At 41.0% G+C, this 144179-nt stretch overlaps 1 protein-coding gene across 1 annotated transcript; it reads right to left on the bottom strand.

Moving 5' to 3' along the window:
- Positions 1-42763: 42763 nt before the first annotated feature.
- LOC126457019 (uncharacterized) lies at positions 42764-118875 on the bottom strand. Its single transcript, XM_050092994.1, has 5 exons — positions 118764-118875; positions 91602-91766; positions 69785-69964; positions 44463-44618; positions 42764-43052 (listed from the first exon to the last, which is right to left on the bottom strand). Exons 1-5 carry the CDS (start codon positions 118801-118803, stop codon positions 42937-42939), a joined length of 657 nt encoding a protein of 218 aa, XP_049948951.1. The 5' UTR covers positions 118804-118875; the 3' UTR covers positions 42764-42936.
- Between the last annotated feature and the right edge of the window lie 25304 nt (positions 118876-144179).

Here is a 144179-nt window from a genome sequence, read left to right as displayed (position 1 = left end):
GTGGGACGAGCTGGCCGTCCCCGACAAACCCCCATCCAGAACCCCACAGTGATGCCCATTGGCAACAGCCTCAAGCTGTGTGACCGAAGCCAACACTGCCTGAAGCTGGGAGCGAAGGGATGCCAACTCAGCCTGCATCCGAACACAGCAGTTGCAGTCCCTATCCATGCTAAAAACTGTTGTGCAAAGAACGTCTGAACTAATCTACAGAGAGCGCAAACAAATCGACACATAATTTAAACGGTTATTAAAATACAAGATTGCCTAGTAAATGCAGTAATGCTGCTACTTGCGCACTGCTGACACACTGCTCGGCGGCGGAAGGAGACTACGCGATTTTACACTATTCAGGTACTAAAACGCGATGCTAAAACTCTCAAATACTATAATACGCCCGAAATTTATGAATTAAACAATGCAAGTACCAAAAACACGCAAAGAAATTAAGAATTAAACTATGTAACATATGAGTGAGCTAGGAGTATACGACTTGCTGCAGCAGCTGCTTATCCAACGACGGCAGGGAGCTTAGTACCCTCTTTCTACAACACAAATGCACATATGTATTAATACGGTTCATTATTTACAGGAACTCGATCAGTTTCTTAACTTTAGTAGAGTCCATGGGTTGTGGTACAAACTCATGAGTAATATTTTTATATTAAAAATGAAGAAATTTCCTCCAGCTTTATTTAAGGTGTCGATTTTATTTTGGCAACTAGTTTCAACGTTGTAACAACGTCATCTTCAGGCCCATAAACTTGTATACGTCAACTGAGAGCGGCTCATACTGACCTCTAATACACTCTCATTTAATAAGGGTGAGGGCTCCCTTGCCTGAGGCACCATGGTCCTTTTCAGATGTCTCTGTGCAGCCTATAAGCCATGTGAAGTCTTCTGACAAACTATCACTTATACATAGAACATGACGAGACGAGACGGGACCTGCAGAGGAAGGTTATGAAGCTGCCTCATCTTGTCTACCCTCCCTCGGTGCCACATTGTCCAGGTTGTGGCAGTGATGAAAGAATAAACTGAGACTGTACTGTGCCTGTGCCATTGCGACACCATCTCATCTTATTATTTCTCTGCCACACATGGAACCTCAAATCTAAGTCATTCTACGCTGACGCAATGGTACAAATAGGTGACCATGAAGAAGGTACACTTCTCAGGTGTACGTACATCAATTCATACGTTAAATAACTGACCATTTAGTGGGCACAGAGAGAGCCATTTTGGCCACGGGACGCAGGCTCCAAGGCACAGGCGATGCTTCCTAAAATGCAAGTTTCTGAAGCTGTAACTCCACTCCTTGAGCAATAGCACAGGTAACGTATTACGAATACGTACCTGAACCCTGTAAGAGGTGAGTAAATGGAAAAAACACAGTTTTTAAAAACGACAATATTATTTATCAATAATCCCGCTTCAAAGCAATTGTGCATTATCTGAAGCACATATATAATCATTTATATGTCCAAAAAACTTTTTCCTGAATCTTTGAATTGTTGGGCGTTTGTATTCCTCAAAATTCCTTACTGATGCGTTTTTGAAAATGTCATGAAGACACAACGCTTCTCATATCCTTTTACATCAACGATGCTATCTGTATGATCAAAGTTTTGTAGCGAAGTCATCATATCATCATACAGCATTCCAACACCGTCCCTCTGTTTCCTATGGTGGAAGCGTGTCAACCAAACCTCTGTCAACTGAGCACTATGAATTAAATGGTTCGGATGAAGCCACGAGAGTGGAGAACGCCGTCAATATTCGTCCATTGTTGTTGAATGCAACACCTGAAATGTCTTTAGACACAAATTGTCTAAAGTCGTGATAGAATCCCTGAATATGTACGTCAATATTTGTAATTTCTTCCCTTCTATGTGAAACAGCACTATATTAATCACTGTATCACTCCTGTGAGAGATTAGTAATTAATAATATAGTCATGCAACAAAAATACCTACGCTGTGTTGTGATGGAGGAAATTGCATGATGATTAAAATTCGATATGGATGCTTGCGGGGACTGATACGATACTCTCGTTTTGAACTGAGTAATCGATCACAACAACTGGCATTAAATTATAAAACTGATGATCATCTATCGTAATTCATTGCCCTCATAGTATGAAGAGCGGAACCTAATGTGCATACTCTACAGTAGACTGATACTGGCATGTCTCTGTCAGATTGTAGATTTTCATATGGGTAATATAAAGAACCCAGGAAATCCTATCATTGGTTAGTTTGCAGTTGTTATTTATATAAGAATTCTTCTTCACATTTTCAGCACCAGAATAGTGAATGAAGGCATTTATAGTTGAACTCATGTCCCACTCACTCAACTTTGCCGCTACTAGAAACGGATACTCATTAAGTTCCCATGAATGGAAACTTAACGGCACTCGAACGCTTTCTTTCACTATACGCCAAAGTTTGACATGCTCCTCATCTGATATAAATGAAAGAGGCACTTTTCATACCAATGCATCTAACACAACTTTATTATCCCCCCCCCCCCCTGTTGAATAAATGTATTATTACCTATAGTACTTCAAAAGAAAATCAGTCCTGTTTACCGTTTATAGTGATACGTTTATTACCTTCAAAGAATCTCAAAAACGTTTTGAACAGAATACACATGCTAAAGTGACCATTTAACGATCCATCAATGAACCATCCAGCATTTTGTAGATGATTCATACGTAAAGTTGAGGCAAAATCGTATATATTGATAATCTATGTGATTCCAACATTTCTTGTGCGATCAGTCGTGGTGCCATTAACTTCGTATCTCATTTCGTGAAACAAGTCTGCAAATGCATTATGTCTAAGTCGCAATATTGTGACTGTAAAGGTTCCATTCTTCTTTATAAATTTTCCTTCCAGGTATAAGAAACTGTTACTTTATCTTGGTGTTGAATCAGAATTTGCATCTAACCATAATTATTAATCCTCTCTGAAGTAAAAAGTTTGTGGGATAAGAAAAAATTCCTGGCAAGTGAACCGTGGCTGTTATATCGAGTGACATCATTGCGTAGTTTCAATCTTACCGATTTAAGAAACGAGTAATTCTCACATGTTATCACGTCCGTCCACTGTGAAGTGGTTTACTGATGGCCATGCGCACTGCTTTTAAATTTGACAGCCATTCGCTTGAAATTAAGATGTACTGTAACCTCCTCTCCTCAAAAATCACCTAGATTCCCGTTATGGTTCATAATGTTCAACTCGAGATTGTCTAATGTCTGAACATTCATTCGGAGGTGTATCTCAACGAGCTTAAATCCTGGTCCCACTGCAAGGAAAAACCTGTAGATTCTGTGAATTAAGTGACCGTTCAGAACTGAATTCGTTGCAATATTGCACTCACCACAGATTGTGTTGGGAGTATATCCACAGCTTAACCCGATATGTAAATTTTCTCTGTGTCGCTCTCAAAAACTTGGATCCTGGAGGATCCCAGTGGTGCTCCAATTGAACCTGCCTCGCTTAAGTGCATTGTGTACTTAGGCGTTTTCATTTCTGATTTAAATGTTAGTACATTTGTACATAATTTGTACATAAACATTACGTTTGTACATAATTGGAACACTTTTGTAGACCGTTTAATAACTGTACTTAGATCGTCAGTATTGTATGAGCCAGGGGACATTTCCACAGTTTTAATGCCCCTAAGATGTAGTTTATTTTTCACCTCATTAATATATATGATAAATTTAATCCAGCATCCAGTTTAAGTTTTGTGCACATTGCTTTATCAACTGGAAATGCCACAATATTTTGTCTCATGGCTTTGTCACTAGTTCCATGTATTTTCTTGGCTTTCTTTGCTAAAATTTGTCCCATGGCGTGCCATTCGGCCAGACTTTTATTTGCGGCATACGCTATGTCATGTTCCTTGCTGGCATCATGTAGCAGACCAATCTCCTTTTCACGATGAACTAGTCATATTTTCTGCTTCGTTTCAGTCCCACAGAAATTACTGACTCTAGGAACACGAAGAGCAAGATCGAGAACACCACTACCATCTCTGCCGACGAGCATACAATCACTAAAGGTAAGCTACTGCACTGTCCAACGTTTGCGCTCCCTGTTATACATCAAATCATGAGCATTCACTCAACTGTTCTGTGATAATGGAATGCTGACCCATTTCACTAAAGCCTGGTACCCTCGACATCTTATGACATGCACTTCAACAAACTTGGCTGGATCAGAGAATTTCTGTAATTCATCTGTGTAAAAATGCCCTGCAACTTTTTCACATTCGCTCTCCTTTAAGATGTAAGCTCTTGGGTTCTTTCATTACACTTTGGATAGTGTAAATATCAGTGATGGTCAGTGCAGCTAGTAAGATTTCTCAAATGCTGGTCTATATTTTGAAATATGCGCCAAATCAGCTACACTGAATTTCTGCTTGTAGGGATCCACCATTTTAAAGTAAATGAATACTGTATCTAGAAGCGCACATACATTAATAGGCGTCACGTAAATCAAATGATGTCTGCTTCAGTTATACAACGCAATTATTTGTGGGAGAATTTGCATGAACCATGAAGATTACATCCCATCCAAATGTGGTTTTTATTGTTCTGTTCGAACACTGCGCAATACTTACTTCCAAGTGGGAGAAAATTGAATAGTTATTCATCCCATACTGCTCCATTACTGCTTTGAAATACCTGTTGTAAAATTCGTCCCCACAGTAGTTTTCAAGGTTTTCAAGGCACTGATTTGTCCATGTCTGCAGCAATTGTTCAAACATATGTGCAGCTTGCTTTTCCGACTTTTCCTTTACAGGTAGTGCCCAAACAAATTTGGAATACACTACTATAACCAATAGAAAACATTTGATACCTTTATCTACCCATGAATATTATCTCATATCTGTGAGATCAGCCAGCTATAAATCATCCATATTATATGTTATGACACGTTTACAAGGAAATATTTTGGAGTTACCTTACCACCTTCTCCCTAAACATTACTCGATAATGCATCTTTATCAAAACTCTGAAATGACTGATATTATTTCAATACTGTCAGTAGTATTTCCTGCAGCAGTTCATCCTGTGAGCAGTTGAAGGCACTGCACCATTTAGTTAGGGTCGTCATTGTAAATGTACTTCGGAGGTAGATTACTCAGCATTTTATGCTGAAAGTCAGAGTCTTCACCTGCACTCAGTATAACAGTAAAGGCAGGTCTAATGTTATTACTGCATTTCCTACTGTTTGTGCATTTCGTTTGTCCATTTGGGATGTTGTTTCACCTGTGTAGATTATTTATGTGTAGTATTTTGGTTTACACTTCTACCTCTATTGGGAAGTACTTGCAAGTGTTTGATGTTCCTAAGAATATTAGGTCCACTAAACCAGATGTTCACTCATATTTCCTATCCCAAACGTGTATTTCATGCTTGCTTAAGCATATAGGGAGCTTTCCGAATATATATCGCCGATCCTGTGTCACCCGTACGTTGCCTCTATTTCACTAATACTGTGATGACTAATGTAGTTGGTAGTAGTACATCCTTCTTCTTCCTCTTTTTTTTCTTGTTATTTTCCTCTTCTACTTGCATCTCTTGTACGTGTGAGTTATTTGATAGTTTCTCTCACTGGTTGAGTCTTTTCAGGGAGTGAATGATCTTGCCCCAACCGTTATAATTTTAGCAGTCGTAATTTCCAGCGAACAGCCTTCTGCAACTCGGTGAGTTTGTGTTTTGTCATCATACTGCTGCGTACTAAACAGGTTCTGAGATAGTGTACAACTTATGTTGTCTGGGACTAGATGTGGTGATGGGTTGTTCTTATCTTAAATTCTTCTATCTCAGATCCATGTTGATGGTCTCCTTTATTCAAGTCCCTCATCAGGGATTTGTACAAGTAGACTTTCATTACTATTCCCTTGATAAACCTGTCCAGTTCCATTAACTGTGCATTGTGGCTTCTGTCTTTCCTCCTGCACAAGGCTGAATTTTGTCAGTCAACTGTTCCACTTTGGGTTCGTACATTTCGCCTTTCATAGCTGGTGCCTCAGTAATGCTGTTCCATTCCATTAGTCTTGTGTAGATTGCTTCAATTTATCTATCACATAAACATATATGTTATGCCTGTGCACCATCCCCTCGGAATGAGTGCATTGCACCCTTGCTGATTTGTCCATAGTCTACAGTATAGTGACATAGCACCTACCTTCTAAGCAGAATCTCCTTAAAGTTTCATCTGTATTGGTTGTCACTCAATTGTCTCATTTAGTCAATGACCACAGAACCATACTGCATGGTATCAATCCTTGCACATGGCAATAAATTCATTGAATGTCATGTTGGATCGATGTGTCCTTGGTAAATGTGCTTTAAATTCACATTGTCCTGTATGATGGCTATAATAAGCTACACATTAACCCTTACCAATTGCTTCACAATCATGAAATATGTATTGCTCAAGAAGAAGATACTGACTTTCATTTGGTGACCAAAACGAAATTACTTCCGTCTCTGATCCTGGTTTTCTACTGCAATGTTATCATATATGAAAACACTGTTGGGCTTTACATTCTTAGCAAGTGCAATATCACCGTTTTAATTGAATGTCTGGTAGGTTACTCCAACGATTTCACGGAAAATCTCCTGCAATAGCTGGCGTTCGTGCTGAAAGTATGTTTGAGAATATATGAACATGCTCAAAGTCCCCCTCCCTTCACCCCTCCCCCCTCCACCCAAGGATGTAATAACAATATTATAAAGACCTTGCTTGAGCTTCCCATAGTTCGATGGCTCAATAATTATAGCATGTATATCACTGAGAAGTAGAAATCCATTTTTCTTCCTCTTGTTTTCAGTATCATTGCAGCACCAGTCAGTTACTATAACACTCTCGTGGTGAGGTTGTTTTGTCCATTTGACCATGGCCATTACTGCGCTTTTACATTAGCATACAGGGAAATTCGTTTTTTTTATTTATAAACAGTTCAGTATACAGAGTACATGAACACGCTTAAACATTAGCGTAGCTCTGTGCCTAAGTCTTGTGTGGTCATTTCGAACATAGTAACCTGTATTGACACACAATATAGTTAATAAAGCTCAGCATTAGTTTCTACGAGTGGGTGAGGAGTTTTTACAGATTGCTCCATATTCTCTCTTAGAATCGATGTACAGATGGTTGCCAACTTAGTCGACATTCTGGAGCGTGCTGGATCATGTAATTGGTGCACATTATGTTTTTAAATGTATCCTCTTGTAGGTGGCCATATTTTGTCTGGTTATACAACTTAGTTGTTTGTGGACGTCCCCTGCAGAAATTGTATGAGCACCAAGTTTCACTGATGGAGAGCGTACATTTCAGTGGAACAGTTGGTAACTTGCAGTGATGTCTTGCTTACATGAATCCACTCATCCATGGATAACACAACATTGGTATCACTATATCAGAGATTTCCAAAAACCACCACTAGATAGAACTCAAAACCTAACATCATTCCTACACTGATGCATTACCGCCACTGATGTTGAGCTTTTAACTCACGTTAAATAACATTAATTTTATGTCAGAAAACAACTCCTCATGTGAGGGCTGCCGTGCTATGGGTTTCAACATGCTTACCTTCCGACAGTTCTGTATATTCATCGCAGAATAGGATTATCTTTCTGTCTATGAGTGAAGCATGTCATCCACATGGCTACAGTGAGCATGAGTACTGTATTATTTCTTAACTGGCTCTGAGCACTATGCGATTTAGCTTCTGAGATCATCAGTCGCCTAGAACTTAGAAATAATTAAAACTAACTAACATAAGGACATCACACACATCCATGCCCGAGGCAGGATTCGAACCTGCGACCATAGCGGTCACTCGGTTCCAGACTGTAGCGCCTAGAACCGCACGGCCACTCCGGCCGGCTTTCTTAACTCTCATTTAAATACTGACAGCTATGGCAGTGAAGGCATGCTGCAGGCTGCGGCAGCGCCAGCAGAGGCCAGGTGGTGCAAGAGAGTGTCGACCATCACTACACAAAGCTCCATGAGTGGGACAGAGAGCTATCAAGCTGTAGAGCAGTGGGACTAACAGCCAGCAGGCAGGAGGGATGGGACTGTCGTGGTATCCTATTCTGCACACTGCAGGTGCTCACAGTTGTAGCAGTAGGGGAGCCAGTCATACAACTGCTTGGCATATGTGTAACCATTGCTTAATGTGGTCCAGCAGAGGTGGTGATAATAACACGTGTTATGTAGCAATATTTTGTGTGGTAAGTTTTTTAATTTTCTTTGCCTTTGAATATACTTGACTAAAGACATGTTCTAGAATGACTGTGGAAGTAAAATCACTTTTTTCCTTTAAATTTCTTTTTACATCTGTATATACATTCCGTTCATTCCATTATGCAATATTTTGCAAATAATTGGTTCAGTCTCAATCGCATTTAAACCTGTAGGAGCGATGACACACATGGGTAATCTGTATATGCCGCTTATACAGATTTTCTGCTTATTGGGTCAGTTGGTCAACTGTTGTAGACTTAGGCACTGGAGGAATCAGGCATCTATATGTAGCTGTAATTGCATCATCTTTACACTGTGGTTGTGCAGAAAGTCCACGAAGTCATACACTACTGGCCATTAAAATTACTGCACCAGATGATAAACGGGTATTCATTGGACAAATATATTATACCACAACTGACATGTGATTACATTTTCACGCAATTTGGGTTGATATATCCTGAGGAATCAGTACCCAGAACAACCACCTCTGGCCGTAATAACGGCCTTGATACGCTATGGCATTGAGTCAAGCAGAGCTTGGATGGCGTGTACAGGTACAGCTGCCCATGCAGCTTCAACACGATACCACAGTTGATGAACTGGCATATTGTGACGAGCCAGTTGCTCGGACACCATTGGCCAGACGTTTTCAATTGGTGAGAGATCTGGAGAATGTGCTGGTCAGGGCAGCAGTCGAACATTTTCTGTATCCAGAAAGGCCCGTACAGTACCTGCAACATGTGATCGTGCGTTATCCCGCTGAAATGTAGGGTTTCGCAGAGATTGAATGAAGGGTAGAGCCACGGATCGTAACACGTCTGAAATGTAACGTCCACTGTTCAAAGTGCCGTCAATGCGAACAAGAGGTGACCGAGACGTGTAACCAATGGCACCCCATACCATCACGCCGGGTGATGACGAATACACGCTTCCAATGTGCGCTAACCGTTATGTTGCCAAACACGGATGCGACCATAATGATGCTGTAAACAGAACCTGGATTCATTCGAAAAAATGTCTTTTTGCCATTCGTGAACCCAGGTTCGTCGTTGAGTACACCATCGCAGGCGCTCCTGTCTGTGATGCAGCGTCAAGGGTAACCGCAGCCATGGTCTCCGAGCAGATCGCGCATGTCGGCCATGCTGCTGCAAACGTCGTCGAACTGTTCGTGCAGATGGTTGTTGTCTTGCAAACGTTCCCATCTGTTGACTCAGGGATCGAGACGTGGCTGCACGATCCGTTACAGCCACGCGGATAAGATGCCTGTCATCTCGACTGCTAGTGATACGAAGCCGTTGGGATCCAGCACGGCGTTCCGTATTACCCCCCTGAACCCACCGATTCAATATTCTGCTAACAGTCAATGGATCTCGACCAACGCGACAGCAATGTCGCAATTGGATAAACCGCAATCGCTATAGGCTACAATCCGACCTTTATCAAAGTCGGAAACGTGATGATACGCATTTCTCCTCCTTACACAGGGCATCACAGCAACGTTTCACCAGGCAACGCCAGTCAACTGCGTGCATGAGAAATCGGCTGGAGACTTTCCTCATGTCAGCACGTTGTAGGTGTCGCCACCGGCGCCAGCCTTGTGTGAATGCTCGGAAAAGCTAATTATTTGCATATCACAGAATCATCTTCGGCTGCTAGTAGAGTAGTTGTGCAGAATTAACTGTCATTATAGGTCCCTAATTTACATCTCGCTGTTGGAAACGGTCGTTACACCACGTTTTAGACACAAATTAGAATAAAGGTAACAGCGAAAAATAAAATAAAGCCCATGTGACAGGCAAAGTTTCAACATGGCTCAGCCGCCTGGCAGTCCAACACCGTAAGCACTTAACTACGAAGCCATCTGTCTTCTCTGCTGCTCTGTGTTGGACGTCTTGTTCTTGGACCGTTCAATGTTTCTATTTTGCTTTTTTTTCACAGTCCAGTACAACTTCTACTATTTTCTTGCTTGATCTGTGTTCAGTTTTAGACGAGCTATGCACTGGACTCTCTTACTACTAAATCTGAGCGGGGTGCGATGGGGAGCTTCCCTCGTGTGTACGATTCATCACCATTCCCTTATTAACTTCCATATGTTTGGAAGTAAAATGTATATAGTCGATATGTATGGACAAGTAGTGATGGAAATAACTTCAAAAGACACACACATTTACATCAAACACACATGTGTCGTTAATTTTCATGAACTATACTGTGTGTAAGCAATCAGGACTGTCAAATGATGTCGCTGGTGCCCATACAGCAGACCTGCACACTACACTACTGGCCATGGGAACCGTAAACGTTTGATGAGAAGGCGACAAGTCAACCGAATCGTCCACCGGAAAACACGTCAGGTTTGTCATACACGGCATTAGTGACAGAACGTGTGTCATATCATAGGAATCTCTGACGGACGCACTTAATTAGAAGGACTGGTATTCGTATGAATGAGAATGTGATCACTCCCTAGGAAATAATAGTTTGTCACAAACGCTGCAACAAATGAACGCAACTGTCACAATCACAGAGTTTCACTGTGTTCTGCCAAACGTATGTTGTTTAACGTTTTTGAAGTTATATTTCGTATTGGAAGTTTCACTCTTGAATTCCTTTACTGTAACATTGTTCACATCCGTTTAGTTATTGTTTTCATTTCTGTGAGACGTCTCTGTGGTATCTCGACTGCTCTCACTGTTCATGATATTTACTCGTGACGGTAACGTATTCTTACCACATCACAAATGTTCCATAAGCAATGTTTATTATGACAACTGCCTAGACTGCAAAAAGAGAAAAGGTATTTCAATGATCGGACAGACATTTCATAATGTTGTCAAAAAACCACATACAGGGCACGAGGGAGTTTTAAACACGACACGCCCCCTTGGCAGTCCCACACTATAACGCCTTTCCTGTTGCAGCTTGCTTTCTATTGCACTTCTTGTTCTTAGGCCGTCCCCTGTTTCTACTTGGCTTTTTTTCATAGTTCAGCACATCTTCTCCCGGTTTTCATGCTTGATCAGTGTTCAGTTTTTGATGAGCTATCCAATGGGCCATCTTACCACCAAATCTGGGGGTTGTGGAGTGGGGAGTTTCTCTTGTCAGTTCTCACCTTTCTCTCGATGTATTCCATCATACTTCACAGGCAGTTTCGTTTGTACCGCGTATACTGTACTCTAGTGCTAAACCACTGCACGTTCTTCACTTCAATTAATTCGTGAAAGTCCCTATTAGGAGGCAGACATATGATCACACATTTACATTTAGTAGCAGTCCAGATGTAGTTATTTGCGAATTGCAATATTCTAGAACTATTTAACAAAGCTTGTTCCAATGGTTGCTGCTGCTGTGGCTGTGATGTCACACGATAGTCTGACAAACCTGGAAGACCGCCTGTGCGTCGAGGTGGGGTGGCGCAGATAGTGGTATGTCAAACAGCTTCGTAACCTGGTCCAGTATTCCTGGTAGCGCTGCTTGAGCAAGGAAAAAAAGAAAAAGTTAAAATGTAAGAAATTAATAATAATAATTTTTCATAATACTAATAAGGGATGCACAATTACTTACTGTTTTTCTTATTGATAGATCTTTGGCGGCGTTTCATGGTGATCCTTTTGCTACAGTGAACTTACTCTCAATGTCAATCCTCGTACAAATGAATTTATATCAGGATGAAGAAGGGGGAGGTGGAACTCGATTACTATTGGCCCAGTGATGACTTATCTCATGGGTAACATTGTTATAAGAGACTAATGGGCCCATTTGCTCCCATACTGGTACTGATACACTATTTAAATGTTGTATTTAAAGCAATCGTGCAATGGCTCTTTTGAATTACGTCACCAGATGTTCACATTGTTTTATAGTATTTATATGTTCAATTGTTTGTGTTTCTGCTCTGGATGGACCCAGTTCCCTTGTTCTGGGGGCAAATACCAGCCGAAAACCTATAATTTGCATTCGTTATACGATTTTAATGTGTATCTTGTGTATGTTGTAGAGTTTGAGCTCTACCAATCACGCACTCAGCCTAATGACGCCTATTGATGAACTACCTGTTTGAGAGATAGCGCTCAATTTCCCTGTAGGTGGACAGAGTAACTTTAGATTCCACGTAGTAAAATTAGTAAGAACAATGAAATAACAGGTAAAACTCCGTAATATGCATCACAAGAGATCGTGTGAAGGTTACAGAGAAGAACGAGACACAACAGGATACCTTATCTGCTTGGGGTATGTTTAATGTAAAAGTGTATGGTCTAGATTTCACCGTGTAGCCAAGTACTGAAGCGACAGAAGACAATACTTCTTCTATAAACGAATTCGAGGAATGCATTTCAGAGTTGGAGCTGTTATATGCTACAGTGATGAGAATTCGATCAAAACCAGTGTCCACTTTCCATGCATGCTCATCAGACCGCGCGAAACTTTTCGCAAAATTGTCACGTTTTCCTCATAGACAGGAATGGCTCCGCATTCTGTTTTACTTTCTGCGGATCTGATACACACGTCACACAAGTTACGGAAAATTCAGAGCTATTTCTGAAACCAAACATATCGGCAACAACGAATCTTGTTCTATAAACTTGTCAAAGGCATTAAGCAGAATCTGTTTCTCGCTATTTTTAACGGGTTCCCACTGCTATGTTTCTGTACGGTACACGAACCAACGTAGCACATTTTCACAACACTTACGACCGACAATACCACACGAGCTCGATTGGAATAGCAAAGAAGTCAAATTCCTGATGAGATTTGAAGCAAGAACTAGGTGAGCCAAACACGTAATACACTATCAGCTACAAACAGAGAAAATAATACCTAAATAGTTAAAATATGACAATGCACAGAACAAAGTGACACGATTTGCAAACAGATGGCCCGCACGACTTCTCTCCCGTTGGTTATCTTCACGATTGTGGCGCCAGGAAATAAATCTGGCTACACAGTAAAATAACAAAATGAAAACTTGCCAATTCCTGAAAAAGCGGACTCTATACTCGTTTTGTCAAACACTAGCGAAAAGTTGAAGATTAACTAAAACACTGACGTTTTCTGGTTCCTTAATGCGCGGATTTGCGTCATTCACTCTGAAATAACAACGAAATAACTGCCACATGAATAAAGTCTGTCTCTAGTGGAGTCACAACATCTGGTGTCGGTGAACCGCCCAACACCATCTCCTGGGTGCGCATTTGTTTGCATTGGGGTGCAACTTAAGACCAGAGAGGTACAGCAACAGTAGCAGAAACGTTTCAAACAGCACGTGGAGCTCATCCGTCCAAGTGGTCACAGCGAGCGAGTGCTTCACCTAGGAGGCAGCTTCACCAAGCTACAGAAAGGCGGTCGCTACATGGAACTGTTGAGCTACGGCAGTGATAGATACAGTATTTGAAGCTTCACTAGTGAAGTAACCAAGGCTGGACGTCAAGTGGTTTGGGAATTGCAGATACACAAAAACTGGCCATTCAGTTTTACCCAAACATTTTTCACAACTATAGCAATCCGGACCGGCTATTTGTAAAGGCAATTTTGGTAACTAAATATTATGTACGTGATCAGCTTTAATATTCAAAAGAAAATTTCCGGTGAAGAGAGAATATACAAATCGATCGACACGATTCTAACATTGAAGAACCTGTAAACTTCTCTACAGAATTTCTAAGCTCTTTGCAAGTAGCAGGGATGTAATTACACTGCCTTCACTTAATGTTGGATCTCCGACCATACTACTCAGAAGTCACAGTTCATCAAAACTATGTTATAGAACAAGGTTGATCGTCAAACAGCTGATGAATAACATCATGGAAGCCGAACTTATGACTGGGAAGTACGAAGGACACAAACTATTTATCCCAAGACTACCACTGATCTCCAGTGAAATGACGTTCCAATTTTAAAGTCTAATGCTTACAATCAAATTAACCTACAGTTTTACAATTAACGAATCTCAAAGACAACTTTAAAATATTTCGGCATCAACCGCAAAGACTCCTGATTCTCTCACGCTCAACTATACTAGCTTGCTCTCGAGTACGAAATTCGAAAAATTTGTACAGAGATATACCCTGGATGACAAAATGAAAAACGTTCTACAATCACATCTACATCCACACTCCGCAAGCCACCTGACGGTGTGTGGCGGAGGGTACCTTGAGTACCTCTATCGGTTCTCCCTTCTATTCCAGTCTCGTATTGTTCGTGGAAAGAAGGATTGTCGGTATGCCTCTGTGTGGGCTCTAATCTCTCTGATTTTATCCTAATGGCCTCTTCGCGAGATATAAGTAGCAGGGAGCAATATACTGCTTGACTTCTCGGTGAAGGTATGTTCTCGAAACTTCAACAAAAGCCCGTACCGAGCTACTGAGCGTCTCTCCTGTAGAGTCTTCCACTGGAGTTTATCTATCATCTCCGTAACGCTTTCGCGATTACTAAATGATCATGTAACGAAGCGCGCTGCTCTCCGTTGGATCTTCTCTATCTCTTCTATCAACCCTATCTGGTACGGATCCCACACTGCTGAGCAGTATTCAAGCAGTGGACGAACAAGCGTACTGTAACCTACTTCCTTTGTTTTCGGATTGCATGTCCTTAGGATTCTTCCAATGAATCTCAGTCTGGTATCTGCTTTACCGACGATCAACTTTATATGATCATTCCATTTTAAATCAATCCTAATGCGTACTCCCAGATAATTTATGGAATTAACTGCTTCCAGTTGCTGACTTGCTATATTGTAGCTAAATGATAAGGGATATTTCTTTCTATGTATTCGCAGCACATTACACTTGTCTACATTGAGATTCAATTGCCATTCTGCCATTACCTACACCATGCGTCAAATCGCTGCAGATCCTCCTCCATTTCAGTACAATTTTCCATTGTTACAACCTCTCGATATACCACAGCATCATCCGCAAAAAGCCTCAGTGAACTTCTGATGTCATCCACATGGTCATTTATGTATATTGTGAATAGCAACGGTCCTACGACACTCCCCTGCGGCACACCTGAAATCACTCTTACTTCGGAAGACTTCTCTCCATTGAGAATGACATGCTGTGTTTTGTTATCTAGGAACTCTTCAATCTAATCACACAATTGGTTCTGATAGTCCATGTGCTCTTACTTTGTTCATTAAACGACTGTGGGGAACTGTATTGAACACCTTGCGGAACTCAAGAAACACGGCATCTACCTGGGAACCCGTGTCTATGGCCCTCTGAGTCTCGTGGACGAATAGGGCGAGTTGGGTTTCACACGATCGTCTTTTTCGAAACCCATGCTGATTCCTACAGAGTAGATTTCTAGTCTCCAGAAAAGTCATTATACTCGAACATAATACGTGTTCCAAAATTCTACAACTGATCGACGTTGGAGATATAGGTGTATAGTTCTGCAGATCTGTTCGACGCCCCTTCTTGAAAACGGGGATGACCTGTGCCCTTTTCCAATCCTTTGGAACGCTAAGCTCTTCTAGAGACCTACGGTACACCGCTGCAAGAAGGGGGGCAAGTTCCTTCGCGTACTCTGCGTAAAATCGAACTGGTATCCCATCAGGTCCAGCGGCCGTTCCTCTTTTGAGTGATTTTAATTGTTTCTCTATCCCTCTGTCGTCTATTTCGATATCTAGCATTTTGTAATCTCTGCGACAATCTAGAGAAGGAACTACAGTGCAGTCTTCCTCTGTGAAACAGCTTTGGAAAAAGACATTTAATATTTCGGCCTTTAATCTGACATCCTCTGTTTCAGTACCATTTTGGTCACAGAGTGTCTGGACATGTTGTTTTGATCCACTTAACGCTTTGACATAAGACCAAAATTTCTTAGGATTTTCTGCCAAGTCAGTACATAGAACTTTACTTTCGAATTCATTGAACGCCTCTTGCATAGCCCTCCTCACACTACATGTCGCTCCGCGTAATTTTTGTTTGTCTGCAAGGCTTTGGCTATGTTTATGTTTGCTGTGAAGTTCCCTTTGCTTCCGCAGTAGTTTTTTAACTCGGTTGTTGTAGCACGGTGGCTCTTTTTCATCTCTTACGATCTTGCTTGGCACATACTCATCTAACGCAAATTGTACGATGGTTTTGAACTTTGTCCACTGATACTCAACACTATCTGTACTTGAGACAAAACTTTTGTGTTGAGCCGTCAGGTACTCTGAAATCTGCTTTTTGTCACTTTTGCTAGACAGAAAAATCTTCCTACATTTTTAATATTTATATTTACGGCTGAAATCATCGATGCAGTAACCGCTTTATGATCGCTGATTCCCTGTTCTGCGTTAACTGTTTTATATAGTTCGGGTCTGTTTGTCACCAGAAGGTCTAATATGTTATCACCACGAGTCGGTTCTCTGTTTAACTGCTCAAGGTAGTTTTCAGACAAAGCACTTAAAAAAAATTTCATTGGATTTTTTGTCCCTGCCACCCGTTATTAACGTTTGAGTCTCCCAATCTACATCCGGCAAATTAAAATCTCCACCTAGAACTATAACGTGGTGGGGAAATCTACTCGAAATATTTTCCAAATTATCCTTCAGGTGCTCAGCCACAACAGCTGCTGAGCCAGGGGGCCTATAGAGACATCCAATTAGCATGTCTGAGCCTGCTTTAACCGTGACCTTCACCCAAATTATTTCACATTTCGGATATCCGTCAATTTCGATCGATTGTATTACACTTCTTATCGCTATAAACACGCCTCCCCCTTCACTGTCCAGCCTGTCTCTGCGGTATACATTCCAACCTGAGTTTAGAATTTCATTACTGTTTACATCTGGTTTCAGCCAACTTTCTGTCCCTAGTACTATGTGGGCATTGTGACCGTTTATTAATGAGAGCAGTTCTGGGACCTTTCTATAGACGATCCTGCAGTTTACTATTAGCACATTAATATTGTTATTCCCTGTTGCATTTTGCCTGCTCCTACCTTGCCGCGTCTCAGGAGGCATCTCGTCGGGCCTAGGTAGGGAATTCTCTAACCTAAAAAATCCACATGTGCACTCCACACGTACTCTGCTACCCTTGTAGCCGCTTCCTGCGTGTAGTGCACGCCTGACCTATTCAGGGGGACCCTACATTTCTCCACCCGATAGCGGAGGCCGAGAAATTTGCACCCCAGATCTCTGCAGAATCGTCTGAGCCTCTCGTTTAAGCCTTCCTCTCGGCTCCAAACCAGAGGACGGCGATCGGTTCTGGAAACGATACTACAAATAGTTAGTTCAGATTCCACCCCGCGAGCGAGGCTTTGTGCCTTCACCAACTCCACCAACCGCCTGTATGAACTGAGGATGACCTCTGAACCCAGACGGCAGGAGTCATTGGTGCAGACATGAGCAACAATTTGCAGTCGGGTGCACCCAGTGCTCTGTATCGCCGCCGGCAGGGCCTCCTCCACATCTCGGATGAGACCCCCCGGCAAGCAGACAAAGTGAACACTGGCCTTCTTCCCCGACCTTTGCGCTATTCCCCTAAGGGACCCCATCACCCGCCTAACGTTGGAGCTCCCAATCACTAATAAGCCCCTCCCCCAGTGTGCCTGCTCGTACCTTGCTGAAGGAGCGGCCACATGTCCACTCACTGGCAGAGCGGGTGATGCCACACGGCCAGCCTCCATATTGACCCTCCGCCTCGTGCACTGCGAACGCCGCTGAACCCGCCACTCCCCCTGGGGAGAGGGTGGCCCAACCGCGCCCGGTACCCGCCAAGATGTCTCGACAGCAAGGACAGTGGGTGAAGCATGTAACACCTGGGGTGTACCATGCGACGCACCAGACTCCCCACTGCCGCTACACTCCGAGGCAGCAGTCTGAAGACGGCTGACCGCGGCCATCAACACGTTCAGCTGTTCGCGAACAGTGTCCACCTCCTCCTGCGTCAGTACACAGCATTCACACATCCTACCCATCCTAAGAAATCAGTTTATTGTAGAGAGTTAATCAACTTTTAACTAGACTGCTAATTCACTAAAGGCGGCTGATAGTTGACTAAACTGTGGTTACTAGACACTTCTTGTAGAAAATAATGAAAATAGCACTACCTGTCTCTGGACTATATTCAAAACAAAAACTAGCACTACTGGCACTATGTCTGACTAAAGGGACTCTCTCTGACTGTATTCAAAACAAACACGAAATCTATGGAACACTATTACTAGCACTCGACAATTAAAGCTTCCTAAAAGCAAAAACACACGGAAGAAGAAGTGACAAGCAAGAAAAATACAGTTAATACTTAAATTAACGTAGCTCGCTGCACAGCAGACGTGACGCAGACGGCAGTTACGACGACACGACACGTTGTTACAAACAAGCATTGAAAATAATTAGAATATGTTTTCAATAACTTTTTTACCTTTTGTACTTTAAAGTTAATGCTTTTACTCCAACTAACACACAATCTCATATCAATTTCCTGTACGAAGCTGCGTACTCCAGCTACCGTACCAATAATAAGAACAATAACGTCTTGATAGAATATATGCACGCACATGTGTGTGTGTGTGGATGGGTGGGTGGGTGTACAGTGGTGTGAAAAATCTACTTGATGGTGGCAGCACTAAGCTGGGCCTATGTATTCTGTGCAGTTAGCTGAAACTGATATGTACAATGAATAAGAAACAGAAGTAGCTGTGCAGTTGAAAATGGGCAATGTGGGCACCAACATGTATATGATTAATGAAAGTGGAATTCGCATTCTCGATGAATAAGTAATATTTAATTTTGGCCATACTCAAAATGTTTGCACCAGCATTGTTGATTGTCATAAAGCGTTCCAACAAACACCTGCACAGGTGAGTATCCATTCTGACAGTCATGTTCTTAATGATGAGCTTGTGGATCCAGAGTAAGCTGATGTTTTGTGGGCTAATTTAGCTCCTGTTACCAATGAATGCTGGAAAGATGAAAAAGCGAAATCTCATCTTTTACTGAAAAGGAAACAAGGGAGATTAGACTTCAATGTTCTGTCGACGGCGTCATTAGAGATGAAGTGCAAACTCACATTCGAGAACGATGGGAAAGGATATCAGCTACGACATTTCAAAGGAACCATTATGACATTTGTCTTGAGGGATATAGTGAATCATGGGAAACCTAAATGTGGATAGCTGGACCATGACTCTAACTGCCATATTCAGAATGTGAATCCAGTATCTCTCCACTGCACCACCTGGTTCGGTGTTTTCGTGGAAGACGGTGTCATAAGGTTCTGGGAAACGACGTATGCATGTATGTAAAAGGATGAGGAAGATTTCGAAGTTGGTGTTTGGGATTATCACTCTAAGACAGATAAGTTGTTTTTGCTCAAGGTGTGAGACAATCAGAATTGGTTAAAAAGTTGAACTTTGCATGAGCATAATGTTAGAAATGCTGATGTTGTTAAAATATTTTTACAGGAGGTAAAGCTGTAGATACATTCAACAATGTGCAGATAATGAGACTGGTGAATGGGCAAAGTAGACTGCGAGTCTGAGAAGCTGTGCGATCTGCATAACAGGCATGTCTTTAGAAAGCCAGTTAGGTTACATAAAACCAGAGAACTATATTTCTACATTCAGAAATAACATCATGAATGTGATTTAAAATATGTAGTGAGATGGTAAAGACTCCCCCATATTATGTGTCTTCCTTGCAATACAGAGCTATAGCTGTACTTGATTTTCGGTATTATTATGACTGCATTTCAGCCCAAGGCGAAATGTTGATTAGAGTACTGACATTTATGTTATGTGGAGGAGTTTTATTTTAGTTTTGTCAAATGTGGTGTTATTACACATATTTTCTATGTGTATTTTTCAATAGTAGTTTATATGTGTATTTTCTGTTATTGCCAGTGTATAGTAAAAAGGTACTCACAAATGAGATGCGGGTAAAAGCACGTGTGTCTGGGTTTGAATGAATGCTGTTGATAGTTTTCTGTTATTTTGTGGACTGAGATTTATTTACTGTCGTTCTTTTAGGTATGGGATTCGATTAATTTTGTACTTGATTTATGGCTACTTTTGGTTTATTTGGGATATCTACGCCCAAGTGGTTTTGTTATTAATGGACATAAGATGGGTTATTGGCCTGAATTTTAAGACAGTGAGAAGAATTTATCTCTTTGCTGCGTACGTATTTGAGACATCTGTCTCTGGATGGATCATTGTATCAGTTGCATTTATTCGTTGATTCTTGCTTGTACCATATCAGAGTGATGGAATGTTCTTCTCAAATCCTTGACTTTTTATATGTTTTGATTACTTTTCCAGAGAGGTCTGAGATGTAAAAACTGCAGACCTTCAGCCACCAGCGAGCACTGTTCCAGACGTCCACGCTTCTCTTCTTGTGGAATGGGTTCGACAGTTAATATAGCTCCTGAGCCGTCTAATGAAGATCACGTAACGTCACTACCAAGCATGTTGACGGCTAGGAGTAGTAGAGTTTGTTGAGGGTTGGCCTGTTGTTGACTAGATAATCCCGACTTGTAATGTTATTTTTCATGAGTATCATTAGATTCAAAACTGTTTCCTTAAAGTACTTTCCGGATTTCTTAATTACGCTACTTTTTCACGTATTGTGGCTGTGATTGCAATCAGAGAAAGAGAGCAAGTTAGGACTATGCAGGGCGGGGGCATTGTTCTTTATTTAGAACCGTATGAATGTGGAACGTATTAACTCCACAGATATTATCCGGAGAGAGTGTCGCATGAAAATTCGAAGAAGAATGAGAGGCAATATGACACAGAAAGTGTTAACTCTTACTGTAGAGAGAACAGCCAGATGAACGATTCTTTCTTCGAATCTCTTTCTCTCTATTTTTTCTCCTGGGAGGTAGTCTGCAGAAGCTCTACAACGTCCCTTGTGGCTATATTATTGGAAATAAACATATTCAACCAAATTTACGAGAATATATGGTGAATGTTTTAAAATTGAAGGGCAACATTTCCCGGGGTCTTCGCAAATTGATCAAAGCAGAACTGAAGAGAAGGATATTTCGATGTTCCCAGAACCAAGCCAACGGCCTTGACGCTGTCGAACTAGGCTAGAATTTGGATGGTTCACTGTCTGAGTCTGCCGAGCACTGTTGGTAAGCGGGTTGCACTCGGCCCTTGTGAGGTCAGTTGAGGAGCTACTTGACTGAGAAGTAGCGACTCCGGTCACGAAGACTGACAACGGCCGAGAGGGCGGTGTGCTGACCACGGGATCCTCCATATCGACGTCCAGTGGCGTCTGTGGACTGAGCACGTCACGCCGATTGCTCGATATCTTTGGGCTGCACAAGACGCGTTCGGACAGAGTGAGAGTGAGAGAAAGAATCCTCGAAGATTATCAATTTAACCTGGCCACTCACAGAACACGAGTCAGCACTTTATTGTTGCAACTGTTTCCCATGTATGGAAAATCAAAAAGTTAAGTTATTAATTCTAAGACTATTTCCAGTGAATAGAAGAGTATTTTAAAATAATAAAATTTGTACCGAAATGCAAATTTTAGGATATCACCAAGAAAACGTGCTCAAGATTGCGGTACAACAAAGGTGGAATTTTTTCTTCGAATGGTTGATTAGCAGTATCAACTCAGAGAGGCATTTGAACTGTTTATTGCTGTGTAGTTATAGTTTATACTTCTACTACTGTCCTTAACGGCTTCTCTTGGATAGGATTAACTTTGTACATCACAATATAACCAACTGTTCTCTCAATGGATGCTTGTATTCCCTACTTCGAAAACTCAGTTCAGTTTTACCACTCGCTTCTGCTCTCTCTCTGAGGATGTTCTAGCTGATGGTGTGTATCTGCTTGGTCTCCTCATTGAATACAGCACTGAGATGTCATTATCAAGTCACTGAATTTCTTCTCCATTAGAAGATTCTGACCAGAAAAGCGTGTGAGACAACTATTTCCTTGCTTCTGACGACCAATTGTGATTTTACAGAGTGTTTCGAGGCCTTTGCACCTAACGTCTAGGGGTGATATATCATGTCGTGGGGGGCAACTTTTATTAGAGACAAAAGATTTGGTGACGCTTCCCGTCGACGCTAGGCCACTTTTATTATACGAGGGTTATTTGGGAAATAAGGTAAACTCGGTCGTGAAATGGCAACCGGAGCGATAATGAAAAATGTTTCATTTGCAACAGTGTACTTCACCTTCCAGCTACTTTTCTACACAGTCGCCGCTCAGACATAGACATCTGAGGCAGCACTGTACCAACTTTCCAATACCCGCGTCATGGAAGGCGGCCTCCTGTGCTTTCCGCCACTTCTATACGACGCTCTGCAGTTCGCTTTACTATAATGTTGTCTTCGTAGCCAGCTCTTCATGTGAGCAGCGAGCCAAGTCGGGGCTGTATGGTGCGTGATTAAACACTTCCCATGGAGAAGGCTGTAGAGGCGTCCTCATTGTGCCTGCTGAGTGTGACAGAGAACTGTCGTGAAGAAAATACATAATGGCTACCCTACTCGCACATGCGGTAGCGTGAAATCAGGGGAAACATGTCAGCGTCAGTGGTCAACCCTAGTTGGCGGAAGCCGCTGATGTTCTAGGTATCTTTAAGTGCTCACTGTGTGTTGAGGGTTGAAAAGAACGACGTGACGGTATCTATGGGTATTCTATAGATACTACCCAACACATCTGTGCTAAGTTTCATTGGATTTTCACTATTGTTTCCGTTCGTGTTCTATGGGACAGCCGGCCGGAGTGGCCGATCGATTCTAGGCGCTTCAGTCTGGAACCGCGCGACCGCTACGGTCGCAGGTGCGAATCCTGCCTCGGGAATGGATGTGTGTGATGTCCTTAGGTTAGTTCGGTTTAAGTAGTTCTAAGTTCTAGGGGACTGATGACCTCAGAAGTTAAGTCCCATAGTGCTCAGAGCCATTCTATGGGACCACATTTTCCGAACAGACGGCAGGGCATAGGCATTCTGCCCCATAGCTATATAGTCCACATGAAATGATAACTTTCGACGAAGAAACAAATTGTGGTATCTCAATCTACTATGTTCAAAGAATTTCACCCAACCAATTATTATACTCTATAATGCTGGTGAAGAAACAATGCGCCATCAACTCAGAGGTGGGTAATTACCGGTGAGGTGAGGCAATATGACTGGAACCTTACAACTGGCGACTATGTCGGACGAAGACTTCATCGTAGCCTTTGGAGATGGGGAATGAAACAAATCGATGGTAAATGGTGAGTGCACAGCATCCCATCACAGCAGCGCCTCGCTTTGCTAGAAACAACTGCGGAAAGGACTGATAATTTCTGTACTATAAGCTTTGAACGGGAGTGACTTTCAGAAACAACAGGCCACGTGCTACCTTTAATTAGCAATGCTAACAGTGAAGCTGCCATCATGAGTGTAAATCAATACGGAGGTCAGCTCAACCGAAAATATTGATTCTGAAATCCACTCGGGATTAAAAAAAAAAAAGCCGTAGCTTAAAGTGTGAGAGTAACGAACGTGATGATCCGGTAGTCAGCTCAACAATAAAACCCACCACAACAGCGGTCAGCCATGAACCAGAAACTGGTCGATCAAGTCAGTTATTTGAGTACATAAAGCAATGAATACTGACGTTAGAAAGCAAAACGCATTAAGCAGCGAAATGATGATCTTAGACAGCAAAATAATTATCTGGGGTGTACTGATGATCTTCAACATAAATTAAATTTCGAGAAGCATTAGAAAAGTCCCGAAGAAAACTCGCAATACGTTCGAGGAAAAAAAGGATGATCTACGCAAAGAAATAGTGACGGAACAATCCAAGCACAAATCAGTATATGAAAGATTGGAACCTTTGCAATACGAAGATCATGTCCACGATGGATTCGCAATCGATCAGTTGGAAGATAAATCATTGCGGAGATCAACGTAGAAAAGAGTGATCGTTTATAGTATGACAGTCAATCATTAAAATTGTAGTTGACGTTCATGAACAGTAGCTCTACCATGCCACTAAATCTGAACACATGCATGAAACTGCTGTGTGCTAGAACGAAAAATCAATAATACAATACAAGAAAAATATCGTGGTATGCTGAGTACAACGCCATACACGATTGTTGGCATCAGAATTGGTTCACGGAAGTTTTGCGAGTCCAACACAAGGGGTGTCTACCTTATTTCCATGTGCCAATTGAAACATGCTTTCTCAACATTCCATTCTGAGAAAGAAAAAGCATACAACTACGTGAACAGTTTGAAAGAAGTGTACGTACTTGGAGTATGAGAGCAGCTGACAGTCACAGTAATTTCAGTGAAATTCCGGCTGCCATTCTGAATAATTTTTGAGTCTGACAAATAATTGAGGCCAGACAAGAAAAAATTTTGACTCCGTCATGTTACTTCCTCATTTCTGGTACCATAAGTTAAATTTTTGAGATATACTGGCACCGGAACGTATATCTGAATTAGCCTGTCAAAAACAAAGACCTGAAACACACCGAACGAGGTGGCGCTGTGGTTAGCTCACCGGACCCACCTCCGAGAGGATGATGGCTCCAATCTAAGTCTTACCATCCTCATACAGTTCTGTGATTTTCCTAAATTCATACAGGCAAGTGCTAGGAAGCTTTCTTTCAGAGCGCGCGCTGATTTCCTTCTCCATCCTTGAAACAATATCAGCTTATGTCCTGACCTTAATGAAAGACACTGACGAGGCATATTTCTGTGCGGAGTTGATTTTGATACCATACTGAATTTTGACTCGGAGGCAGGTGCATTAACAGAAAAATCATTTCAAGAGCTTAACTATGGCGTAGAAATGCCTGTTTTTACTGTAAATGGACTACGAATTGTGGCCGCAGTTGGAAATCGAAGTTAGACAGTCCGAGAACAAGTTGGTTGAAATACTCAATTTTAGAAGATGATCTGAATCACTCGCTTTTGTTATTCTGTTTTTGAGCGTTGGAATCATATTTGATACCGGTTACACGACAGAAAGATGTTGCCGATTAGAAGGTTTAATTACGAAAAGAATCAGGGAGGAGGGATGAAAATTTGATTTAAAGAAATTGTAGATGTGAATTGTGAGGTCGCTGGCTTAAAACTTCTTTTTATTTTCACGAAAAAAGAAACGGGAGTTGCGACTCCATAATTTCGAGGGAAAGGTAACGACATGGAGACGCGTAATAACGTTGGAATCGCGTTGGAGTCATATTTGATACCGGTTACACGACAGAAAGATGTTGCCGATTAGAAGGTTTAATTACGAGAAGAATCAGGGAGGAGGGATGAAAATTTGATTTAAAGAAATTGTAGATGTGAATTGTGAGGTCGCGGGCTTAAAACTTCTTTTTATTTTCACGAAAAAAGAAACGGGAGTTGCGACTCCATAATTTCGAGGGAAAGGTAACGACATGGAGACGCGTAATAACGTGAATGACGCAGCTGCAGCTACTCGATTGAAACTAAATACGTTAACGGAACTTGACGAGAATCAAAGGAAAGAGTTGAAAACATATTGCGGTACCACCAAGATATATTTTTATCCTACCCCTGATTAATTAAATTAGTTAAAAGCTCATGAAGCATATTGACCAAGAAATGCAGAGAACGCAACATATGGCAAATCATTATGCTATCAGAGAGTGCCCATAACAGTCCCATCCTTGCAGTAATGAAGCAAATATGAAGAGTAAGGATTGTATTGGGTGCCACAGCAGTCAGCATGATCATTTCTTCCCAAAAGGGATCAACCTGAGAGCTTGGGGAAGTTATTACAACTGTATAATGGCGTCAATTGTTTGAGCTGTTTAAATGTCACTAGTAATTACTGGCATCTTTTATTGTACCCAGAAAACCGAAAATACGTTGTATTTCGACACATCAGTAGAGCCACCAATTTAAGAGAACCTCATTTGATTTCAGTGTGTATAGTGTGTCACCTTTATGAGAGCGCTTGACTAGGTGTTAGGGCCAGAACTTCTTAAGCCTTCGCAGCGTACGTTTATTATATCTGAATTGGTACAATATCTTGGGAGGAACACCTCGACGTCTTACATTGTGTCTACAGTGCATTTACGAGAGTTGGCTTTACCATAAAATCCGCGAAGGCGGTGTTTGTAAAGAAGAATATGTGATTTCTCGGGCACGTAATTACGTAAAAGAGCATGGAACCCTAGCCAGAGAAGATAAGACAATTGAGAAGTTCTCTGTATCGACGCGTCGAAAAGAATTGAAAGTATATTTAGGATTCGCTAGGTTTTCCCGTTGCTTCTTTGCTCAACGTAGTCTTCCATCGCATCACCCATTGAAATTACTAAAGAAAGATGCAGAATGGGCCTGGGGAGAGGAGCAGCAGAATGCTTTGGAAGAAATTCTTTCGGACTTGTTATCAGCATCAATTCTAAACCTTTTTTATGTAACACAACAATTTCACATAGGACCAGTTGTCAATGAGTTTTAGATCAATTATCTTCTCTTTCAAGTGTACGAGGTCGACCGTCGAAGTGATCAGCGCACGATTAATTGCCTGGGAAAGAAAATACCCCGTTACTGAGAGATAAATGTCGGCCATCGCTTGCAGCTTTAGTAAATTTAAAGTCTATCTGGTTTCAAAACACGCCACGGTGCTCACAGACTACAAAGCATTACCATTTTTAGTGAAATGTAATGTGACGCACGACTGCCTGACAATATGAGCATTCGCACTTCAATAAGACTATTTAAACTGCATGAATATCAAGGAGAAGTAATATTATTCTACTGTGCTGTCACGATGATCAGAACCCCCAAAGAAATAAATACAGTGTATCAATGGTCAAAGAAATTTGTATGAAATACATTGTGGCAGGTGGGAAAATCGTTAAGAAGTTACTGAGGAATAACAAGGTCGAACATGATGGAGCTGAGTTCTTGAAGATGACCAGGGTAGGTGTGACGATCTTTTAGAAACGAAGGAAGAGTCACACGTATTACTGTAAGCAACAGGGTGTACATCGCCTGACAAAAAGGTGAAGAAACTGACAGACATGATCGGATGTCAGTGAAACGTCATGCACATATGCGTCAGGTACGTAAATGATTAGAGTTAAAACTCTATTTGGCAGGTGGAACTGCCACCATACTGCATTAGAGTTTTTCGTGCTGTTACCAGACCGAGCAGGGTGTATACAAGGGACGTGAACGGTGTCTGATTTTGAGTGATCACTGTGAAGGAAACGGAGATACTGTGTACTTGTATGAGACAGTCTCATCAGCACCTGAAAAGGACCTCTTTGTGGTCACCATTTGGCTCGCTGGTCGTATCATGAAATATCCACGTTTGAAGGGGTATTCGGGTGTGACGGTGGGCTGGTGATAGTCTGTAGGATAACATGAGGGTAGGCATACTCGCCGTGAGTGTTCAGATCAATCACGTCTGACTAGCACAAGGAAGGACTGACGTATTATTCATCAAGGACATCATGACTCCTTCAAAGCTCACGTGAAATTTATAATTCTCCCATAGAATTAAATGTTGTAACCGGTCGTCGTGAACTTCACTCCACGATATTTTGATTGGACATCTGCCAGCCATCTGCAGGTGAACCGTCGAAGACTGACAAGAACGTTCTCCGCTCCGGCGTATATAGTACACTGAGAGTATTGCCGCGCATGCCTCAGATTCACGGTCACAGATGGATCACACTGTCTGCCGGCAGCGCCCTCGCTGGTAGAACTACGAAGATCAGCTCTCTTCGGCGTTGCCGCTCGCCGCAGCCATCGGAGTGTTCTGACACCTTCGTCCGGAGCAAATCTCAGACATGACGGCATTTCACGCATTATGCAGTCACCGTTCATTAAACTTTACACGATGCGTATTTCAACGAATTCTTTTATAATAGAGTCCCATAAATACGTCGCTGTGACCAAAATAATGTTTGACTTTTCTCCATTGAATGTGCGTTGGAGATACAATGTTCTGAAGTTGCAGACTTGCTGGGTTGTAAAAGGCGAGTGCAACGTTTCTGTTCTGCGCGGTGTTCATCCACTGTGTGTCCCATATGGGCCATACTACAATTACAAGTTATTTTGTAAATTCCCGCCTTCCGCAATAACAAATTATTTTTCACTGATCCCAGCAGGTCAGAAATGTCAGATGGTGGGCGGAAAATCACTTTCACCTGTAAATTACTAAGGACTCTTGCTATTTTGAAGCAAATATTTGCTTTTGTGACAGATAGTTTGTTATTCCGGAAGGCAACGTCGAAGACAGCTGATCTTCGCAATTCTGCCAGCGAGGGCACTGCAAGCCGGCAGTGTGATCCATCTGTCACCGTGAATCTGAGGCATGCGCGGCAATACGCTGGATCGGAGAACATCTTAGTCAGTCTTCGATAGGCCACCTGAAGACGACTGGCAGGTGTCCAGTCGAAATATCGTTGAGTGAAGTTTACGACGACAGGCCGCAATTCCGAAATCTCTTCGAATCCTGCAGATCTACATCTGCTATCCGAGGACGAGTAATATTTTCCCTGGAATATTGTGCGCCACCCAGAATCATTGATCAGAGATTACAGCAGCTGGATTAGGGAATTATCATCCCATGCTTAGGCCGCCTTTAACATCACAACACAAACAACGTGATTTGTAGTGGTGGTGTGACCAGGATGCACGGACTATTGATGAATGATGGATGCCACACTGCGCTCAGCGATGAATCACGGTTCTGCACTATCCCAGATGACCATCTGGGAGACCTGAGGAAAGATTCCTATCTTCCTACGTTTTCGGGATCGGCAGCGATGTAACTCTTGGTGACATGGTGTTGGGGACCACCGGGAATAACTTGAGGTCATGGCTGATAGTGATTGTGCAATTACCGAGCGTGGTGGCGCAGTGGTAGCACACTGGACTTGCATTCGGGAGGACGACGCTTCAATCCCGCGTCCGGCCATCCTGATTAAGGTTTTCCGTGATTTCCCTAAATCGCTCCAGGCAAATGCTGGGATGGTTCCTTTCAAATAGCACGGCCGACTTCCTTCCCCATCCTTCCCTAATCCGATGAGACTGATGACTTCGCTGTTCGGTCTCTTCCCCCAAAACAACCCAACCCTGATGGTGCAATTCAAATAGCATGATGATACATCACGGACATTTTGCGTTCTCCTGTGTCACCTCTCATATGACAGTATTGTGTGCCATTTTTAAACTCTTACAGACTTTTCTGTGTCTTTACGAACTGTCTGTGTGATGCTGAGGTATTCCTGCGGCCAGCAACATTCTTCGATTAGTCCGCGATAGAACACATGTGGTACCAGCTTGGACATCACCTACACCCATTGTAAATATCGTGGATCTCAAAGACCATTCACAACACTTGTGGGACAGCTTGTCTCAGGACAGTATACAGCGGCTTAATGACATCCTCCCCAACGGAATCAGTCAGTGTATCCAGGCCAATGTCATACTGACAAGAGGGCTCAAATTGCCAAGTTTGACTTGATTTTGTAATCACTGAAATAACATCATATACACTGCCAACCAGTGAAGTTTCGTTTCCTCCTATCCCTTTGGGTGCTCAGTGCAATGTGTTGTAGTAGAGGACACGTGTGAATAGCGATCACTGGAGATTGTGAATACCCACCAGTGCAGTGGATGGTTTGATTAAACAACAGCTGTGATCATTCCAGAGAAAGAAGTGTTCAAGAAAACTACAAGAATATCTGTGCGTTTAAGGTAACTGCAGTGCTAAAAATATTCACTCTCTGTGAGAAAACAGAACGTCCGACTACATAACATAGACGTGAAATGTCAACACGCCCGGGTTCCCGGGTTCGATTCCCGGCGGGGTCAGGGATTTTCTCTGCCTCGTGATGGCTGGGTGTTGTGTGATGTCCTTAGGTTAGTTAGGTTTAAGTAGTTCTACGTTCTAGGGGACTGATGATCATCGATGTTAAGTCCCATAGTGCTCAGAGCCATTTGAACCATTTTTTTGAAATGTCAATAGCATTGGATATTCTAGATCCACTACCAGACACTGAAGGTAGCATTCTGCGGGTACACGTACTCTTGGAGATTGTCTCATATACAAATCTACCTGTTGCAGAAAGCTTAAAATAGGATAATCATCAACAAGTTAATGGAGGATTATTTCATGCATACTATTAAGAAAAGATTTCTTCCATAGCAGAATGGTTAGCGCGGCTGTTCTTGGTGCGAATGATGTGTACCCGATCGCATGTTCCTCCTCAGAATTTTTCATAGGTACCGTACAAAATTCCAGAAAATGTTCCACATTGTGGAATATACCATAAAACTTAGGCTGAAAATTACCTGATTTCGAAAATTTAATTAATAGCCCTGTACTGTGTTGTTGGGTCCACTCAGACTTTTGAGCTATTTGAGCTATTTGCATATAGTCGCAAGGAAATCGTCAGGATTCATCCATTGGCAGTAATGGTTGGAGAATTGGTGGACACATGCCCCATGATCATTTACCGCTCTTTGTAGTGCCTGGTAGGAAGCAGTTGTCCAGTCAGAACAGGATGTGAATTAATCCGTGAGTGATCTATATGTTTGCTGTTAAGCCAAACAGTATTTCGACAGGAAACAACTCACTGCTGATATCTCATGAATGGAAAAAGGGTTTAGAAGAAATTCTTATCTCAGCTCATCATTCTAGATAAATTCTGAAAATTATCTGATTTCTAAAATGTAATTAATATCCCTGCACTGTGTTCTTTGGAAGAAAACCAAGAAGGATTTTTACATATAATGAAGCAACTCAACGTAGACAAGTCCACGACAAATTATTGTGGTCTGTTACAAATGCAGTCGGTGATTTGATCCAGATTGTCACGTACCAAGTCGCGTTACGGAAATGAGGAAACCTGATAAGTTCATCTTTATTATATTGGTCCTTTTTGCATTAGAGAAAAAGTGCACCTGAAATGTGAGAACTGAGTAAATTCAAACTGACAAAGAACAATGTGTTAACCGAATGGAGAACAATAATCCCTATTATCATCACAAAGTGCAAAGAAAAAAATATATTGCATAAGTTCAAGAACATGAGTTTGGCCTGTTTTATGTCAACTTCCATATTCGTAAACTGGTTCTATTAGTTAACAGTGAGTTTAAATTCAAGAAGTTGTTCTGACGTGTGAAACATGTACTGAGTGTTATGGCTAGTAACCGCCTTGCAGTGAGCATTCAGTAATATCTGGCTAGGTGTGGAATATGAGCGTTCTGCTTATGTGTTTCTAAAAACGTCAAAACATGTGTGTTTGAGTTGCTACACTGGCGTGCAGTGGTGTTGGCTCATCGCTGCCTTGAGCAGTTAACTCGACACAACGGTCTCTCGCTGCTGACAGTGTGTCGGGGCTGCTATGTCAGTACCATATCGAGGGAGCTCAACCTCGCTGCTTGCCCTGCAAGAGTATACCTGCCTCGTCTCAAGTGGTTTTCACCCATTACATCACGATATTGTCGAACTGCTGTTCAACGACGCTGCCCCGCATCTTTACTTGAACCATGGACACGTTTTTGACACTACCGTGTCGCCCTTTAACTTCGACTCCTTTATCCTCAGGCCTCCACGAGTTTCGTTAGTGATATGTATGTGACACCTGAGTGCAAAACATCGAAAATAATTGTGGTTCACTAAAAGAGAGCTCAGAGTGATTAGTGCATTCACACTGATTCGAGTGATGCTCCTTTCAAGAAGTAATCTGCAAAACTTTTTGTGTGATTTTTTTTTACCTTTTTACTTTTCTTTATTTATTCCGCGTGGACATGTTCTTCGAATATGTGATAAATGTATGATGTAGATACTGATATTGTTCAAATGATACATTATATTAACAGTTTCAAGGGTTGGGTTGGGTTGTTTTGGGGAAGGAGACCAGACAGCGAGGTCATCGGTCTCATCAGATTAGGGAAGGACGGGGAAGGAAGTCTGCCGTGCCTTTTGAGTGGAACCATCCCGGCATTTGCCTGAAGCGATTTAGGGAAATCACGGAAAACCTAAATCAGGATGGCCGGACGCGGGATTGAACCGTCGTCCTTCCGAATGTGAGAACAGTTTCAAGGAAAGTATCGAAATATTACATGATTATTTTTCAGTTTTGATACATTTCGTCTGATAAGCAAACTTCACGTAGTTTATATAATTATTGTTATTTACATTACACCTATGATTAGGTTTTATAACGGACCATTGGAAAATTTTTACTCCCTTTCGTGTGAATATGATTATGGTATGTCTATTTCAGACAGCACCCGACTGCTTCTTTTTCGTAGGATGTAGTCAAGTACACAGTAAAATTTTCTTCATCATTCATAAAAAGTATGATGCCACTGGCGGGGGTCACTTTTGCAAACTCACAACAAAAGCGGCCCAGGACGAGGAGAGAGGTAGGCCCCATGTGGCGAGCGCTCGAGGCTTGGATACTGGAGCCATTCTGAAACCACAAACACGGTAGGTGGACAGATGCACTCGCTTCGTTTATGAATGGATACCTTGCGAAGAACCCGGCGGCATAATGAGAAGCGTGCCAAAAACTGATGGACGCTTGCAGTCACTTGGACGGAGCGTCAAAAATTCACACGCGTATGAATTATTCTCGCTGACTGCAGCCACTTTTAATTGCTTTAGAGAGAAAGGACGTCTCGACAGTTAGATCACCTCATAGTCTGTGGGAAGAACCGTACACGAAAGCCGAGAGGTCTAATGCACGGCTTTCTGGAGCGGGAAGGAGCGCCTGGTCCCCGGCACGAATCCGCCCGGCGGACTTGTGTCGAGGTCCGGTGAGCCGGCCAGTCTGTGGATGGTTTTTAGGCGGTTTTCCATGTGCCTCGGTGAATGTGGGCTGGTTCCTCTTATTCCGCCTCAGCTACACTGTGTCCGCGATTGCTGCGGAAACAAGTTCTCCACGTACGCGTACGCCACCATTACTCTACCACGCAAACATAGGGGTTGATTGGCGACTCCATGGAGCTATTGTGAACGCTTCTCAGTTTTGGTTATTGATAACTTGACACCAGTGTCTGAAATTAATTTGTACAGCACTGAAGATGATCACTATGTGATCGAAAATCGATTCTGCTATCAATAAAACATCAATATTACAGCCAACGCTGTCCTGACTTTTAATTAAAGATAGGGGTTACACTCGTCTGGTGTGAGACGTTCCCTGGGTGGGGGGGTCCACCGGGGGCCGAAGCACACAATAACCCTGGGTTCGGTGTGGGGCGGCAGAGGGGTGAAGTGGACTGCCGTAGTCGTCGTGGGGTTGTGGACCACTGCAGCTGCGGCGGGGATGGAGCCTCTACGTCGTATCTAGGTCCCCGGGTAACATACAACATACAACAGCGTACAAGAATTGGTACAGGATGACGTATGAAACTAAAGAACTGTGGAAGAAATCAGCTTGCATAAAAAAAGATACTTTCTGGACAGTAAGGACGTTCCTTATAATTAGAATCACATTCTGAGACGAAGCACAAACATGAAATTAACAAGGCCTCACGCAGAGATAACCGTGACAAAGAAGTGTTGTGTGCCTGTTGTCACAACAACTTAGGACGGTAGAAAAACATCTAGACATTGTGCGAGCAACACTGGGAACAACCTTGACATTGAAATCGTGAGAAAGACGCGAATTCCTGAGTCACACACCAGCCCACGCAAGACAGAGAATTTTCAACCTCCACTGGGAGGCGTGGTCATGAGACGGTGATCATACATTGGTCGGCACTGCAAATCTAGTCCGCCAATGACAATGTCGAGGGGAGAAAATTTCAATGAGTCGTTGAGCTTAGAGATAAATAAGGAGTGAAGAGAGGAGTCGGTTAGAGAGCGCGGTGGTAAGAAACGTGGGGGGGGGGGGGGGGGGGGCTCTTCCATCCAGCGTCAACATCCGCCTTCCGACGCCTCGATAACGGTGCTCAACCTACGGCGTCACACGGCGACGTGTCAGCTGGAAGCTGTCGACTAGAGCCGCACAGCCTCGAGGCGACACGCCGTCTTGACACATTGCCTGCCGCCGTCACCACTAACAACAAACGTATGTGAAGAATGATTAGATGATTAATTTCCCCATCCTCCCCCTTAATAACTGGGTCGTGTCCATGCCCCGTCCAATCGGCCCTGTGATTGGTATTTTTCATGTGAAAGGTACTGATGTAAATTTAGTCATTTCATGTTTTATTCATCTAAACAATCAATTCATTTGTTTATCAATCTCTTAATCTCACAACATTTTGATTTTTAATTTCACTTGGTCATTGATGTCGCTTAATTAATGGCTCCCAACATGGGGCCATCTCATTATTCGTTTTCACGTCATTTCATGTCAGTGAAGAGAATTTCTCGATTCAAATTGCCCCATGTGGGGCAATACATTTAATAATCTTCATATTAGTTTATGCAAGAGATTAAAGAATTCTCAATTTACAACTAAAGCTCATAATTTTCTGTGGATTGCTAACAAATCTTATATACATTTTGGAGTGCTTTTAATCAACATTTTGCATTGGTAGATCTATTACTCAGTTAACATTGTGAATGAACTAAATATTAATGTTTATTTATCAGTTGTTACACAAGATTTGATAATGAGTACTGCTTAGCTGACATTCTGTGTTGCATCACTGCTAATCGTGCACACATTCATCCTTACACAATGCTAAGTTATGCTTAGGGAGATGATGAACAGTCTGTGGTGCATGCTGCTAATACTAGACACATTCACCCACACACTACAACTGACTGTTACTGATGAAAAGGACTGATGCAGATGGTGAGGATTTCTCCATAGTCAACCCCCCCCCCCCCCCAAAAAAAAGTTTACATTCTGCAAGTTCTACAGATAATATTATCACTTGCGTCCTTATACTGTTTGGACTTAAGTTAGTTGCAAAACACATTGGTTATAGACTTGCTGCATTGTTAACGTTAACTGAGCCTTATTACAATTTTTTGTCTCTCCTGGACAATCTGGATGTTGTTAAACACGGCTTTGTGTTGGCTTTCTTGACAAGGATTTCATTCGCGTGAGGAATCTAACGTCAAACAAGTAAGCGTTCCAGGGATATCATTCACCGCTTCTGCATCTCGTTAAATATGAAAAGAAGTACAAGCTCTGTGGATTTAAGACATTGTGCAGCGAAGTATCTTTAGGCTCAACAGTGAATTTTATGGTTGCTTGCTTCGGAGCACACGCCATTGCAATTGTCGTTAGTGTGGAGACAGCAGATGTGGTTGGTTGCACACTCCCAGTCGTAGAAAAACAAGAAGTCTACTCAATTTTACGGTTACTTGTCTGAAGAATATTGAAACAAGGTCGTCTATATACGGCGGCTAAGGCTAAGGGGAGGGGGGGGGGCAGAAGCATCAATGATTTCACCAATACATAACTACGAAGACGGAGGATTCCTGTGGGAACATGGTTTCAACAGAATGGAGCCACAGTACACATTGTAATGCAATTGACCTAATCTGCTTACAATTAAAAAAATTACAATTTGCTAGATATGTGGCTGACTGTGGACTATTTGTCTGTATAGCTGAGCACATGCTTTGAGTTCATAGCCTCGGTTAAGGAAGCTTCAAAACCAGTGTTATATTTATTGCATTTGTATGCATCATTCTGTATATAACATTGCTTAATTCAGTAGAAATTACTTATCATTTATGTCTTAAAGAAAATTTTGATCGACGTTATTTAAATGCTATAGAAAAACTCATACATTTGCAAAATATTAAAAGACTTTCCGGGGTTAACTTGTTTTTCGAATTAATTTGTGAATTAGTATTGCAGGACCAGACAGTATGCCATAATAGAAGTTTTATTGGATTATGTAAATGACGGTTTTTGTCAAGAATGTAATTTATTTATGTATTCCCGAAAAAATTTTAATTTTTCAATAACACATAATTTGTGTTTTATGTACTTTATTAACATTGCACAAAATTTTCTTCTGATGATGGCAGTCATAATCAAAATATGTTTTACAAAGTTTCATGTTGTGTTAAATCCCTAACTTTTCAACCCTGTTATTAAACTCCATGCAAATATTACACTATCTGTTGTCTTTATGCATCATACTGTGTAATCTTCACATGTCAGAAAGAAAATGTCTGTCATAGAATATGTTAATGGATCGCATTATACCAGTAGTCTAAATGAAAACACTGTTCAAAGTAATCCAGTGAGGAGTAGTATTCACCAGCAGTGACTGAGCTGCAGTTCACACTAGTTATGATGTGCACTGAATGATTTGTTTTGATGAAATTAGTGGTAATAACGGTACCAGCTGCGGCAAACTGTGAAGCACTTTGAAGTCAATAAAAACAGTTTATTATTCAGTATAATGTGTATTTCACTAAAGCCAATTTTTAAGTACTAGCCTTATGATAGGCAATACGAATTTTTACAGCTGTTAAATTATCCATTTTCCAGTACGAAGCAATACCTAACAAAGGAATGCCGAAATATACAACAGTCATTAACTACGAGGGCTATCCACAAAGTACATTACGTTTTGGAATTAAAAATAAATAAAGTATTGGAAATTTTTTTTATTATATACAAATGAAAGCCACACTTAAATACTACTTTTCTACATAGTTGCCATTTAAATTAAGGCACTTATCGTAGCAATGGACGAGATTGGAAATTCCTTCGTCGTAAAATTCGGCCGCCTGCGCCTTCAACCACGTGGTTACCTCTTCTCGAAGCTGTGCGTCGTCATCAAAACGCTGCATAGCCAACCACTTCTTCATTGCTGGGAATAAGTGGAAGTCGCTCGGTGCCAGGTCGGGACTGTACGGCGGATGAGGAAACAACTCCCACTTAAAAGATTCGAGAACTTCACGAGTGGCATTTGCCGTGTGGGCCCGGGCGTTGTCGTGAATCAGCAAGATCTTTGAGCCCAACTTCCCCCTGCGCTTGTTTTGTATTGCTCTTCTGAGGTTGTGCAGAGTTTGGCAATACCTTTAAGAGTTTATTGTAGTGCCTCTTTCCAGGAAATCCACAAAAATCACACCTTTTCTGCCCCAAAAGAGGTAACCACGTGGCTGATGGCGCAGGCGGCCGAATTTTACGACGAAGGAATTTCCAAGCTCGTCCATCGCTACGATAAGTGCCTTAATTTAAATGGCAACTACGTAGAAAAGTAGTATTTAAGTGTGGCTTTCATCTGCATATAATAATTTTTTCCAATACTTAATTTATTTTTAATTCCAAAACGTAATGTACTTTGTGGATAGCCCTCGTAAAAAATAAGAGCTTCTGCTTTGGATAATTCACCGATATATGATATACTTTTTTATATCATGTCAAAGTAACGCCGGATTTCCTGAAGGATGCATTAAGTGGAATCAAGTCATATTAAGAATGATCGAATTCACTCAAGTACCAACTAATATAGAACAATCTTATGTCCTTCTTTTGAGCGAATCAGCCAATATTGATGATTGTGGCGACTATTCCATTCTACATTGGATGACCTTGAGTGCCTTGCGTGAAGCCCCATTCGTCTTTCTGAGATTTCTTCTTAAGCAGGTTTTAGCAAGTGATTTATATGCAGTAGTATGTATACACAGTATAGGAAACCGCGGCTGCGTCGACCCTTATGTCAGGCTGGGCTGCATTTACAGTGAAGGAGCATTGATTGAACAGTAGGTGTGGCGATCAGAACAGTGCAGTGCATGGGTAACTTCCATTGCTAGCGCATGTGCATGGTGGTAGTTGTGCGGGTAGCAAAGCTGTGTAGGACAAAGCAGACCAGAGCAGTGCTGAAAGAACGCAAGTGCTTTCCTCACATGCCAGCGATCAGAGTATTCGGGCTGCTTGGCAGCATTTAGGTATAGTCAAGTTAAGGATGGGAACGTCAGCACCATCTCTCAACACACCAGATCACTGTGCAGAGGGGCTAGTAATACATGTCGACCAGTCTCGGTGGACTTCTGGTACACATTTCATTCAGTGTTGCGAAACTCCTCTCTGTCATTTTACTTACAGATGGATGACCCTGAGGTGGCTGCCTTGTGCTATACACAATGCTTTGTGACTTCATGATTCAGACTGCATGTGGAGAATGACAGACGACATCTCTTAGAAATTATGTTCTGTAAATAAGTGTTGATGTTTAGCGTTTTTGTGTTTAACTACTTACATATACAGGATAATCCTATTAATTGAACAGAGATTGCAGGAGCTGATAGAGGAATCGAAGTACAACAACTTTGTAAAAAGAACTAATGGCCCAGTAAGTAATCTTGAGCCAGTGAAACTTTCGTAATGTCAGGAACAATAAAGACGATGTATTCACACGCTTGTTAAGCTCAGTGAAGATAGTGTACTGTTTACTTAACAGTTAGAGAAGATGTTCAAAATGGCTACGACAACATTAAATACAAGCAAACGTCTTCGTAAAATATGCTGATCGATTCAAATTCAAACGGCTCTGAGCACTATGGGACTTAACATCTGAGGTCATCAGTCGCCTAGAATTTAGAACTGCTTAAACCTAACTAATCTACGGACGTCACACACATCCATGCCCGAGGCAGGATTCGAACCTGCGACCGTAGAGGTCGCGCGGTTCCAGACTGAAGCGCCTAGAACTGCTGGGCCACACTGGGAGGCCTGACCGATTCCACCAATTACATCAGTCATTCCCCAGACCTCATCAGATGCAGCAGTTGTTCTTGCAAGATGTGTGTTCCTTCGTCAAGAACTGGTTTCACGTTCACGAGGCTTATAATATGCCCTAACAAAAATATAAAGATGCTTCCGATGAGGAGAAGAAAATTCCTATGGAACTGGACCTCCCTTCCGTTCTATCTCCTGTGCTACTTGTCCCTGAGTACGTCATGTATCCGTACTTGTACAGAAAAAGTTTTCAGTTACAATGTCTTGTTGCATCCACATCTGCTGACGCATGTTAAATGGTACATCCTCGCTAACACTTGCTCATCTTATGGCTCGTAAGCGTCTGTTTTTCTTGTTGTTCCTGATATTCCAAAACATTCAATGTCTCAGGATTACCTCCAAGACCAACAGTTCCTAATCCAAAGTTATATTTAGACTCCATTATCAGTTACTTCAATTTGTTCGCAACGTTTTGAATCACCCTGTAAATCAATTTACACTTACGCATATCTAGGGTGTCCCTCATAAGGGTCGTCAGGCGTTTATTCGTTCGTGTTTTGGCAGATTTTTCCAATTTCGGTCTTTGCAAAATGTAGTTGGGATCATCCGAAAAAACACTGCACATCGTATCTTTCCTGTGACGACCAGCATTGACGGATAGGATCGATTTTGTTTATCGTTGTATACAAAATCATTTTTAAAGTGGAATTTTAAGTTATCATTTGATAGAACGGTACCAAATTAGTCGTTTGCTATATTCGTTTTATCGGCATGTCTTAACAGGGAGAGTCAAACACGAAGTATAACCAATAATCCAGCAACGACACGATCACCCTTTCCCACACTGACTGCTCAGTCGCTGCTGGAGTTCTGGATATTCTTCGTGTTTTACAGTCCTTGTTATCATATGCCGATAAAAGACGTGGTGAGCAGTCACGGTTTGTGATGACCCCAGCCACACATTGTGAAAGCGCAACTGATAATACCTACCGAAACACTAGAGAAAATGTATTTGGCGACTCTCAGGAGAGACACGTTGTATGTCTCATTTCGATAATAAATAAAAATATGTATATTTCCTTTTTTTGGCGCATTGTGTACATTTACATACAAATCTTATCATGTAAGAATGATCATACAAAGATGGGCGCGGGTTACGATGTATGCCTTGCCTCTTCTATGAGCAAATTTGCGGACTCTCTGATAGGTGTACATGGATGGTATATGTTGTGGATCTCCACGAAATTGGCGTGTGAGGGGCCGTAAAGGTACGCCGTCAGTCCATTGTTTGTGTAGAAGATATAAAACAGTCCTTGCATTAGAAAAAATAGACAATTTTTAAATTCACCGCAGTATTTTTGATTAGAGAAGGTGATAAACTGCTGAATATGAAGTTTTTATTTCTGATATTCTTCACCCGTAATTGACTCAGAAAAATTGAAACGTTAGCTTCGGTGTTTTTGGTTTCTATATCAATATTTAACGCACGTAAATATTTCAAATATCGCAGATTACAATTATATGAAGTGCTTATAAAAATTATTGTTAACGTTCTAGCCTGGTAACAATTTGGGTTTTCTATAATTCATGTTTTTAAATTTTCGAGAATAAGTAAGCTCGTTAACAAAAACCGTTTTTATTTGGTTATGTGAAAATCTCGACATTCATGTAGTGAGGCAAAATACATTGAATCTCATGACCCTCCATTCTGTAATGGAGTTGTTTAAATATGTTGTTAAACAAAGAAATAAAATAATCTGGTGGAATATTACCGAATATTCGGTTTTTAAAAATCACATTTAGTGTTATTTTTTTATTCTATTTCTCAGAAAGTCATCCAGTGTATTTTTAATGCTACAGTTAAAGTCTCTGGCGAGCAACATACAATTTGTGGGTAAATGCATTAATATTCTAAAACTACAACTATACTTAATATAGATTTTGTACTGTGTAGTGTGTAGAAACTAGCTGAAAGTGTAGTTTGATTTGCAGTCTGAACATTTTAAGAGTGTTGTACAACCCAAAGAATCGGCAGTGATAATGGAAATACCCAATTCGTGCCCCTTAAGAAATTGATGTGTTTTTAATTTTCCATTTGATATTCTGAATGCGCAGATTTCCAGCCAACTTTCAGTGTAGGAAATAAAATGGCAAGTACACCACTAAGCACAGGCGATGTAGTGGCAGTGTATCTCTAGGTACAGATAGAAAATGGATCAGAATAATCTACGTCATATAACTAGAGACAGTAAGGTATTATGTATTGTTAAAATTTTATATATTCTTTATAAAAAAATTGTATTCTTAATAAAATTTTTATGTATTGTTAAAATTTTCAGCTTCTCATATCATCGTAGTTTCTGCTTTAGTTTCTGTCATCTTCTTTCTTCAAATACTGACCACGTGTTAAAGGACATAGTTAAACAATACTTTATTGCTAATTTTATTTCGTTATCTTATCAGTATTTAAGTCTGTACACAGTGTTAATACCTTTATTCGACACGGATATGAACGGGGGGTTACATATATGACGAAGTCTCTAATGCATAAAGAATATCTGCTGTTTTCTGCGCTGAGTATGAAGCAGTTAAGTCTGTATATAACTCTACCTGGAATGATTGAGACACACACAAAGCATTATGATAGCAGAATAGAATGTGCAATTTCTTCTCTCGCCTATGATAAATAGTGGGTGATTCACAGAACGCTCTCTTAAACTGGAAAAATCGTATTATAACAACACTCCTTAATGTTTTCTCATAGAAGAACCAGTGTAATCATAAAATTGTCGATGTGTCTGTCAGTAATTACGTACAAAACACTGCAGCCGTCAGATTCATGCTGTATCTGAATATATTTGTGACAGATATGAAGAGTTGCTAAAAAAATAAAGAATATTCAGCGTTGTATCTTCATATTCTCACATATATAGTGATTTTCTATAAGTTTCCTTTTTACATTGTCCAATCCTTGTGTGAATCTGTAATTATTTTACGTATTGCTCTGTCCAGCGCCAAAGGAACTGCTCCTGGGTGGCCGAGAAGTTCTTCCACTAACGTGTCCCTTTCTCTGAAGGACAGAAGTGCTTGAAAATAAATGTCATCTTTTCTAATACCCTTCCATTAATTGTTCTTACTGTTCGTTTAATTTTAACATTCAGATTCTAAAATGGTCATAGGCTCTAATTTAGGAACTACTGCTCTATCAGTACAGTTATTGCTTTACCTTATGAGAGATTTGTTCATTTTATAAAATAATTCAGCGACAGCTTCATTTGTTTTATGTGAGTAAAGTTCAAATGTTATGTCTTTCCTGATATTTAACCTTGTTCAATGTGCTAAATTTTTATTGGTGTGTAAATATTTAATTTTTTGGGTGAAAATTTTTAGTTCATTACATTACAAGAGATTTGAAATGCGAGCAACATATTACAAATCAAAATCTTAAAGGTAATAATAATATAATAGTACAGCAAACTATTAATGTGGATTTTATCACTTTTTTGTGATTTTCATTACAATGAGTGGTTCAAGAGACCATCTCAAACATTTCAGCACATACGAAGGTTTTACCCATTCTGTGTGCACTTTGGTATTGACAGACAAAAATTTATTTTACCGAAATTTTTTGTTTTAACTGTCTTTGATGAAATGTAACACGTTTCATCAACAGGTTTTTTGATGTAATGAAAGTTTTATTTCAGTATCGAAATATTTATAAAATTACAATAAGCATTAAATATTTATAGTCAATAATCCACAAAACTGAGAGTGTTAGCAAACAGCAACTTGTCCCCTTCGATTTTAGTATAAATGCAGTTTATTTCTAATATTGATTAAAACTGTATGACTCGTTGGATGACAACGCATTTGAGAAAATGGTTTTTATCTCCTTTTGCCTGTAGATATCGACCACACTCAGCGATGGTAATTCACAGTTTTGGCTGATGTGTTATATCATCACACATCTGTAGCAATATGCAAGATTATTTTTCACAACAAATCCGATTATTTTGCTTCGTACAGGTTAACTCTATTAACATGTCCTGCTCAACAAAACCTCATGCTGTTCATCAGCCTGAGACAGGATCTAACCCTTCAACACAACCTCAAGGCACATCACACCAGCACCGTGATAACACATCCGGTTACCTTTCTTGACTTTGGACCATCTGCAGACACACTGTGAGCTGGAGCAGCTGCAACCTGGAACACGCACAGCAAGCATACGTTAACTGCCAGTCTGGGAGGCGTTTAGTATTTCTGCAGTAATTTTTTCTCTCATCAAAAGTCTACAAACTTTCCAATCCCTCCTTTCTATTTAGGAAACTTTAGCAGTAAGCTGATGTTTTTTTCTTTATAACCGAGTAGTCAAATAAAAATTACCGGGGATGTAGGTTTTTGAAAATGCTATATTAAGACTTTAATAACGATTACCCAAAAAAAGATTTCTCCAACTATTTCACCCCCTTAGGGGTTAAATTTTCAAAAATGGAAAGCAAGTATTTTTTTATTGCTGACATAGAAACAAATATTAAGTTTCATAGTTCTAGCTGCGAAATTGCATTCCGTACTCTCAAAAAAAACCTTTTCCTATTGCACTGTCTTAGAGGTGGGATTTCGAAAAATCATTCTTAAACGATACCTTCAGTACAACATCAACACTCTCTCCAAATTTCGAGTGTATACCATTATCGGTTTATCTGGGTAATGATGCGTCTGTGAGGACATTACGTTTTATATAAAAAGGTAGTACTATGATTTTAAATTGTCTTTTAACACCATAATTGTTTTTTAAAAACATTCATGCATTAATACTTAAGCCGAGTCTCTCAGACTCATTTCACATTTCTTTAATTTTTGCCTCATTTATACTTCATTGTTGACTTTGCAGTTCTACCATGTAATGCACCGTTGTTGAATGATTGCTACAAAACATATTAGCAGCCGCGCGGGATTAGCCGAGCGGTCTCAGGCGCTGCAGTCATGGACTGTGCGGCTGGCCCCGGCGGAGGTTCGAGTCCTCCCTCGGGCATGGGTGTGTGTGTTTGTCCTTAGGATAATTTAGGTTAAGTAGTGTGTAAGCTTTGGAACTGATGACCTTAGCAGTTAAGTCCCATAAGATTTCACACACATTTGAACATATTAGCTTTGTGTCTTATTACATGTCTAAGACAAAAGCGATGGATGAAGAGATTCTAATTAGTTATTTTGTCATAAGCTACTTTTTCGTATTGCCTTTCTGAAAATATTTTGCGTAGATTGCAGGGTAACATAACTCTGGCTCTTCATTGGTGTGTCAGTTACAATGTGTAGGTTACAACTGAGTGAGAACAATCCATTCATAACAAAAATCCTAGGGATCGTTAAAAAATTTCGTTATCAAAATAACGTACTTCATGGTGTTCGCCACGGCTAATTTTTCCTCAATATGTCTTATATTAGCAAAGGAGCTTAACTTAATACAATGAACCAGAAAACAGGCGACATTTTAGATTGATGTTTATTAGTAAATTATTTGGGCAACATGTCTTTGGTATATTCCATCACTTGTGTGTATTTCTTCAGGTATGATAATCATGGTTATATGGCAGATATACACACAAAATCACTTACTGTTAGGAGCCAACTGCTGGGACGGCTGTTTATCAATGGTATCGACCCTGTCGCATTCACCTTCAGGTGTCAAGCAGATGTAAAAGGGGGTCTTGATTGCAAAGCCCCATTCGCAGGTGCAGATCTCGTTGGTACAGTAACAGCCCCTTTTCGGCACTGTAGCGACAGAGTAACGACAGTCTAAGAAATTATCAAAATTCTAGGGCATTTAAGAAACCACTGAATAGAAATGAGATAAGCAAAAAGCACATTTGTTTCCTAGTATCATGCTAAAGTATGATTACAGTCAACACACTAGGGAGATAGGCACTGGGTCTACATCTCATACTGAAGATTCTCTGCTCTTCAAAAGATAAACTGCAAACACTGTTGCAATAATTACCAAACCTTCGTTAATGTAACAATTACAGTAGCCAATAGTGAACTATGTTCATACGCTGATAACGAAAGTGACACAGAAAATTTAGCTCTCGTTTCCAAGTTAAAGGGGGTACATTTAATTATAATTACAATACATTAGCATTCATTGTCAATTCCTTCGCATACAGACTTCAAAACCCCGCAGACGGTAGACAAGTGATGTAGTCTGAGGCAACAATAAGTGTGTGTATTTTGCCGCTATCTTTAGCCCGGGCTCATAGGTAGAAGAGGATTGGGAAGAGGAAAGGCGGAGCGGATCATATTTCATTTACGCGTAGTTTCAATCTGTTGCAGGATGTGTTCTGTTCATGTGATGGAAGAAAGTGTTACTGAGGTGTTGGTAGTGCGTGTGGTCACTGTAATTCCTGCGATTCAATATGCCTCGCAAATGCGTCAATAGTGCTGTCAATTTTTGATACAGATGCGCAGAGGCTACACTGAAACCACAAAGGAGTCCAATGACACCATACATTAGGAAGGGGTACAGACTGTACTTTGGCTGTGTAATCAGTGATCAGGACAAGCCACGGGTTCCTCATGTATGTTGCATATGTTATGTTTCGATACTTCATTGCCGGCCGGGGTCGCCGAGCGGTTCTAGGCGCTGCAGTCTGGAACCGCGCGACCGCTACGGTAGTAGGTTCGAATCTTGCCTCGGGCATGGATGTGTGTGATGTCCTTAGGTTAGTTAGGTTCAAGTAGTTCTATGTTCTAGGGGACTGATGACCTCAGATGTTAAGTCCCATAGTGCTCAGAGCCATTTTTTGATACTTCATTCGTGGCTGAATCGCTAAAGATCTACGATCTTTGCTATACCCATGATACGGCGAGAACCATTCTAACTTTCGTTATACAACTCCATTGACACATGTTATTTCCAAGAATAAAATGTCGTCCTTGACATATCCTAACGTACTGTCGGCCATGTGAGCAGTTTCTCACGGAGAAGGACTGACTGTTTCTGTTCCACCTGATTGTGATAGGGATGAGGACAGTAGTGAAATTTGTGATGTATCATCACCTACAGAACTCAGTTCATCAAAATATTCTGATTTTGTGTGTAACGTTTATTGTACAGGGATTCACAAAATACCACAATGTGAAATTACTAACCTATTGAGAGATATGGAAATGACGAAAGATAAAGCTAAATTGCTGCCGTTAGGACTACTTCACTGGAATTGTCGTGATAAGATGGTAAATGGTACTGCGTTCCGTAACCTCCATAGGCCGTTCCTTCCACTTTTCGAAAGTGAAAAGAACTTGGTATTTTGTACTGATGAACAGGGGCTAATGGTAACCCAGGCATTGACTATAAAAGTGAGCAGTGGGTGTTGTTCATCGACTCCTCCAAAGTAAGTCTCACGTGTGTGTTACTGCTTAATGTTAAGGTGTTACTATCGATTCCGATTGGGTATGCACCTTACATGAAGGAAACATATGATAACATGAAATAATTGTTATTACGATTGAGGTATGGCATGTTTAAATGGCAGATTTCCGGGGATCTGGATGTCATAAGTGCCTTACTTGGGCTACAACACGGCTACACCAGATTCTGTTGCTTCCTTTGCTTCTCGGATAGCCACGCCAAAGCTCTTCATTACATAAGGAAGGAGTGGCGTAAGCTTCAGTCATTTGAATCATTATCTCACAATGCATTTGTCTAATGCAAGAACATAATTCTCCCTGCTCTTCATATAAAATTGGACCTAATGAAAAACTTCGTTGAGGCCATGGGGATGCACGTCTTTATTTGAGCGAGAAATTTCCATGTCTGACAGAGGCGGAAATAAAAGAGAGGATTTTCATTTGTCCTCAGATACTCAAACTGTACAAACATGAGAATTTCAACACCATACTTACAAGTGAGGGAAGGGTAGTTTAGGACGCATTTGTTCAAGTGTCAAACAACATTCTAGAAAATAAGACGACAGAAAACCTTATGGATCTTGTGACAAATCTTCTGCACTGCTCCAGCAGGTTGGCGTTCAACATGTCCTTAAAGTTACATTTCATAAATTTCCACTTGGTCTTCTTTCCTGACAACTGTGATGCTGTAACCGATGAGGACGGAGAACGCTTCCACTAGAAGTTTTTGGACACGGAAATGAGAAAACAGCGAAAGGGAGCGATACAGAAAAAGAACACTGAACAGCAGTTAAGGTCTAACCCGAGCCAAAGGCTGAGCGGTTTCGTGCGCTATCATCTATGCTACAACAACGACCCTATCTGATGAGCCGCTTGCATTTGTGCGCACAGAAGCCTGCCTGACTAACTTCAATGGTAATTAAATCGAAAATAGTACAACGTATCGAGTTTTCTTCTTAACAAGTATTTCTGAGAACAACCTATCCTCCGACACCCCTACAAGCCTTTTAGACGGTTTCTGACCAGCCTGTATAATTGCAACAACAACAAAAACCACCATATCAAACGAATACTCAAATTATCTCCCTCTTCACTGTCTGTCTCATAGCTCCAGGAACACCACAGAATAGCAAAATAAATAGATCATTTTAAAAAGAACAGAAAATGTGAAATTTCGTTATCAGCTTCAAGACTAATGTCCTAAGCAAATCCACTTCGTCACGAAGTTCGTCGACAACAAACAACCCAGTGAAGTACATAAATATTTCAACTGATCTCAGCATATCAGCTACAATATAACTACAACAGATTAGCGTAAATCAAAATCCAATTAATATAATGCAAGAAACACTTGAGCTCACAGATGAAATTTCTTTTTTAAGGACTGTTTTACATATCTCTGCAATGTGTGCAGTCTTATCTCAGTCACATATCTGAGTCCTATCTCCGCATTTATTCACTTCCTATATTTTCTAACGGTCTTCTCATTTACATCAGTATGAGGAAACAATGATCATAACTTTGCACATTTCAAATGTTCAAATATTCATGAAACAATCACACAGATTATCATGTACTATTCACTGAGGGCTCTGTATGTCTCAGTCTTCCACTTAATAAGTCATAATTTTCATCATCAAGATATTACATGTTCTAACTGTAAACAATAAAACGCAAACTTTTATCACTATCAGCTAATTCGAACTGGAACTACTTTACATGTCTGCTGGAAAGACCCTGACTCCTCATACACTTTAGAACACGATAAACACATATGCTCTCAAATGTGTTTAAATATAAGAGATTTCAAATGCAAATACAAAATAAAACCTAATTTAATATTTTCAGGTGAATGTCATGCTGTAATGTTTGATCTGTATCTCCTTTTACTTCCACTGTAGTCTGCAATGTCACTGCATCCATTTTCTTCAGTTCTGAAACAGGTAGAAAATCCTATTCCGCTACGCAGAGGGTTTTATATGGTTTTCTGTCGCTATCCTCATAAACCCTACATGAGCAGCTTCTCATAAGTAAGGATGTCCCATACTTACTACTGCAAGCCCCCCTTCCCCCCCCCCCCCACACGCAAAAGTTTCCTTGCTAAAGAAAACTTCTCTGTTTCCTAGCTATCAATAACTAACAGCTGCTACGATTTAGTATGAGCCACTCAAGAAGTAGCCTCATAATAACTGTTATCTCTCCCATTCAGATAGTCATCAAGTCATTACCCACAATCCTAAGTTCTTCATTACCAAGAAATTATCTACATATAATTCAGCAAGACTACTTTTAGTACCATTAATATGATTATTAGACTCTATTGAGACACTTGCTGTATCCACATCATCTACTGCATCTTCATTATCCTTGACATAAACATAATTGACACATACTCTCTTCTATGTATGAATATTTACCAAATTTTATGTTATATGTTTCTCTGCCTGAACACAGCCAACCCTTCATTACTGGAGAATGCACTTCATTGTACATCTGCATCAACAAAAACCTCTGACAGATGCTTTAGCACCTGCACATAACTTGCATTACTTGTATGATTTCAAGATCAGTGCCCAAACACAAAATTTCTAGGCAGTAGGATGCAATTTTCAAAAAATAAAAATTAAAAAATGAAAATAATAATCACCTTTTCAAATTACAAATGCTGTTAACTACAAAATTATTAGAAGTCATTAACTCATATGTTTAGCATATTTACCCAGAAATTGTAAAGTCTCTGGTTTTCAATTTTTAATGATAAACATTATCAGTTTGTATTTGATATTTGTTTATGAATGTGAATATTTACAATAATTTAAAATCTGACGAAGAATCCAGACACTAAAAAGAAAATAAGATATTTTTCCCTTTCTACCGACTTAATAGTATTTTAATTGAACAATAAGCATTTTGGATGTGTGTATCGAATTTTCATTTATTTTCATGTGAGTAGTAAATGGAGGTGGAGCGGTATTACCTTTATTAAAAGCTAATGCATCAATCTTTGTAGCAAAAATTTTTAATTATTAACAAACATACAATTTAAATAAAAATAAGGTAGTTAATGATATTCAAAAACAAGACTATACAATTACCACACTATTACTGCAAATTCATATTTTCTCAGGCCTCCGCCAACCCCTATAATCAGCTGCTGGCGAATATGTCACTGAGCTCTAATACACGTTTAGGGAACAGTTTGAACTCAAAGAAGGTGTTGTGCGATATAAATGAAAGTTGGTGGGCTTTTTTCTCCATCCGAAAGATGACGTCTGTTCAAGTTTCGCACCAGTCACATAAGAGTGGCGCTAGAAGCGCTAGAAGCGCCACTATGAGGATGCAAACCAGGTTTGATTTAAATAACTTAATGGTCGTGAGCTTAGTTACCGTTGAGATAAGACATGGTGAGTTGATGTTAGTCAAGAATGTCTTTAAGGGGACAAAGGCATCATTGTCAACACCTTACCGAGTGTGAAGGGGGTCGCATAATAGGGCTATGAGAAGCTGAATTTTCCATCTCTGATACCGTGGAAAGACTTGGCAGGAAGATAGCCACTGTACATGAATTCTGGCAACGGTGGTCACGAGGATGTACAGTTGCATGAAGACTGGGCTCCAGACGACCACGTGGGAGTACCGAGAAGGACGACCATCGTGTTCAGAGCATGGTTCTGACGCTTGGTAAAACATCTGCAGCAGCAGACTCAGCAGCAATTGGCAGCAAAGTGACACAAGGAGCTGTTACATATCAGTTACATCAAGAATAGCTCCGAGCCGGATGCCCTGTAGCATGCATTCCACAACCCCAAGCAACAGGCAATTACGAAATGGTTCAAATGGCTCTGAGCACTATGGGAATTAACATCTGAGGTCATCAGTCCCCTAGAACTTAGAACTACTTAAACCTAGCTAACCTAAGGACATCACACACATACATGCCAGAGGCAGGATTCGAACCTGCGACCGTAGCGGTCGTGCGGTTGCACCCTGTAGCACCTAGAACCGCTCGGCCACTCCGGCCGGCTGGCAATTACGACTTCAGTGGTGTCAAGCTTCCTGTTGGAGGGCAGAATGGAGGTCTGTTGTGTTTTCTGATGAAATCTGGTTCTGCCTGTACGTCAGTCGTTTATTTGCTACGACGCCAGCTGAGGGCCTGAAACCAACGTGTCTGCATGCTGGACATACTGGACCTACACCTGGAGGTACGATTTCATGTGTGATTTTGTATGACAGCAAGAGCACCCCGTGGTTATACCATGCATCATGAATGCAAATTTTTACATCAATCTGTTGATTCGACCTCTTGTGCTGCCATTCATGAACTGTATTCCAAGGGATGTTTTCCAACAGGATAATGCTCACTCACATACCGCTGTTGTAACCCAATATGCTCTACAGAGTGTTGATATGTTGCCTTGGTCTGCTCGGTCTCCAGATATGTCTCCAATGGAGCACATATGGGACATCATCGGAACAAAACTGCAGCGTTAACGTCAAACGACCGTCCTTGTACAGATCAACCAAGGGGCTCATACATGGAAATCCATCACAAAAACTGACATTCTGTACAGCACAATGCATGCACGTTGGCAGGTTTGCGTTCAATATTCTAGCGGTTGTACCGATTGTAATAGTACCAGCACTTCACATTTGTTACGGCTTATCTCGTATTTACATGAACCTGTGATCTTGCAATGTTAATCACTTAAGCATGGTACCTAGACAAATGTATTCCCGAAAAGTTATTACTCTCCATTAATTATTGTTTTGCGCAGCGATTTTTTTCCGTCGGTATAGTTAGTCACGTTAGCTGCACTCAGAAGGGTTTTAACCTTCAAAGGCGATTTTCGATTTTTTCGAGTCGTTTTTTGAGAATTGTGTTGCACTGCATAAGCATCATTGCATGCCAGGACGCTGGCACTATTTCAGTTGGCATCTTTGTACCCTCAAGTTCTTATTCCAGCACACACAGTGGACTTTTAACGTTACAGCCACGTTAATATTTACGATGTAGTCATTGCTGTCAGCATTACTGTCTGAAAATTGCAAACCCTAAAACGCAGTCGTTATGTACGCGAAAAATCATGCCTGATATTGGGTGAATGAAGATACTAATTTAACGTCAATGCACTTGCACTGCCAAGGTCAGCGTTCGCTTCTTCTTTCGTAGCACTGCACTGCAAGAAAGCTGAATTGTTTGCTAGGTAATCAGTGTACTGTGGAGCGTATTGGTGGATGATAAACTATTAAATATGTAGCACTAATCTGATAGAACTTCAGTATATTAAAATCAATCCACCACACATAACTGCACTGTACTTCATTGTAGATCATTCCAATCCACGAAACTTCCGTTCATGGGCAGAATTAACCCAGTAGTTCCATTCACAGGCTGTGCGAAATATTTTTCGAGATTCGTCTTAGGGTTATGAATTCATCGAAACACCGTAACAATCACGGGAAGTGTCTATATGAACGCACGACAATAAACACTTTTTCAAGTAGCTTTTAACACCTTTTGACACAGGGCCAATCTGAGAACATCTTTCAACGCAAGTGACATTTGGTGTGGCTCCTGTCCTCCCACTCACCCCCCCCCCCCCCACTCACCCTCCCCCTCCCTCGTAATCCACCCCAAATTCCTAGTCATCTTACATTTACACCCTTGTCAGTTTTCGCTACTAATTCTGATACAAACTGTATACAAATTTTGTACCTCCATCTTGTCGTCTCAAGCGCTGGTTACATTCTGTACAGAAATCTTAAATTTGTGGTACCACCGGCGCCCCACTTGGACTAACGCCGAATGCAGAGCCATGTGACGCTTAGACTTTAAATCTGCCCTGTTTTAACGATAAGATTTGCTCCATCGCTCCGACTAGTGAGCTAACCGTGACTCACTCTCCACAATAGTTTTCTTTGGTGCCAACAATGACGGTTTATGGTCCAAATACAAGCGTCACTGATGGCGCAGCTGTAACTGCTTGCTGCCTAGAACATATTCTCCATAACCCTTCCTTCTATCCATCCCCGACAATCGCGTATTGTTCCCCCCATGAGTATTACATTTTCATCTGGTTTCATGTGGTTTCGTCCGAAGCGCGAGATGCCAAAGTAAGGCTGGTAGCACGCAACGCAAGCACGAGAAAATATATTCGTTGCAAGTCGCATCGACGAGTGAGTGACACTGGCCCAGAAACGTTCCGTTACGCCACTGCAACCGCTCTGCTACTTACGGCCGAACGCAGTGCCACTCAGCATATTCCGCTGTCATCAACTAAGACGACAGCATCGTCTTCTGATAGGCCCGCTGTGTGACAAATGTATTAGGTAGAGCTCCATGTGAAAGTTATTGTTAAATGTACTCTGGGTGAGAGATTCGTAATTTGTCCATATCAAGTGATACGTTAATGTTCAGAGATATACCTGTGGAAATCAACTGAACAAAATTAAGGAGCCCATCTTACTGTGTCTTGTCATAAAGTGCATTAATATTTTATGTGGCACAGTGTCCTCTCGGTCTCCTTCTGGAGAAAACCATAGAACACACCGTTGTACCATCGACTTCATTTTCGTCCGGTACAACAATTTTCATAATGAATTATCCGTTCAGTACCTTCTTATACTTTCTCTTTTCATCTGCTGCTTGCGATGTTAGCTTGTACACCTGAACCACCGTTGTTGGCGTTGGTTTGTGTCGGTTCTGTTTAGAACAAGGAAAATGGTTCAAATGGCTCTAAGCACTATGGAACTTAACATCTGACGGCATCAGTCCCCTAGACTTAGAACTACTTATGCCTAACTAACCTAAAGGCATCACACACATCCATGGCCGAGGCAGGATTCGAACCTGCGACCGCAGCAGCAGCACGGTTCCGGACTGAAGCGCCTAGAACCGCTCGGCCACGGCGACCGTCTGAGAACAACCCTCATACTGAGCTGTTCGTAGCAGCCCACGCTCTACCCTACTATCCCGTTCGTAGCGAATCCTCAATACTATTTTTCGCTGCTGTTGATATTAACCTATGTTCGTCTTACAAGATATTTTCTTCTTTCCATTTAGATTCGCTGAACCCCATTATATTTAGATCTAGCCTTTGTCCTTTTCTTTTCAGGTTTTCTAGCTTTCCTAAGGCATCCAAACTTCTGACATTCCAAGTTCTGTCTCTTATAATGTTATCCGTTCATCGGTTATTCAATATTTATCTCACGGTCACCTTCCTCTTCGAAATCCCCTCAAGGAGATCCATTAGAAAGATCATCCCGACACTTTTCCAGTTACAGGTTAATTTGTCCTGTAAATACACATTATGTGTCTTTGATTCAGTGATTTTCATTACCTCCTGCATCCTCATGCCTTTGATCCGAGTCTTCCTCTTTTTTTGGGCAGTTTCCCACCTAAGGACAAGGGGGAACCCTGACTCCGATCATTTGACCAATGTCGTACAGATTACTAGTCAAAGATGCTAACCAAAGATCGATGATTCATATGAAGGAGTTACAACACTATTAAATATTGTGGTCTTGGAATCATTTTCTTTTGCACTTTAAGGAGTAGGAATATATAGTGACGAATACTAAAGTAGTGTGAATGGGTGGAGACCGACAGATATACCAGAGACAATCACTGTGGTCTTTTTTCTCAGTGTTCTCTGTGGAAGAAAGTAACTTCTCTTTCCTTGTTACAGTGAAACATGAATTCATTGGTAATCCTCGTGGCCCTATTACCCTTTATCCTCTTTGCTACAGTGATGTAATAATTTTCTGGTTGGACTTTGGGTCAGATATGAGATCCACCAGAAATAGTAATGCTGATACTGGCAATTTTGAATAAGGGTAATTTCCTGTGGGGGGTCTACTCCTATGAAAGAGCTGCTGTAATTTAATGGATGTTAAATCCTCTGATAGGTGTGTAGAGTAAGGCTTCTCCTGTAAATTAATGCCTGTGTATAACTTTATTCACCTATTGTAATGAGGCTCTGTAAGTTAGATTTATTCTGTTGTGATAACTGGTATGGGTTCCTATTGTTTCGTACAGTGTGGTAACATTAAAATGATGTATCATTTGTATGAATTTTCTGAATGGCAGTATAGCAGGGTCTGTATAATTTTCTGAAAGTGGTAAACTTATCTCTAGACAGTTAGTCAAACTTAGCCTTGTTTGTCTTATTAATGAATTGAAGGATGAGCTACATGTGTAGCTTATTTAATTTATGGTCGAGATAATTTTATGGTTTTACTCCGAAAAGAACTTAAGATAATTCTAGATACTAAATATGAATTAAACATTTAATGTAATAAAGGAAATGAAATGTATTACTGGAGTACGCTATGGTATTGTAATTGAAAGGTCATTAGAACACTTTGTTGTTGAAAGTGGAGAAATGTGGTCTGTTAATTGTAAGATTCAAAGAATCTTTTATTGTAATAAGTAGAAAACTGTAGCAAGTCAGATTAACAGGTTAATTGACATGTTTTAAATTTAAGGTGCATAGACAAGGTAATGACAAATGATTACACAGAAACATTAACAGAAGTGATCTCATTAATAATCAATCTGATTCTTTGGCTTTGAGAGGAAATAACAGACAATGTTAATGAATGAAAGTGATATAAATATTTGTATACTTTCCTGATATAATTCATAAAATAGTAACTTTCAAAAGAAAGTTAGGAATGATATTAACGTTTTGAGTAGATTAATGAGTAATGAATGATGAGGAAGAACAAATACCATATGTTTAATGTTCAGGTGATTCTTTTGTAAGTTACTTGGAAAATAGAAGCACACTTACTAATGGGGGTGCATGTGTGAGCATACTGAACTTGGCTGTATTAAATTCAGGAATTTTCTGTGCCCTCATAATCGTATCTGAATGAGCAAATGTGTCTATAAATAATTTTATTGTTACTTCTACAATATTTAACTTCTACAGAAGGACATCATTTTTATTTATATAGGTCTTTTATTATTTCAGATACTTGTTTTTTATGTCATTACTTATCTGGGGTACCGTTTAGGCAATAACTGGCAAGCGGAGAGCGTCAGCATATATCTCTACTTTATAACATTTTCTCCAGAAAGCGACGAACACCGTACAGAATGCCAAAGAGGACCTCAGAGTATCACAATACTGGTGTCATTAAAAAGGCGATATGCAATGCTGTCAATAAAAAATAAATTCAGGATCTTTGTAGTGTATTTAATTTCCATCTTAATAAGGAAGATAATAAGACATAGGCTTACACTCCCATTTCTGGGAAGAGACCAGCTATATTTGACCACTGAAGTAATAATTATCATTCTTCTTTATCAATATTTGTCATCAATCGTATGTATGCAAGTGTTTTAGCTAATTTTCTGTGCATTCCTTGATAAAAGCTTTTGTTTATATTCACATTAGAGCAAAGTTTGATAATTTCCTTTAACATGCAAGAGGAACTGCGAAATAGAAAAATTTTCATTTTTTAAAAAAAAGTATATCTGCAACAGTGAATTTCATTGACTCGTGTCATCAAAAGCAACAGAAATCCGTTCTTGCTTTTCTTATATATTTTTCTAAACTTATTCTACTTGGGAAGAAGGAATTGACAGAAAATGTACCATTTATCTGAAGCATCTGATGGAACTCACATACTTCAGATAGCAAAAACTGGATACATGTGTGATGAAAGTATCTGGAATCCTTAATCCCATCACGATTGGCTATTGTGCCAGTGCACAATTGACTTTTAAAAGCAGAATCCGAGTAACTTTATCCATGAGCATCATCAATTATTTTAAACCACCCATTATCTATAATTAAATAATATTACATAAACTACTGGTCTATCTATAGCAGCTCCTCCTCTTCATCAACAGCTTAAAAATGGAGATGTTACTATAGCAGAATTCTGTGGCAATATTTTGTAGCTGCAAGGAGATGAAGGTTCTCTTGAGCTACATGAATACTCTGGAAAAGAACATTTAAGAACTAAGACTACGTTTTGTGCATTATTAGGGAATTTCCTCTTATATTGATACTATACTCAAATACTTTCTAATCCTTTTTGATTCTTAGAATAGTTACTATACCTTTTTCAATACTTCTCGTTCTTTTTCGAAACTTCTCATATAATTTTCAATATCACCTACATTTTTCGATGTTTCTGAACCTTTTAGATAATCTTCTGTATTCTTTTGCAGTTTTCGATACTTTTCAAAATGGTCCATAGGAAATGCAAGTGGTCTTGTTAGAAACATTAGTTGTCTTTACAGGAATATACTCCAGTTTTATAGAAATTCTCAAGCAATGTCGGACGGATTTCGTGGTATGTCATACGAAAATGTGGAAGTTTTCTGTTAGTTTTCCATAGCAAAATTAACAGCAGCATTGTTGTCTTAGGACTATCTATGCTGGAGCACAATCCAATGCTGACCCAGTATGGCCTTGACGTATGTGGGTACCATCTAATACTAAGTGAGCATGGTATTAACATTTGTACATCAGTGCAGCTGTCTTGTAACACCAATAAATGGTATTCAATCAGTAATACAGACTGACATAAAAAACTGGGATATTTTTCAAGTTTCTCATTCCATTTAGGCGATAAATGGAATTATGATATTTGCCATTAATGTAGATATAAATAAGGGCTTTTACACATGAAAACATAGAAATCGATCAAGAGTGACTGAAAAGAAACAAGCAGTTCTAAATGTTGTTTCAAAGAACGATAGTTATTGTTTTAAATGGTCAATTATAGCCGGTTTGAATCCAGAAAATGACAATATTAGCCATATGACTTATTATCTTTCTTATTCACATGAATAAGGCTTTGCAAACAGTTCATTTCCTAGCAGTATGGAGCATGTGGAAATATATGAGAGAAACAACTGAAAGAATCTGTTTACGCTTTGAGCACAAGTGTACAGTTTTGGCAGGAAAAGAAAGAATATGAAGGTAAAGCAATTAAACTGATGCCATTGTATGTCTCAGAACATTATAAATGAGAGGAACATGTGAACCAGTTAATGCTGCTGGTGAAAGAGACAGAAATTATCAATGCTGATACATAAAAATGCTTTTGAGGTCAGCATGTAGTAACATTACTACTTACAATCATTAATTGAAGTATTGAGCACTGTTTATGCTATTTTGGTTCTGCATAGAAGTTACGTGCACACTTAGTTGATTGTTCATAATTCAAGCCAGTCAGGAGTTTCATACCTAATGCAGGAAAACTCTACATAAAATTAGGCAACTGTAACACGCAATTAAAGCCAATTTTTGTCATCTATGTAGATATCAACTGCTTACTACGACCATGTGTTTATGACTCAAAACATATAATACTGATTTCTACTTGTAGTGAGGAATGTTCAGAGATTTACTTGTATCAAGATGCTAACCGTATGAAATTTTTTGACAGAAAGCTGTATCTGTTCGCCAAGTGCATAAAAAATTACTTGTTACGTAAAAAACAAATGAATATCAGCCTCAAAGGGAAGTGTTTCGAGAAGCAAATTTTTCCACTTATGCAAGGAATGCTGGTAGATAAAAGGACCTGCTTATGCTAACTTTAATTTAAATTATAGACCTAATTTTACATTTCCAGTAGCATTTATAATCTGATGAGTTATGAAGCTTATTTTATAATTATGAATTGATGTGTACTATTAGAAGAAACTGAGCATAATAAAACTGTGAAAATAAATTCTGGTCATGGATCTGTGATGGTTGCGAACCTGGAAAAGGATAAAACGTTTATTAAATCTGTCACAGTGGAATATTTCGGTAGTAGATTCCTTTACTTTTCTGGTATGCTCTCTAGAAAATCGTGAATCATATTTAATACCTGATGAAGTGAAAATAGCAAGATATGATCTTCCAAACAATGGGCAGTTTAATATGATTAATGGGACTGGCGTCTCCCCATGTACGTTTGTAGTCAAGGAATCCATTTCATTGTATGAACAGTTGCTATCAATTGAAGCCCTCAGAAGCTTGCTGACCAATGAAACAATTATGAAGGAATATAAATATCGAAGAGTGTGAATGTAATGGTATTATCTGAATTCAATACATTAGGAGATTACCTCGACTCACATGCAATGAAAACCGGTGTCTTGTTATTGGCTCATGACTTTCAGAATTTCTCCACGTTCTGTCTCAAAAATTATGAACCGAATCCAAGCCATTAGGCGACTTCACGTGATTTAGCGTAACTCTTTGCTAAAAACTACAAATGTAAATCTGCAATGTATTACAGACATAGAACAATGACAGTTGTTAAGCTTAGTGCCAGAGTTGGTAGTTTACTGTTCAGACAGACATGCTATTGGGGACAGTAATTTTGTGGCTGATTATAACGAAAGTAACGTCAGTTTCATATTATATAATTCACTATTGCTATTCTTTACCGGTGGCCAATGATATAACACCTACCAGTTTCTAATTCTACACGACTGATGTAATGAGCATACCAGATGATACAGATGTAGGTTACATTTTAGAAGGAAATGTGAATATCCAGAATATATTCGTGGACTACACACTGCTCTACTAATATGGCTAGGGAAAATGGTCCCATTTCCCATTGTTAAAAAGCCACGATCTCCAAGAAATCTCATTTTCATATTTACAATAAACATTTATGTGCTCCACTACAGAAATTGAAAGCAGTCTTTGAAAAATAATCTTATTCTACGCAAAACTCATTGGGCACTATCATTATGTAAAGAAAACTGAATGAAACCGCATATCGATATTAATGCTGAGAAGTTTATGAGGGCAGAAAACAAATTCTAAGAGAATATTTTCAGGTTTATAAAAACGCATTGGAAGGTAGAAGAGAGCTGTTGCTATAACTGCAACACAGAATATCAAGCGCAGTGGCCCATTTCTGAAAAATTTATTTGCTTTTGTAACATCGTTTTTGACATACCTTAAGCTGTAGGAATTACATATTCCTTGTTGATTTGAATTTTGGGGTATATAGTTGAGAAATTTGGAAAGTGTTAAAATGTATCCGAGTAACACAGACAGCCTAATATGAGTATATCACGTAACTACCTCAAATATAATTGGAAGGAAAATCAGCATTGGCCGTATTTTGTTGTTTTATTGTCAGCAAAATCGATTTTAGGTCACTTAGTGACCATCCACAGTGCTAGAAGTTAAAAATTTTCACATAACGATCAGAGAGTATAAAACCGAAAATCACAACTATACCTGTGTATGAACGTAACAGTTGGTAGGAACATACCTGTAATATACAATTAAAATTAGTAGGCACTGGTATCAAGCTATAACCACAAGCTTAGAGCGAATATAAACTGAGGCCGCTGTTTACATGCACCTGTGCAGCAGACTTCGATGTGACAGGGCTTGGAACGCCCTCTATGTGACATATGTCACGTGAAGACTTAAAATTACTGGTTTTGCTAGATATTAACCCAAAATATCTCTTGTACATTTATGACTCATGAAGTAATTCAAATTTAAAATGTACGTAAAAAACAAAGCAGACAAAGGGGGAAGGAAACATCTAAAATACACTGGCGTATTGTTTTTTTAAAAACCAACTTACAAGACATAAGACAGATGATATAAGTTGTCAGAGTGGAGGACAAGTAAAAGAGAAAAAGAAGAGGAAAAAGAATAATATATGAATAACATGAAATGAGGTATAACCCAGTTTTTTTGAAAAACATAGTACCCACCATCTGGAGTGGGAAGTTAGAAGTACAACATTCGTGATTTACGTAAACTGTTACGTTAAGACTACTGAGTCAAATATTTAAAAATAGTAATAGTACGAAAATGCCATTACATAATAATTAAAATGCCGTGAAACACAATATTCATTATAAAAAAGTTTTGAAGGTGTAGACAAACAATTTTGTTATCATATTTAACCGACATGTTGATGTACATCTCGTTTCTCCCTTCGGACAAGCTAACATTATTATAACAATGGTTATACACTTCTGCATAAGTACTGTGTATAACCATTGTCGAATTTGTCCTAAGCCTTCCATTGGCTTCTGATGGCATATTGTAGCCCCCAGGAGGAAAATGCTTTCATAATTCGGCCGCTTCAATTATTCTCATTTTTATTAAGGTTTGAAGCTCCTGTGAGGTTCAGTCTGACACAAACACAATTTATTTATTTCTTATTTTTATTTTTACTCAGACATGTTTCGACACTTGTATATTATCTTCAGCGGATCCAATTTTTATTTCTGAAAAAAGGACAATTTCAAATTTATAATAATTTATGTATTGTAGGCTTACAGATTACAGTATATGCATTTTGCTTTGTTTTGTTTAGATATTCACCTTATAATTAAATTGCTGAATGAACTTTATTATTATATGTCGGTTTTTGTGCCCTTTTTCGTCTTTATTTTTTTTTTTTTTTTTTTTTTTTTTTTTTTTTTTTACAGCATGTAATCTGCAAACTAGCCATGAAGAAAATTACTGTGTGTTTGTGGAGAACTGTTTTGTGGGTAGAGGATATGTGCGTTTCTCTACTTACGTTCTTCGTCCTGTTGCGTTTATCTGCTTGATATCTCGATCAACTGCTACTCAGTGCACTGTTCCCACACAGTTTTTCATAAAATTTACGCTCACTAGTTCACCTCGCATGTACTTTCACAAAATGTGGTGAAACGTGATCTGACCAGCCAGTTCTTACTCCATGCTCAGTGAGAAGTGTTATATTATTGTCACTGCTCACTTGTTCATCGTTGGTCTTGTGTTTGTTGTGGCGCTGACTTTGAATGTTTTGTCAGAACTAGTGTGGTGTGGGTGCTGGGAGAGGACTCAATGTATGGAATATGTACATGTGTGTGCATGTGTGGCTGCTTGGAGAGGACAGAACGTATGTAATGTGTATATGTGTGCACGCATGTGTGTGACGTGTGTGTGAGCAGAATGACAGAGAGAGAGAGAGAGAGAGAGAGAGAGCTGGTGAGAGGAGTGGGAATGGAACCGAGAAAACAGAAGATTTTTTCTTTTTCGATTTCTGGAACTGTTAATTGTTATGTTTTGTGTGCAGAGGTGCCTTTCTATAGTTCACTGAGTGTTGCAAACAGTGTTTTATTGCACAGTGCTGTATTTTCATTCATGACTCTTTTTCCTTGTATTATTGCTTCTGTTTATTGTGGTAGTTCTGTTTATTGTGAGTTTTTGATAGAGATTGTTGCTTTCTCTGAGGTTCTTAAGATCAGTATCAATGTTTTTTGGATAATGATTGTCTTGTATTAGATGATCCCTGCCAAAGTAGAGTGTGTACTACAACTTCTTAGGGCTCTGAAGTGTTCAGAGTACCTCGTTTTGAAATTTCTGCATGTTTAGCCTATGTAGACCAACTGGCATGAACTACAGGTTAACTGATATATTCCAGCTTTGGAGAATTTGTCGTTGTTGTGGTCATGAACAGGGGCACAGTTCTTATTTTATTATTATTATTTGTCTGTTTTACATTTATTTTCTTGACATATTTGTATCCCCTCCCATCTCTTGTGAAACTTGAGTTTTGTGCTTTATTATTTTTTCCCAAAAGTTTTATTCTTGTTTGTTTACTCATTTTTTCTTTGTATTATATGCAAGCTTTGTTAAACTAAATTTTCTTTCTGCAGTAATTTGATTTAATTGTTAAATGATCTCGGACTTAGCAACTGATTTAGTACTGGTATAATTCATGCCAGCAGCTGCAGTTATACAATTTAAGCAAATGAATATTATTTGTTAAACAGTTATTTATTTTATTTAGGTTAAAATATAAATCTATAAGGCGAAATGTTAAAATTTATTTATAGCCCTTTTTATGAATCTGTGAAATTTAAATCATGAACTATGATTAGATACCCTGTGTTTGAGAATACATGATTTAATCAACTTAATTTACTTGTTTGCATATCTCCATTACCATAGAATCTCTTTAGAGCTATAATTCTCAGGATTTATAAGTATAAAATATTTTTGTTTATGATGGATTTGATGGTGAAATACTGTTAATGAAGATCGATTTGATAGTAACTTGATTTATTTAATTTAACTGCTATTGGCTCTGAGGTGTGTACACATTGGCCAACACTCTCGTTATTGATTATTCTATTGATATTATTTTAAGGTAGGTTCATTTTAGATAAGTCATGACACATTACATGTACCGGAAAAGTGTATCTAGGAATAGGTTCAGGATACAACTTATTAGTAAAGTATTTCTATTACACTGACAATTTTTTATGCAAATCAGGATGGCTTGACTATTAAATACATTATATTGGTTTTTTGTTTATTTAATTCTTTAATATAAAAATTTTGTTGTTTTGTTGCCTTAGTACATTTTATAGAATTGATTTTTTAAATGATAGTAATTTGGTAATGTAAGTGTTTTATGAAATATTATTTTAAATTTTTTAAAGTTGGTTTTATTTAATGTACCTTTTCTATCAGTGTTTGTCAAAATTTTAGTATTTATTTTACTTGTCTCGATTTGGGTTGATTTATAAATAATTTATAATAATGTGTCATAATTATTGTTAAATGTTAATCGTTTCTTAGAATACTGGTATCTAATTTCTTAAGAAAGAGTTTAATTTTTGTAAGTTGATTGTTTCTACTTAATTTTTGAAATATAAAATTAACTTATTTATTCTTTAAGGGATAAGCTTAAAAGGTATTAACTGATAATTTGATTGGTTTGAAATATAATAGTAAGCTTTAAACCAGCTATCCTTAAGATTATGTTTTAGTTCATTATTTTATATTTTGATTTTATAATTATTTTAGTTTTTGTATTAAGATTCTTGATTTAATTTGATATTCTTTGTAATAATGATAGAATTAGTGTATTTATTTGCATAAAAATTTTACCTTTGTTAACTTATTACAAGAAACTAGGGAAAACTGATTTCGACATGTTTATCAAAAACACGTCCTGTTGAAAGTATTTTGAGGTCTCACCTGCTCACTGAGTGAATTTTTAAGGAGCTGGAGTATTTTGACTGTGCAAAGGTAGCATAATCATTAGCTTCTTAATTGGTGGCAGGAATGAATGGCTTTATGAGAAAGCAACTGCCTCTTAGTAAATTTTTGAATTTAACTTTTAAGTCAAATGTTACGACAGGAAGACCCTATAGAGCTTAACATTTTACTTTTATTTAGAATTTTGTTACTCCTTCTAAATTTAATTATAATGTTTTGTTGGGATCACATGAAGAATAAATAAACTTTTCGTTATTATATCATTGATTTATGTTTGCTGTTTTGATCCATAATTTATGATCATAAAATTAACTTACCTTAAGGATAACAGCGTAATTGCTTTCAAGAGCTCGTATTAACAAAGCAGATTGCGACCTCGATTATGGTTTAAGAGAAATTTATGGCCCAGGAGCTGAATAATTAGGTCTGTTTGACCTTTAAATTCTTACATGACCCGAGTTCTGATTGGTGACAGCCAGGTCAGTTTCTTGTTAGTGCTTAGATTCTTCTGTACTGTTTCATTTTTGCGGAATGATATTTGTAGCCTTTATGTCTTCAGTATGTTTCTCACCCTGTGGAGAGTTGTGTTACTGTATGTTGGTATGTGCCATAATGTATTCTTTGTAGGGTGTTCCCAGTTCCCTGTATTTATCTGCAGTTTGCATTCTTGATTCGCTTCCGTGGCTGGTGTATTGTTCATAGTTTGTTCTTTTTTGATTGGTTTTTTAATTTTGTTGTTCAGTCTTTTACCATTCGTATGTTGTACCCAGTCTCCCTGGCTATCTGGTCTATCGTGTTTAGTTCCTGTGTGTGGTTGAGTATGTCCAGTGGAGTTCCGTTGAGCCTGTGTAGCATGTGTTTGAAACTTGAGAGACTGCATACTTTGCGGTGGTTGGAGTTGATGTGAATGGTTGTGCTTTGGAGTTGATGTGAATGGTTGTGCTTGTGACTGTAGGTTTCCTGAAAAATCCAAAAATTTGTTTGTTGTTCATTCTGTGTATGGTGATGTCTATGAAATTAAGTTTCATTTCCTCTTCAGTCTCAATGTTGAATTTTATTGTTGGGGGAGCTGTATTTATTTCATTGTGTAATTATTTTATTCGTGTGTCTAGTTCATCAATCAAGCAAATTATGTTATCCACATATCAGTACCAGTATGTAATCCTGTCCTATTTGGATGTATGATTTCATTGAATATTTTATTTTCAGTGACTTTTGAAAATATGTTTGTAAGTAGACCGCTGATGTGTGAGCCCTTTGGTACACCATCCTTTTGTAGATAGAACTATTCCTTGAAAGTGAAGTAATTCTGTTCTGTTATAATATTTAGGGTGGCTTCTATTTCATGTATGTATATTCTTGTTATGTCCCCTTAATACTGCAGCTGTTTTTTTAACAATGCTGATTGTTTCTTCTATTGGCAAATTTGTGTACATGGATGTAATGTCAAAAATATAACAGTATTAACAGGTTATAGCCTGCCTGGACGCATTTGCGTAGTCACATTAAAGCAGCTCAACCTGTCGCAACTGAGTCAAAGGAGTACATATACACTGAAACACAGTTGTGAAATCAGGCCAACTTAGTTTTCCACAAGTCCAGTAAGCTTCACAGGACCCTTTACACCTACTGCACCTGACAACAGTCTAATGTGACTAGCCACGTAGCTATTTGTTTAAATATTTTCACTGCAGTACATTCATCACAATGGTGGGATCAGCAAAATGACCAAACGAAACTTAAAGGAGACTGAGAACAAATTAAGAATTGGGGAATATCTACCAGTCTCGAAACAGAGCCCAAGTCAAGCAGGGCCAAAGTTTACGTGTGTTTATGAAACAGCTGCAGAGAAATTGGTAGGCGTCTCGTAATGCAAATTGTGTAAAAAGTTACTAAACATATTCATTCACAAACCTCGAGTATGTTACGACATGTTTTTAAATCTGACCAGCAGTTTCCTTACCCCATAAATATTGTGAAAGAGGAGAAACACTTAGTGGCTGATAAGTGTGCAAAAATATGTGGTAAGATCTTCGGCCATTTATTTTACCGAGCAATGTGGTGCAGTGGTTAGCACACTGGACTCACATTCGGGAGGATGTCAGTTCAAACCCGCATCTGGCCATCAAGATGTAGGTTTCCCATTTCCCTAAATCATTCCAGGCAAATACCAGGATGTTTGGTTTGTGTGTGTGTGTGTGAATCCCTAAGGGACCAAACTACTGAGATCATCAGTAGCTAGACTTACACTACTTAAACTAACTGATACTACCTTATGCTAAGAACACCACACACACCCCTGTCTGAGGGAGGACTCGACCACCTGGCGGGAGGGGCAGCACAATCCGTGACATGGCGCCTCAAACCCAGCGGCCACTCCGCGCAGCTGATGATTGCTTTCTAACAGCACAGCCGATTTCCTCCCCCATCCTTCAAGAAATCCAAGTTTGTGCTCCGTCTCTAATGACCTCAATGTAGATGGGACGTTAAACTAAATCTTCCTTGTTGAGGTCATTAGTAGTATACAGATGTTCTAAATTTAGGACCATTGTTGATTGAAATAGGAAACCAATATGGCTCAGTGGACATTAAAACCCGCTTTCTGGCGCTATGCAACGTTGTGTGAAAAAAGCTTAGTAGGAAAAAAAGCTTCTTCTTTCAGACATGTACTTCTCAAATTAACATAAGACGATAGATGAACTTCATATGTGCTGAAATGCATTCGGGGAATGTTGAATGAATTATTCTGCCTCCTTAGAATGAATTCAGCGAACTCGCAATACACGTACTGGATAAAGAAATTAAAATTGATTTAGCTGAAGTCATGTCAGGCTGAATCACACTGAAGTTACAGATACTAGACTTCGAAAATTTTACTTTAGTTGGCGTTGCAATGTAATTGAAATCTTTAACTTATTAGATGCAAAGGCTCTCGACTTTCAGAGATGGTTCTGCTTACTGCAGGAAACATGTATCAGAGGTGATCTGATGATGGCTGATGTCTAAATACCAGAGATGTCAATAGGGCATCCAAAGGCAACCTACAATAGCAGGCAAAACAGGACAAACATGCAGAGTAAACGTTGAGAGAGGACAAGTTACTGCCTCACCTAGTTTTCGCACTTGGAATATTATTAAAGATTTTGTTACAGGCTGATGCACCTTGAGCAAGACTCTAGAAAGTTAACGGTCTGAGCAGACGTTGAAATGGAATGTTGGGAGTGGAAAGCAATAGGCAGCGACCACATACCTTAGTAAATCTTGTCAGACAGGTCCACAGCCATACAGGGCAGGCAGGGCAGCCCCTTGCCAAGATAGGTCTCCAGCAGAACAATGACACACTACCTGCCGTGGCACCAGCAGAAGCTTCGGCTGGGGCGACGGTGTGAAGGAATACATCTACGCAGTGGAGTCATATGTCTGGCATTTTGTGCAGAGCCATGCTTAATAAAAATTCACCTGTTTACATGTTCGCCGATAGTGCAAATAGGTCAGTGAACCACTTCCCCTAGCCGCTTCCATTGTATAAGAAAAATTTGGCGTGTGAGAAGCGTTTGGAGATAGAATCTTAATTACACCTTGTAGCTATGACTAACAAGTTCCAAGGCACAGACGATCAGATAAAGATCTTTGAGACTGTATCTGTTCACTTACTGCTGCAGGAAGAGGCACGACTTTGGAAAAAAAAACATCTTCCCCCTCTGCAAAAACTTAAAAACAGCCAGTAATTGGCAGTTTCGTTTTTTCCACAGATGCAGGAGTCTATAATCTTGCCCTGGCTGGACATGAGTCTGTGCTGTCGTGTGGGAGGGGAGATTTAGCGTCTCTAGAGCCCTGTGATTGGCTCAAGGTGGTGTGAAGGAGCTTTCGTTTATGCAATTCGTGGGAAAACGAAATTTATTTCTAGAGAGGTGTGAAGCACTTGGGTGCGGACTTTGGCCTGGTAAGGACTTATGGTCGAAATTCTAGCATGCGTTGTTGGTAACTGGGACCTATCCTGAGACTGACTTCACTTGCGAGCAGTTTAGACTGGGGAGCCTGTGGTGAATTTCTTACTGTATCGACATTGTGACTTCACACATGTCGGACTACCCGTTTGCTGAGGGTACACTTATTCGTTTTTGGTTTACCAGTCTTGACGTTTGGTATCCTTGTGATATAAGTGAGCCAAAATGGTCCTTGGTACGACCAGCGAACTGGTGTGTCACACACTGAAACCTACCATAATTTCAGGGCTCTGGTAGAGAGTAAATTGCGATCCGTCTGACTGAGGGCTAGACCATGAGATTTTTGGATTTCTTTCGGGGCCGCGATCGATTCACAGGTGCCAACACCGCGTCTCACCTCTGTCCCACACATCTCTCCAGCTGCAAGTCACGTCGCCGCACGGAGCAAACAGGATAACGTACTGCCGCTCCTGCATTGTCAGGTCGTACAGATCTCAATTACCACTTGCTCTCAACTGCACCTATGTAGACAAACTTCTGTAGATTTGATAAATCAAACTTCAGTAGATCTGATCAATAACAGTCTGTTCAGTGTCAGATCAATTCAGATTACGTTATCCACACTTTTAGGGCCATATTACTTGACTCACTCTGCCACCCAGGATCCTTGTCCAGTGTACTCTCAAATCACCTGTTAGTTGTTTACAGTATTCAATCAATAACTTGTTTAGCACAATTTATGTCTGTTTGGGAAAAATAAATGTTGTTACACTAGCTTTTGCCGACATTCTCAATCATTTATATAGTCCCACTAGACTTACCATTCAACGCTCATATCCAAAAAATAAAAAGGCGTAAAATGCGCCGAAGAGGAAGAAAAGAAGAAATGAAACACACAATTTTCTCGCACAAAATGAATATATATTTGATTGAGCCTCGTGTTGTGGTATTTGGGTAAAATTCATTTAGCCCTCTTGGCTTTGGCATAGTCTGGCTTTTATTGGGGGTAAGCAGCCTGCCCGTTCTGCTAATCACATGTGGCAGCTTACACGGCTACAAACCGAGCATGTGAAGGTTCAAAGAGGAATGCGTATGCCTCTGGGCTATACCCATCGTTGCTGCCAGAAGTACCAGGCCTGATGCTGACGTAGATTTCTCACCCTAAGTATTACCAATCCATTTACAAATTGGATAATATATTCTCCCTACTTAATATATACGAGCAGTAAGTAGAATTTCGGTACTTCCTGGCGTTGCAGTTTTACTAGCTGGTACTGTATGTCATTACCTATATCATCGTACTGGGACAGCTCTTCGAAAATTCGAGCTGCGTTTTTGAGCCATAAGGAGCAGTTAAGAGGAATTACACTAAATGATCAAAAGTTTACGGACACCCCCATATTATGCGCATTGTGCTGCCACCTAGTGCCATGTCTTCCATATCAGCGACCTCAGTAATCATTAGACATCGTGAAAGAGCAGAATGGGGCACTCCGCAGAACTCAAGGACTTCGAACGTGGTCAGGGGACTGAGTGAACTTGTGTCATACGTCTGTACGCGAGATTTCCACACTCCTAAACGTCCCTAGGTCCACTGCTTCCAATGTGTTAGTGAAGTGGATACGTGAAGGGACACATACAGCACAAAAGCGTACAGGCTGACCTCGTCTGTGGGCTGACAGAGACCGCCGGCACTTGAAGAGGGTAGTAATGTGTAATAGCCAGACATCTATCCAGACCATCAAGCAGGAATTCCAAACTGCATCAGGATCCACTGCAAGTACTATGACAATTAGGCAGGAGGTGAGAAAACTTACGTTTCATGGTCGAGCAGCTGCTCATAAGCCACACATCATGACAGTAAATGCCAAACGACGCCTCGCTTCGTGTAAGAAGTGTAAACATTGGACGACTTAACAGTGGGAAAATGTTATGTGGAATAACGAATCACGGTACACATATGGCGATCCGATGGCAGGATGTCGTTATGGGGAATGCCCGGTGAATATCATCTGCCAGCGTGTGTAGTGCCAACAGTAAAATTCGGAGGGGGTGGTGTTACGGTGTGGTCGTGGTTTTCATGGAGGGCTTGCACGCTTTGTTGTTTTGCGTGGCACTATCACGGCACAGGCCTACACTGATGTTTTAAGCACTTTCTTGCCTTCCACTGTTGAAGAGCAATTCGGGGAAGGTCATTGCATCTTTCAACACGATCGAGCACCTGTTCATAATACACAGCCTGTGGTGGAATGGTTACACGACAATAACATCCCTGCTATGGACTGGCCACCACAGATTCCTGACCTGAATCCTACAGAACACCTTTGGGATGTTTTGGAACGCCGACTTCGTGCCAGGCATCACCGATCGACATCGAAACCTCTCCTCAGCGCACCACTCTGTGAAGAATGGGCTGCCATTCCCCCATAAACGTTCCAGCACATGATTGCGAAAGTGGAAGCTGTCATCAAGGCTAAGGGTGGGCCAACACCATATTGAATTCCAGCATTACCGATGGAGGGCGCCACTAACTTGTAAGTAATTTTCAGCCAGGTGTCACATAGTGTACCTGCAGACAGAGGACCACGTGCTGGGCTGTACTGACCGGTGTTTCTGAGGATCCGATGCAGCGGCTGCATGTCAGCGGGCGGCGGCGCTCCGTCGCGCGTGGGGCGGGTGTGGCAGCGCACGTCCTTGGCGGAATAGAAGCACACCTCGGCGCCGCTCCCTGCTGCCACCCACTTGCAAGTGCAGCGCGCGTTGGAGCAGTAACACGCTGCGTTGCCTACGACATGCAGTGTGTCTCTCAGGGACAGCCAGTTTCCAGAAACAGTAAAGTTGCAATGAAATGTATTTAAAGAATGAGGAAAAAGGTGTAGCGTAATAGTTGTACTCCAATATCCTCGCTATCACTGTTTCTGATTTAGTTTCGGAGGGAGAGATGTGAGAGAGGAGTAACACATCTCAGCAGGCTTCTTTTCTTGTCAACAGATTACATTCAATAAGAAATTACTATGCTGTTTGTTTTGGTTAGTGTTTTGAAATGCAAAAATGAAATAAGTTTTAATGACACGAATGCCTTATGGTCAACAGCTCTGACTAGTAGGTGGTGATAATAAGGGTTCTCAAAAAGAGCTGCAGCATTCATTTCCTGAATACTCGACAGAAACTGGTTTCTATTTGGATATCTCTCTCTTAACAACTCGACAGCAAGTTGAGCGACATTTTGAGAACCCCTTTATCAAAAAGCTTCTTGCACAATGCAAACCTTTGAGAGGTAAACTAGAGATATCCAAATCTGAGTTGCGGCAAACTCATTCTTTACAGGAGTTAGTTATCTACATCCTTTCGTTGCAGTGCGTTATTAATTTTTATGCACTTCCACAAACACTTACTGTACTTCATTTCTTGCTTCATTTTTTTTATAAATTTTATTAGCAGTCTTTAAAATATGTATTGACTTGAAACGTCGTCGTATATTTAAACTGTGTGCTGGACTGGGGCTCCAAACTGAGACCTTTCTTTTTCACAGGAGGCTGTTCATATGAGTAACGTGGTGACTACTTTCGCGACCGAGTATCTTTGGCTCGCGTAGTAAAACGGAGAAATAAATCAAGAAGAGGAGACAAGACTCATTTTACATACGTCCTCATTGCTGACATATTGTTTCAAAGTATTCATAGCGATTTATTCCTTGTAATTTGCATTGACGGGTAATCACAAGTACAGCATACCTTCATAATCTAAGAGAAAATTTTATTTGGACCAGTAATAAACTAAAAGGAAAACATTTTCTAATTTTTTCCCCCATTGTTTTCACTGTATGCCACTGTTAGCGTCCTAAGGCCCGTGAGCGTAGAATGAAAATCGCACATTTTTAAAACTCGGTATTTGACTGCATGTACCTCTTGAGTCACTAGCAAAGGTAAAATTCATCCTATTTACGTGTTCATCGTTAATTTCTCGTTTATTTCAAGTCGTAGCCGTCCAGCTGCGCCACACGTACCTATTTAATGAGCGATAGTAACATGATGATTAAATTCCTTTGACTTCCAGCTATGATCGCAAAATTGTAGCAATGATCGTCTTCAGATCTCCTTTAAAACAGATCTGAAGATTCACAAGCTGCGACATCTGAAGATGGTCATCCCCGACCGAAACCAGTACAAAACAGTTTTTTGATCACAGACGGAAGGGAATTTAGTCCACAGGTACTGGATCGTTGTTCTATTCTCGTCTATGACACAGTTAATAAATCTAGCATGATGATTAAAACAACTGTAGTTCACTAGAGTGTCTCTGTTCTAGTTAACACATACACTGCATTTACTGTTCTACTACGTTATTTTGTTTTAGCCAGGTGTTTTTAATCAATGGTTAACCATACGATGAAAAATGGTTCTCCACTCTGTAATTTAAGTGACATAACGCAGACGATTCAAGTAATGATAATGACCTCAAAATGGTTCAAATGGCTCTGAGCACTATGCGACTTAACTTCTGTGATCATCAGCCGCCTAGAACTTAGAACTAATTAAACTTAACTAACCTAAGGACATCACACACATCCATTCCCGAGGCAGGGTACGAACCTGCGACCCTAGCAGTCGCTCGGCTCCAGACTGCAGCGCCTAGAACCGCACGGCCACTCCGGCCGGCTGATAATGACCTCACGCTTGTTTTTAAAAGAACAACTGAGATTGGTCCCTTACCTGTTCTACTGTTTCACTACCGTAATAAATGCCACACACAAGTATCCATAGTGTCTATTCGCTCCTTCCTTCCATTATGTTATTTAATGTGCCATTTCTTACTAACTGACTGTGTACCTACCATTGTGTGGGTATGTTTTTATCCCAATCTTCCATTAGCCCATCTCCACCTTCCACCCTATCGCTGTCCATCTCCTCCTTCCAAACTCTCTTTGTGCATCTCCTCCTTTCCTCTCTCTGTCCTCCACCTCCAATCTCCTCCCCCCCCCAATTTTTTGTCAGTATTCTCCTGCTCCTGTCTCTGTCCATCTCCTCTTATCACTCTCTCTGTCCATCTCCTCCTCCCCTCTCTAGTTCTGTCCCCTCCTCTCCCTCTCTCTCTCTGTCTATTTGTACATCTTCTCCTCCTGCTCTTTCTGTCCATCTCCGCGTCTACCCTTTCTCTGTCCAACTCCTCACTCCCCTCTCCTTGTCCATCTCCTGCTCTCCCCTCTCTGTCCATTTCCTCTTCCCTCCTCTCTATGCCCATCTCCTCTTCTTTCAGGAGGACGAGGGTTAAAACACGCGTCCAGCCGTCCTGATTTAGGTTTTCTGTGATTTCCCTAAACCACTTCAGGTAATCGCTGGGGTGGTTCCTGTGAAAGTGCACCAGATTTCCTTCTCCATCCTTCCATAATCTGGTGGGACCGACGACCTCGCTGTTTTCCTCTCCCCTGAATCAACCAATCAACCAATACTCCTCTTTCCTTCCTCTGTCCATCCACCACTCCCATCTCTTTGATCATCTCTGCCTCTTCCCTTCCCATGTCCATCTCCTCCTCTCCCATCTCATTTTACATCTTCTGCTCTTCCCTTTCTCTGTCCATTTTGTTCTCCTACTGTCTCTGTCCATGTATCCCTACATCCTCTCTGACGATCTCATACTCACCCCCTTCTTCCAGTTTCCATCTCCTTCCCACTCTATGTCTGTAAATCTCCTCCTCTCACCTTCTCTCTCCAGGCTATAACCTCCAACCCAATAGAAGGCTCCTGGTTCTTAGCATCACAGCAATTTTTTTTTCTGTTCGTAACTAATATGTATACCATAGTAAGTTGAAGTCGTTCCAGAAGTATAGGATGAAATTTTTACCCGGGGTTTCTAGCTTTCCTGAATTTCACATACATTTGACATAATTCACACGTATTTGTGAATATATTTACTCTGTACCTCTAGCTACTTTCTCCCTGCAGTTTAATATTCAAGCAGCTCAAAATCTGTGAAGTCGTATCTCCTCAACTATGTGTCGTAGAGTGACGTAATTTTGCTGGTTCATCCTGTAGTCTCCAAGATGTATTTTATGTAGATTTAGTTGTAAAGCAGTAATAAATTAAAATATCGTGCTTCATGTGGCAGATATACTGCAGAGAGAAAAGGTAGTAATCAACAAACTTTGTCCTTCCATTACTTTTGGGAGTTGTCAGCGAAAAAAGGTTTCTTGAAAGGTTTGAAATCACGTCTAAAGATTTTTGAAACTCACTTACTGATCTTCTCTTCAAATAATATATACACAAGCCATTAGTAAACTATCAATCTACAGAAATCTAAGTGCCATAATAAAAAATAATCCATTATCTCTATCAGTGGGAACTCTTGGCGAACAACACATAAATGATCATGCATATTCTCTTATACGTCTTGTCCCAAGTAAAGGGCTAAAAATTATTATTTTTTTTAAGAAGAGAGCTGTACGCAAGTACACCTGGAGCGCAAGGGGGCAACAGTTAATAAAGCAAGCTAGTACTCTTACGGCTACCTAGTGGTAGCAAAAATAGCTATGCTCCCTAGATGGAAGACAACTTAAAGATTTCAAACAAGAAGGGAAGAGGGTCTGAACGTCTACTTTATTACAAGATGACATTATAAAACAACTATATCAAAACAGATTGAATCCCTGCATAAACCAGACAGATACAAGTCACAGTTTGGAAACAGAATGGCAAAACATAAAGCTATGTGTTAACAGGCCGCAAATAAATGAATCTCTGGGAAAAAAAGAATAACAGAAGTAATAGAAAGGGACAGATTATGGAACGAAGATATCGCAAGAACAGCTGAGGGAAAGAAACGCGTCTGTCAGATATATTCAGGGCGAAAACAGAATTTGTGAAATAAGAATATAAAAATAAAAGGAATAAAGTAAAACCTGTTGTTAGGAAAAAAATGAAGAATTTGGAATAATTTTGTCAGCAAAACTGAACACGATATCCATGGAAGACAGGCTATAGCTTACAAAATGATAAAGCATTTAAATGAAACAGAAAAATAAACAACAAGCCTAAAATTAATACCAGACTATAAATGGATTGCACATTGTAAAAAGCTCTGGTCTAACAAAGGCCAAGCATTAGAAAAGAACCCACCCGAAAGGAACAAAGAATAGAACGAACATCTCATAGTGATCAAAGATGTAAACAGGGCCCTGGATAAAATAAAAAAACCGGACATCAACGGGATCTGATGGCATGAAAGTGGAGTTGCTTCAATGTGGATGCTTATTTTTAAAGCTTAGACTTCTTCATTTATACAGTACGTCTTGGAAAAGACGTCAAATCCCGAAACCATAGACAGTTGTAAACATCATACCAATCTTTAAAAAAGTTAAACGAATGAATACAATAATTACCGTGGTACAACATTAACAGACACTGTGTACAAGAATTGTGCCAAAGTAAAATATCAACGTCTACAAATCAGTGCCGAAAATCTGTTATCTGTACAGCAAAAGAGTTTCAGAAAAGCGAGATCCTGTACTGATAAAGTTCTCACATTTAAACAAATTGTAGAGGAACAAAGAGAGTTATACACGCAAATACATTTCGCATTTATAGACTTAGAGAAAGCCGTCGATCATTTAGGTAGGAAAACTTTATGGAATATGTTTCACAAGAAAGGATATTCCTATTAAATAGTAAAGGTGACAGAAAGTCTATTTAGGTGGACAAAAACATGAAGAAAGACCAACAATGCTGTATCAGAAGATATAACTATAAACCAAGGCGTCCGACAAGGGTGTAGCTTATCACCTACACTTTTTGATATATACATTGATGATAAAACTGAAACAAGGTAACAACAAACTGATCCGATCTTAAAGATTGTCACATAACATATTTTTCAATCCAAAGATTTTTACAGACTATCTTGAAATCGTACAGAATAGCGGAATTTCCGTACAAAGATCCATCTATAAAATCAACGAAGTTTCTAAAGAATACGCTACATCCATTCCAAAAAGAAATGTGACTATTTTCAAAGGGACGAAACTGGTGAGGAAACAAAACCATCGGACAAGTTATGTGCGTCACCTTCGAAATGTTACCAGCTACTAGAATGAACTCAACATTGACAACAAACTGTAGAAATATCAAATGATATGCAGATCAATTAATCCAATATTTAGAAATAAAGTGAGAAAAGGCTTAAAAATAAAGTTTTATAATGGTCGCCCACACATTGCTATCTGGAAGTGAAACATGGACAACTAATAAAAGGTAGGCAATAGAATTCAAGTAGCATAAATGAAATTACTAAGAGCTGTAAAGGACTACGCAACTTTAGGTAGACTGATAAACGAAGACATATGAGCAGAACTTGTGTTATGTGCTATAAATGAGAAAATCAAGTCTAACCGATAAAGTTGGCTAGAACAACTACAAAGAATGCCAGGTTCTAGACTACCAAAACAAGCCCCAAATTTCAGACCTTTAAGTACAAAAAAGCTGGCTGGATACTTAGAAGAACGAACAGGCATATGACCTAGAACATGATCGAACAAGAATTATAACGGACTACATGTCACGCTGCGCCCCCCCCCCCCCCTACTCAACAACACACACACTCTGACACACTCCTCTTTGATAGGTAGGTGGTTCATGCCCCACAGCGATTGTTTCCAGACAGTAAGTGATATGTGTACCAAGTTCTTAAGTTTGGTTGAAATCGGCCAGTAGTTTAGGATACATATGTAACCTACATCTCTCACCAGTTGAGAACGTTTAGAACTTTACGGGCAGTACCCGCCAACAGTCCCGGGATTCTGATGGTCTAACGCGTCACTTGGACAGAATTTGGCACAGTATCCTCAGCAGTATATCCAACAACTGTATCAACCAGTGCGAAGCCGAATAATTGCATGCATAAGGGCGAGAGGTAGACCAACGTGTTACAGACTTGCTCAATACGTGAAGCTTTTCCTCTTGACAAAATCTGTGGTGTCACCGCCAGACACCACACTTGCTAGGTGGTAGTTTTAAATCGGCCGCGGTCCATTTAGTACATGTCGGACCCGCGTGTCGCCACTGTGTGATCGCAGACCTAGCGCCACCACAAGGCAGGTCTCGAGATACGATATAGCACTCGCCCCAGTTGTACGGACGACATTGCTAGCGACAAGACGGACGAAGCCTTCCTCTCATTAGCCGAGAGACAGTTAGAATAGCCTTCTGCTGAGTCCATGGCTACGACCTAGCAAGGCGCCAGTAGCCTTACCTAGTTTGAGAGTTATCGTATAAATGTCTCAAGAAGAACGATGTATACAACCAAGATTAAAAGTTAAGTATAAAGCAGCTACGTACTTTTCTTGCTACCATTCAATAGTTATCCTGTTTCAGACTTGACGCCAGTCGGCGTGTGTGTACGCGTGCCTTTCTTTCGGCTCCCTTCCCAGTGTGGCGTAGCAAGCTTGTTACGCCACAACAAAATCATCCAATTTTTCAGTAATTGTAATCATTTGTTTGTCTGTATATGTTGATTAATTCCACTCACTTCCGTCACACTCGGATAATTTCTTCGTGGGGCATCGTTTTATTTGTCTTACAGTGTATTTATGGATTCGTGCGGCAATAATACAGTGCGGTTTGTGGTGAAGTGACCTACTTACACAACTTAAGATTTCGAGTGCTGATATGGAGACAGGGAGGTGAAAAGAGCTGAATTGTACATCATACTCTGAGTGTTATTTGTATGAGGTTTTTCACACATATTTGGACAAATTTCCGGTTGGATTTTCTGTCTGGCGGAGACACACAACACGTAACATGTAACCTCTCAGGGAAAATAACGTTAGCGGCAACCTGTCCAAACAGTACGGTTGCTGGGCGACAGTATATAAAAAACAAAATACTTGACAAATCATGGGTGGGAAACTGAACACTAATGGTGGACATAGCGACTCGTGGGCCAAATACTGAAGGAAAAGAAGAAGAAGAATGCTAATTGAAGTAGTAACTATAGTTTCGTTTCAATCACTGGATGTCGCTATCAAAGCAATCTTGCACAAGAAAGAACACAAGAAGACCCAGAGGAAGAGTACCACAGATGTAGTCGAAACGTTGGTTTTATTCGCTGATGGTTATTTTACACTGCGTCGTGGTAGCACACCCAAAAAATTTTTTGTTCACTTCCACACATTTGTCGATCAATGCTAAAAAATCCCTCTACTCAAGGATATTGCTGGAAAGATAGGGCACAACCGTTTAAAAATGAAACATGGTACTTTACTGGCGAACACTGTCGAAGATGAGTGCTCATTGGCACTCAATGATTTGAACCAGTTTGGAGCACACGTATTCCTGTCAGCATTGTAATGTTTCACACGAGAGGTCAGTAAACTCCGTCTGGATCATCACACACATTCTATATTTCAATGCACGACCATTTCTCTGTCAAGTACTGAAAAAGGAAAGATGTAGTTCCAGGTTAAATCTTTCAATTCGTTAGTCATCCGTAATGTAAAAAAAGTAAATAAAATCGTATTGCGTGGTTGCTAGGAGACTGTAACGTGTAATTTTAACCACCTAACAGAGAACAGTTTCTTTGTTCACAAACTTTGGCTATGCCAGTGTAAGTGTAGCACACATACCACGGACCAAGTTCTCTGGGAAATGGACATTCGTTGGACATTGCAGTGCTGCCGATGCTAAGTTTTGGATTTGAGCAGAAGTGTGTTTTGCAGTAACTGGGGCGCGGAGTCCACAGCAGAGCTGGCGAAAGAAGATTCCGGCAGCGGTGTTGCGTGAGCGATGTGATGCGAGCGCAGTGCGCCGCTGGACCGCTCGAACATTCGAGCGATGCAACGTCCAGCCCTGCGGTGCTGCTAATCTATCGTTGTCTGTACAGCGCAGCCGCTTTGGGGAGCCGCTAGAGACACTTATCACCTGACTCAGAAAAAAATATTCGGCGAAAAATTTGATTGTCTCCAAATTTACAGCCTGATAAGTTCGCTCGATAAATGATTGAATTTTGTTTCATCGTTACTGTGCTGCATCAAATTTAGTAAACCATGCCTCGAAAGCTTAAGAGTACGCAGAGGCGGAAGTACATGGCGTAGACTTTGCGTCTGGACCATTTTAAGTCATGCATTCCTGCACGTGAAACGTAGCTAACGTATTTAAAGTCGAGAGCAGGACCATGTCAGTGTCACTTCTCTTGACCTTGACTTAAATGTGTGCATGAGGGTTACACGCAATCCTGTCCATGAACAATATAACTCATGTGGTCGTTACAGCCGTCGTATTTCATATACAGTTTGACATATCGAAACGAGGTCTTTCGCAAATGATAACACACAAAAATGTGCTTATTTTTCCGTATGGTTAATATTCCAAACATTTTTATCTATCGAAAGGTGGACATAACTATAGTTTCTTTGATGCAACAATGTACATTCTTTAATCGCATTTACTACCTCGTCTATGAAGAATACTGTGTCAGTGCACATGTTAATGTTTATGTTGTTCTATGTGGGCTACTTGGATTTGATGGAAACCTGACTGTTTTTATGTCACAAGATCTAAACAGTAAGTAACTTATTTTCAATTATTTCTGTTCATATTCAGACATTTCGTTTACTTACAGCTTTTAGAATTCCTTACAGCTACATTTAATGACATCAGCTTGCAACTACTCTCTCTAGCACACCTATTGGTTTTTAGACAAAGACGTCTTATACTAATATTTCAGTCTTTTTCATAGTGTAAAGCGAAGTACAGGATGCCTGTCAGCATCTTCACAATGCACACGTCCTGTAGGGGAATCCAGCACATACCGCATGAGCGTCCCCACTGATCAAAGACTGATTAATACTAATGTAGGGATATAATTAGCTTTGTCCGCCTCCGTAGCGTAGCGGTAGCGTTACCGCCTACCACGCAGGGGCCCCAGGTTCGATTTCCGGCAGGGGACCGGGTGTTGTGTGTCCTTCATCATCATTGATTCGCAAGTCACCAAAGTGGCATCAACTAAAAAGGACTTGCAGTGCGACGGCCGAACTTCCCCGAATGGGGACTGCTGGCCAGCAATGCCATATGATCATTTCGTTTTTCATAATTAGCTTTAACGTGCCAATGCTAATTGTAACGATACAACACTTGATTGCCAAAATAACGAGTCTATCTTTGATTAACCTGTACATCCAAGATAGATTATTATTACATATAATTTGATATGGTGTTAGTGCCCTCTTTTATCGACCTGCATATGATTGCGTGACATTTGGAATCAACAGAAAAGGCTTCCCAGCACAAATATGTGACTGAAATGGAAAGAAACGGTAACGCCTGTCACACCTCGACGTACCCCTGCTACGCACTTCACTAGTTTGCGGGCTATAACTGTAGACGTACATGTACACAACGTTCTTGAACAGGACTCATCAAAATTTCAGACATTGTAACTTAAAACACAAACCCCAATCGGCGTCCACTTTGCGCGAAAGCTTGAAAGCATCTGATCGCGTCCGCTTCGCTGCATCGCGTGCTGCACGCTCATGGGGTAGGACGATTTGACCTGTGGTGACTGTTCGATAATTCTGCACGGTCGCTGAGTTACGTCGTGGTCGCAACAGTTACCTCATGTAGGACAACGCCTGAGGCGTTGCCATGGAAATGTATCCCTAATCGCGTTGGTCGAGATAGGTGTGCAGAACAGACGTGCCAAGCCTGTGGGCTGTCAGGGACGTTCTTTCGCCGACTGCTGTGATAGAGGTAAGGAGAACTTCCAGGAACAGATTTACATGAATAAATTAATGAATATTGAGTGATAAATTAATGTTCGGGTTAGAAAGCGGCAAAATGTAAGGGAGACGGACTGTTAATTATTGGTGCAGATATAAATTGACAAGAAATGATTAAACAAATAATATGCTGGTTAAGAGTGGCATAAGTGCTTAAACCATTAACTTTGAGGGATAAACACGTATATTATGTTTCACCTAAACTCTGTGGATGTTGTGTTAATGTACCAGAATGCAGTAACCAGAGTGGAAATTGTTGTTAAAATGTTTTGGTTTGAAGGATAAGATACGTATACATCCAAATTGGATAGCCCGTCAAAAGCTTAACACTGATCGAGCACGAAAGGAGGAGGAAAGTGTACTGAACTGTGGAAAAAGAGGAAAGAGTGAACCGTCCATATTTAAAATATGTGCAATATGGAGCAATATCAGCGTCCCTCGTGTCGTGGTTGGGTGCTCCGGCAATTAGCTTGCGACGCGGGAGATTCAGGTTCAAATTTCCCTCGGGCCTAAAAAAATTTTTTTTCACAAAATTACGAACTATCCGTGCGGTCATCAACGTGTTTGTTCGTTGTATTCAAATTTGTGTGTGTGTGTGTCTTGGCGGAATCTCAGTTTGCAGCAGCAACGTGTAACGAAGGGACAATCAGACGTACGTACTCCTATTCGTTCTACCCATGTACCATATCTGTGGCCAAGCGGGGTAGCCACGCTGTCAGGGGCGTCTTGTCACGGTCCGCGCGGCTCCTCCCGTCGGGGGTTCGATTCCTCCCTCGGGCATCGGTGTGTGTGTGTGTGTGTGTGTGTGTGTGTGTGTGTGTGTGTGTGTGTGTGTGTGTTGTTTATAGCGTAAGTTAGTTTAAGTTAGATTAAGTACTGCGTAAGTTTAGGGACCGATGTGAATACAGCGAAAAGACACGTCGATGACCGGACGGAAACTTCGTAAATTTATGGATAAAAATTTTTGCGACTGAGTGAGATTTGAACTCAGATAACCCCCGATGCAGACCAACAGAATGACTACACACCCACGACATGGCGGTCATTAACGTTTGCTCGATACTGTACATATTAAATATGGACAGTTCGCTGTTTCCATTTTTCTTCTTTTTTCCACAGTTCAGTACCCCTTCTTCCTCTTTTCATGCGTGATCAGTGTTCAGTTTTTGAGGGGTTATCCAATGGGCAACTTACCACTAAACCTGAGTGGGGTGCGAAGGGGGATTTCTTTTGTTAGGTAGTACGGATTAATGAATATATATTAAATTATGATGGATAATTATCAAACTGTACGTAAATATGTTACTGGAACAACACACATTGTTACAGTTAGCAACCTTCCCGTGTTTATTCTTGTACGCAGTTCTCTCCTCCAATCCCACCGCTTCCACCGAGCCGGCCGGTGTGGCCGAGCGGTTCTAGGCGCTTCAGTTTTTGGAACCGCGCGACCGCTACGGTCGCAGGTTCGAATCCTGCCTCGGGCATGAATGTGTGTGATGTCCTTAGGTTAGTTAGGTTTAAGTACTTCTAAGTTCTAGGGGACTGATGACCTCAGATGTTAAGTCCCATAGTGCTCAGAGCCATTTGAACCAACCCTTCCACCTACTAAATAACATCCAACTGGCTTTAATTAAATTTGCGACCACTAGTGTCCACTGAAATGTAGGACATAGATTGAGTGGGGACCTTACAATCGTACACAATGTGTCACTGTGAGTAGGTGACTGTGTATGGTGTTTCCAGAACATAATGTTATTAACTACATGGAGAGAGAGAAGCAACAGTAAAACCCCGTATCAGTTCGTGGCCTGTTTCTTTCTAATAGCCTTAACGACCCCTCGAGTATCGTTTCAGCCCATGAGATCTTTTGATATAACGCAGAAGATCGTCGATGATAAGGACAAGCTCAACAGACGAAAAACTGGCGGTGAAATTTTCTCCCAGCATCAGTCCTCTAATTGGCCGCTCAGCTCCTACGGTAGGGAGTGTGGTGTCTTTGCTAGATCAACCACTCCTTGGTCTTCCCTCCCATTTTACCTCCGTTCATTTCCGCGGCCCAACTGAGCTCTCTACAGTTTCGACTTCTTTGCCTGACTTCTCCTGTCATTATTACTTTAGCCTCTCCAAGAAACAACTTTTTTGTGCCATTAAATAAGAACATTCTCATTTATTGTAACAAGAATTCATTACTCGTAGTTACAAAAAAACTTCACTCTGGAAACAAAATTTTGCTCTTTGAATTGAAAATGGTATCTTAATTTAAATTAAAAGCATTAAATGCTTTGCTCTTGTAGGAACTCATGTTCAATATTGTAATAAATTAAAAATCACCCTTTTTGAAACTGAAAATGAAAAGTCTTTGTTGTTTTTCATTTTTGAAACTAAAACTAAAGCAACTCATTCTTGAGTAACGAAATTAAAATTCACCCTACTTATAAACCTAATCAAATTTCATCAATCTCGATTTGCTGTGTAACGCTAGAATCCTCTTGTACAACCAGAAAGGCTAACAGAAATAAACAAATAGATGTAGCTGTGCCAGTGATGGATACGTACAGCTACTGAGGCGACAGGTTCCTCCACTTTTTAAGGTACCAATTCGTGTTTCGTTGCTGGCAGTCAGTATTCTGCGCACACATGAAACTGAAACGACTTTGAAGTTACATTAATATTAAGCATTTGAATATTACAGATCTGAAAATTAACGTGTACTTCCTCACAAGTCTCCTGAACATTGAGAGTCAGGCACGTAAAATTGTTAAACTCAAAAGAAATCAGTGCTACAGCTGTCTCACCAAGTGCAAACAAGAATGCATTTGACAATATTTAAGGCTGTAAAAATGAGCGAACCCATCTGGATACAACCATGAACAAGTTCAAGTTAGTGAGTCCCACGAAAGTTAATGCATCTTTTGATGAGCACAGCGCGTTTAGGAAACAAAACCTGAATACTCAAACGCCATCCTTACCTGTTTTAATACGCTCTCGCTGCTCGTATCACCTGATACCATTGTAAATGCAACAGTTGCACCTGTGACCGAATAGCGGAGTGCCTGCGTGTTTATACTGGGGCTTGTAATGAACACTTCAGTAATGCCCTTCAGTAACACTGCCGAGAGTGACTCAAAACGAAGTCAATTCAAGACGTTAACGATGAGAAACTAAACGCTTAAAATGCTTCCAAAAGGGTAAGCTTTTTGTTTGAATGATAAACAATTGTCATGGAGGAGTCATGTAATGGTCGCCGACAGAATTCCGCAACATCAATATATTCAATAGTCCAGTCACAGTTTCTCACAAAACGATTTTTCATTAATTGAAAACAGATACGAAAGGTACGACAGACGTTTACAACAAGATCTTAAAACCACCTGGACATTTGGAGGGACGTGAGGTCCCATACACCTATAGATTGGTAAAGCCAGTATAAAAGGCTATGCTTGCTTAGAAAAAGCATCCTTTCAACCAGAGAATTTATTTCTTCCAGTTTTCAAATAAACAAGCGGATTTGATAAAGGCTCAAGTGGAACTCTGCCTACAAATCATAGGACGCTTGGAACCTGCGTTTCAACTCACCACCGTCCAAAATGTTTAGAGCAGATATTGGAAAGTAATGCGAATATGTCACTAGTGCGTGTATGTAATGCAGTTCTCACACATTCAAGAGAAAAACCACCTACCATGAAAAGAAAATCGATAAGCACACCAGTTTTAAGGACGTGACACCACTTTACACAGCATTAAAGAACTTAAGATAATGTAAGCAGAGACTTTACAATGCATGCCATCAATCAAGCGTGGAAATAACAGAAAGTTTATTCTTTCAGCTAAAAGCCATTTAGAATTTTCAAAATTATTTATTTTGATAGTTAAAAGTAATAAATCATTCTAGTGGAGAGAGGTGGAAATCAAGCTTCAATCAGATTAACTGAGGCTCTGCACCTACAGCTATCTAGTTGACTACCCTGCGTCCCAAGAATGAATACTGTGAAACGACCTAACGTCCACCCAGCTGGAAGATGTTCCCTCTCGTACCTTATTCAAAGTGCTGACGGTCAGTAGCCCACCTGGCCTAATTAAATCGAGCAGACTTGGCGCAACACTTAAGCAGCCCTCACACGGGACGTAAGAGCGGTCGAGCACATGGAGCTGCTCGAGTTTTCTGATGCTACAACTTGGAATTTCACAACTTTCCGGAGCGTGAAACACTGAATAAGACAGCTTTTGTGAAGAGAAATGTGCCAAATGCGATACGAGAAAGTGTTGTACAAGAGAAGGAGAACTTGGGAGACACCATATTGTATTACATCATTTGCAGCTGACGCCCGTATTGTGTGTGTTTTATAGTTCACGTAGCACGAATATGTGTTGTTTCTGCACCGGCACACTGAGAATATCTCAATAACACTTCGTTCCTTATACGATTTTTTGTAATAGAATGACTGGGAACGTCTTATCTGTGGTTAAAGAATTTTCATATTTCGTGGTTTTCGTGTTATAAATTGTTTTTTGAAGGTACACAGTTTCAAGACAACGACACATTTAAGATTTGTGATACATTTTTCGTTGTTGTTGTCGTATTCAGTAAAAGAGTGATATGATGCTGCTCTCCTTGCTAGTCTATCCTGTGGAAATCTCTTCACCTCTGAATAACTATAACAACCGAAATCTATTTTCACTTGCTTCTTTTTTTCAATCTTTGGGCGTCCTTTACAATTTTTATGCCCCCCTCCCACCAACCACATGACCTAACTGACAATTCCTTTTTGCTTCAGGGTCTGTCCAATAAGCCCACCCTTTCTTTTAGTGCTAGGCGCTTCTCATTTACCCTATTCCAATTAGTACCTCCTGATTTGTTATTCGATCTACCCATCTAATCTTCAGCATTCTTCTGTAGCATCACATTTCAAAAGTTTATATTCTCTTCTAGTCTGAGGTACTTATGGGACGCGTTCCATTTCCATACGGGGATACACTGCAGACAAACGCCTTCTGAAAAGCCTTCCTAACACATACATTTACATTAAATGTTAAAAAATTACTTTTCTTAGAAATAATTTTCTTGCAGTTGCAAGCGTATATTGTAGGTATTCCTTACGTTGGCCGTTGTCAGTTATTTTGCTACCCAAATAACAAAACGCCTGATTTAAAAACTTGTTTTACATTTATTGATGATCACTTTTTTTGCCTTGATTTGTTAAAATTAAATATCGCCTAGAGCTCTCACAATACGGTAATATCGAGGTTATATTTCTACTCAATACAAGTTCAGTGTAATGTAGTATATAGAGGCGCAGAGCTGGAAAGTGAGATGCACTTGATTTGTGTCCTATTCAGAGTACTTTTTTACGTGCACTAACGTTTTTTAAAGATTATGGATCTTTATTAGCAGTATGTTCAGTAATATTTGATGTTATATGCAATATGGCTGCTCTCACTGAGGAGTGCGTTTGTTCGATTTTGTGAACATGGCAGGAACATGGACCAAGATGTTCCAAGTCCGATTTCTTTGTCAGTGCCTGGTTCGATCGCAGTTCGGTATTTATTTTTGCATCCATTCAAAAAAAAGTTTCCAGATTGGAGGATGCATAATTTATTTGTGTATATTCCTTGTGACCGTGTCCTTAAACTTACATGCATGTACACATTCATACACACGTGCACATACGCACACGCACACGTGACCGCTGACACACACACACACACACACACACACACACAAACTTACAAGAAGCACACAAAATTTAACAGTAATATTACAGTAAATAAATGATTTTTTTTTTCAGCTTTATCTGTAAGAGAGTTTGCTCTACCTGCAGTAGGAGATCTTATACATATGTTACTCAATATAAATGGATATTTAATAAGGGTGGACAAGAGGACATGTGCTTTTTAAATAGCAATTTTATAAGCTTACATTTTCGTAAAAAAGGTGTATTATTTGCCAGTCAGATAAAAGCAGCCGCTGGATAGCATATTAAGATGAGTAGTACTTTTCTAAGTGCGCACCAACCACTATAGAAACCACGTCGCGGCGCTTTACGATGGCAAACACAACTCTTATGAGGACGGCTTAGTGATATGTTTAACGGATGTTCAGCCGGCCGCGGTGGTCTAGCGGTTCAGGCGCTCAGTCCGGAACCGCGCGACTACTACGGTCGCAGGTTCGAATCCTGCCTCGGGCATGGATGTGTGTGATGTCCTTAGGTTAGTTAGGTTTACGTAGTTCTAAGTTCTAGGGGACTGATGACCACAGATGTTAAGTCCCATAGTGCTCAGAGCCATTTGTACCAATTTTTTAACGGATGTTCGTTACGGAGTCTATGCAAAACTAATGCGCGGAAGCTTTTAATCGTTTCCTGCTGTAACGTGGCCCTGTTTCTTTATCATATGTCAATATAACATACAGAAACTTGACGATATTAGTGTCAACCGTTGGTCTCTTACGTGTAGGACCCTTTCAACCTCCAGATATGGTGTGACATATGCAATAACAATGATTTGTTCTCTGATTTATGCTTTCATCACTTCCAGTGAATCACTCCCGACCAAGATATATAAGTTCTACAAGTGAGTTTATTTTAATCTGTCTGAACATTGATGTAAGCCTCCTTCTCTCAGAAAATAGATTGTTACAAAATATAAAGTGGAAATAAGAAAGAAAAATTAGTATTCTTAAATCGCCAGTGCATCACTACATTGTCCACTTCATGTACTGGAAGAAAAAAATTCGAAATATACTGAGGAAATAAAGGCTGTTGCACTCTCGGTTCAAAAGAGAACACGAAAATGACAACAAGGAAAGCTTATCAGAAATTAGTGAGTCTGTAAAAGGATTATATAACAACTACCAAGAGATCTGGCCGAGAATCCGAGAAGATTCTGGTTCTATGTAAAATCGCTAAGCGGAGCTAATGCTTCTAATCAGCAACTCGTTGACCAGTCTGATATTGTAGCTGAAGACAGCAACAGGAAAACCGTAGTTTTAAATTTGGCGTTTAAGAAATCGTACACGTAGGAGAATCATACAGATATACGGTCATTTGACCATCGCATAGACTCCCGTATGGAGGACTTAGTAATAACGCTCCCTTGTGTAGAGAAACAAATGGAAATGTTGGAAACAAGTCGCCATGTCCGGATGGAATCTCAGTTTCCTTTAAATGTTTGCGCGATAGAGTAATTAGAGTAATTGTGGTGGAAATACTCTAGGGTATTGCACATAACTTAGCTTGCATTTCTGGCGAATCTCTCGCCAGCGCAAAGTCACAAGTGAGTGGGCAAAAAGCGCACATGACTTCTGCAGATAAGAAGAGTAAAAAACGCAACGGCAAAATTGCAGAGCATTAGCCTTAATTGCGGTTTGCTGCAGAATTCCTGATCACATTCTCAGTTAGAATATAGTAAATTTCCTTGAGATTGTAGGCTTCTGTCCACTAAATACCACGGTTTTTAAAAGCATCGCTCGTACGAAACTCAGTTAGCCCTTTTCTCACATGATATCCTGCGAACTATGGATGAAGGGCAACACGCTGATTCCATTTTCCTAGGTCTGCGTAAAGCATTTGACAGTGTGGCACACTCCACATTGTCACAGAAAGTACGAACATATGGCATAGTTTCCCAGGTATATGAGTTCTCGAAGACTTCTTAAATAATAGGACCCAGTACGTTGTCCTCGACGGCGACTGTTCATCAGAGGAAAGGATATCGTCAGATATGCCCCAGGGAAGAGTAACAGGACCGGTATTATTTTCTATACACATACATGATTTGACAGACAGAATGGGCAGCATTCGGTGGCTGTTTGCTGGTGATTCTGTAAGAGGATACAAAGTGAGTTGGTCAAAATTACTAGTTGGTATGATGAATGGCAACCTGCTCTAAACGTGGAAAAACGTGACACAGTAACGTCGTTTGAATATCTGGGCATAACTCTAAAAAACGATACAAAATGGGATGATCATGTAAGGATTGTAGGAGAGAAGGTGAATGGTTGACTTCGGTTTATTGCGAGAAATTTAGGAAAGTGTTATTCATCTTTAAAGTAGATCACATATAAAAGACTAGAGCAAGCTATTCTTGGGTACTGCTCGAGTGTTCCCGATCCACACCAGATCGGATTAAAGGAAGACATCGAAGAATCTGACAGACAGACTGCTAGATTTGTTATTGGTAGGTTAGAATAACAGGCAAACATTACGGTGATGCTTTGGGAATCCATGAAGGGAAGGCGACGTTCTTTTCGAGGAGTACTACTGAGAAAATTTAGAGAACCGACTTTTGAAGTTAACGGCAGAAAGATTCTACTATCGCCAACGTATAATCCCCGTAAGGGCGGCGAAGAAAAGATACGAGAAATTAAGACTCATACGAAGTCATATAGAAAGTCATTTTTCTCTCGCTCTGTTGCAAGTGAAACAGGAAAGGACACGTGTAGTAGAGGTACAGCATACTCTCCACCATGCGCCGTACATTAGCTTTAGGAGTATGTTTGTAGATGTAGAATCAATGTACCTATGGTTAGTTTTGTAGACTTTTTCGTAACTACATCTTCCAAATGTGTGTTTAAATGCTAAATAAGTACACGAGGCCAAAAATGTTTTATTACAAAAACATCTGAACTTAGTAACGTCTAACAACGCCCCTAGCTCTGATAATTGCGTCATTTCGGGAAAGAAGAGAATCCACAAATTTCTTCAGTTACGCCCACTGCAGCTGAAGTCGCTCATTAATGATCAGATCCTGTAAAGGTATCCTATTGCTTGGATCATGGGTGGTACGTTCCATCCTCTGCCTACGAAAAGTCCTACAATGTAGCTGGCCAGTCAAAGTGCGACAGAGTACCTCGATGACGGTCAAACCAGGAACGCATGCGTATGGTCCTATGCACACGGTTGGTGTCACTCTGGAGGACGGAAATGTCCATGGCACACTCACTGCGAAAATGTAGAAGAAAGGATAATACCTAGTTGTTCAGACGGTTGAATTAAACGTCCTGTTTCATGTTCTTGGTAACCTCAATGAGTGGAACCAAGTCAGGGTACGAAAACCAGCCTCAAAGCAAAACTATCTCCGGCCTGAACGATTACTTACACACCCTGTGGGTTGAACGCCTCGTTGGCCTGCCAGTGCATGCGACGCCTTGCTTAATTTGTAGGATGCAAAATCGCTACTGCGATACATGATATGATACTGCAATACCTGTGTTGTTCACGAAAATTGCGCCTTACTTCAGAACAACATGGAAACTACAAAATCGTATTTATCCTCCGACACCGGTGAAAGGACTTCCAATTGAAAAGTCTGCCCTTTACAGGAATAGACACTGAAGACCCAATGAAAATGGTACACCACTCTAATATCGTGTAGGGCGCCCACGAGCACGCAGAAGTGTCGCAAGACGACGTGGAATGGACTCGAATAATGTCCGAAGTAGTGCTGGAGGGAACTGACACCATGAATCCACCAGGTCTATCCATAAAAGCGTAAGAGTACGGGGGGGGGGGGGGGGTGGTTTCGGGATCTCTTCCGAAAAGTACGTTGCAGGACATCCCAGATATGCTCAATAATGTTAATGTCTAGGGAGTTTGATAGCCAGTGGAAGTGTTTAAACTCAAAAGAGTGTTCCTCGAGCCGCTCTGTCGCAATTCTGGTTGTGTGGGGTGTCGCATTGTCCTGCTTCAATTGTCCAAGTCTGTCGGAATGCACAACGAACATGAATGGATGCAGGTGATGAGACAGAATGCTTACGTACGTGTCACCTGTCAGAGTGGTATCTAGATGCATCAGGGACCCCATATCACGCCCCACACCATTACGCAGCCACCACCATCTTGAACAGTCCACTACTGACATTCAAGGTCCATTGGCTCATGAGGTTGTCTCCACACCCGTAAAAGCCCATTCACTCGATACAGTTTGAAACGAGATTCGTCCGGCCGGGTAACATGTTTCCAGTCATCAGCAGTCCAATATCGGTATTGACGGGTCCAGGCGAGTCGTAAAACTTGGCGTCGTGCAGTCATGGAGGATAGACGAGTGGGTCTTCGGCTCCAAAAGGTCATATCGATGATGTTTCGCAAGCTGACACTTGTTAATGGCTCAGCATTGAAATCTGCAGCAATTTGCGGAAGGGTTGAACTTCTGTCACGTTGAACCATTCTTTTCAGTCGTCGTTGGTCTCGTTCTTGAAGGATCTTTTTTTCAGCAGCAGCTATATCGGGGATTTGATGTTTTACCAGATTCCTGACATACACGGCACACTCGTGAAATGGTCGTACGGGAAAATCCTCACGTCATATCTGCCTCGGAGATGCTGTGTCAAACCGCTTGTGCTGCGACTATAACACCACGTTCAGACTCTCTTAAATCTTGATAACTTACCATTGTAGCAGCAGTAACGGATCTAACAACTACACCAGACACTTATTGTCTTATATGGACGTTGCCGACTGCAGGGCCATATTCTGCCAGTTTACATATCTTTTTATTTGAATACGCATGCCTATACCCGTTTCTTTGGCTCTTTAGTATACATAATGAATGTAAGAATGCAGGTTGTAGACACATGGTTCATAAGATATGGAAGTTTCGGCCTGATTGTGACACATGCTCGGATAGCGTACTGGTAAGGCGACTGCTCGCGGAAAGCCGGAAGTCCCAGTTCGGCACTTATTTACATTCCATTAAAGAGCTGGAGGGTGTCAACATTCAGACCTACGAGTACATGTCACCACACTACATGAATCCAGTCAGCTAGCTTCAACTTACCATATTTTTTGGCCAAGTGACTACGTGCAGCTCTGTGTGCCGCCAGCCGCTGTTGGCAATGGCCTTTTTACGATACACCCGACTCCAAATGTCCATTCCATGCATTTCCCTTGGCATTGTTCGCTCGGAAACTATCTGAGGTGGAACTGAATTCATTAACAGCAGCAATTCCTATCATGCTGCAAGCCAACTGTCATCGAATGGACATGACAATACCTGTCTATTAGGATATATTCACAACGGCAGTTCTTGCGTCTTGTTACAAGGTTGCGAGTTGTACACCATCTCATATAGATACTTTGGAGTCCACGTTAGTACACCAGTAAGTCGGGCAACTTCATTCACGATGTTGGTATGGGAACGTCCAAACACGAGATCTCCTTTCGGCCATTCCTCATGTCTCCTCGGCGATCTATCTTATTGCGCTGGTATCATACAATTAACAGTCACCTACACACCACTGTGCTGCCATGAATTACACCAGCGGTGAAGGGCCACTTGACCGACTGGTACCAATTCTACAATCATCTACAACTCTCCAAAGCGACCAGTGGATCCCTTTAAGTGGGTAAGAAATATTTTGACTGGTGAGATTATAAAAGTTATTGTAACACAGATTAGGCAACTCGTGTCATAATTAATATACAGATGAAACCGTTATTACATACGAGAGAGTGCCAGATAGAACTTCTTTTGTCTTTAGTTAACTTTATTAATAAATTAATTAAATACTAAATTTCATAGTTATTGTTACTTTATGTTGATCATTTACGTTCTGTATGCCATAGGCCTGTAGAGATACTCTGTGAACATAAAACATGCTCAGCAGGGAATGTAGTTTGATGAGAGGTAGAAATCGAAGCAGCACTGTGTCTGCGTTACTCACTGTCGTCGGATATCAGTCGTGCCTCATCTTTGTCGTCTGTGGTGACCTGAGTGCATGACAGACGATCGGAGGAGTGCATGCAAACGACGCTGTCAGGCCGCAGCTTGAACCAGTTGCAGATGCACGCGTCGCCAGAACATTTGCAGGAGTCGTGACTCTCTACAGCTGAAACGTACATAACATTTTGCGTGATTTACCGTTTGTCTTACAGCAAACAGCAGCGTATTGTTGCTGCTCGACTAATATCTACTGAGCAGAGTGTAAGCCTTGAGTTCATGCATGAAACCAAATGTATTCTATAATACCTTATAATATGTTCTTGTTTATTAATTTTTTCTCATATAGTACTTTGTTATGGTTGCTGATTACGGTAGTAGACATACTGTAACATGTCATATACCATACAGAAGGGACGAGTGTGCAGTGAACCTATCTTTTTGACTGACAGATTAATGAGGCACGGACCTTACTTTTTTTGTCTAATTGCTAATTCTGCCAGCGACACGGGGAAGGAGGAGATGGTTTCGCTCATTGTTGGTGTACCGCTCGTTGACGCAACTGTTCATGCTACTTAAACTAGGGAGAAAGCAATATTGTATCACTGCTGTTGTCACTGCGAGAAAGCAAATATCGTTCCTTCCTCAAGGACAAACAGTAATTTGCAGAAAAAGCGAAAAGAAGAAGATGAACAGACCACTTCCTCTTGGAGCAGCAATAAATCAACGGCATCGACAGTATCTGACTGTAATGAAGTAAGAAAGCAGCGTAAGGCACTGGAAGCCAAGTCGTAAATTGCGACAGATAACACTGCGAGGATATCTATGATTGTAGACCGGCTGACTCCTCCTCCTGCTCACTCGCCTAGCATTGACATGAGCAAGTCAGTAACAGGATCCACATCAGCGAAAAGAGAAGATCTGTGCCCAATGCTTGTCCCGTGGAAAGCTGCAAAAAGCAGCTAGACAAAACTGTCCCAGTCGTGGTTCAGGGTCTAGACTTTCAGCTGGAGCCGCCTAATCATAAATCGACTCAGCAATGGCGATGATCGAACCAAATTCCATGCCTTTCAGGAACAGGCATTGCCCGAACTGCTGGAAGTACAGGATGGGTGCCATAGACGCATAAAAGTCTTCACCTGCAGTCGGTACATGGGACGGATCCATAACAGTCGTACACTGACCGCTCAGAGGAAGTCGAGTGCAGATCACTGGTGGGAGCAATTGGACTGACTAACGACGAACATGGACTACGAAGCTGGTACCGACAATAAAACACTATCGCTGCATGAACTGTAACAGTTGGCAAGGATCAGTCCGCCATCTGTCCTACCACCCGTCCAGACGGTCAAGAATATTTTTTTTCGCAGGTTTTAGCAGCGACAGGTTTCTCTTCCGCTCTACGCCGCCACCCTTCAAAAGCTTTTGTATACCATCTCGTAGATGGGATAATATTAATGGGTGGTAGCATCCAGACATGTGGCGAATATCTCAAACGCACATCCTGAGATTCGTTAGTACAACCCAAGCTCCTCACGGAGACGACGGCAGCACATTTTCTGACGATCACTATGGGAGTATGGGAGTGGAGCGTCTCTGCTTTCTTAAAAAGTAAAGAAATGACCGTGCCTGCAGGACATGACACCGGCTATTGGCCACGCAAGAGCCACCATCGTGGAGATATCCCTAAAGTTTCACCAGCTAAAGGCGCTCGGTTTGAGGCCTGTTTCTCATGTGTAGCGTTCCCCTAAACCGCTTCAATAGAGTTGTAGTAGAGGGAAACAGCACGTGCCTAACGTTATGATTTGAGTCAGCTAGGCTCGATTGAAGGGGTGCAGATATAACCATGTCTTTTCGTCGACCACAAGTATTCTCCCAGTACAGTTAACAACATTGTGAGAAATCGTAGCAGGAGGCAGCACTATCCAGGGAAGTTCTGTTAGTGGCAGAAGGGAATCACCAACTAGGACATTTTAATCTGAGTCGAAACCGAACTTCAAATGGCTCTAAGCGCTATGGGACTTAACCTCTGAGGTCATCAATCCCCTAGATTTAGAAATACTTAAACCTAACTAATCTAAGGACATCACACACACTCATACCCGAGGCAGGATTCGAACCTGTGACCGTCGCAGCAGCGCGGTTCCGGTCTGAAGCGTCTAGAACCGCTCGGTCACAGCGGCCGGCGAAATCGAACTATTCTGTTCAAGAGTTATAAGTGACTGGAATGTCCGGAAGTTTAAGCAATTTCGACTGACGCTGAATCTCCCAAAGTCAAGGAATCGAAAAGCAGCTCTCTGGGTGTAGAACGAAGTTCGTCAATTCTCTGAAGCCGACAATTAGAGATCTTAGTGATCAACAAAGATTTTTTTTCTTTAATACGGAGATTCTACAAGTATTCGCAATTACGTTCTGGTGCACAGACTTGGAATTCCGAAATTCATTTTCAGGTTTTCTTGGTTAGTTTTACGGCTTTATAAATGTGCACGTGCGTAGTAGGTATGTCATATATGACTCTGAAGCTATTAGCTAGGTGCAGGTGGTGTTTAATGAAACTGGAGCTGTCGCGATCTAATTGTATCTAAGTAAACTATGTTTGTTTCTATAGAAACTTCAAGTGTTTGTCTTTGTTACCTACGTGTATTTGTACTGTTACCCTATTTGACATTGTAGAGATTTTGCCGTAAGCTGCAAAGAATCAATAGAAGCTGGTGTACTGACGGTTAGCAGTCAACGTTGTCCAATCCACTCGTTGAATATTTCTGAATGTAGCTCGTGGTCTTGTGGGTAACACTGTTAACTCCCCGTTGCGAATCTATCGGTTCGATTCCCACCCGTGTCGGAGATTTTCTCAGCTCGGGAACGAGTGTGTACGTTGTCCTCATCATTATTGACGTGCAAGTCGCCAAAGTGACGTCAGATAAAAAGATTAGCACCAGGTGGTCGAACTCCTAGAAGTGAACACATGGCCAAATATGCCATACACATATTTTATTTCTGAATGCAGTTACATATCTACAGACACCTATCGTTCGTGTTGTTGTAGAGATGATTCTAAAGTCAATGTGAGACCGACAACTCTTACTTAGAGTCATTTTATAGGCGTAGCAGAGACTACAACACATGCACGTTACTTAGTAAACGTTTCAGTACTGCCATTGTCACATAATTTGAGTTCGTGCGCCACATTCCAGCGGTTGGGAAAGAGACACTGCTTGCAGAGAATGCGATGAAGGAGCATTCTGTAAGGATAAACTACCGATGTTGAACGGGGGCATGCTCTCACAAATTACCTGCTGACGTAATGAAAACATTCTTTAAAGAATGGTCAGCCAAGACTGTTTCGCAGATGTTGTAGATAAAGGAAAATGGCCGGTGGCCAATGCATCGTTAGGTCCCGCTGACGTGTAATTACTACTGTGATGACTCAATTCACGAACGCGTCGTTACTAATATGCATTGTACAATAACCATTTCAATGTTCGTGTTATTGGACAAGGTGGTAGTGATTGTTGTAACTTGTTGGTTGTTTTATATTACTTTTTTAAAACATTTTACTGTGATCTATGTTCGGTTGTTGAAGATAATAGTCCATTTTACGAATGTCATCTTCACATTAATAATTCAACACGGGCTTTCTCAATTACTTTGGATGCCATATGCTTATTGTAGTCATATGCTGACAATTTATACAATTATAAGTGTGTGTAATACGTAATGAAAATAGTGTGGCAGTGGTGATATGAGTGCAGTCCAAAGCGTCACATGCGTGTACCAATCCGTGACACAGTTTTCCCTGATGTCATAGTGGTACGAGGCCACTCATGCTCAGTGTAAAATGGGATTGAACAGTTTCCTTATCCCTCTGACGTCGTAGCTCACATGATTGCTAGCCGAAGCTTGGATCCCAACGTCTGAGTTGCATTAACTTTAAAATTATGCACTGTTTAAGAATTTCTGCTAGTAATAGCATAGGAACAAATGCCACTTTACTCAGCCAAAAAATGTGGGAGGATCCCTTCTGCAATATGATCACAAGATCCCTGGACGCGCCTGTCCAAACATTTGAAACCAGTACGGCCCCGCGCGGCAGTCGGCCAGTAAGAGCTCATTGAGCAGAAACGCGGCAGGACACTGCACACCCGCTCCCAACTAGACAAACACGACGCGAAGTGTACAACACGACTGGCAGTCTGTTCAAATGTTCAAATCTGTGTGAAATCTTATGGGACTTAACTAATAAGGTCATCAGTGCCTAAGCTTACACACTACTTAACCTAAATTATCCTAAGGACAAACACACACACCCAAGCCCGAGGGAGGATTCGAACCTCCGCCGGAACCAGCCGCACAGTCCACGACTGCAGCGCCTGAGACCGCTCGGCTAATCGCGCGTGGCCGACTGGCAGTCTCCCAGTCTCCCAAGCCACTAAAGAGCCTACCTGCTCTTAGTTAAAAATTGCAGGAAATTCAAAATCCAAGACAGTAGTTGCGGTTTCTGTCACTAGTTTGTCAGTCACGGTGGCACTACCACCACTGTAACTATCATTCTGGCGCCAGTCTATGAGACCTAAGTTAAAAAGGGGGGGAGGGGGGATTTGAAGGAGTACACTTACGTTTTAACTCTTATTGAAAACTGGAGGGATATTCGAATTGTCCAGAGTTTAAAATGCCCAATAGCCCAACACATCTGTCCTACAGCAAAATTAAAAAAAAAACAACATTCGTTCTTGAGTGAGAACTTGTGCAGTGGCTCACGAGACAAATGTTTCGGTACGATGTTTTAAACATTTAGCACCAAAATATTTATGCATGGGAGTTGTCATCTATCAAGTGCGTGGCCGTCGCTAACAGCTAACTCCCAGTTCCGTCAATAACACGGATGATGTTATATGCGCCAGGTATGTATCAGTACAGTTGAGAGCTGAAGACGTTTATACAAAGTGAGATGTTGAATCATAGTCGAAAAAAGAGCAGCAAATACATACGACGAAAACAAAGGAATTTTACTAGAGTAACTGTCAACAGCCTACACGTTCATGGGTTTTTCGTGGCGATAAAACTCTATTACCTTAGACGACAGAAGGCAACGCTGTTCATAAGTACGAGTACTCATTTCGAAGTGGGACTCATTACTGATGACAATTATATTTCGGTCAGTGGGATGCCAGGCCGAAGACGAGTCTAGAGACACCCCGGACAGCGTTGGGATACGAACTTGGCTATCGCTCGAGGTACGACCCGACAACCAGAAATGGACGTCTGGGGTGCCAGTTTTATTCAATAGCAGGACCCCTCTGGCTATCATCCGCGGCGCCCTTACAGCACGGCGATAATTGAACGATATTTTACGCCCCGTTTTTTTGCCCTTCATTTCAAGCCATCTTGGTCTTTCATTTCAGAAAGATAATTCCTGCCAACATACGGCTGGAGTATCTACTGCTTGTCTTCGTCCTTGCCAAACCTTACCTCGGCTAGCAAGGTCGCCGAATCTCTCCGAAACTGACAACGTTTGGAGTTTTATAGTCAGGACACTCCAACCATCTTGGGGTTTTGACGATGTAACATGGTAGAAGGTCAGAATTTGACACGAAATCCATCAGGAGAATACCCAACAACTCTATCAATCAGTGCCAAGCTGAATAACTGCTTGGATAACGGTTAGAAGTGGACCAACGCGTTATTGACTAGCTCAATTTGTGAAAATCTTTCTCTTAAGTAAATCATCCAATTTTTCTGAAATTGTAATCATTCATTTGTCTGTACGTGTACACCAGATGTACTGATTCCCGTCCCATTCGGATAATTCTTTCCTAGTGTGCATATATATATATATATATATATATATATATATATATATATATATATATATATATATGGTATTTGGTGCCATTGACGGACATACAGCAAATCGTTGAATTTTGAGATGAAAGCTGTCAGTTCTGCACTGTCACCAACAATTATTATTGAAATCAAGAATTTTGTATCTGTCTATGACTTTTACATCAAACCTGCATTCCTCCCATTTACCCCGTACATCGGAGAATCAAATTTAGTATTCACTGAGTTTTCATCTCAGCAAACGACACCTGACAGCAACCTCGTCACAGAAAATTTACTTCCCATGGTTGATAAGGACATCATCTGTCTGGAAAGACGAAGCTCCGTGGTATCAGCTAACTGTTGCCATATGCTGCCGTTACAGACATGACTGCGCTTGTCATACAGGTCAGCAGAAAGATATCTTGAGCAGTTAAACGTTATGTATGGCTGAAAAACCTTACGCCGTGATCAGAAGCACTCGAAATGCTAATGACACTTTGTGTACAGCATACGGATAAAAATGTGTGTTTTTATCAAGTTTACGTTTTGCCACAGGATTTCTGTAACTTTTTGACGAATATTGGGAACTACAGATGTCAAAGAGCGTCCCAGATGTGTCCATGTTAGACGGAATTTGAAGAATATGTCGATATGGCTCCATCTTCGAGGTTGCTGCAGATTTTTTCTCTCATTAGTGTGAGCTAACGTTTTGTCTCTAATGATACAGATGTTCATAACACATTAAAATCGTATCATAGAATGAGGTCTAGTGTTTGGGTTCACATTGTATTTTTAAGCGATTTTTATGTTATTACTGACATAAATTGTAAGGGTTTTACGTTGTACTTAGGACGTGTCACATTGCAATTCGGGAATTTAAAGGTGTGGCCAATACTTTTTTATCTTACTTATATACAAAGGCTTTCAAAATTATTTATGGCAGATCTTGATGTGTTTCCTGCAAGAGAGCCACTTGTGCAGGATGTCTTTTGCCAGTTAAGGTTGTGAGCGTCAGGAGATCAGCAGTAAAACTGACATGTGAGCGGACGTGGAGGAAATTCTACAATTTGTGGGCAACTGAAATATGTAAGACTCTAGCTAGACTTTCAAATACTTCCAGCAATCATCGAACACAAAATTATTCGACATTGCAGGGACTCCGATATTGTGGAGGTCGCTCTAAAATATTTTGAAGTTCAGCCTTTGAATCTATTATGTGAAATTGGAATAAGTTGGAAAAATTGACCAATTCATGTGTTGATTAATTTATTTAGGCTACAGTTGATTTAAACTACACAAAACTCGCTTCCCTTATTTTATTAAGCATTTGATGATTGCACCGAGCTGATGTTGCTAACTTATGCTATTGCACCATGAGGACTACATGACACTACATCCACATGTTACAACAAAATTGCAACACATTTTCCCTGTGCTACAGTAAACCGCAGCAAATAACCCCATGTTACAAGTAAATTTAATAAAATTCCCTACATTGCAGGAAAGTACTGTCAAAAAGCTCCACTATCAAAAAGCTCCACGTTAGAATAAAATTGTAATGAACTGTTAGATCCTACAGCAAAAACTGTATCAGAATGACTATGTTAAACTAAAATTGTGACAAAATACCCTGTGTTACAGCCCAGTTGTAACAAACTGTCCATGTTTAACTAAAACTTTAACCAAATTTCTCTGTTACACTGAAACTGTAGTAAGTTACTCCGTCTTACGCTAAGAATTGTTAATTGTAATAAAATGTTCCATTTCAAAGCAAATTTCTAACAAAATGCTATTTTTACAGCAAAAACTGAAATGAATGACCAATTAGGCCATCATGTTACAGAAATATCGCTGTACTCATGCAGTCTGGAGAGGTCTATAAAAGCTTTCGGGTAGACCACTGACCTAACACGACAAGTCAGTACAAATTCTGCATGGTATAGAGGCCAGTCATGCTGATTTGCTGCTATAAATAGAAGCAGCATAACAGCTTTCGAAAATTTTCGGTGCTGTTACCACAGACCTCTTAGCTGAAACACACTCTCCTCCTACTGGGATTTTTCCTGACATCATGCAGTGTAACAGTTATGGGATTTAGTTATAGTTCACAAACTCTCCATAGCGGGAGAACACTGGCTGTTTGTTAGATTTAACAGATCCTATTAGGTTTCTCCAGGCCGCCATTGTAAAACTAGGTCACTTTTGCTAAGTACACAATACAAGACGACGCTTATAAAAATCCAAAACAACATCCACATGAAATCACAATCCAAAATGGCAATCCAGGACATCATTGGTGATGTCAGATTGCAAGAAAGCAATCAAAAATGATATTGACAGAACCTGCAAAATTCTCAATCCAACATAATCGTGTACCAATTGTCAATCCAAAATAATCGTTTACCTCCTGAGCAGTGCTGCGAAGTTGACACCTCGGGAACGACTTGCGAGTATCTCTGCGGTGCTACGATGTGAGGTTCTCTTTGGTTTGCTTGGACAGAGCATGCTGGAGCAGCGAGCACAAAGAGATTTTTCGTGGCTGCCCTTTCAATAGGTCGCTGGCAGTCTGTTTTGGTTACGAGGCGCTCAGTCTCAAAGTACTCTGTTCGGAACTCGCTGGGAGAGTAATGAAAGACGGCTGTGGTCGAGCGGTTATAGGCGCTTCAGTCCGGAACCGCACTGCTGCTGCGGTCGCAGGTTCGAACCCTGCCTCGGACATAGATGTGTGTGATGTCCTTTGGTTAGTTAGGTTTAAGTAGTTCTAAGTCTAAGGGGCTGATGACCTCAGATGTTAAGTCCCATAGTGCTTAGAGCCATTTGAACCATTTTTCTTCTTTTTTTCTTGAGTAAGGAAAAATAAAGTAAACAAGTCAAGGAGGACGTTCCTGCACTGGGGGCGCGACACAACCAAAAGAAATGCGACCTGAGGCAACTTCTATTCTCCAGGTTTCGCTGTTGGTTTCTGGTTTATCCAGAGGACAAAGCCTTACTGGTCCTGTTAAGACTGGGTGAGCACCGTAATTAACTATCCTCGTGCGTTGTTTTCCTCAGATCCGGGCAGCGGAGTTTGTAGCACAGTTCTTAGAATATTATTAGACTGCATACCCGTTTGAACTGTTGTGGTGCGTCACTTTCTTCCTTACCTCGACACGTAACCATATTGCTTATTTAGTTCGCTTTTGGCGGTTCATGTCGATCTACCATCGTCATGTTCAGCTTCCCTCTTGGACGTAATTTATTTCGGTTTTGGCTTCTGTTGCCAAGCGTTTCTGCTGAATGGGCGTTATATGCTATCATCTTCGGGCTAAGTGTACCCGCTATAAATTTTTTTGAAGCATGTTTGCTTATTTGAGCCACCGTTTGGTATTTCATGTTTGAGTTTATTGAAAGTTGCTACCTCTCTCGAGGCACCCCATTTTTTTTAATTACATTTAAAAGCGGTATAGTGATATGTGTTTCCTCTCTTCTTAAAGAGTTTTGGTGTGTTGCAGATGTCCGTTATAGTCTGGTACCTCACGCCAGCCTTGGAGTGTGCCTACCCGCTGTCTGTGGACCTTGTGTGTGCCTGATTTGGTTGATCTGGTGGCTGGAAACCTTGACCGACCTTAGGACATGCTGTTGGTGATCACACCTTACAGGCACCACTTGTCTCTGTTCTGCGCGTTATGTCTGTTATCTGCCTTTTTTACCAACTGTACAGTTTACTATTGTTTGTGTGTCTTTTTCTTAACTGAAGAATCTTAAAATCGTTTATTAGGACATTTTAGTAAAACCTAAACGAATCTTGAAAGAGCACCCAAATCTGTTACCTATAGTGCAAGTTTTAAGATTTCTGTCTCATATTATTTCTAATAAAATAGTGATCCCCTTGTTTTCATTTTTTTTAAATTGTGGTAAGGACTATGGGAGCAAACGGCTGAATTATCGGTCCCTAGGCTTACGCACTACTTAATCTAACTTAAAGTAACCTACGCTAAGGGCAACACACACACCCATGCTCGAGGGAGGACTCGAACCTCCGACGAGGGGAGCCGCGCGAATCATGAGAAGACGCCCTAGACCTCACGGCTACCCCGCGCAGCGATCCCCTTGTCAAAATCACTTTAAGGCATAACTATTTGGTGCTCAATTTGCATTTGTAGTAACAATAATTTTGTGGCCAAATAAATTGAAAAATGTTTTAAACAAACAATGTTAAATTCCCACCCCCTCCACGGTCCCGTAATTCCTAATGTGTTGTCGAGCACACACAGTGGTGCCGCAGCGCCGCGCACCATTCTGCTAGCAGAGCTTGGTTTTGTTGCTTATTTTCTGTGATTTCCAGTCGACTGAGCACAGTTCATTTCTATATTTGTTATTTTTAGGTATTGGTTAATTCTGCCCTAGGTTCAGAGACTACCAGTTGTTGTTTGCAGGTTTTCTGAGACCGACATGGAATCGTTCCTGGTATTCAGGCTGGGCGTACTGCGCAAGGAGCAACTCTGGCAGGAGCTCAAGATTCATAGCCAGTGCGAAGACGGTGACGTATCGGATTTGTGTTTGCAGCTTCATAGCATACCCGCGCTCCCAGTGCAAACTACTCAGAGCGTTCTGAGCAGGTAAGTGCTACACTGGAATGCTGTACGACCTCTCTCAGCGATGTTGGCAAGACCACAATTTTTTTTAGAATACAGTTCTCATTTTCTGTCCCACGTCTATAAGCTTCAGGCAAAAAAAGTGATCCAACAAAAACATTCATATTTCTTTACGTACTACACGAATATGTATTAAAAAATGGGGATTCCTATTTAAAAAAGTGCAGTTGATATTCGTTTGACCTATGGCAGCGCCATCTAGCGGTCCAACTATAGCGCCTTCTGGTTTCCACCTTCAAGCTAGTCAATTTTGTTCTTTGTAGTTTTTTCGTTTGACGCTTATTTCGTGAGTTATTTGGCCCGGTCACGATCAATGGACCACCACGTATACTCCCGAAATGTGCTCTACACCATCTAGCAATGCGAATCACGAACATGCATAACTAGAATTTTATGTATTGAATAATCGGAATCAAGGTATATATTAGTACATGTCTATGGAGTACATGCCTTGCAGTACTATCCATAAGGTTAACACTGTTCTATCCTGTCTATGAAAAGTGCTATTGAACTACCCCATCCTAGAACTATCCTGTCCAAAAACTGCATCGTACTACGTTGTCCAAATACCCTCATGCTTTACTACCCTGTTAAGACATCTCATAAGGATGACTCTCGCGAAGGGCTGACTCCCTTCTACAAACATCTTGTATGGTTGATCTGTACATACTTTAATTCCAATACGTTAGATATATACAATTTAAATTTTCCATGATAGGGATTTGCCTTGCCCCATGGTATAGGGTATGCCTTGGTGTGTATATCAGATGAGGTATCCGCCAATTTCGGAGTATATAAGAAGCCTTAAAATCATGATTACATATTTGGTTAATCTAATGACAAGAAATTGCAAATTACAGGGAATAAATCCTGTCATTTCACAAAACAATAGCGTGTGATTTTGCCTGTTGCGCCATATGCGTCAGTCCATTGGAACATGTCACCCTCGATCATAGACGCATCTATAGATGTATCATAGACCTATGCAAAATGTTGTCACTCGCACTGGATGAATGCTATAGAAATCATACATGGATGAAATTTTATGAAAAAGGTCATGAAAAGAAAGTACATCAGGAGAAGACTGCTGGTTGTCTGTGCTGAGTCAAATACTTCTTGAAACGCTTTCAAACAAAACAGGTAACATGTGCAAAATGGAAACACATTAGCATTCGTCTGCAGAACTAAAGTCATTGTGCTGTTTTATACATGATGTGCAAGACCTCATAACCTACATTGGCCTGGCTCAGCCCAAAACAGAATATATGATGCAAGCCTAGCATCTTCCAGTGGCTGGATGTTAGCTATTAAACAGCGTCGAGGCAAATTAAGTGAAGCGGCACTCTTTCATGTTACTAACAGAGATCAAACCGCGTGTTTCGACTTTGGTGGAGTCCTGAAAGGTTTGAAAGAAATTAAAGATCCATAGGCTGAACATAGTCTGTCGTTTTCCAAGTGTTTGTTTGTGTTTTCTGCGAAGGGTAAATGTTTTGTAGATTATATATATCAGAACTGAGATGTATTAATTACAATTAAGAATTCAGATAATATTAAATTCCTAGGCCTAAAGCATCAATTGCATCATCGTCTGAACAGGTGTGACTATGAGGTTCCTGAACAATAATCACCTGTGTAAATTTTGTTCATCTGAAGAGATGGGAGTGCTATTCTTTTCATGCTGACACATTGGTGTTTTTGTTTAATCTGCAACTTCCATTTTATGATGCGCACTGTGTCAGAATCCTATTTTAGCTACAGTAAGGTTGACACCCCTACTATGTCGAAACGACGAATCATGGAGTTAAGTGGAACATGTCGGTCGGCACGCTGGGCGCTAATGATACAACATTAGAGGAACAAGAATTTGTCACATTAAGGTTTACAATCGTGTGTTCTTCTGTGTCGGCGCCAAGGTCAGCAGAATTTCAGCCTATAGCTTCGGGATTGGCTGACGCTGTCTCAGCAATCTCTGGCAGCCATCACACTGTGGTGTCGATCTCACAAAACCGCGATGGTGAGTGAGCAGCAGTGTGCGCTGGCCATCTGCGTAGCTCACACAACAGACTTTGCAGCCCAAGATGAAGACTATGGTTTTACCACAGCACTCTTGTAGCCATCGGGGGGGGGGGGGGGGGGGGTGCTCGGATAATCTCTCAGCAGTTATGCACAGTGTGGAGGAAGGTCTGGAATGTCGGTAACTACTTACAGGTACTAGTCAGGGGCAGCACATCACAGAATCGGCCTGATAGCCGGTGCAATGCATCGTAAAGACGGAGATCAAGGCTTGGAAGCCAGAATGTTTGTCTGGGGCAATTACGTTATGTCTGGTCAGCCATGATCGAATGTGACCTACTTTTCCGGGCCCACCATCAGTCTTATAACTTCTATTTCGTGAGAATGGCTCTCAGGCTTGAGCTTGTTGCCTTTCCACCAGATCAGCAGACTGATAGGTGTCCTGGCGAAAATTTTGTTCTCTCTTACTAAATCAAGCCGTACTGTTAGAATGACAAGATATATTCTCCTCGCTCAGGACATGTTGCTGAGTTTACGACTCGAGCCTCTAGTGCGAAATGAGGGCATATCTTCCTGCTTTGATCTGATTTCCACAATGTCAACGTTCTGCCTAATTGTCGTTTTGATTGCGACACGGGACGTTGGCGTGGCCTGCCTTGGCTAGGTGCTCGCTGGTGAGGAATTTGAGAATATCCCACATTTGTCCAAAATGCGTTTCCACTGTGTAACAGCGTTTTTGTCGTAGTAAATTCAGAGTGAAAGAATAGTATTAGCACATAAAATGTTTAACTGCATTATTTTCATTCGTCATTTTGCCCCTTCTAATAATGAATCAATAGGTCCAAAAACAACTGTTGCGTGTGAACTGGTACGTCTCACTGTGACACTGCAACGGCTGTACTGTTAATTTCATGTCATGTAAAAATGTGCTAAGTCTCTTTATCATACAACAACTGGCCTGTAAAATTCAAATGGCTCTGAGCACTAGGAGACTTAACATCTATGGTCATCAGTCCCCCAGAACTTAGAACTACTTAAACCTAACTAACCTAAGGACATCACACAACACCCAGTCATCACGAGGCAGAGAAAATCCCTGACCCCGCCGGGAATCGAACCCGGGAACCCGGGCGTGGGAAGCGAGAACGCTACCGCACGACCACGAGCTGCGGACGCCTGTAAAGTCTCTCTGAAACTGCAAATGTATGAACTACCAAGACACTCTCTCCAAGAGCTGATTTGTTAAGTCACGTGAGATACATTTATGACGCAGTAAACATTCGAAACTTGAAAACTAAAATTTGTTATTCTACACATACTTTGATACAACATTTGTGCATTGTCAATATACAATTTTTTACTTTCTTTGCTGTGTAAGCTAAACCACTATCGTTAAAACATCGTCATTCTTCTTTTATCTAAATCAACTACATCATCACACTGCATTATTTTCCAAATAATAATTTTTATACCCTTTAAATTCGGTTTGTATTGCATTCAAACCAACTGGAACTCTGTTGGTATCTAATTTCTGATTATACGAGTAATACTGGCATATGTAGGTATGATACACATATATGGACTGATGCACTTGTTTAACTCCTCCCCTTTCTCTTGAATTTTATATTCGAACATATACTTGAGAACATCATCGAAGAGCACTTTACCATGTGTTCGCCATAGACTGAATCGGTCCATGGCAGTTTATATTGCAGTGACAAGCCACGCATGCTCACGACACTTCGATAGTCTAAACTCTTGGGTTTGGCGAAGTTAACTTCAATGTATCATCCCCAAATATGTGGACGACGGATGCACTGCTGCTGTTATTGAAGATATCGGCGTCGAGAGAATTGGTTGTAGTCGGTTGTCATGCAACACACAATATATTAACTTTGCTGTACAACTGATCCCACTCTATAGCAATCAACTGCATTCTCTACATTTACTACAACTTCGAACTCTGTCAGATGCTATACCGACATCAACACGTTTCGATCGGTTGGTAGTCGGTGATAAGTAGTGTTGGACAACAGCAATCTAAAATGACTTAGCTGCCACTCGACAATTTGTGCATAGGCTGTATGTAGTGGAGCACCAAAGTCTAAAAACAGTTCAACGCGCTGATTTCATTTCCATTCCACATTTTCGGATGCTGCATCATGGAGAATGACTGCGTGGTGGATTAATTTCTGTTGCTGCTTATATGAGTCAGGCACTGCGTCATCTACGCGATGGAAATGTTGTGCTGAGGGAGAAATAAATCAAAACTATGAAAACATATACATGTTCACATCTATTACTTTAAGGACTTCTCTAATCTCCAGTAATTGCCCTGTATTGTGATTCTTAAGCATTTACAATCATTATAGTCTTCCTCTTTCCGACCTGACTTCCTCGTCATTCCAAATATTCCCAATCTACTGTTCCTTTAAGCAGCTCGCACTTGCTCCTTCCCAGTAACGACCATTCCAGGATTGCCTTTGGCCATCGCCCTTGCTACATTTGCTGTAAATGGCCACAACGTTCTCAGTTATTTTCGGCACTGATGGATCTGTATCCATTTTCTCCCTAATTTCCTTATTTCTTTTCCTCTCTCTGCCTGGATATACTCGTTGCCTTTCTTATTTCATCCATCTCTTCTATCTGTATTCTGCTTCTCTGCCACACCCAGGGTCAATTTCTATGTACCGTATGTAAGTATATTTTCAACTACTGTTCGCAGATTTTTTTAAATACTGTCCTGGTTCACGGAACTCCGTTTAGTATCACAACCGCTCCTTTTGCCTGCTGGATCCTGCCTGCCACATCTGCTTCATAGCTTACTGCGGTGTTGATAATCGACCACAAGTATTTAAATTACTTTCTGCTTCTAGATCTAAATACACAAACATACGGTGCAAGCCACCATATGGCGCCTGGCGGAGGATGACTTGCACCATTACTACCTATTCTCTTATCTTTTTCACTAGCAAATAGAGGAAGAGATAAACGACTGTCTACAGACCACTTTAAGCCACATTACTCGGAGAGCCGGAATGTTCGCGTTGTACGCCTCTACTGGTAGATGTTAGAGCCAATGTCGTGCTGCATCAGAAAGCTTCCCACCATCCACGTACGGCTTTCCATTGGGTGCATCCTTCAATGGGGCAAACAGACAGAAATCGGGAGATGCTCTTTATGGTCTTTTGTTAGGCAGCCAGGGACTCAAAGGGCACAGACCTTTCAGTACCCGAATTGCTGGAGGAATGTGTCAGTATTACCAACAGAGACGCCCAGTTGAGCAGCGAGATGTTTGTCATTCATGGATCACCTCGTATGAGAGTGTCCGCACGTTCCAGAACTGCTGGAGTCATATCTGACTGCAGCCGGCCAGCACCCAGGAGATCGAACAGGTTAGCGCGACCTTGTTGAGGTGATAACAGAGGTCTCTCCCAACGATTAACCGTGCTTTTGCCCACTGCCAGGTATCCATGGATATTCTGCGAGCGCCTATGAATGTCTACAACGCTCGGAACGCACCTCCGTTACGGACGCCATTTTGAAGGCTATGTACAGCGTCAGCACCTAACGTAACTTTATTGATCTGTAGGACCTGAAGCGGGTATATTCCACGATGTCCCACAAGAATTCCGCATTTTTTCTACCGAAATTGGCCGAAAAAAAGAAGTGTTACTTACTGAACGCCATTCGTATACAGAGAAAGAGAGCTCCTATCACGCTTCCTTGGGGCCCTCCATACGATACCTTGTCTAGACTCGCCGTCTAGGAAAACGTACTGAGTTCTATTACTTAAGAAGTCTTTGTGAGTTTGACATATCTAGAAACTTATGCATATGCTCGGACCTTCGTTAACATTCTGCAGTGTGGCACTGTGTCATACAGCCGGCCTGGGTGGCCGAGCGGTTCTAGGCTCTCCAATCTGGAACCGCGCGACCGCAACGGTCGCAGGTTAGAATCCTGCCTCGGGCATGGATGTGTGTGATGTCCATACGTTAGTTAGGTTTAAGTAGTTCTAAGTTCTACGGGACTGATGACCTCAGAAGTTGAGTCCCATAGTGCTGAGACCCCCTTGAACCATTTGAACTGTGTCATATACTTTCCGGACCTCTAGGCATGTGGAACCTGCCTGTTACTCCTCATCTATGATTCGTAGGGTATCATGTGAGAAACTGGTAAGATGAGTTTCGCACGAGGAATGGTTTTTAAAGCCGTGCTGATCTAGGATCTCGAGACAGCAGTTTTTCTGTTTGAAGGAAATTTATTACATTCGAATTCAGAATCTTCAAAAATTCTGCAGAATATTGGTCTGTAGTTTTGAATGTCTGTTCTCTTACCATTCTTATATAATGGAATTACCTGTGCGTTTTACCGGTTGCTTGGGACTTCGAGTTGGAAGACAGATTCGCGATAAATGTAAGCTAAGAAAGGGGTCAATACCGTAGATTACCATCTGCGAATCGGAACTGGTACTCCATTCAAATGTGGCTACTGATTTGTTTCCAATCTCTCAGATGCTTCTCTCCGCCAGGAATGCATATTTCTATGTCCTTCACAACAGAGTCTGTGAGACAGTCAAACGATGATATGTGTATACGATCCTCCTGCGTGACTGGTTTCAACAGCGAAATTTAAAACTTAAGTTTTCCTTATGTTGACTCCTACTGCAGCATAACGCTGGTCAACGAGTGACTGGATAGAAGCCTTCGACCAGTTAAGCGATATCACGTAGGACCGGAATTTTGTTGGCTTCTCGGCAAGATGTTTGGCTAAGCTCCGACGCTGGAAGTTGTGTGCTTCGCGCAAAAATCCTTTTACAGAGTTTTGCCTGTCGACATTTTCGCGTTTGTTTTTGAACCGATAGTGCAACAATCTGTGCTTCCTCGGCTATTTTTTTTAATTTTGTTATTAAACGGCCTTAATTCACTTAATCGACACATACTTCTCCAGAGTGCGATCTGGAATCAGTTTAATTTTTGCCCATAATTCCTCTACGTTTATCATACTTAAGATAAATGATGTCCATTCATTGTCTAAGTCAGACTCTCACAAATGCTTATCTACTCTTTCTAGCCTTCTTGACGGGTTTATTAACTTTAGTAACCATGGTCCCAATGATGACATCTTCATCACTAATATTTTCCTCTACACTGACGTAGTCGATATGATCAGACCTTTTTATAGCTACTGAGTCCAAGATGTTTCCATTGCGTGTGGGCTGTCGAACTACTTGCTGAAGACAGTTCTCGGGAAACGAGTCCAAAACTACTCCACACCTCACTGCGAGGTGTTACAAGTTTTTGTTCTCTTTGTTTTCGTGTTGTTCCATGATTTAAAGTAATCATGTGCTATATTCTGGGCGCCACTGCGAGGGAGTTTTTCAAAGTAAACCTGTGTTATAGTTTCGACCTCACTAAGAGAATTCGTTAGTTTTTGTTCATTTTTAGCTGTTCTCGCGCTGTTCCACGAATTGTTTTCAAAGTAATCGTATGATTTATCTTTTGCCTATAAACTGTTTCAGTTTAGTGTTTTATTTCACCATTTTTACTTTTGTGCATTTCTTATAGCCTATATTTTTGTTGTTCTTTATTGCCACATTTGTCGACTTCCCACCTGTATAGCGCACTGATTACGTGAATGGCTAGAGGCAGAGTCTAGCAATGTAGCTAACCCTCCTCTCTGTGCCTAACATAAGATTTCATTTTTGTAGTAGTTTTTTCCATTAAATGTATCTGGTCTTGGCCAGGTCAACTTGATTTCGCTGGGGCGAAAACTGGAGAAACTTTTGTATGTTCTGGGAGAGTGCAGAGTCTTACGCTAGTGGGTCAACTGGACAGTCGGTCGAGCCTTTGAAGAATTTATTGTCATGGCTCAGCTTCCACAGACAATGAGCTGCGGAACGGAAGACTCGTGTTCCGAACAGCAGAACGGGAAACCACTGGTGGGGGGAAGGTGAAAATTGTGCTGCGTTAGTAAACTTCAGCTGGGGTCCTCAGCTGTCCACTTCCTGTTATGCTGCTGTGTGTGGTCTCCAGATACATCCCCTCAAGGAAAATGTGTAGGCCACTCCTGTGTCTGGAAATTTCCAAACTTTGCCCTTCCTCTGTAAATGATGTAAAGCGCAAAAACATTTTCAGAATTTCCGACAAACAAGTCTAGAAGTGGGACCGGGTGACACTCATCTCCCGTTTCCATATAGACGGATCTCATTGGCAATACTTACAAGGGAACCTCCCCATCGCACCCCCCTCAGATTTAGTTATAAGTTGGCACAGTGGATAGGCCTTGAAAAACTGAACACAGATCAACTGAGAAAACAGGAAGAAGTTGTGTGCAACTGTGAAAAAAATAAGCAAAATATACAAACTGAGCAGTTCATGGGAAGATAAGAAACATCAAGGAGACTGGAAACGCAGGAGCGCCGTGGTCTCGTGGTAACGTGAGCAGCTGCGGAACGAAAGGTCCTTGGTTCAAATCTTCCATCGAGTGAAAAGTTTAATTATTTATTTTCAGTTTATGTGACAAACTCTTATGTTTTCATCACTTTTTTGGGAGTGATTACCACATTCACAAGAAAACCTAAATCGGCCAAGGTAGAAGAATCTTTTTACCCATTCGCCAAGTGTACAAGTTAGGTGGGTCGACAACATATTCCTGTCATGTGACGCACATGCCGTCACCAGTGTCGTATAGAATATATCAGACGTGTTTTCCTGTGGAGGAATCGGTTGAGCTATGACCTTGCGATCAAATGTTTTCGGTTCCCATTGGAGAGGCACGTCCTTCCGTCTACTAATCTCACGGTTTTGCGGTGCGGTCGCAAAACACAGACACTAAACTTATTACAGTGAACAGAGACGTCAATGAACGAACGGACAGATAATAACTATGCAAAAATAAAGAAAGTAAAATTTTCACTCGAGGGAAGACTTGAACCATGGACCTCTCCTCTTGCAGCTGATCAGGCTACCACGAGACCACGCCGCTCGTGAGCTGACAGTCTCTGTCATATTGCCTATGTCGTCCATGGACTACTCAGTTTGTATATTTTGCTTATTTTTTCACAGTTCCACACAACTTCTTCCTGTTTTCTCAATTGATCTGTGTTCACTTTATCAAGGCCTATCCACTGTGCCAACTTATAAGTAAATCTGAGGGGGGTGCGATGGGGAGGTTCCCTTGTTAGTAACTTTATAGTGAGAGCTAGTGAGCGGGTTTCGGGACCCTTGATTGGAAGAGCAGTTAGGCCCTTTCTGGGATTGGCTAGAAATATTGTGCGGGGGTGCCTTTTCGAAGTGTGAAGGAGGGCTACCAAAATCCGTATGGGGATTCATTTTTGAGTTGTTATTCTGTGGTAACTTCTACGTGGTGTTTTTCTTGACTTCCGTCTCCTGCCAGGTCTTGAAGCTTCAATTTGAACTTAGGCGGGTCCGCGACACGTAATGAGGAGGATGACAAGATCCGCGATTCGTCGTGTCATCACATCGCCTCGTCCGGCAGCAGTTACCAGCGGCCGCAATTCGGCGCCGAGTGACCGAGTGACTTGTCCACACTTCCTCGATCACGGCAAGACGACATTTGGAATGCGCACTCCCGACATCGGAAATCGTGATATTGCTGCTGCTTATCCATTAATGGATGTTGGCGACCACATGTTGCATCTTTCTTCTGTGAACCGCAGTATGTAATAGCTGGTCTACACTTGGCAGTCCTGTCCACTGCTTTATATTGTCCAACCAAGATGTTCTTCTTCGCCCTTGTCTTCTTTTTCCTTCAGTCTTCCCTTCTATTATTAACTGCACAAGCATATATTTGGTGTTCCGTATTATATGTCCTAGGTATGCAGTTTTTCTTCTTTTAAGCATTGTCAACATTTCTCGCTGCTTGCTCATTCATTCCAGTACTTCGGTGTTGGTTATTCTTGCAGTCCACGATATTTTAAGCATTCTGCGATAAATCCACGTTTGCGAAGGCCTCTAACTTCGTCGTTGTTGTCATATTTAGTGTCCATCCTTCAAAACCATATAGAAACACCGAGCAGATGTAGCATTTTACAAATCGGACTCTACGGTTTAGATCTAGATCTGTGCCTGTAAGAATATTCTTAAATTTTATGGAGACTTTTCGGGAGTTCTCTATGCGACTTTTTATTTCCAAGTCTGTTCGCCAGTTTTCACAAATCCAGGTTCCGAGATACTTAATCTTGTTGACTCTTTTCATAACAGACCATTGAGTTCATTGTTGGTTTCTATTTCTTAGTCCTCCTAACTTGTTCCACTCGCCCTACGCACTGATATGGAAGATTTTCTGCAAACTAAGTGTGGCAACAAAGTAATTTTCCTTGTACCTACTCGTGTTTTGTTTCATTGTCGGTTTAATTTATTAGAGATCACCCGCGTAGTGCTTTTCCTTCCTGATTTTTTCTTTATTCATTGATTTGTTGCGCGTTCTGTTCGAATTCATACATTTTTTGTGCAATTTTAAAGTTTTGCCGCCACGGTAAAGTGTAATTTGTGTCTGCATACGTCTGGGCACATTCTCAACCGTAATTTTCCTGCGTCATGCCGGTGCCGACTCCAGCACCTATTCATTTTCTTATCTTTGTTCTACTGTAATTATGTAAATTCATTCTCAAACTGTCTTATAACCTCGACGTTTATGTGTCCTGAGTAATTTCTACTCAGTACTTGAATAATTGTTATTTTTTCAGAGCAAACTCTATCATTCAGCTACCACTGAAGTAAATTATTGAATTGAAATGCTCGGGACCTCCAATTATAAGGAATAGACGAGGGTCCTGACAAGTTCAGGAAATTATCAAACAATGTTTCCCGATGTGCGCAGCAGTTGCCTTTTCAAGTAGCCTTTCGCTTCAAGGGCATAATCTATTATCTTATATGATCTGGATTAATAGATTGAGCGTCAGTCTAGTCTGCATACCCACGGAGCACCTGATGAGTAAGTGCTCGTGTTCACAGCACACCCGGCTGCTGTCACTCTTGTGTAAGGTGAGAAGGGAAGAGGAGGGACAGCTGTAATATTCTGCAGTTGAACTGTGTGTATCTCTCTGACATTTTTCAGTTGTACTTTGGAGAAGATCCTAGGCAGACGACGTTTCAGTCAAACTATATATTTCAGCACTAACCGTAAGACGAATGTGAGACTCCGCTGCAGTTCCCTAAACTAATGCGCTGTATTGCAGGACACGACAGATCAGTGACTTGTAGAAGTTGAAACTAATGTGTTCCGGTAGCGTTTATGTTGGATCAGAAGCGTCTACAGATGATGTACATGACGTGCTGGTGCCACATTAGCTGAATCTGAAATATGAAGCTAAGGTAGCACAGTGCTGTTACTTCAGAATGGATTTTCGGATTCATGGATGGGTGGTGGTGATGTAAGGTTGTTGGCTGATGATAATACACTGCTGATTATTAAACTTTAGAGTATCGAGAACTGTAGGAAATTACGAAACTTCACCTGTTGTGTGCATGCAGTATTTGCAGGTCCATATGAAATTATCTTTTGTTTTGTCAATATACCATTACCATCGTTCACTTCGCGAAACACCACGTACGAAACAGGCACTGCCGTTACTATTCTCAAAGGCACTGTCATCACGATCCAGTACCTTCCAACATGCTCTACAGCATTTATAAGCACGTGTCGTTATTGGTTCAAATGGCTCTAAGCACTATGGGACTTAACATATGAGGTCATCAGTCCCCTAGACTTAGAACTAATGAAACCTAACTAACCTAAGGACATCACACACATCCATGTCCGCGGCAGGATTCGAACCTGCGACAGTAGCACCAGCGCGGTTCCGGACTGAAGCGCTTAGAACCGCTCGGTCACATCGGTCGGCCGTGTCGTTACTGTTAGCTTTCGAACGTCAGGTGTTCAATTCCTTTGTATGATGAATTTCATTTAATAGAAAACTAGAGAGATTTACATAAAATAGGCGTACCAACTTTGCACCAAAAGAGTAATTTTAAGGTTTGATTACTTTTAACCGGAGACAGTCATATGCATTTGGTGCCTCGTATACAGCTCATAATGGGCTCATAAATTGGAGGCTCTTGAGCTGTCTCTAAAGATTTCAGTCGCAGATGGGAACGTAACGTTAGTAAATAGACGTCTACCTAACCTCTCAGCCCGTAATTATAATAGAAGTGAACATAATCCGTGAAAGGCTTCATTACGTTAGTTTCAGTTCCCGCGCATAAAACTATTAAACTACACGCAACAATTTCACTTCATAAAGTACAAGAGGTAATTAATTTCTTGCCTTACTGCATTATTAATGTGACATTTCGAGTAAGCATGGTGTCATTAGCATATAAGGTTATCTCTGAGCTGTTGCAAGTGGTGCTGCATGTACCAATGTGTTCAGCGAGACCTGAGAATTTAGTAAATCACATTTCTGGCTATCCGCGGATATAAATGCTGTGTGACTTGATCTAAAGCTATCAGAAATAAAGTGTTCTTAACATACTGTGAGAAATGGTGACAATGTATCCGCCCATATTATTGTAAATACTGCCGGACTGTCAGTTTTCCGGAGATGACATCTGATGTCGAAACAGAATCGTAGGATCGCTGCCTATGGTGCCCCATATTGTGATATTCCGCAGTGAATACGCTTCTCTCAAGAAGGCTCTGCACAATAAAGTGCCGGCCTCGGTGGCAGAGCGGCTCTAGGCGCTACAGTCTGGAACCGCGCGACCGCTACGGTCGCAGGTTCGAATCCTGCCTCGGGCATGGATGTGTGTCATGTCCTTAGGTTAGTTCTTCTTCTTCAGTAGCGCTACAGCCCTTGGTGAGCCTTGGCTTCTTCAACAATCTTCCTCCACACTTCTCGGTTATTTGCTGCTCTTTTCCACCCCCAGACACCCATATTGCTGATATCCATTGTTACCTCATCGATCCATCTTCTTCTATGTCTCTCTTTTCGCCTAACTGAATGGATCATACCTTTCATCATTTTCTTTGGAATTCTATCCTCTGCCATTCTCTCCAACTGTCCTAGCCATCGTATTCGCTGTGATTTCACAAATTTTATAATGTCCCTGCCTTGTATTAACTCTTGTAAACCAGAAATAATGTGGAACAATATAGAGAATTAAGGAGAAGAGCTAACAGACTGTGCAAGAGAAAGAAAAGAGAGTGGAATAAGAAGAAATTTCAAGAACTAGAAGAACTAAAGGAACAGAATGAAATAAGAAAGTTCTATCATGCCATAGGTAAAATGAAGAATAGATTCCAACCAAAAACAATGGCCTGTTCCAGTAAAGAGAGGAAAATGATAAGGGAGGAAGACCAGATAGTGGGAAGATGGGCAGAGTATTTCAAAGATACACTAAGCGCCAGCCTAGAAGATGAAGAGACAGCTGCACAGGAGGGAAGAGTGGAGCTGGAAGTATACAATGAAACCAATGAGGCAAGAAAACCAACACTACAAGAGGCCTCCCAGACTGTGTACAAGTCAAAAAACAATCGAGCCCCTGGGGAAGACAGAAGACTGAATTAATAAAAACTGATGGTGAGGCTGTAATAAAGGAACTGCACACATTAATATCAGATATATGGGAAACAGAAACTATGCCAGATAATTGGAAAATTGGAATAATAGTCCCCATTTATAACAAAAGGGAACAGAACAGCATGTGAAAATTATAGAGGTGTAACGCTCCTAAGTACAGCTTATAAGATCATCACAAGTATATTAAATGAAAGGGTACGGAAGTGTGCAGAAGGCATACTAGGGGAATATCAGTGTGGCCTTCGACCGGGCAGAGGAACAACTATTCAAACATTTGTGATAAGGCAAATGATGGAAAAGTTCTATGAATATGATATAGATCTGCATTTCTTATTCATCGATTTCAAACAAGCCTTTGACAGCATAAATCGGCAAGAACTATACAGAGTACTGAAAGAAGTTGGTATATGTGCTAAATTAATAAGACTAATCAGAATGACAATGACAGAGACAAGAGCAAAAGTAAAGGTCCTTAGCAGAACAAGTGAAAGCTTTGACTTTAATTAAGGTGTGAAGCAAGGGGATAGTCTCTCCACTGTCCTATTCAACATAGCCCTGCATAGTGCAGCAAATAAAATCAACAAAAGAGGCACCATACTTACGAAACCAAGCCAGATATGTGCATACGCTGATGACATTGCTATAGTAGGAAGAAATACCAATACACTCCTAGAAACATACCGGGCAATGGAAACAGAAGCCTTAAAAATTGGCCTCATAGCAAATGAAAACAAAACAAAATATATGGTAATGTCACAATCTGAGGCCAGAAGAACCCCCAAAAACCTAAACATCAATGGGAAATGCTTCAATGGAGTGTCCTCTTTCAACTACTTGGGAGCCCTAATAACAAATGATAACAGTATTGGAAAGGCTATAAGGGAAAGAATAAAAGCAGGAAACAGAGCTACTTTGCAAATATGCAGCTTTTCAAAAGTAGCCTTGTTACAAGAAAAACTAAATTGCTAATATATAATTCCCTAATCCACCCAGTTATCACATACGGCTCAGAGGTATGGACGTTGACAGAACACGATAAAAATGCTCTAAGAAGCATTGAGCGGCAAATACTACGCAAAATCTATGGGCCAATAAGGGAGGAAGAAGGCTGGAGAATACGCTACAATGCCGAATTGCAAGAGTTAGGTTAGTTAGGTTTAAGAAGTCTAAGTTCTAGGGGACTGATGACCTCAGAAGTTAAGTCCCATAGTGCTCAGAGCCAAAATAAAGTGCTGTTTACATGACTCCACACCACCTCTGAATACACCATAGAAGTTTAACTGCTGTTATAGCTGGGAGAGTCGGGGCAAATGAACTCATCATACATGAAACTATAAATGTAGGCGACATGATAGGCGCTGGTGAGAAATGTGCCATCTGCGGTACCATATAATGTCAGGCTCCTTATGGTGGACATGACTGGGAAACATCAGTGTAATATTGTGAAATGATGAACAATTTCCTCGGCAGATTATTTTCCAACTTCTTGCGGAGGCTTTCTTCATGTCAGTATTTATTCATACTATCGACATTTTGGTCCAGAATTGTGTAAAGCCTCTATGTTGAACTCGTTTCTTCGAGATGAACAGTCACTCTGGCTGATCCTTTTGATCCGTTGTCTCTCATGTCCATAAACTTGGATACTTGTCCGTAGTACGTAATCTGCTTATTTTATTCTGGCCTAGCATCGCTAATACATATAGCGTATTGTCTATTTTTAAACAATTTATTCACAGATTTTAGAGCGATTCGAATGTTCTAGTAGTCCACCTACTCCAGAAATTATCACTGAAATGTTACGAGAGGCATAGTCTTCTGTAATGATGCCGCTGACCAGTGGCAGCCGCCGGTAAGTAATTTCCTTCAGTTTTTAACGATAGTAAAAACAAAATTTCTTATGAATGTCCTAAATGCTGCGAATTCTTAAATCCCTGTTATAAGTCTCAAATGAGATATACCTCTTATTGCGACAGCCTACTACTAATCTTCAGTAGCAGCTGTCGGGCTTCACAGCAGTCCTACTACTTATTTCAGATTTCCTCAAATATAAAATATGGCCTACGGTTGACCCCGCCCCGAAGATACCCTAAGTGCACATGTGGAAGCTTATACTATTTGTAAGAGAGTGAGTTTATCTCTAGTACAAAAACCAGTGTCGCTAAGGGAAAAAAACACAGAATCCTTAAATAATAATAAATGCCACACGTGTATCGCGAAAAGATAGAAGAAAGCGCCCTCTCGATTTCGTTGGGTCGGTCATGGTATTCGAAACGCCCGGTGCGTTACAGTAAATGTCCTTCTCAATTATGTTTCTACAGAAACAAAACATTTGGTATCCAGAACATTTTTCATAAGAGCACGTTCATGTTTTGCAATCCCATTACCGTAGCTGAGGTCGCTAACGCACGCCTCTACTGTGACACTCGATTAGGAGCGATCTGCTTCTAATCCTTTTGGTTAAGTAAATTCTGTCGCCAGTGTCTTGTTCGCAGGGAAAGGGCAATTCTTCATGTGAAGTTCTTAATCACCAGAGTTTGTGTGTGTAATAGTTTAAAATACTAATCCCACAGCAGTGTCTCACGAATTCCGGACATTACACTGTTGTTGGTGATCTGTTCGTCAGATGGGTAAGTAGGGATGGCGATCTACTTGATGATATTAAATAACAATAGTCCATGTAGAAGCAGCGAGTTTCACTCTCTTCCTTCTTTCGTCATCACACAACATAAACGTCACAGTAAACTACAAACAAATCCGTTTGAGTTACATACTCAGCAAATACAATTACAACACAGCTCTTATTCACCGAGCGGAAAAGTTACGCAGAAGAGGAAAACTTTTCGGCGTAAAAAAATAGCATTACATAGATGATTGACGTGGGTGGAAGAAGCAGCCGCACCAAGTCCACCTCAGTTGTCAGCGCTCTTCTTTAGCTGTATTAACTACAGCTAGTCGTTAGCCACTAGTCGCTAGACACTGTATTAGTTTTGTTGCTGTTACTGTTGTTGTTGATGTACATGGATACACGTATATGTTTAAAGATAATTTAAAAATCTGCTACATTAATTTGCGCAATTTAGTAGTTAGTGCTAGGGTCTGAAATGAAGTTACATCGTGAGGAAATAGAGGAAACGGGTTTACTGTAGCTTACCTTTACTTATAAGCCGAGACAGGAGGTCGTAGCGCTTCATTGCCTTCTGTACTGGGCTGCAGAGTGACCCTTCCGAGGAACGCAAACAAATCCGGTCTTCTGTGGATGATATCAATACAATGCAGGCGCAAAACTTTCCTGCACATTTACAGTCCGGGTTGGCGACGGTACCTGAGGAAGAGCATTCGTCTAAGATTCAGAAGTAAGTCCAATGGTTTCAAGACAATAATTATTTTTCAACAGAAACTTATTTTCTGATCCTAAAATATACAATTCTAAGTTGTGTTCTGGTTATGCTCTCCGTCCTCGCCCCTGCAGCTGCATCCCTAATGAGCTGTCTCATCGGAGCACACATACGGATCGGCGTCAGGTTTTTCAGTACACCTGGGGTACTCCTTTCCATTATACGAAGGTTGGAACTTTAATAGTGGAAACTATTTAGTTACAGCTCGTTCAAAATAGATATGTGTTTCAAAGTTTTACTGACCTTCAAAGTAGTTACCAGCATTGTGTATAACCGTTGCCAGCGATGTGGAAGTCGTAGGATACCCTTAGCAGTGCCAGTTGTGTTGACAGTTCGAGTGGCGCGGTCCATTGCCCGACGAATATGTAGCAGTTCTGATGCGAATACCGTGAAGTGCAGTTTAGAAATCGAGCTGAACTTATGAGGGCTTAAGACAGGAGAGTGCAGTAGGTGGTATAGCACTTAGCAGTCAAACAAATCAGTAACACCTTGCATTGTACGTGCTTGAGCATTGTCCTGCAGAAACTGTCATTACTTCTGTCTCTATGCCGTTAATTTTTGGAACACAACCTCCTACCAGCTTATAGACAGAAGTAATCCCACAAATTTCTCTTCTCCCCAGTTCTATTCAATACCTCCTCATTAGTTACGTGGTCTACCCATCTAATCTTCAGCATTATTCTGTAGCAGCACATTTCGAAAGCTTCTCTTCTCATCTTGTGTAAACTACATATCGTCCTGTTTCACTTCCATACACTCCACACAGATGCTTTCAGAAACGACTTCCTGACATTTAAATCTACACTCGATGTTAACAAATTTCTCTTCTTCAGAAATACTTTCCATACCATTGCCAGTCTACAATTTATATCCTCTCTTCTTCGACCATCATGAGATATTTTGCTCCCCAAATACCAAAATTGATTTACTACTTTAAGTGTCTCACTTCTTAATCTAATTCCCTCAGCATCACCCGATTTATTTCGACTACATTCCATTATCCTCGTTTTGCTTTTGTTGATTTCGTCTTTTATCCTCCTTTCACGACACTTGCCATTCCGTTCAACTGCTCGTCGAGGACCTTTGCGGTGTCTGACAGAAATAAAATGTCATCGGCAAACATCGATGTTTTTATTTCTTCTCTATGGATTTTTGCGCCCGGGTTCCTGGGTTAGATTCCCGGCGGGGTCAGGGATTTTCTCTGCCTCGTGATGACTGGATGTTGTGTGACGTCCTTAGGTTAGTTAGGTTTAAGTAGTTCTAAGTTCTAGGGGACTGATGACCATAGATGTTAAGTCCCATAGTGCTCAGAGCCATTTGAACCATTTTCTATGGATTTTAATTCCTGCTCCGAGTTTTTCTTTCTTTTTTCCCTTTATCGCTTGCTCAATATACAGATTGAATAACATCGGGGATAGGCTACAACCCTGTCTCACTCCCTTCCCAACCACTGCCTCCCTTTCATCCCCCTCGACTCTTATGACTGCCACGTGGTTTCTGTACTAATTATAAATAGCCTTTCGCTCCCTGTATCTTACCCCTCCCACCTTCTGAATTTGAAAGAGAGTATTCCAGCCAACATTGTCAAAAGCTTTCTCTAAGTCTGCTAGAAACGTAGGTTTACCTTTACTTAATCTATCTTCTAACGTAAGTCGTAGGGTCAGTATTGCCTCACGTGTTCCAGCATTTCTACGGAATCCAAACTGATCTTCCCCGAGGTCGGCTCTGCTTCCACCAATTTTTCCATTCTTCTGTAAAAGGTTCGTGTTAGTATTTTACAGTCGTGACTTATTAAACTGATAGTTCAGTAATTTTCACATCTGTCAACACCTGCTTTCTTTGGGATTGGAATTATTATATTCTTCTTGAAGTCTGAGGGTATTTCGCCTGTCTCATATATCTTGCTCACCAGATGGTAAGTTTTGTCAGGGATGTCTCTCCCAAGGCTATTAGCAGTTCTAGTGGAATGTTGTCTACCCGAGGGGCCTTGTTTCGACTCAGGTCTTTCAGTGCTCTGTCAAACTCTTCTTGCACTATCATGTCTCCCATTTCATCCCCATCTACTGATTCTTCCATTTCAATAATATGGTCCTCAAGTATATCGCGTTTGCATAGACCCTCTGTACACTCCTTCCACCTTTCTCCTTACCCTTCTTTGCTTAGAACCGGGTTTCCATCTGAGCTCTTCCATCTGGTTCTTTTTTCTCCAAAGGTCTCTTTAATTTTCATGTAGGTAGTATCTATCTTACGCATTGTGATACATGCCTCTACATCCTTACATTTGTCCTTTAGCTATCCCTGCATTGCCATTTTGCGCTTCCTGTCGATTTCATTTCTGTATTCCTTTTTGCCTGCTTCAGTTACTGCATTTTTACGTTTTCTCCTTCCATCAATTAAATTCAGTATCTCTTCTGTTACCCAAAGATTTCTACTAGCCCTCGCCTTTTTACCCACTTGAACCCGTGCTGCCTTCACTATTTCATCTCTCAAAGCTACCCATTCTTCATCTACTATATTTCTTTCCCCCATTCTTGTCAATCGTTCCCTAATGCTGTCCCTGGAACTCTCTACAACCTCTGATTCTGTCAGTTTATGCAGGTCCCAGCTCTTAAATTCCCACCTAATAATAAATCCTGGAGAACGCCTGATCGCCTGATACAATCTGCGTGCATTGTGCCTTTATGGTGCCGGACATGACGCACTGATGGCAGAACGTCAGATATGATTGACATCATTGACTGCACTTGTCCAGAAATTAAAGCAGCTAAGTTTGGTAACTAAAGTGTAGAATTGGCAGTGTCAGAAGCTTTGCTGAACTTTAAGAAGCACACGACTGTCTCCTCTTAAGCATCCATTGCAAGCTTCAGATGTTGTACTGCTATGTTCACGGGAACTTGAATGATTTTTGTCCAGTAGGTTGGTTGAGGTTAGGTAGTTTGTTAGCTAGTCGCGGACTTGCCTTTAACAGTGCAGGACGAATGTAAATAGGTCGGTAATCAGAGGGTACTGTGGCAACGTCCTTTTTAGTTAGTGGGTAGACGAGTCCTTATTTCGAGGCTTGAGGGAAACGAGTTATGGTTAAGGAGTTGTTAAAGATATCTGTTACAGTGTAGAGTACTGGGTCAATAATAAGCTTCATCATTTGGAATTTGAACTATTACGGCCTAGTAGCCAGTAAATGCTGATCTGATACGCAGTTTTTTTTGTTTATAGTATTGCACGTAACATGTTTTACATACCACCTTTCGTTGCTGCAGTCGATTATCCCCATGAAGTAACCAACCAAGAACACGCAGGTTTCTTTGTAGGAGAGCTGGCCTATATACGATGTCGATTAGTACACGGGCAGGCCTGAGATTTGCATTTCTCACAGCTTGACTGACTGTGGTCTGCTTCTTCTTGTAAGTAATGTGTTTTTCAGGTGTGCGGCGCGATTTGTATTCCTTATATGCAACGTCTCCGAGAGTCATGAGTTGTTTTAGTTCTTTAGCTAGTTAAGGTGTAAGTGTGCTTCTTACTTTCCCGATCTTTATGGAAGCATATTTGTCGTACAATTGAGTAAGTTTGTTAATAAATCCATCAAGTATTTCCGTAATGTCCCAGAAGAAGAATAGAAGAGATCCCCCGACATATTTCTGGGACCCCAGTTGCAAGTTCAGGTAAATTAATACGTTTCAAGTCTTAGTATGTTGTCAATTGGGCTTTCTTTCTGGAAAATACTAACAGGCACATCAGAAAAATTGTCATGTGCGGACATACCAGGTGCAGATGTTTTGAGAGTAACGAATTACTCATTTTGGGAATTTCGTTGCAAATATATCTATGAGAGTATGGGCACTGTTCGTACGATTGGTAAGAACAATTTAAAGAAGCGAAACGTTTGAAGAACAAAGCATCAGCTTCAATTTCACATCCGAAGGAGTATTGTATAGAAAATTTGTGCTAGAATCAACAGTTATGATTACGCGCTCGTATGTCTATTCGGGACTTGAAAGAGCAGTTCAGAACCAGGAAAACCTTCCACGTTTAGGCGGTTTGTAGAGGAAACGATTAGACACTTTCTGTTAAGGGATTTAATATCTACGAATGTATATTCCACTTGCTTATTTTCATTATTGTTGGATGTATGTAGTACAGTAGATGATAAAAATCGGAGCGTATGAATGTCCCAACTCCACCCGATCACCTGTTGTCACTTTGAAAGCTGTGGCCGTTTATATGTACCGAACTCTTGGGTACATTTGGTTTGAGCCATGTCCCCGAAAGAAGTACTACATGGACGTCGATGTCTTGTAATATATGATGGAACTCACTGAGATGATCTGACAAAAATTGTGAATTAGCAGGCGTAGTGTGAAGCTGGTACGTGTAGGTGCAAAGTCCACTAGGATGCCGCTGCTGGAGCTTAGCGTCCCTGGGTGAGTGCTGGCGAAGGAACAGAGCACAGCGAAGGGCGCAGAGGTGAAAACACGGAAGTGAAAGCAGCAGGTATCTTCAGGGAGGAAGGAGATTTAGTCGCCAAAGCCAGCAGGCTCTGCTGCGGTTGTTAAATAACTGACTATTGCAGGAAACGAAACCAGCTGAACGGAGCTGTTAAGGATGGTTAAGGAAATCATGCCATTTCATGAAGCTGTATTCTTCTATGTGAATGAAGATAAAAAGTTGGGTCAATTTTAATTTACACATCTATTTTAAAACTTTATGTTTTCACCTGTTGAATGCCGTTGATTCATGTGGTTTCCAGTAGTGGGTCTACCTGGTGCAGGTAGCTTGCTCATTCATTGTCCAATGTACATCGAGTCGAAATGGCGATAACTGTGCATCATTGTGGTGTCACCGCCAGACACCACACTTGCTAGGTGGTAGCTTTAAATCGGCCGCGGTCCATTAGTACATGTCGGACCCGCGTGTCGCCACTGTGTGATCGCAGACCGAGCGCCACCAGAAGGCAGGTCTCGAGATACGGAATAGCACTCGCCCCAGTTGTACGGACGACGTAGCTAGCGACTATACTGACGAAGCCTCGCTCCTTTGCCGAGCCGATAGTTAGAATAGCCTTCAGCTAAGTCAATGGCTACGACCTAGCAAGGCGCCATTAGTAACATTGCATGTATCTAAAGAGTCTCACTTGTATCGCCACAATCTCCAGATGTACCAAAAGGATGGATTAAAGTTAAGTATTCCAGAAGCTACGTACTTTTCTTTATAGCATTCATTACGTATCCTGTTTCAGACCTCACACCCATCTGCGTGAGCATAGCGCGTGCCTTTCGGCTTCCTCTCATTGTGTCTAGGCTGTCTTGTCTAGACACAACAATCATAATATGACTTATCTTCTTCGTTTAACAGATGCAACTCAATTAAAACTGAGCGGTATGATTATAGTTCACAATACAGCATCATATCTCCAGCAGTTCAAATTATCTGGCACAAGCAGTTCGAACACACTGGTTGCTTATGAAAGGTGAAATCCACAAATTCGCCTCGTATGCTCCCTTGAAGACGTAGAGTGCTTTTGCAGACTATTGGACCTAATCCATGGGAGCCCACTTATCTTGCCAGCCAAGAGTTAGCCGCACATGATGTGTCCGTCTGGCTTGTTTTGCAACGATTGTATTTCAATAAATAAAAGATACACGAGAGATAGGCTCCAAAACTTTATTCGTGTTTCGTCATATCCAGTGAAAAAAATTTGCGTCCTCATCTTTTTTCCGGATGAGACGGCCACAAGCTTCACGTGTATGTATATTTTCATGACCAAGATTTTTCCTTAATTGCGAGAACATGTTGAAAATTTCATTATTCAACACGAAGGAGCACCACCTCTCTGGCCTTTGTTTGTAAGATTACCTCTAAAGAATGGTCCTCTCCATGATCAGTCGCAAGATGCGCAAGTGTCTCGTATTGCACCATAGGCTTCTTAAGTTGCCTGATTTCATGACATGTGAGTTTGTTTTTTGGGCTTTGGTGAAAGACTCCTTTTATGTGGCTCCCCTTCGATGCGCTTTCGGTAAACTGCGACACAGCACAGCAACAGCAGTGAATGCAGGAACTCGAGACAGGCTCGCAGAAGTATGGGACGAGTTTGAAATTAGTCTGGACGTTTGTCGTGCTTCTGATGGTGGGCACACATAAAAATATGGGAAAATAAATGGAAACTTTGATCCTAAGCGTTATTGCTAAAGGTACCCAGAGGTCACCTGTGCACATACAATCCTGGAAATGGAAAAAAGAACACATTGACACCGGTGTGTCAGACCCACCATACTTGCTCCGGACACTGCGAGAGGGCTGTACAAGCAATGATCACACGCACGGCACAGCGGACACACCAGGAACCGCGGTGTTGGCCGTCGAATGGCGCTAGCTGCGCAGCATTTGTGCACCGCCGCCGTCAGTGTCAGCCAGTTTGCCGTGGCATACGGAGCTCCATCGCGGTCTTTAACACTGGTAGCATGCCGCGACAGCGTGGACGTGAACCGTATGTGCAGTTGACGGACTTTGAGCGAGGGCGTATAGTGGGCATGCGGGAGGCCGGGTGGACGTACCGCCGAAATGCTCAACACGTGGGGCGTGAGGTCTCCACAGTACATCGATGTTGTCGCCAGTGGTCGGCGGAAGGTGCACGTGCCCGTCGACCTGGGACCGGACCGCAGCGACGCACGGATGCACGCCAAGACCGTAGGATCCTACGCAGTGCCGTAGGGGACCGCACCGCCACTTCCCAGCAAATTAGGGACACTGTTGCTCCTGGGGTATCGGCGAGGACCATTCGCAACCGTCTCCATGAAGCTGGGCTACGGTCCCGCACACCGTTAGGCCGTCTTCCGCTCACGCCCCAACATCGTGCAGCCCGCCTCCAGTGGTGTCGCGACAGGCGTGAATGGAGGGACGAATGGAGACGTGTCGTCTTCAGCGATGAGAGTCGCTTCTGCCTTGGTGCCAATGATGGTCGTATGCGTGTTTGGCGCCGTGCAGGTGAGCGCCACAATCAGGACTGCATACGACCGAGGCACACAGGGCCAACACCCGGCATCATGGTGTGGGGAGCGATCTCCTACACTGGCCGTACACCACTGGTGATCGTCGAGGGGACACTGAATAGTGCACGATACATCCAAACCGTCATCGAACCCATCGTTGTACCATTCCTAGACCTGCAAGGGAACTTGCTATTCCAACAGGACAATGCACGTCCGCATGTATCCCGTGCCACCCAACGTGCTCTAGAAGGTGTAAGTCAACTACCCTGGCCAGCAAGATCTCCGGATCTGTCCCCCATTGAGCATGTTTGGGACTGGATGAAGCGTCGTCTCACGCGGTCTGCACGTCCAGCACGAACGCTGGTCCAACTGAGGCGCCAGGTGGAAATGGCATGGCAAGCCGTTCCACAGGACTACATCCAGCATCTCTACGATCGTCTCCATAGGAGAATAGCAGCCTGCATTGCTGCGATAGGTGGATATACACTGTACTAGTGCCGACATTGTGCATGCTCTGTTGCCTGTGTCTATGTGCTTGTGGTTCGGTCAGTGTGATCATGTGATGTATCTGACCCCAGGAATGTGTCAATAAAGTTTCCTCTTCCTGGGACAATGAATTCACGGTGTTCTTATTTCAATTTCCAGGAGTGTATGTAAAAGATATAGTCTTGCAATCTGGGACAGCTCTGCTCAAAATGAAACCCTTATTCTCCTATTTGTTAGTAAAAATCTGTCTCAATACCTTTGTTCGCCTATGTGTAAGCAAAAATCTATGTCAATACACGTAGAAGATAGTCTTGTGACATCGGACGATTGTTTTTAAATCCGCTGTACTTTTCAATGATTTTTCTCCAACAACAACTGCACTATGAAGTGTTTGTCTCTTTAACACTGCCTGGTGCAGTGATAGTGATGAATGAGATCCGTCATCATGATACTCAACAGGTTATTGGACTGCTTACCTTCTCCTGTTACGAGATGCTCTAGCCTGGAGTCTACACCTGCAGGCCCCACAGCGGAACACTGCGTCCCCTGCAAAGTGTAGGCGCACAGCTGGTCCTCGGGGCTCGGTTGCAGGATGAGACACGAGCAGACAGTTTCTCCACATCTGCAGTCCAGGCGGCTTTCTGCAATGGGAGCCGTACATTCTCGTTAGCTGTACACGTGGCTGGAGGCCATTTCTAATATCTAGGGCCGTTTACATGGGACTTTAACTCAAATATTGGCGACAGTAGGAGCCTACCGGCCACGATTTGCTGCCTCACGTACGGAAACACCCTTCTAGAAGAGAAGTGTTTACGTGTGCCCAATGCTGCTGTGAAATGGATGAAAGCGAAACAGAGGAAGTGAGTGTGGCTTTGCCGCTTTTACACTCCACAAGGAAGAAAGTTAGGGAAAGAGAATCCTGATATTGATGATTTGTTCTTTTAAGTAAGTGAACCACTCCCGAATCTTTGAATACTGAACTGGCTGTGATCATATCGCAAAAGTAACTGATCCGAAAATTTGGTGATACCAACAGCAAAAGGCGGCCGCTGTTGCCGAGCGGTTCTAGGCGCTTCAGTCTGGAACCGCGCTGCTGCTTCGGTCGCAGGTTTGAATCCCGCCTCGGGAATGCATGTGTGTGATGTCCTTAGGTTGGTTAGGTGTAAGTAGTTCTAAGTTCTAGGGGACTGATGACCTCAGATGTTAAGCCCGATAGTGCTTAGAGCCATTTGTACCAACACCAAAGTGAGCGACTGTATATCAGATACAACCAAATTACCGATCACTCTGCGCTTGTTCATCGCCAGTGATTTGTGCATGGATTTGACAAACCTATTCGATAAGTCTCTTACTACAAGAAGTTCGCAGTGATTTGGAAGAAGCACTCACAGATTCCATTGTGGCACGTTAGGAAAATTAATTAAATATTGATGCTAACATTTTATTATGGTTCATCAGTACAGTGAGAGTACTAAGACTTTCATAAATGTGATAGATCTACGGTCAGAACTATGGCACGTGAATGAATTCAAAGACCGCAATAAAATAAAATAAAATAAAATAAAAATGATAACCAGCTTGTGCCGTTGTGCACTGAAACACGAGTGATGGACCTTACAAAAATTTTAGAGCTCTTAGACACTTCGTGGAATGCAGTTATCGTTCAATGCTTCTGATCTTCTTATAGTACGGTAGTAGTGAACATGTCATTTTTTTCAATTGCGGTGTTTCTATACTCTGCCTTCTACTTGAATTTCCTCATTTTGAAAGAAGTGGAGGACGATGTGTTTCATTGTTAAAACCCATTCAACAGCCGAGATCGAATTTTTTTTTTCTTTTTCTTTTTCTTTTTTTTTTTTTTTTTTTGTTTTTAAATTCAGGACATCCAGTTTCAACAGACTACGCTCTCATCTTCACATCTTAAAATATTTTGTTGTAAAACATGTTCATTTTACGCTGACCTCATCCTCAAGATGTCAAGTGGACAAAAACAGAGCATTATAAATTATGACAAACCTTTTATAATGTGCTATTTTTGTCCACTTGACATCTCGAGGATGAGGTCAACGTGAAATGAACATGTTTTTCAAGAAAATATTTTAAGATTCGAGCACAGTCTATTGAAACCAATGGTCTTAAATAAAATAAATATTTTATGCGATCTTGGCTGTTGAATGGTTCTTAACAATCTGCCGTCTACGTCCCATAGCTCTGATAGGTGTATCACATTTGTGAAATTCACGGTTTCAGGTTTGCCCAATTCTCCATTACAGCAGACAATAAAAAAATTGTGAGCCACTAGATCCGCCCATGAATCTACGAACTGGAGCCAAATCATATTACGTCACCGATCAGCTCGCGATGCGCGACACCGTGGCGATGTCTGCGTGATAAAGAGAAAACAAGGATGAGAGTGAAACGTAAACATTAACAAATAAACACAGAGGCAGGCTCGCCCTCTCCATCTAAAATATCAATATATCGTGTCTAAGAATCATGGTTTGTTATGTCAGTGATCTTTGCTTGCGGTTACGTAAGAATCCAGAGGTACTGTGCATGTGCAGTTTCAAAAAATAAATAAATAAATTTGTCGCACTTTAGCTTCGCTCACTGCATTGCGATAATCGGTTGTTTAAAGTGAACGCTCGTCTTGCATTTCTCATTGTGCTGCTCATCGTTGATTAGTGCGCTGCTCCAGGCACATCTTACGATAAGTAAATTTTCAACTTGATTCGTGAATAGTTTCTATTCACTCAGAACGCTGTCTAAATCAATTATCAAAAATATACTCAAAATTATTAATTATGCACCTAAGTATATAAATAATGAGTGGAAGAACTGTAATGTATGCTCTAGAAGAGAAGAGCATTTTAATTCTGAGATTTTGTTTGAATTCATGTTATAGTCAAAACAGCGAAATAGTTAAACATGGCTCTCACTGCAACTAGCGAAGGCAAATTGAGCCGTGCAGTGGAAGAATCTACCGCTAATGGAGTTCAGTCCACTGATCTGTTAACTGAACTTTTCAAGAACTTAAACTTAACGTCTGCTACAATATCCGTGGTGCTAAACTGGGAAGGCGAAATGCCGTCGGCACAAGTGACTTCGTGTGAAACGTAGGAAAATACGTTCGCAGTGCAGACAGAAATTTCGCTACAACAAATCGTTATTTCTTTACAGCAGGCAGAAATTTCAGAAAAGCACGAGCCCTTGGTGTCTGAAATTATCTGCAAAGCAAGAAACATTGCATGCCGACATTTTAGCTAAACAAAACGTTACGACGGAAGAACTACCAGCTAAAATTTTAACACTGAAGTCAGCACAGACAGGTTTGCCGGGAAGCGCCGAACTCAAATAAGTTCAAGGTCTGAAACTGTTAGCTCTCAGCTCTTTTAGATGAATTATCTACTTATATATCTAAAAAGGACACACAGACCACTGAAATAATAGAGGAGAAGTTCCAACAAGTAATCCTAAAAATTACAAATAAGTTAACGTCTCAACAGGATCATACAACGAGTGAGCTAGAAACCAAACTGCATAACGTAACACAATAGTTAGACCAGGATACGTCATTGTGGCGTAAGACGGACAGCGAGCAAATCAAAACTGTGAAAAAAGATTAGACAAGGTAAAGGACATAGTGCACAAGAGCGTATCAGTTGCACTGAGTTCGAAAGGTATTCGTACTTCAAACACAATGTCAAACATGCCGCAGCGAACGTAATGTGTGATAAATAGTAAAACACTTCAGGCTTTGTTTAGTACAAGAAACTAGAAGCATTTAAACAACACTTAAATAATTGTAAAAATAAATGTTATATAGCATAAATTAAACATTTGTAAAGAATTTTGCCTTAAATCTCGGATTAAACATAGAGGTCCCACAGACCCCACCACGTGGTATACGTTACAGAAAAGTCACCTTGCGGGTTAAGGGTTAAATAAAATTACAAAAAATCACAGAAGTGTGTGAAATTAGAGAACAGGCGGCGCCCATATCCACGACGTAGCTACAGGCTTCTCTTTGTGGTGGATTGCTTCCCCAAGTGATCGCTATTTTGGTGTCTTAGCTGTTATCTCTACACCAGGTCGATCGTCGTCTCCTGACGTCATCCAGGGGAGCGGCTGCTCGAAACGTGCACCGTGCCACGAACGCAGGCTGCGGCAGCAGTGGTATGCTATGATACGACATTCCCCTGCGCTTGTATGGGTCTGTGGTAGTAATCCAAGGCACCAGGTAGCTGCGGACCCCCTGCATCCCTTCATGCTTGATGTCTTCCCTGACGACGATGTCGTCTTTGGTTCAAATGGCTCTGAGCACTGTAGGACTTAACTGCTGAGGTCATCAGTTCCCTAGAACATAGAACTACTTAATTAAACCTAACCAACCTAAGGACATGACACACATCCATGCCCGAGGCAGGATTCGAACCTACGACCGTAGCGGTCGCGCGGTTCCAGACTGTAGCGCCTAGAACCGGATGTCGTCTTTCAGCAGTATATTTGTCCCTGTCTCGAACGCAGAAGCGTGCTACAGTGGTTCGAGAGGCGTGATAGTGAAATCATGTTGGTCACCAAATTCGCATTAGGTGAACCCGGCGATTCCTATGTGGGTCGCTATCGAGCGCATCACCGCGTACACAGATCAGCGGCCACATAGACACCTGGCGCCACAAAGCCGCAGAAATTTATCAGTGAACTGTAGAATTGATGATACGCAGAATCGGTGAAATATTTCTTTACAAAATGGCCCAATAAGCTATTACGCAGGTGTTCATTATGTTTCCGCTCGTCAGTTTAGGTATGAACGACGGCGACCAGGCAAACTGTGCGAATCGATCAGTTCCTTTTGAAAAAATTTTAATTGGGCTGCAATTGATGCTCAGCTAGTGGCACTATATGTATGTGCACCGTTCGGATTTTACGTGCAATAACAGTTACCGTTGTTCGAATTTGATGTGCAAAAATGTTCATCCTTAAATAACTCCTGATTGAGTGCGAAACTGATGTTTCTAATTTGGTACAACGTTGTGTCGGACCTTGTTGTAAGATACATTTTAACAGTGTGAAAAAATATTGCTTCATTTGAATTTTACGTTGCAATAACAGTTACAGTTGTTCGAATTTTATGTGCAAAAATGTTCATCCTTAAATAACTCCTGATTTAAGCGAAACTGATGTTTCTAATTTGGTACAACGTTGTGTTGGACCTTGTTGTAAGATACGTTTTAACAGTGTGAAAAAATATTGCTTGGTTTGAATTTTACGTAACAGAAAACATTCTTTTCGGGGAAATATTTGAAGCACGCCATTTCTTTACTTTAAGCTTGTATGAATCTATTCAAACTTTGCATAAAGTGGCTAACGGATAAAGTCAAACGAAATTTTTTTCATCCAATGAACGTTATCATTTGTCGAGATACGATCTACATGCACATCATACTCCGCAAGCCACCTAGTGGTGTGTGGCGGAGGGTACTTTCGGTACCACTATCTGATCCCACCAACCCTGTTCTACTCGCGAATAGCGCGTGGGAGGAATGATTATCGGTAAGCCTCTGTATTGGCTCTAATTTCTAGAATTTTATCCCCGTGGTCAATATGCGATATGTATGTGCGGGGAAGTAATATGTTGTCTGACTCATTCTGAAAAGTGCTGCCCCGAAATTTCAGCAGTAAATCTCTCCGTGATGCACAACGTCTTTCTTGTAACGTTTGCCAGTGAAGTTTGTTCAGCATCTCCGTAATGCCCTCTCGCCAGCTAAACGATCCCGTGACGAAATGCTCCGCCCTTCGTTGGATCTTCTCTATATCCTCTATCAGCGCTACCTGATAGGGATACCAGATAGATGAACAATACTCAAGAATGGGGCGAACAAGCGCCTTTTAAGCCACTTCCGTCACAGGTGAGTTACATTTCTTTAAGATTCGACCGATGGATCTGAGTCTTGTGTCTGCTTTTCCCACTATCTGTTCTATATGGTCATTCCACTGAAGGTCGCTCTGGATAGTTAAGCTAAGATATTTTACGGCAGACGCTGTCTTCAGCTATTTGTCATCAATTGTGTAGCTGTACAGTGGTGGATATCTTTTCCTATGTATGCGCAATATTTTACATTTATTAACGTTTAAGATCAACTGCCAGAGTCTGCACCATTCATCAGTTCTCTGCAGGTAGTTCTGCAAATTCTTACTATCTTCTGGCGTTGCTACTTTGGTATAAACTACTGCATCATCTGCGATAGTCTTAAAGAGAACCCGACGCTTTATACTGGATCATTTATACATATTGTGAACAGCAAAGATCCTATCACTCTTCCCTGTGGTACTCCGGATGTTACCTTTACATCTGTCGATTTAGTTCCCGTAAGAGTGACGTGTAGAGTTCTGTCTGCGGGAAAGTCTTGAATCCAATCCCAGGTCTGTCCCAATACTCCGTGAGCTTATTTTATTTTCTTTGTTAAACGGCAATGCGGGACGGTGTCAGATGCCTTACTGAACTCAAGGAACACGGCATCAGCCTGATCGCCGTTGTCCACTGCGCTGTGGATCTTATGGAGGAACACAGCGAGCCGAGTTTCGCAGGATCTCTGTTTGCGGAATCCATGTTGATTTTTATAGAGGATCTGTTCATTTTCCAAGAACATCATAATTATTGAGCATAAAACATGTTTCATAGCTCTACAACAGATTGACGTCAACGATGTAGGTCTATAATTGTGTGGATCTGTCTTACGGCCTTTCTTAAAAACGGGAATTACCTGCGCATTTTTCCAGTCGTTAGGTACCTTTCGTTGCTACGATAAATTACTGCTAGAAAGGGAGCAAGTTTTTTCGCATAGTCTCTATAGAATCTTATAAGCATCTTATCTGGTCGTGAAGCCTTTCCCCTACTAAGCGATCGTAGCTTCTTTTCAATTCCGCGATCGGTTATCTCAATATATGCTGTCTCGAAGTTCGCACGACGTTTGAAAGGAGGAACAGTGTTACAAACTTCCGCGGTGAAACAAATTCGGAAGACCGAATTCAGTATTTCAGTCTTCTCTCTATTACCTTCCGTTTCGGTGCCGGTGTGGTCGCTGAGAAAATGAATAGGTGATTTTGACCCACTTACTGATTTTACGTACGACCAAAATCTCTTGGGATTTTTACTCAGGTCGCTTGACAACGAACTTTCGAAGTCATTGAACGCTTCTCTTATTGCTCTCCTTACGCTCATTTTCGCTTCGTTCAGCTTTTGTTTGTCAGCTAGATTTTTATTTCTCTTGTATCTAAGATGAAGTGCTCTTTGTTTACGCAGCGCTTTTCTAACACGGTTATTAAACCGTGGTGGATCTTCCCCATCCCTTAAAACCTTACTCGGATCATACTTGTCTAGGCATATTGAACGTTACATTTTTTCTCCACATCTTCGTCCTCATCACCAAATATTTCATGCCAACTGCTGAGATTTTCGGAAATTTGTATCCTGTCACCCTTTCTGAGCAAATATATCTTCCTACCTTTCTTAACATTCCTTGTAGGATCCGTCGTCATAGATGCTGTCAGCGCCTTATGGTGACTGATACCTTCATCTACGTTAACTGATTCGATAAATTCAGGTTTTTTTGTTTCCAGGAGGTCGAAGAAGTTACCCTCACGAGTTGGTTCTCTAACTATCTGCTCAAGGTAATTTTTGGACAAGACATCCAGAACAATGCCACATGATTCCCTGTCTCTGGCAACAGTTTTGATGGCTGCCAATCTATAACTGGCAAGTTGAAGTCACCCCCTATTACAACGGCATGATCAGGAGAAATATTACTGGTATTCTGCAAGCTCTGCCTGAAGCGCTCTACAACTACAGATCCTGACCCAAGTGGTCTACAAAGGTATCCGATCACCATTTTTGACCGTTCTTTGACTCTGTTTCACCCTATCTAATTCACATTCGTAATCCGTGATAACCTCGCTGGATTTTATCAAATTTTTTAGTGCAGTAAACACGCCGTCACCATTGGCAACTAACCTATCCTTACGATAAACGTTACAGTCTGAACTTAGGATTTCGTTGTGATTGACTCTGGTTTCAACCAGCTTTCTGCTCCCAATATTATCTGTGCATTATAAACTTTAATAAGCGATACTAATTCTGGGACCTTTCCTTAGATGCTCCTGCAGTTTGCTAAAATCATATAAATCTTTTCTATCTCTGATCTGCAAAGACCAAGATTCTCTGAGATCGCTGTGGCTGATTTAACCGACAAATCGTGTCTGCTCCCAAGGGAGGGGTCCTCTAACCTAAAAAAGTTCCATGTGTACGCCACACCTACTCCGCTACCCAAGTAGACGGTTCCTGCGTGTAGTGCACGCCTGACCTATTAAGGGAAACCCTACAATTCTGCACCCGATAGTGGAGGTCGAGAAATTCACATCCGATACCGTCGCAGAGCCGTCCGAGCCTCTTGTTTAGACCTTCCACTCTGCTGCAAACCAGAGGACCGCGATCAACCCAGGGTACGATGCTACAAATAGACAGCTTAGCCTGCACTCCGAATGCGTTGCTGGTTGCCTTCACCAAATCAGCCAGCCGCCGAAAGGAGCCGAGGATGGCCTCAGAACCCAAGCGGCAGGCGTCATTCGTGCCGACATGTGCTACTACATGCAGCCGGTTGCACCCAGTGCGCTCGATAGCCGCCGGCAGGGCCTCTTACTCATCACGGATGAGACCTTCCGGCAAACATACCGAATGCACATTAGAATTCTTTCTCGCCTTGCCTGCTATCTGCCTCTGGGGCTCCATCACATGCCTAACATTGGAGCTCGCAATGACTAGCCTACCCACCCTCTGTACCACTGGCCCAACAGGTGAGGCATCCCGTGCTGGCTCATAGCTATTCAAAGTCGCGCTAAATGTAGTACATGACATTCGCTCTTACATGAACTGAAGGGTGGATACGGTTTAAAGTGAATCAGATAAATAAAAGATGGATTCTTACGATAGAATTGAAAAGTCACTGTCAAAAATCTAACTTCGTTTGGATTTTATACGCGAAAAAAAGGTTCTTTTGAGCTTTTTTCTGTGTGCGTTCTTCTGTGTTTCAAACTTGAGCGTCGGCCAACCACCGTCACACTCTCTGTGATTTTATTTCGTTTTGTCTGGTCTTTGTCTAAGTTTCTCTTGTTCTGTGTCGTCTGTCTACTATTCTGTTGAACGTTTTCTTTCTCTGTGGGTGTTTTTTAGTATTTGGAAAAAGGGACCGATGACTGTAGCAGTCTGGTCCCTTGAATCCCCCAACCAACCGACCAACCAAACTTGAGCAAAACTGTTCAAATTTTATAAGAAGGAAGACAAATACACGTAATTAATGGTTGGCCTGTTGTTTTGTCAAAGGTTTATCCGTTGCAGCGATACAGTGTCTAAAACTGAACATAAAAGCCTGTTTTACGCGATTCGCGCGTGCTGAGACGGTTTAAAGTGACCCAGGTGATAATAAAGAAAATATTTTTACTGTAAATATAAGAAGCGTTTGGAAAAATCTTTCATCATTCGCGTATTAGGGGAGAAAAAACATGCGTTTGGATATGAGACCGCGTTTCGTCGAAATGCATTACGTTTTCAGCGTTGCATTTGGATACAGTTTAAAAAACTGGTTGTTGTAGCTGAGCCGACCGTTGTGGCCGAGCGGTTCTACGTGCTTCAGTCCGGAACCATACGACTGCTACGGTCGCATGTTCGAATCCTGTCTTGGGCATGGATGTGTGTGATGTCCATAGGTTAGTTAGGTTTAAGTGGTTCAAAGTTATAGGGGACTGATGACCTCAGGTGTTAAGTCCCATAGTGCTCAGAGCCATTTGAACCATTTGTTATAGCTGATTATCGTTTCGTTGTTTATACATTAGTGATTTTATTTACCAGTGGGTTAAAATGATTGAAAAAACTTCAGAGGTATCAAAAAAAAGCATGTACGAAACCAAAATGATGCCCAGGTTTTTATGAAACAATATACTGTTTGATCTACCATTTAAAATGCTATAAAAATACTTTTTAGAAGAAAGTTCACTTTATTTCTTACCAGTCTAAAAAGTTTTGCATCGTTTTTTTCGAAAACTACTCTGCAATCTTGTGGAAAATTATTTTCAGACAAAACAACCTTTAATTGCATTTTCGTACAGGACTAAAAAGTTGATAGTATCTTGTCGTCCTTACATTGTTTTACAGTTCTGCTTATTTTAGCCAGTCATACCTATAATTAATTCGGACTGGTTGTTTTAACATTTCGCGGGAAAATTATTCACCAGATTTTTTTCTAGGGGCGTTTTCTTAAATCTAGCTTTTGTAGTTGCTTACTTTAAATAAACGATGACAAGAATTTTAAGAAAAGAGATAATAAGTTCTATGCTCTTCAGTAGTTTATTATTTATTGTGAGAATCTTTCAGCTTGTGATATAATAACTTTAAAGTATTTTTATGTATGTAATATGATCGTTTCGTAAGTTTATCTACGTAGTATAAAATATTTACATCGATTATTATCATAAACTTTGCACAATATTTAATGTTTCGTTCGATATTGTACTTACGTTTGCTGTTATTTTGTGCACTGTATTAAGTATTTATGGCTATTTTTGATATGTTTGTGTATGCAGTATCGTGTATGTATGAATAATATAAGTGTAACTATAAAACAAAAGAGTTAAAAGAAGAAAAGATAAACGAAATTAAAAAATGTGAAACAAATTCATAAAATTAAAAGAGATTGGTCCCATGGACGTGTTACCTTGACCTGGTGGCAAGACTTGTGTGGTCTGAGGACATCGGCAAGCTATACTGGACAGTTTGCACCATTCCAGACAGGTAATGTAGAGGAGGAAGACTAACGGTGTCCAGCTCAAGCAACATGGTTCGAAAAGCAATAATATAAAAAAAAGAAAACTCTGCCGGATCAATCGTCACCCCGAGTCAATAAAAACCGATATTGTTTTCCATGCTACAGCAGTCTAATGTCAAAATTATGGGAGCGCGAAAGTTGGGAAGCAGCCTGGAAATTGCTCCTATCATAGCCCAAAAAAGGTGAATATGTCCTGGACAGGATTAGGGATGTAAAAGAAGGTTACTAATTTTTCAGCTTATGTCGCAGCTTCAAAGACACTTACATCAAAACTTCTTGACATACTCGCGCTTTTCTACAAATGGGTCCTACTTCCTAAGCGCAATGAGCTGTCTTAACTACTAGGTATTGGACCCCTGGAACTTGAAATTTATAGGCGAATTCCCTGAACAACCGCCAACCACAGAAAACATATGCAACATCATATGCCTAAAGAGCATGCTCGTAATAACTAAACAGATTTTTCTGAATTGATAACTTTTGTGGGGGTGTATTTGTTCCCGGGGGGAACGCTAAATTTTTCTATCTCTGGGTGGGTTGGGAGCATTGAGTTTTTCTCCTAGGTGTGTGTTCCTCCCCCATACCCACCCGTGTGGTGATAGGTGCAAGAACAAATGGAAACAAATTAATATGCTTCTAGTGATTGGAATGCTTCTATAATAGGAAGTTTCCGAGAGTGCGGGTGTATCTATAATAAGAAGCGTCCCAGTGTGGGGACGCACGCATACTAAACTCTAACGACACGTTGTGTCATACTGCATGACATGACAAATGCTATGCTGGATAATATGATGCCATGTCTAATAGTATAAGACATGACATCATGTTGCTTTACTTGACACAATGCATTATGTTACACGGCCTACGTACTACTACTAAGAAGTAAAAACTACAAATGTGTCAAGATGTTTCTTTAATGCCTTTGAAGCTAGTTTCCTTCTTTGACATAACTAACTCCACCCAGGACATATTCGCCATTTTTGTGCTATGATAAAAGGTAATGTGATTTAATTCACTCTTATCAGTCAGAATTGGAAACGAATCGTGAATTTTGTGAGTGTAAATACTGTGTGTGTGTGTGTGTGTGTGTGTGTGTGTGTGTGTGTGTGTGTGTGTGTGTGTGTATGTGTGTTTGTGTGTTAGAGACGTTCAAGGACGAGTTATCAGTGCCCATGTGAAGAGTAAAAGATACAGTTGTGGTTAAAACACAGAAAATGGGATAAGAAAATTGAAAGCAATATGAGATAAAATCGCACTCACTCTCCCGCAGTCTTACCTATGATAACCCGCACAATCTCATCTTACATAACATAAGAGAGAGAGCGTTAAAATGGTCTGATCTTCGAAAGCGGTCACTTAAAACACGAGTAAGACAAGAGTAAAATGAAACAGATCACGGGAATATTTGGCTTGATCATCATTTACAAAAACAAAAACAAAAATCATGGCTCAGCCAGACTCCCTAATAACACATTAATATTTTTGCCATAAAATTTTAGGTAACAAGTCGGACATTGGACAAAACTTACAAAGATGTATCAAACTAGAGTCATTGTCATTTGAAATAGAGAACAAAATGAGTTACTGCCCTCTTGTCGGAATACAAAATACAGTCTACAAAAACGTGACGCACCGTGATCTGCACACCACAAACACCTTCGAGATTGGAGGATCTTGTCACCAGCGCTAGAAGCCTTCCGTCATGGCGCTTTTGTTAAGTGGGCTGCTTCTGTGTTGGCAGCGCTGTGTAGCGCTTTACATTGGGTCTCTGACTGGGCTTTCTTTGTAAGAGACTCTGTGACTGGTCGGACTCATTGTTGGAAGTTAATCGATATTACTGTTGGGCAGTTGGAAGTTAGTCGCCAGCAGTGATGTAAATACTGTCGGGCTGTTGTGGTGAACAGACAGCAGTGATGGATGTTAGGTGTGAGAAGTTAGCACTGATGGGGGGTAGAGGCCTGAAGTGTTAGCGAAGCCTAACGATCTGCACGTGTTCGACTTGGAGATTGAATATTAACCATTATTATATACTTTTGTACTAGATGTCAGTGATGATTTATATTCGTGTTTGAACTGGACGTCACATTATTAAGTTAAAAAAGTACATTATTTGGTTTGCAACAAAATCTTCCCTTTGCTAACCACATGCCTATTAGTAGTTAGTGGCTTTAGTAGTTAGAATCTTTTATTTAGAGTATTGACGCTCGCTGTATTGCAGTAGTTCACATAATGAAGATTTTTGTGAGGTATGTGCTTAATGAAATGTATAAGTTATTGTTAGGATTTCTTTTTAGTCAGGGCCATTCTTTTGAATCAATTATTTGAAGTCAGGTTCTAATTTTTTTGAGCAATCAGTCTGCGTTGCGCTAGAATATTGTGGGTCAATGTTGACATGAGTAGAAAAAGTAAAGAGAAAGTAGGCTCAGTACGTTCAGTTTTACTCAACTGTTTCAGAATCAAATGACGTGGAAGTTTCATCTCCTCAGTCATCCTGCAATTGAAGTACAAACATACACATTTAAATAAAGAAATTTCACTGTCTCCTACGCGAAGACGAGTAAGAAGCACCTCATTTCGTCTGTGTGATTGGAAGGAGGTACACCATGGCCGCGTTGAGGAATTTTGAAGTTTCCCCAAGACGTTACGCAATCATTCCTTTCGAACTACAATAAGATGTTCAAATTTTGATCAGTGTTTTGACTGAGTGTTGTGAAGCTGCTATTTTCTAAGAGTATATGTGCTCCTTGAATCTAGTTTCGAAGGTCCTTCTCGTTTGCCCTGTGTACTGTTTAGTGCAGTCATTGCATTATCCATGTTACTTATTAGTAACTTTTGTGTTAGCAGAAGAGCCAACACCGTGAAACGAGTGGAGGCCGAAATGCACGCGTTTTAGCTCACGCAGGCTGGCGTGAGGAGGGAAGAACAATACTGACGTGAGGTCTGGAACGTGACAAGGGATGAGAATTCAGAAAGCGGACGTAATTAGTTTGATACTTAACTTTAATCCATTAATGATGTACGTTGCTCTTGACGGTACATGATTCACAATGTTATCTGTTCAGAATACATACTTGAAGATAGTAATTATAGTAATTGAATATGGTGCCTTGCTAGGTCGTAGCAAATGATGTAGCTGAAGGCTATGCTAAACTGTCGTCTCTGCAAATTAGAGCGTATGTAGACAGTGAACCATCGCTAGCAAAGTCGGCTGTGCAACTAGGGCGAGTGCTAGGGAGTCTCTCTAGACTAGACCTGCCGTGTGGCGGCGCTCGGTCTGCAATCACTGACAGTGGCGACACGCGGGTCCGACGTATACTAACGGACCGCGGCCGATTTAAAGGCTACCACCTAGCAAGTGTGGTGTCTGGCGGTGACACCACAGTAACATTACTGACTTAACGGTGGAGCCTGAATTTTAACATGTTACTTGCGCGAGTATGTATTGCAATATTTGCTTTACGGTATATCTCTCGATTTTGTGGGAAATCTTTCAATGTGAGTGTGTATGTTTTATTGAAATGAGACAAATTAGCAGACGTAACCTAATACCGGCGGCCTTGAGGGCTATCAAAGCAGTATTTTACCCTGTGGCATAGTATGTAAATTTTTGCTGTTACCCAGAGACTTATCTGAGATGTATAAAACATGTGGAGCAAACTCAGTAGCCATGCAGTTAGTTCACTTACAAGGAAAGAGAGTTTAAATTAAAATCACTTTTCCAATGGCGCAACTAGATATGTTATGTAATCACAAGTTCAATGGTTGTAGTCACAGGCCTGTAAATCAATAATTTAAGGAAACTGATGAAATTAATCAGTTAATTTATGCATTAAAAGCAATTTTACCCAGCCAGCTGTAACCACTGATGGCCTATCTGAGTAGAGGACCATCGAATGGTGAGCAATGTTCATCTTCACCAATCAGTTAATTCAGATACGTTACAAGCTTAGAAAAATCTACAAAAGTTCGAGGTCTTTAGTTTCAAACTGAAGCTACAGACACGCTGACATGTAGCGACCCACGTTTATAGAATTAACCCTAACACAGGTTCCCCAGCCTGAGGCCCTCGAGGCGGAACTGCCCCATTTGCCTCCACCCCCAGTCAAGGTGGCTACAGGAACATTTTTCTATCGGAGAGCGCACACTGCTTTGCTGTGTCAGAGGTTACAATTTTCAATACGGCTTGTCTTTTTAACCATTTGATCCTCTGCTGCCTTCAGTATTTCATCTTTCAAAGCTACCCATGCCTCTTTTACTGCATTCCTTTCCCCTTTTCTTGTCACTCGTTCCCTAATGCTCCCTCTCAAACTCTCTACTACCTCTGGTTCTTTCAACATATCCAGCTCCCATCTCATTAATTTCCTATCTTCTGGCAACTTCTTCAGTTGTAATCTACAGTTCAATAAATTGTCGTCAGAATCCACATGTTTCCCAGGAAATCTCTTAAAATTTAATATGTGGTTCTAAGACCTCTGTCTTACCATTATATAATCAATCTGAAACATTCTGGTGTTACCAGGTCCCTTGCCCATGTATAACTTGATTTCATGATTCTTAAACCAATAGTGACCAGTCAATAAATTATGGTCTGTGCAAATTGCTACCAGGCAGCTTCCCCTTCCATTCTTTTCCCTCCAGTCCATAATAATCTACTATTTTGCGTTCTCTTTTTTTTCCTACTATCTAATTCCAGTTCCCCATCACAGTTAAATTTTCGTTTCCCTTAACTATTTCAATAATTTCTCTTATCTTATCGTAAATTCCTTCAATCTCTTCTTTATCTGCGGAGCTAGTTTTCCATATAGACTTGGTAGTGGATGTGGACTTCATGTTCGTCTTGGGTACAATAGTGCTGTCACTATGTTGTTCATAGTAGCTTATCGAATTCCTATTTTGTTATTCATTATTAAACCTACTCCTGCATTATCCTATTTGAATTTGTATTTACGACCCTGTGTTCACCTTACAAGAACTTATGTTTTTCTTGCTACTCAACTTCGCTAATTCCGACTACATATAATTTTAACCTATCCATTTCCTTTTTATAATCTACCTCCCCAATTAAGGGCTCTAATATTCCACGCTCTGATATGTAAAATGCTAGTTTTGTTTTACCTAATGATGTCCTGAGTAGCCCCCACCTGGAAATCCTAATGGGGGACTATTTTACCTCTAGGATATTTTACGCAAGATGATACCTTCATGATTGAACCATACAGTAGAGCTTTATGCCCTTAAGAAAAATCATGACTGTAGTTTCTCCTTGCTTCCAGTCGTTTGCAGTACCAGCAGAGAAAGGCCGTTTTGGTTCGTATTGCAAATCCAGCTCAGTCAGTCATCCAGACTGTCGACCCTGCAGCTAGTCAAAAATCTGTTGCTCTTCTTCAGCAACCAAACGTATGTCTGGCCTCTCAATAGATCCATTCCGTTGTGATTCACCTATGGTATGACTATCTGTATTGCTGAGACACACAAGACAATCCACCACTGGCAAGATCCATGGTTCATTGGGTGGGGGTAGCGCTGAATGTCGAAGCAAGACCACTGAAGTAGACAACACTCCCTCTAAATAATAACCTTGTCAGGGTGAGCCATGACAAATAAGTTCACTTCTATGCATGAAATATGAGTCAAATGAAATTCCATCCAACTTCAAGTAGAATCTGATTATTCCAGTTACAAAGACCGCAAATCGTGGAAGGAGTGAATAGTGCTAGACCATTATCTTAATAAGTCAGAATTGCACTGGAATTAGTTATTTATAGGAGAATGGAATCGTCGGTAGAAGCCTTCTCGAGGAAGATCAGTTTGGATCACAGAGAAATTTAGGAATACTGTAAGAGGTAGAAGCCTTCTCGAGGAAGATCAGTTTGGATCACAGAGAAATTTAGGAATACTGAAAGAGGTGGCAAATGACCTTAAACGGAACAGAGTTCATGAGAAGAACAGCAACAAAAGTTGGATAATGATAATGAGATGCAGTTGTTAAATTAGGTGTTGCTGAGGGAATCAGGTTAGGAAATGACACAATAGTTGATGATTTTTGTTATTTGGGCTACAAAATATGCAAAAATAGCCATTTTATAGTGTATATAAAATGCAAACTTACAATAAGGTGCAAAAGAAATTCTGAAAAAGAGAAATTTCTTAACATCGAATATAAACTCACAAGTGAGGTAATTTTTTCTGAAGATACATGTGTGGATTGTAGCCTTGTTTGGAAATGAGACTGAGGGCATAAACAGTACAGGAGGGAAGGTAAAAGACGATTTTGAAATATGGCATTATGTGGGTACCCAGATATAGGATAGATTAGCGTTGAAATCTGAATACCATAACAACAAGAACACACTTTGAATTAAGAGACAATGTCCTAGATATTGTCGTATCCTAATACGGGGCAAAGGGAAGACAGGGCTTTAGAGGTCAGTCAGCAGTTTCTGAGTGGTGAAGAGCTAGTCCAAAAAGACAAATTCCCAGCGAAGGCAGTTTGAAAATTGGATCAGCACCAAACACTGTCGCGGGGCATTTACGAGAAGCGTGGATTTTGGGACTCGACAGGATACTTGCAGCGGGAGACTCGTGGAATTCAGGGGTCTGATTCACACTATTTATTGGCGATCAGGCTAACTACTACACCAAAGGCTACGAAAAGCAAATGAGGCAATTGGTTGCACAACTGAAGTCGTTATCTGAATGTTTGGTGACAGGAGCTAACAGAAGTAGCAAATACTAACAGCATGTTAAGTACAAACATCGGAACAGCACTCCAAGTGAGAAAAACAGACATGGCGGATCTTATCGAGACTGGCCACAAGCAACACGGAGA

Source organism: Schistocerca serialis, chromosome 1 (assembly GCF_023864345.2).
Source record: "Schistocerca serialis cubense isolate TAMUIC-IGC-003099 chromosome 1, iqSchSeri2.2, whole genome shotgun sequence".
Lineage (NCBI taxonomy): Eukaryota > Metazoa > Arthropoda > Insecta > Orthoptera > Acrididae > Schistocerca > Schistocerca serialis.
Note: the sequence above shows the minus strand (reverse complement) of the source record. Positions and strands in the feature narration are given on the sequence as shown.

Bases quoted from the DNA above. Each gene is read 5' to 3' on its own strand.
- LOC126457019 (XM_050092994.1), bottom strand. From the start codon at position 118,803: ATGAAGCGCTACGACCTCCTGTCTCGGCTTATAAGTAAAG. The intron at 91,767-118,763 runs GTAAGCTACAGT...TGTACGTTTCAG, and splicing joins GTCTCGGCTTATAAGTAAAG to CTGTAGAGAGTCACGACTCC. The intron at 43,053-44,462 runs GTAAGTGATTTT...TGCGTGTTCCAG, and splicing joins CCAGCAGTTGGCTCCTAACA to GTTGCAGCTGCTCCAGCTCA.